Genomic DNA, 110,164 nt, shown 5'->3' with positions numbered 1-110,164 from the left:
CTAATGACCTTGAAGGACACATCTCAGAGGGCATAAAGATCCAGCTGAAATCCAGTTAGTGTGGCCAAGCAGCAAGATTCAAGTTTAGAGGCAAGAGGAGAGTGGGGACCGCTGTCATCATAGAATAAAAAAGGAAGCTAAGGTTCCTCTAGGATAAGACCCAAAATATTGGGGGATCAGGCCTGTCACCAAGGAAGAAACCAAACCAAGTTTGCTAAAGAGGAAGAAGGGCCCTGGGACTTGGAGTTGTTGGCCAAAGAGCATCAGGAGGGGTTCTGTCCTGGTATCAATAGGGGATGACTACCGCCACTGGCTCAGGACTGTCACAAAAAGCCACAAGAAGCCTGTTTAATAAAGGGGAGGTGGTAGCCAGCCCCCCACTCCCACCTCCCAATCTGAGGCAACCCAGTAATGCTGGCAGAGCCAGAGAACACTGCTCAAAAAAGCAGCGCTTCAGTGAGCGGGGGTGCTCCACAGAGCCTCACAGGTAAAGCCCACAAGATGCAGTGAAGTCAGAATCAGCACAGACTTCCTAAGTTCTGCGCACGTGGTGAGATAAGAATATGAGAAGCTGGAGGTGTAGGACAGTGAATGTCACATCAGCTTACGAGAAAGAGGTGAACTGCCCAACAAGGGAAGAAAACACAGGCTGTCAGGTAGCTCTGAAAATCTCCATGGAAACCAAGCAACAGGCAGTCAACCCTGGGTGGGTAGGCACACTTGCCTTGAAAGTATCATTTCCTTCTAAACCTCTAATAGTCAGTTTCTGGGAAATAATGCTATAGGTTTCATATAGTGAATTTTAGATCCCCCCCCCCTTTTTTTTTTTTTTTTTTTTTGGTAAGAACATTATAATAGTTGACACTAGAGAAGCAGAGGTAACCCATCTTTCCTGTCCAGAGCACAAAGGGAAGCCTGGTCATCCTGTCCAGAACTTCATTGGGGTGACCAGAGCAACTGGGACAAAAAATCAGGGCAACCAAATGGCACTGCCTGTGGCATTCATGTCTACGAGCTTTTGCCAGCTTCCTTCCTTCATCTAAAAAGAAGAAAATGACATGTCTGCTTTCCCTTAATGACAATGAGGGAAACCAGAGGGAATCTATTTTTAACGCTTGCATCACCCACCCCTAACCACTTTGAATGTGTGCTGGGAGGTTTCCTTGCCCCACAGCTTAGTGACCCCTGGAGCCCATATTAACCCCTGCAGCATTCCTGTTAAGTAGGCTCTGCTCTGGTTCTTAACTCAGGCTCCTCCTTGGAGACGCTCGAATGCTGATGCTCCTGATACTGCTAAAGGAGCCCTTAGCTCTGATGGCTGGACTCGAACTCTGGGTGTGCCCACTGCACCATGCAAAAGAATGAGGGGTCCAGATTCCTTTGGAACATTCTTTCTCTGTCTCAAGACTTGGGAGGATTTTGAGGCTGTGCTTCTGACTGGGGCAACACTTCTGTGACAGTCAAAGACATCCTTTCTTGAATGCAGTTCCTGTTGGTCACCCTGGGACTTTAGCTTTATTTTGGCTCGCCCTCCAGAGACTGTCTGTGCTCATTACATCCAGCTGAGAATATTTCTTCAACATCACACTGGCAAGTCTATGGATCATGATCCTCGAGGACACTCCATTCCTGGGGTTCAAACACCAGGTCTTTTAGAAAATTTCCTCCTCCAGTCATTGGCGGATGCTCTGGTCCCTAACCGCTGGCTTTTATACCAGGATATCCGGTAGATGGGAGGGACATCTATTTCAAAAGCTTCATCTTAAACGTCTTGAATGTCACCATAGGGGTCCTTTTGAGGATTTATCCTTTAGAAATTGTTCCACATATCTGGTTACTTCTAGCCATTGACCGAAGAAGTCCCAGGTCCTTCCCATCAAAGGAAGTCTTTGAAAAGGAGGTAATTTCAAAAGCTGCAACTTAACTTCTTTTGTGGATGAACTTCTGGCCTCTGTGCCAGAAGATCCTTATGAGCAGGGGGGAAGCCTTGCGCAAAAGCCATTTCTCCAGAGGAATCCTCTAACTGTCTGCACCATCGTAGGCCCACTACAGATGCTCATATATAGAAATCCGTTTTTTAAAAGGATTTCTCTTAAAATGTTGCAACCTCAAGTTGCTAAAGGATGAACTGTCGCTTTCGAGTTCCTTTTGATGCGAGAGAGTTCTCTCTTACAAGTAGCATCTTGGGTCCCTTGCCGACAAATAGGACCCTCAATAGGAATTACGCCTACGGAGGGATCCACAGTGGCAACTGTGGTCTTTGACAATCCATCTTAACAAAAGAAAAGCTCCTTCAGTCACTCCAGCTTTACCACTTTGGTTAATTCTAAAGCATTGGGATGAGTTTGACCCTCAGACTGTAAATGTTGGGTTCCAGTCTTTTAGGCTCTTAATCAAGCCGGCACTCCTCTCCTTTGTAGCCCTTCTTTTTCTCCTTCCTTCCCTGGCCTTCCTCACTGTCCCCAGTTGGAGATGGCTCCTCCAGCAACTGCCGTGCACGAGCAATGTGAGGCCTCAGCCGCCGCCGCTGCTGCTAACGGTATGTAGAACTTCCCTGGTGGGCGCGGGCGGCCCTGACGATGAAGATTCCAAGTCCTGTGCTCAGCTCACCAGCGGACTCGGTGCAGACCACAGAGCTGGAGCCGCACAGCTACTCTGAGGCCTTCAGTACTTGCTGTTCCACAGGGTGTTGCTGAGTCCCTGGACCAAGTTTTCTGGTTTGGTGGTCACTTACACACTCTGCCAGGATGCTTTTCCTCCTCTGCCAAATGGGGTCCAGTAGAGGGCGGGCCCCCAGTGGAGGCCCATTTGACTCCAGAACCTCAGGGATGCAGGGTGGTGGTCGTTCCAACAGTGGTGATCGTGGAAGCTAGTGCTCTTGTCTAGCTTTCCCCAATTTGCCCTTGGGGGGGGTAACCTCCTCCAAAGCTGCTTACCCTTGGAGGGTATTCCCTATCTGATGACATCCTTAGCTTTGGGATGGTGAAAGATAGTGATCTCTTAAGGATACATTTTAATATTAAACAGAAAGTGTTTTGTTTTGGTTTTTGGTTCTGTTTTTTTTTTTTTTTTTTTTTTATTTACTTATTTATGTATATGAGTGCTCTATTCACATGTATGCTTGCACGACAGAAGAGGACCAGGCATCAGATCCCAGTATAGACAGTTGGGAGCCACTATGTGGTTGCTGGAAGAAGAGCCGGTGCTCCTAACTGCTGGGCTATTTCATCTCTCCAGCCAGAAACAAAACATTTAAAAGATTTATTTAGGTTGTGCATTAAGTTTTGCCAGCATGTATGTATGTATGTATGTATGTATGTATGTATGCATGTATGTATGTATGTATGTATGTATGTACCATATTCATGACTGGCATCTTTGAAAGTCAGAAGAGGGCTTTAGATGTCCTGGAACTGAGAGTCATCAGTTATGGATGGTTGTAAGTTACCATGTGGACGCTGGGAACCAAGCCCTAGTCCTCTGCAAGAGCAACCAGTGCTGATGAATCATTTCTCTGGCACCAATTTTAAGACAGTGACAGCGTCACAACCATTCTCGGTCAGACCCAGAGGTGGACAATGAATATCTTTCTAAGGAACTAAAAGTAGCCCAAGATTAATTTGACTCTGATTGAAAACATTTTAACGCCATTCATAATCTTGAAGTTTGGTCATTTGGCCTTGTGGAATCAGATTCTAACAGAGGCACAGCTTCTCCCCCCCCCTTTTTTTTTCATATTTCTCCCTCCTTTCTTCTGGGAACTGCAGTTTACAAAAGTCAGGTACACATTTACAGACATTCTTCTTATGTTACCACCGCTGTCCAATATCTTTTAGGTATTAGGAGGCATTCCTAGGTGTGCAGAGTTAGCAAGTGTGAATATCATTTAACACACTTAGTAATCGTAAACAGCAGGGAAGGATGATGCACGCCTTTAGTCCCAGCACTTGGAGGCAGCTCTCTGTGAATTGGAGGCCAGTCTGGTCTCCACAGTGAGTTCCAGGATAGCTGGAACTATACAGAGTTAGACAGTTCAGGTTTAGAGGACATCATCTCAATGAAGTGTCTTAAGTTATGCCTCTTAGTGAGAAGGCTAGGCTGATTCCTTAACAGGCTTTAAATTGGCAGTTAAGGAGATTAGGCCTAAATCTCTGTTTCCAAGAACTGGGCAATTCCAGGCCTCTGAAGCTGCCCAGCCACCTGGCCTGAAGCAAGGAAAATGGGTCAGCAGCAGTTTCTAGACTTCCTCAGCTACTTCCTCAGTAACAGTTTCCAGACTTCCCCAGCAAGTTTCCAGCCCCCATACCTCGTAATGGAATGTCTGTAGTGATGGACCCAACAGATTAACATAGAGGTCACCTACCCTGGAATTCTCTAATTTGCTTTAAATCAGGCCTGCAAACTCACTTGGGTGTCTATTTTGGTAATGAGAGACCCTGGCGTGCTGGACTTCTGCAGAATAAAACACTCCTTGTGCTGACACGCTATTTGAGTCCAGGGTGTCATTTTTTTCTATCAAGGATCCCCCATTAAAAGGGTTGTAAAACACAAAATGTCAGCAATAGTTAACATCATTTCACTGAAGAACCATGTAGTCAGCCTGCACACGGACTTAGCTTTTACTCTCAAAGCAAAATTTAGAATCTTTGGCTCTCTAGGCATGCTGGCTAGTTTTCTGTCAACTTGACACAAGCTAGAGTCACTGGAGGTAAGGAAGCCTCAGTTGAGAAAATGCCTTTTATAAGATCTAGCTGTGGCAAGCCTCTAAAGTTTTTTCTTAATTAGTGATTGATAGGGGAGGGCCCAGCCTGTTGTGAGTCCCTGGTTCTATAAGAAAGCCTCAGAGTGGATTCCAGCCTTTGTTGTGCAAACCTTGCTCCTTAATGTGAAACTGTTGAGGGTTGGTCTGTTGCTATGTAGTGTAATGGTGAACACTGGCCCTGCCAGGAGATCCTCACCAAGTGATGCTTTGTCCAGTTATCCCTGATTGGTGAAAAAAGATGCCCTATGGCTTATAGCTGGGCAGAAAAGAGATAGGTGGAGTTTTGGTTCTTGGGCTTGGGGTCTGAGACAGGGGACCACAGAGGGGACAGAAGGTGGAGAGAGGAGATGATGTAATGGGGTAAGTGAATCTTGAAAACATGGCTATGAGGGCTGGCCCCAGGTGGAACATAGCAAATTATAACTCTGGGTTATTGCTGGAGAAGTAGACATAATAGCATAGAGGGTAGATAGCTGCTTGGCTCTAGTGTTTTTAAGGATATATATATATATATATATTATCTTTTATTTAGGAGCTGAATAATCAAGTGAAGGGTAGAAACCCTTAGCTGAGATGCTGAGATTAAATAATACTTCTCTAACAATTTTATTTTTCCAAAAGTTTTCTAAGAGTGGTGGTCATTGCTAACAATCTACATCTCTTAAGTTCTTTATGATGCTGGGCTATGCGTCTGCCTACTGAGGTGTCTGAGCACCAGGGGCAAGCCACTCAGGGGAGGCAGACCACAGTCTGTAATAGGGATCCTAGTCTGTGTTTCCGTAGGTGAGAGTCTGAGATGGATGCTGCGGTGCCTTTTCTCCTGTGTTCCCAGATGTCACGTGGGCTCCAGGAACAGATCAGCAGATCCATGCTTTCCCTCAGGGCATTAAGTGCTAGGCAGGGATGGGGAGGCTGAGCCTGGGATAGTGGTGGTATCTGTTTGGTGTCAAGTAAGTGCCAAAAGTATGGAAGGGCCCGGCCCAGAAGAGAGAAGGCCTTCTCTGGGAGACTTAGGTGCAGCTCTTTACAACAAGGTCCCCCTCACCCCCATGTGATCCTTGATGGAGACTGTCCTTGCTTTTCCAAACTGTTTTGTTTAACAGCAGATGTAAATGTATACCTTTACTCAGGGTGAACCAGGGATTAAATACTTTCTGCAGGAAAGGAAGCTCATTGACTAACACTCAGGGCCTATCTAGATACCTCATTAGCATGGAGAACTCCAGGCTGACAAGACTATCATGATCCTCTCAGTGGGGTGTCATAGTTTCGTGGTCCAGATCAGGTAGTTTGGCAGGGACCTGGCTCCGAGTCTGGAGTCTGCCATTCTCAATTCTGAGATTCCCCGGGGTTTGGGCTTCTACTCAGCCTTAGCAGTTCTTCTGTCTGGTGGCACTGTTCACTTTCCTTACACTTTTCTAGGTGTCAGAAGCCATAATGGGACAAGCTAATAACTAGCAGGTGATCATCCTGAAATGGCCTGCTTCAGATTATTATATAATCTACGACAGATTTGTCCTTATTAAGCAAGGCTGTAAGCGATTCATTTTAGGAACAATTCCTGCTATTAACATGCTTTTCCTGTTATTATTAAACATATATAACAATCACTAAGTAATAGCCCACACCTTTGGGGCAGATCTCTGCAGATCCATGAAGATGTACTGACTTGTAGTGATGCTATATAGACATATGGATGACTTATTAAGTGTTAATGATGATCCTATAAGAATTCCTAAAATAATATCTGTGACTGTTAAGCTCTTTTATAGTAGGACTGCTATTAGGTCCTTTTTTGATAGTCAGAACGGTGATGAGAACTCTGCCAGTCTCTGAGTGTCACCAGTTAATTGCTCTTAGATAGTAACCAGACTTTCTCCTACTCAGAACACATTCCAAGAGGTCGTAAAACAATTAACCAAAGGTCATAAAAAGGGAACTAAGGCTTTATTATAGGCGATAGGACAGAAGATAAAATATTGACAGGGTTTATCTATGCAAAACTTCACTAATAACTTAGTTATGGGTTTAAACCTTCAGTGAACCTGAGACACGTGATGGATGTTTTAGCCAGATAATTACTACTAATGGATATGCATGTAAACTTCTATTTCAATTTATGATTTGACTTTTTGTGTGAACTTGTGATGAACTTTGTAACATATGATCATGTATTCTGAAAGATGTATAAGTACAGAGGACAAAGAGACGAGAGGCAGAGAGAGAAGAATTTTTCCCTTTCCCCACTAAGGATCTGTCTGCATTTCCCCTTAGATAGCTTTCATATGAAACTTTTTATAATTTAGTAATAAATGCTATAGCTACTTTTCTAAGTGTACCGTTTTCTTCTTGTGACTAGCAAGCTGAAAATTAGAGCAGCGAAGTTCCTGCTGAGATAAAACCAAGGCCACATTATTTAATCCCCCCAACCCCCACCACTGTTAGCCTAAGCCAACAGCTTTTTATCCTCAGAAAGAGCAAGAAGTTTTTAGGACTTTTTAGAAGTTATCATCATTTCAGAACAGTTAGAGAGCTAGAAAGCCCTGAGACCCTCAAACTTTAAAGTTATCACAAGAGTCCTACTCTGTGCCCCTGCCACTACCCTCTCCAGGCTCCCAGCACCTAGGGTGGTGATCAAATCATTAATCTGCTCCAGCAGCAATGCTTGAAAGAGATCAAGCATTATTATTGTGAGTGCCAGAGATACAGTGAGGGGCTGGAAGTCCACCCTAAGTTTTCATAGACTTCTTAAGATTAAGAGGGATGTGAGGGCAGCAAGCAAAGCAGAACTCTATAACGGCATGAAATCCTCAGGACATGTGGTCCGCAGGGTTAAGGCTTATCTGTGAGGCTGTGGTAACCAGTGGCTGCATTCCATGAGTTCTGTGTGGAGTTCCTCCTGTGTGGCCCTTGGCAGTTATAGACAGTTGTGAGCCATGGATGCTGGGAACTGAATTCTGGTCCTCAGAAAGATCAGTAAGTAAGTACTCTTACCTGCTGAACCATCTTCAGCCCCCATACTTTTAACAAAGCATTAAGTCTTGTTTTTTTTTTTTTTTTTTTTTAGTCATTTAAAAACCATCACTGAAGCAGAGCAGTATCCATAAGAGAGTTAACCTTGGTACCTTTACATTAGAACTCAGTTTCTCCAATTCAGTGAGTCTTATTTCCTTAATATCTTTTTTTATTTTTTTATATTTGGGGGTTGAGAGTCTGCGAGAGTTAGTCTTGGTTGTTAACTTGATTATATCTGTAGGTAACTAAGAGACCCTACCCTTGAGAGATGTTTCTTGATCAGGTTAATGGAAGTGTCCCAAACATGGCCAGAACTTACCAGGGTTGCCAAAATAGAAGGTGTGGAAAGTGAAAATCTTTTGCTTTCTGTCTTCGTACTTTTGGCTTGAGCTGGCGAGTTTACCTAACTGTTGTTGCTCTGGCCCTGTGGCTGCCACCATTCGCTGCCATCGGAAGCCAGTCTTTTCTGTCTCCTAACAATGGACGACAGTGACTCTCTAGAAACCAGCCACTCCTTCAGCACCAGGTTGAGACTGATGAGGAATTCAGGCTCGGGGAGGGAGCAGCTAATGGATTCTTAGCCTCTCGAGTAGGAAGATAGCCACTTTGGGGCTAGGTGCCACCAAAATGTGTCCTTTCTCCTGGTGTGTATATATGTGTGTGTGTATGTGTGTATGTGTTTTAGTGCATTGTGAGAGTGTGTGTGTTTACGTGTAATTTATGTATGTGAGGATACTCACATGCAGGTTGCTAGCACCCATGGAGAGATCAGATGACAACTTTTTGGAGTTACTTTTCTCCTCCTGAGTTACAGGGATCCAGCTTCTGTTATCAAATTGTGCGGCAAATGCTTTTATATTCGGAGAAGTTCTTAACCAGAGTTCTTAGACTCAAAGCCTGTGTGCTGAAAGCCCCAACAGCCCAGGCCAACCATCCTGTGACTCTCCATCAGCTCCCTCCTGCACACCTAGCAATGAGCCTTCCACAGCTCACTTCCCACTTGTCCGAACAATGCCTGTGCCCTCCATATGCTGATGGCTTCCCTAGATCTTAGCCCCGCCCACTGCATCATAGACAGGCAGGGTAGCTAAGGCTATGACTCACCAGAGAGTTCATTTTCTCCAAATCCAGGACAACAGTGGAGCATTGACAGCAGAGGCCAGTGAACTTCATAGTATTTATCTTGTAGACAGATCATGCCAGAGAGAAGAAAACTAGATACTGAAGAGCTCTCCCATCGCAGTGTGGGATCAGTCAGGGAGGGACAAGGCCCTAGTCTCCTGGAGTGTGAGAGGGAAAAATGAATTGGCAAGATTTTAGCTCACACAGAAGACTATATGTTACTGTAAGCCTTGAGAAATTAAGTGGTCAAGTTTCAGGGCAGGTCACTAGGGCTCATTTTGCTCCAAAAGCTGTAAGACTCCTCAGAGCTGTGCCAGGCCAGAGTGGGGTGTTGACTGGTGTGTGTTCTGGCCAGGTAGAGCTGACTGATATTTTAAAGCAACTGGAAGAAACAGGACATCACCCTCTATGTCGGGGCTCTTCTGGTGAGAGTTGGACCTCTGACACTAAAACCACCCCATCATTAATCACTGTAGAGATACTGCAGAACAGCCATGGCAAACATCTGAACTCAGGGATCCAAGGAAGTTCCTTTGTAAACACATCGCATAGTGTACGGCCAAAGAAAAATCTCTGGCCATCAATAGAGACCCATAGAAAAGAAAGAACCATAGCCTTCCCTTACAGGGTGAATATGCCAGGAAAAAACCTTCAAAGCCTTCCACTACAGAGTCACGAGAACTTGTCGAAGGGCGTAATCATAAGGAATGGCAACATGTCACTAAGTAGGGGGCCAAAAGCAGCATCTCAATACCCTGAACCTAGTTTTCTTGAAGAACATGTCCTGAAGGGAAGAAAGATCAAACCCAAGAAAAAGAAGTTACTGCAGACAACATTGCCAATTTACAGACTAGAGAGGAAACATGAAGAAATACAGACATCAAAGCAAGAGAAGATGAAGAACAAGAGACCCAACTCAAGGGAGGCCTGGATCCAGTTCTTTCCTGAAAAGTCATTCTTGGAGCAAAAGCAGAGGGACCTGGGTCCATTGTTTATGGAAGGAGCAAGTCTGCTGCACAAGAAAAAGACCCAGGCATTGGACCTGTCATCCAAAGACCATCATTTGAAGTCAGGCTCCAGAGCACATAGACAGAATCTACAGTCACTGGCTCAGAATGACAGCGATAAGGAGATCACAGGAAAACGCTCAAAAATGGAGAGGAGAAAGCTGAGAATGGAGTGGTGGGATCCCACAGTCTGGGGTGACCCAGTCAAACTTGTTGAGCGTGAACAATCTCCTCGAAAGACCTGTTCTGAAGTTCACACTCAACAGAGGAAGCTGAACTTTCCCATGGGCAGATCAAGCTATAAAGACATAATTCCCATAGGCAGATTAAGTTATTAGAACCCTGTTTTTCTGCCTCGAGAACATTAAAGGTCTCCATTACAGCCCCAAGGCTGTAGTTTCTGGCCAGGGCAATAGCCTGCTCAAATCTAAAGGCCTCCCAGACAACCCTACAGGGCACCCTCCCTAGATCTCTCCTCTGCTGGCTGGCCCTCCTGAGACTATGCTCATCATCCCTCTAGAGATTTCCTGGGACATCACACTGGTGAGTCTTCCCTGATCCTGGTCGTTGCCTGTAGCCATTGGCCTCAGATGAGGCCCCTAGAGAACACCCCATTCCTGAAGTTCCCTCAAAAGGAAAGTCTTTCTGAAAGTGTGTCCTCGGGTACCTGCTGGGCACCCTTGCCTGTGACCATAGGTGCAGGCTACACTATCCTTTTTAGGGTGGAGCTCTTTCATCAAAGTTGACCTATGAGGTTCTTATGAGAGGAATGCAGTATCCCTCAGCTGCTGCCCTTGAGTTCTTATGGAGCAATTTTAATCCAACAACATGGCTCCTCTAGCCAGGATCACATCCAAAAACTTAGGAATGTGTGGTCCAGCTGGAATATAGACAAGCCTTTAGTACACACCTTTAATTGCAAACAGTGATGTTTAAGGGGTAGACAAAGTGTAGAATCAGAGAAATATTGGACAGAATGAGTTGGAGACAGAATATGTCAAACTCTCAGGAGAACAAACAGGAAAGAGGCTACTTAAGAGCAGTGCAGGGGGGCTGGAGCGACGGCTCAGGGGTTAAGAGCACCATCTGCTCTTCCAAAGGTTCTGAGTTCAATTCCCAACAATCACATGGTAGCTCACAACCATCTGTAATAAGATCTGATGCCCTCTTCTGGTATGTCTGAAGACAGTGACAGTGTACTCACATACATGAAATAAATAAATCTTAAAAAAAAAAAAGGTGAGTTCTCTTGAGTTCAGTCAGGTTGAGTTTGGTGCAGTTCAGTTGAATGTACTAGAGTTTATCTCTGTTCAGAGTTCAGAGGCAGTTTTTCCAAGCAGAACAATTTGGTGAGAAGAAGCCAAGAGAGCCAGAACAATTGGAATTGAACCAGCCAGGCAGAGTTCAGAAAGAGCTAAAGAGTTTATTTAGTGTAAGTCTCAGAGGCTTAGCTTAGCCTCCTGAGGCTGGAAGCTGAAGTGAAGTCTTCAAAGTCTGGGCTTGCAGAAGATTAGATTGTAGGGAGACTAGAAGCTCCAGGCCTAGGTCTAGGAATAGTCAGGCAGAGATGCTCTGGGCTCAGCACAAGCCATGTGTTCAGAAAGCTTGGATATTAATAAGACATTTGCATGGTCCCTTACAGTATCCACAGCCCAGCTCCAGACCCCCTGAAGCTGCCTCATCTCCGAGGATGTTTAGCAGACCCTTTCACAAGCTGTAACCTTCAGTCTTTGGGGAAAATCCTTTGATCCAGTGTCTAGAGATCTTTTGAGGGAAAGAATGCCTACTCAGAGAATGCCTACTCAGAAGTTGGACCTTGAAACCTTTGGCAATATTTTAAGACCCCGTTCCTGCAGAGGGATGCCCTGGTAGGAATTACACTCTGACCCTCTGCCTTTTTTTTTTTTTTTTTTTTTGGTTTTTTTTTTTTTTTTTTTTTTTTTTTTGGTTTTTCGAGACAGGGTTTCTCTGTGTAGCCCTGGCTGTCCTGGAACTTACTCTGTAGACCAGGCTGGCCTCGAACTCAGACATCCGCCTGCCTCTGCCTCCCAAGTGCTGGGATTAAAGGCGTGCACCACCACAGCCCGGCTGACCCTCTGCCTTTACAAGACAGAAGCCCCTTGGATTCCATCAGAGTCATTTTGATGTATTGTGAAGGACTGAGATGAGTTTGATTCTTAGGCCCTGATGAAAGCAAATGTTTTGTTCCAGGTCTTCATCTCTCAATGTAGCTGCCATCTATTCTTGCCTTTCTCTTTCCTTCCAGACCCGCTATCAAATTCCCACTGTGGCCTGTGGTAGATTCTGCAGGCCCTGCAGATGAATCCCCAGGCTGCCTTAGTTTGCAGATTAAAGACTCAGAACAGCTTGGCCATTCTGAGGTCTTTGGTACTGGTATGCCTGTAAGTCCCCAGACCAAGTGCACTGGCTGAGGTTTGCTGGCCTACTCTGCATAGAGAAGGCTTGCACTTGCAATGTAAAGCCACATGGGATTGCTGCAGAGGGTTGTATCCCACACCAAGCTGAACTAGCTCCCAGTTGGGATTTTTTTGGGGGGAACCTGATTGAGAATTTCCAAGCTCAGTGCAGTGCAGAAGGCAGCGGTCACCACCCACAACAGTTGGGCCAGAAGTGTGACTTTGATTGTTAGTGTGTCCAGAGAGATATAGGACATGAGGACCAGTTGCATCCACTCGGTGCAACAGTGTGGAGAGTCCCAGGGTGGTGGATATCTTCTGGGGGCTGCAGAGGCAGCACCATGATGGGAGTCTCAGAATATTGAAAGGACTGAGTAGCCTCAGGCAGCTCCAGCCTCCTTGGGGCAGATAACAGGGCAGCATATTCATAACTGGTCTCACAAAGGTCATGGCAGAGGAATAAATATATAGACTATGCAGCTTGTTCTAGATGGGACTTTTAAATGTCTGAGAGTGGCGATCCTTGCAGCAGTTCTTTTCAATAACCCAAGTAGTTCAACTCCTAAGTCTCTTTCCCTGCTAACACTTGGCAGTCTTTCCCCACGCGCCCCTCTCTCTCTCTCTCTCTCTCTCTCTCTCTCTCTCTCTCTCTCTCTCTCTCTCTCTCTCGTTTTTCTTTTTCAAGACAGGGTTTCTCCGTGTAGCCTTTGCTGTACTAGAAGTCGCTCTTTAAGCTAGGCTGGCCTCGTACTCAGATCTGCCTGTCTTTTTCTCCCAAGTGCTGGGCATGTGTCATCACAGCCCTGTGGCAGTGTGTCTTCTCAGGCTGCTAACTGTGTGGGGGGGGCGGAGGTCGGTGGGGGGTGGGTATGTGTAGCTCTCTCTTGTTTGCCTGTCTCCTTCTGAAGGCATGAGCTTCACATGCACATTTTTGCACACAGTCATTGATACACTTTATTTTTAATTATATTCTTACTTGGACCTTGGTCACTTTTATAGTAGTAAAGTGGTTTTTTTTTTTTTTTTGAGACAGGGTTTCTGTGTAGCCTTAGCTGTCCTGGAACTAACTCACTCTGTAGACCAGGCTGGCCTCAAACTCAGAATTCAGAGACCTGCCTGCCTCTGTCTCCTGAGTGCTGTGACTGAAGGCATGTGCTACCACTTCCCAGCTTATTTTGTGTCTTAAGGACAATGGTGTGGACTTCTGAGTCTATAGCAAAACCTGGATGTAGTGGAGTAGTTAATTTTGTTATAAGGACTTGTTACCTAGCTACCACATTTTTGGTGAACCTGCTTGGTCCCTGTGCCTGAAATTGGGAGTGGTATTGTCCTAGTTTCATTTCTGTTGTTGTGATAAAATATCTTAACAAAAAAAGCAACTTAGAGGAGAGGTTTTATTCCGGCATAAAGTCACAGCGAGCAGCCTGTGGTAGGAGAAGAGCCAGGGTGCAGAAACCTGAAACAGCTAGTTAACATATCCATAGTCAAGACCAGCAAGAAGTAAATGGATGCATGCTTACCTGCTTACTGGCTTGCTTGCTTGTGGTCAGCTGGATCTTTCCACTCTTATACAAAGTTGAGAGTCCTCTGTTTAGGGAACTGTGCTGCCCACAGTGGTCTGGGTCTTTCCACATCGATTAAGGCAATTTCCCCCACAGACATGCTCACAGGCCAACCCAGTTTATATAATCCTTCATTGGTGATCCTAGGTAGTGTCAAGTCGGATGTTAAAGCTAACCATCACAGATGTATGTAAAACTCATGTTCTGAGCTTATTTATTTTGAGGCATGTTCTCTGTATGCAGAGTACATGTTCTCTGTAAGGCCAGGCTGGCTTTGAACTCAGAGATTCACCTGCCTCCGCCTCTGGAGTGCTGGGATTAAGGAGGTTTACCACCATGTCCAGATTCAGGATTTTTTTTTTAATAAGCCATTTTGTTTGATGGTATACATGCAATAATTTCCCCTAGTTGACATTTCTTACTATTTCAAGGTATTTTAAAGAGTCTCTGTAAGTCCTTGGCTGGCCTGGAATTCCCTATATAGATTCAAACTCACAGAGATCCATCAGCCTCTGTCTGTGACTAAAGTTGTGCACCACTATACCCAGTCTGTTGATTCTTTTGTTTTTGTCTGTTCTAGTCAGTGCTCTGTAGCTGTGGAGAGACACCATGATTAAGGCAATTCTTATTTTGAAAGCATTTTGCTGGGGGGCTGGGTTACAATTTCAGAGGGTTAATGCATTATCAGGATGGCTGGGAAGATGGTGGCATGCAGTGGGAATTGTGCTGAGTTACATCCTGATCCACAGACAGTAGGCAGAGAGAAACACTAGACCTGGTGCTTTTGAAACCTCTAAGCCACCTGCAAGGGCATACCTCCTCCAACAAGGCCACACCTCCTCTGAGACCACACCTAATCCTTTCTGAACAGTTCAACTGGGGACTAAGCGTTCAAATATAAGAGCCTACGAGGGAAGGGCATTTTCATTCCAAATACCACGTTGTTGTTTTTTTATTCTTCTGTTAATTCTTTTAAAATAATAGTTATATGTGTATGCACAGTGTAAATATATCTGTGTACCATGTGCATCCAGTGCCCAGGAAGGCCAGAAGAGGGCACTGGAATCCTTGGGATTGGAGTTACAGTTTGTGACTCAATGTCCAGGTTGTAAATCACCATGTGGTGCTGCTGGTAATCCAACCCAGGTACTCTGGGAGAACAGCCAGTACTTTTAACCTCTGAGTCATTTCTGTAGCTCTGTGTTAACTCTTAAGGAAAGAGACAATAATATTTTCTATTTTATTCCTTGGAGCACATCAGAATGTCATGTCTCTACCTAGAGTCAGAAGTAATCTATTCTTTTGATCCGGAAGCCTATGATGTGGCTACTATTCTGTTACCATGAAAACAAAAGATGATTTAATAATGTCTTCAGCAGGATCTGTGTAGAAAAATGAGTTGGGGCAATCCACAATATGTTACATAAGTTTGATTAATGAAGAGGTAGTTTTATTATTACAGAAAGAACAGGTTTTCTGCACTCTTGACTCCAGAGACTTTATTGTAGTAAGAAAAGATGACATCACTTAAGTTTGTTGATCGGATGCTTAAACAGGCCACAGGAGGTTGAGCCTCAGGAAAGAAGGTATAAATAATGTATATTGTTTGTGTAATGTATATTGACCCAACAGATGTGTAGGCTTGCCTTATTCTAGGAAGGACCTACTTCTCCCAGTGCCACAGCACAGTTATCCTATAAGCATTTTAGCCAAGAAAGCTTTAATGGCTTTTAGTTGTCTGGCCCTTACATACTAATCAATGGTAGACAAAAGTCTTGTTTGTTTGTTTGTTTGTTTGAGATAGGGTCTCTGTCTTAATGAGTGTGCTATTCTGTGAAGACACCATGACCAGGGCAAATCTTAGAGAAGAAACTGAGAATTCTATATCTGGATTCACAGGCAGCAGGAAGAGATGGACACTGGGCTCAGCTTGAGCTTCTGAAACCTCAAGCCCTACCCCCAGTAAACACACTTCCTCAGCAACAAAGCCACACTTCCTCCATCAAGGCTATACCTAATCCCTCTCAAATAGTGCCCCTCTCTGATGACCAAGCACTCAAATATATGAGCCTATGGGGGGCATTCTTATTCAAACCACCACAGTCTCACTATGTAGCCCTGCCTGGCCTTGAACTCACTATGTAGAAGCAGGCTGGCCTTGAACTCACAGAGATCTGCCTGCCTCTGTCTCCTAAGTGCTGGGATCAAAGATGTGTGCCACCATTTCTAGGATTTTTTTTAAAGAGCTTATTAAAATCCCACATGGCTTCAGAGTTTTGTTCTGGTCCTCACCGGACAGTGAAAATGATATAAATTAATTAACAATATTAAAAGAATATAGGGATTGGGTTAATGGTTCAGCAAGTAAAGCCTGTGGATCTGAGTTCATGGACCTGTACCAATTGATTCTTGGCAGTTTTTCTCTGACCACCCACATGCATAAATATATGTAATACAAAATATATTTTAGAGGAAGGTAGGGATAATTTAGACTGTAGGCTGGGGAGGGGCATCTGTTGCTTACTGTTCTTGTCATCTTTGTTGCAGAAACACTTAGTGGAGCTAGTACAGCTTTAGCCCCCTGCTTTTCCCAGGGAGTTGATCCTGGCATCTTGGCTGGTTTTACTTGTGTAGCCACTGCTACTCATGGGACAGGAAAGGCAAGGGAGAGGCTACAGCCTGAGAGCTCTCTAACCAATGGGTTAGTTGGATAGCTGTCATCCATAGGCACCAGAATGAAACTGATGAGAAAATACTGAGGGAATTTTTTAGCAGTAAGAAAGGGGAAACGTATTTTCTCACATGATAGATTGTTTGCCTGTTGCACCCCCCCCCCCCCAATTCCCCAAATGTTACCATTTGTCAAGGTCTAAGTTGGGGAGGTGATCCCAGGCTACCTGTGTCTTCTTCAGAGCATTGAAACGAGTACATAAAGATTATAATGTGAAAACAATACTTTATTCAAAGCAGAGTGATAACACAGATTAGAAAGGACTGTCAAGACTAATATGGGGGTAGAGAGAGCTGCAAAAATGACTTAGAACTAGGACCACTTGCTCTTCTTCCAGAGGACCAGAGTTTAGTCCCCAACACCCATGCCAGGTGGCTCAGTGCCTGTAACTGCAGCTCCAGAGGCTCCAATGCCCTCTTTTGGCCTCTTTGGGTACCTGCACATATGTGTACATGTGCGTGCGCGCGTACACACACACACACACACACACACACACACACACACACACACACACACACGGGGGTTGGGGGGGAGAGAGAGAGAGAGAGAGAGAGAGAGAGAGAGAGAGAGAGAGAGAGAAATAAGATAATTTTGGGGAAAAAAAGATGTCCCAGGCTCCACGAGTGACCTGCTCAAAAGACTCAGATTCTTGTTGTGGCTTCCATTATTCATGAACTTCCTCCGCAGCTCCAGAGAAGTTTAGTTGCTAAAGGGGCCTCAGTGCTGTAGGTCCTGTTTGGATTGAGAGATTGAGTTATATAACTTACCATATGCATGAAAAGGACACATAGGAATAGGATCATGGATAAGGGAATCTCTGAAACCATTCTGTCAGAGGACACAATTTGCCTTACTGTACAGCCACCTGAAACCAGTCTAAGCTGAATCGGCCCATTGCACATAGTTGCCTGTTATCTAGAAGACGCTAAAAGAAATCAGTTGCCTGGTTTAGAGAAGTTAGCACAGTTTGATGTGGTCAGGTTACTGGATTGGTAAGAGGTCACTAGGCTCTTCCTTCCGTTCTTCCTCCGTTCGTTGTCATCCTTCTTCTTCTTCTTCTTCTTCTTCTTCTTCTTCTTCTTCTTCTTCTTCTTCTTCTTCTTCTTCTTCTTCTCCTTCTCCTTCTCCTTCTCCTTCTCCTTCTCCTTCTCCTTCTCCTCCTCCTCCTCCTCCTCCTCCTCCTCCTCCTCCTCCTCCTCCTCCTCCTCCTTCTTCTCCTTTTTTTTTTTTTTTTTTTTTTTTTTTAGTAAGAGAGGGAGATGAAGCCAGGCAATGGTGGTACAATGGTGGTGCATGCCTTAGTCCCAGCACTTGAGAGGCAGAGGCAAGCAGATTTCTGAGTTTGAGGCCAACCTGGTCTACAGAGTGAGTTCCAGGACAGTCAGGGCTACATAGAAAAACAAACAAACAAACAACAAACAAAAAAGAGAAGACGAAGTCTATAGTCCTAGCCAAGTAAAGCCTCGAGTTGCTAAAAATAATCATCATATTCAGGTAGGCTGAGAAACTCCAGACAAGAAAGCTGACTTGAGATGGCATCCTGTGCGGTTAGAATCAGGGAGCTTCTGACAAAAGATCAATCCACCAACCTCCTGTGGGATTTACAACTTTGAGACTTCCGGGATTAGATTTGCAGATGGAATCTTCCATCCCCCAAACTCCCTCCGGCTCCCTATAAAACTCTGTCACCTGCACCATGGTACATGATGTCTACTCCCAAAGAAAGACTGCTACCCTTCACTATTCTGATGAAAGGATTCATCTCCTCTTTATTCCCACATTGCCTCCATCAGTCCTGACATAACAGCGCTGGCCTGCCTCATCACCACACTGTCCTGGAATCGAGTTTGAAATTGACATTTTTGACATTATACAGGGTTTTTGAGATTTGGATAAAAGCATAGTATTAACACTTTCAACATCAGGTTTTAGGTTATCTCTCTTGAAAACTCAGTAAAGGGCTTGGTTTTGTCAGTCTAAGTTTCTAGAATTAACACTTGAATGTCAGATCCAGCCATTTCAGGAGGAAACCAGCTCCAGGTTAACACTTCAACTAGCTACCATTTCAGCCACTGAGTCACGTCTCCAGCCCAAGACTCCATCTTTTGATGGTTACATCAGTCACACCAGAGATTGGCTTGGCATCCTTGTTTCTCTGTTTCTACTGGTTTAACTCCCAGTGACTGAGCTGAGAGCCTGAGAATAGACACCTAGATAGCTTATAGCCCACCATTCAAATGGCCTGACAGCTCAAAAATAGCTCTGCAAACCAGAATGCCTCAGAGCATCCTCGGAGACAAGGCTGACCAACAGGTGGCACCAAAACAGCTCAGAAGGAACCCAAAGTCCTCAGAGTAAATGAAGTGTCCTGGGGGCACCAATCGAGAGAAATTTACTATGGGGAAATATTCTTGAATCTAAAACAGACTTCAAATGCTTCACCAGAGCAGGCAAAGCAGATGGCACTGGCCCAAGTGGGAAGCTCCGAGAACATTTTGCCAACAAAGTGGTTCCAGCAGCTGCTGGGAGTCCTTCAAGCTTTTCCTGTCCCTTGGGTTAGGACAGAAATGGCTGACATCCAAAATGTGTTTTTATCTCCATGCTTGTGCCATGCAGTTGTTACCAGGGTTATTTTGTCTTATGTATTTTGTCATTATTAATACTATGAGGTAGAGCAGAATATGAGAATAGAGGACCACAGAGGTCCCAGCACACGCATAGAGGTCAAAGGAAAATAGTCTAGTGTTAGTGTTGGCCTACCATCCGAGGGTTTCTGAGAACTGACTTAGGTCATCGGGCTTTTGCTACAAGTCCTGGTCACTCAGGGTCACCTGATTTTTCCATGAGTGTTCTTAGACTCAAAGCCTGTGTGCTGAAAGCCCCAACAGCCCAGGCCAACCATCCTGTGACTCTCCATCAGCTCCCTCCTGCACACCTAGCAATGAGCCTTCCACAGCTCACTTCCCACTTGTCCGAACAATGCCTGTGCCCTCCATATGCTGATGGCTTCCCTAGATCTTAGCCCCGCCCACTGCATCATAGACAGGCAGGGTAGCTAAGGCTATGACTCACCAGAGAGTTCATTTTCTCCAAATCCAGGACAACAGTGGAGCATTGACAGCAGAGGCCAGTGAACTTCATAGTATTTATCTTGTAGACAGATCATGCCAGAGAGAAGAAAACTAGATACTGAAGAGCTCTCCTATCGCAGTGTGGGATCAGTCAGGGAGGGACAAAGCCCTAGTCTTCTGGAGTGTGAGAGGGAAAAATGAATTGGCGAGCGCTTGTCCCACACAGAAGACAGAATGCTACTGACAGGACCAGAAGACTGGGCAGCCATGAATTTTGGGAAACCACTAGGGCACATCTGGCTGCTCAGGAAGCTAAAACCAGCCAGACCTCCAAATCCACGTGTAGAAGTTTGGGTGCTCTGCGGGCAAGCCAGGCAGAGTCTCTTTCCCTTCTCCAGAAACCAAAGGAAGGAGAACATCACCCACTCCGGGCAGTCTCTGCTGGCAGGTGCAAGACCCCTGCCACTGAGGGCTTTTTTTCATTACCCATCAAAGAGAGATCACAAATCGACTTTGCTAAATGTCTGGAGTTAGAGACCGGAAGAGGTTACCTTACAAATCCCAAGGAAGCATGGACAGAGAAAACTCTTGAGGCAACAGCACCAATAGAGATCCAGGGAAAAGAGAGGACAATGGCATCCTCTAATCAGGCAAATAATCGAAGGGACAAACCTCAAAGCCCTCAAGGTCAGCTCCATAAGGACTTGTGGAAGGACATAGTCATGAGATATAGTGCCGCGTCGCCAAGGAAAGGCCTACAGCTGGTGTCCCACTGCCCCAAACCTGCAGAAAAATTTGAAGGACATGTCCTGGAGGGAAAAAAGATCCACCTGAGACCAAGGTCATCAATGCAGGAAATGTACATGTATAGTTTGGAGGAGAGTCAGAAGGAAGAAATACAGACACCAAAGGAGAAGGCTAAGGAGCCGGGGACTAAACGTAAGGGAAGGGAGGCCCAGTCCCACTTCTCGAAAGAAAAGGCATTCCTTCAGAAAAAACTGTGGGAGCTGGGCCCAATGCCTGTGGGAGGAATGAGTCTGCTGGACAAGAAAAAAACCCAGGCCTTGGACCCATCTCCCAAAGACCATCATTCGAAGTCAGGCCCCAGAGCACGAAGACAGAACCTACAGCCACTGGCTCAGGATGTCCACAATATGAAGGCCATAAGAGAACAGTCAAAAACGGAGAAAAGGAAGCTGAGATTGAAGTGGTGGGACCCCACTGTCTGGGGTGCTCCAGTCACACTGGCCAAGCGTGAACAATTTCCTCGAAAGACCTGTTCACAATTCCACGGTGACCAGAGGAAGCTGAGCTTTCCCATGGGCAGATCGAGCTATATAAACACAATTCCCGTAGGCAGATCAACTTATTAAAACTCTGTTTTTCTGCCAGATCAACTTATAGAACCCTGTTTTTCTGCCTCGAGAACATTAAAGGTCTCCATTATAGCCCCGAGGCTGTGGTTTCTGGCCAGGGCAATAGCCTGCTCAAATCCAAAGGCCTCCCAGACAACCCTACAGGACACCCTCCCTAGATCTCTCCTCTCCTGGCTGGCCCTCCTGAGACTATGCCCATCATCCCTCTAGAGATTTCCTGGGACATCACACTGGTGAGTCTTCCCTGATCCTGGTCGTTGCCTGTAGCCATTGGCCTCAGATGAGGCCCCTAGAGAACACCCCATTCCTGAAGTTCCCTCAAAAGGAAAGTCTTTCTGAAAGTGTGTCCTCGGGTACCTGCTGGGCACCCTTGCCTGTGACCATAGGTGCAGGCTACACTATCCTTTTTAGGGTGGAACTCTCTCATCAAAGATGACCTATGAGGTTCTTCTGAGAGGAGTGGAGTATCCTTCAGCTGCTGCTCTTGAATCCTGTCACTGGTACCCACAGCCCTGCTCCCCATTCCTTGAAGATGCCTCATTTCTGAGGCTTGCCTAGCAGACCCTTTCAGAAGTTATAACCTCCAGCTCTGGAGGAAAATCCTTTGGTCCAGTGTAGAGATCCTTTGAGGGAAAGAATGCCCACTCAGAAGTTGGACCTTGAGACCTCTGCCAACATTTTAAGTCCCTGTTCCTGTGGAGGGATGCCCTTGTAGGTATTACGATCTTTGCCTTCTGCCTCTACAACACACTGGCTCCTTGGATCATGTGGATGTATTGTGAAGGGCTGGGATGGGTTTGGTTCTTAGGCCCTGATGAAAGCAATTGTGTTCCAGATCCTCGGCTCTCAAGGTAGCTGGCACCTGTTCTCCTTGCTTTTCTCATTCCTTCTGGACTCTCTCAAATTCCTGGATGTGGACTGTGGTGGATCCTGCAGAAAGGCTGCAGCACAGCCTGGGTAGGGCAGGGCCCAAAGTCAGAGAATTCTCACTTGTTTAAACTGTTCATCGAGTCTCCATGAGCTGACTAGAGAGTCAGGCCTGCTTGGCATCTCTGAGGCCTTAGGAAATTGAACTGTCAATGGGGTGCTGGTGAGATTCCAGACCAAGGGTTCTGGCTGCTGAGGCTTGGTTACCTACTGTGTTTGGAGGAGGCCAGTGCCTTGGTACCACCCAGAGGCATGGAGTAGATGGACACATGGCGGCAACTGCAGTGGGCAGTGTCCTGGGCCATCCCAAGCTGATGAACTTCCCTGACTTTTAGCTTGAAGTGATGGCGCATTTAAGAAATCCAGCCAGGTAAAAGGCCACAACCACCATCTACATGCAGTTGGGCAAGAAGTGTGCCTCAGGCAGAGGTGGCTGCGGGTCATCTCCATCAACATACATCACTGATCACCTGAAGCCAGGCCTCCAACCGCTGTGAGGATGAAGGCAGCTCATGTAGTGGATGGATGAGGAGCCGAGGCAGCAGAAGGGCAGCCACTCACAGTGAGGGGCCTAGGAGGACTGGCTGGGGATGTGGATGCTGTTTGTTCCAGAAGGAAATTTTAAATTGCCATGGCATGGCCATAGGGTGCTTCTTTTAAACAACAAGTAAGTCATCTCCTAAGTCTCTTGCACTGCCAGGCCTTCGTCATTTGCTTTGGAGAGTCTCTTAGGAGGCTGCTTACCCTTGGGGTTGACCCTGCTTTGCCTGTTACTTGTCTATGGCTTAATTTGGAAGGTGGACTGGACCCTACAAACATACCTTTGTGTGTAATCATTGATGGGCTATTTTTAATATTACTTGGATATAGGTCATACACATGCACACACGCATACCTGGGCACCCCCCGACCCCACACACATCCCCCACACACATGGGGAGAAGGAGAGAGAGACGAGATATACATGGTTTTGCCTATGTGTATTTTTTGTACCATGTATATGCCTGGGTCCCAAGGGGGGCCCAGAAGAGGTCTTTGGACTTCCTGTAACTGTAGTTACAGTCTGTAGTGACTGCCATGTGGGTGCTGGGAATTCAATACAGGTCCTCTGGCAGAACAGCCAGTGCTTTTAACCACTGAGAGTCTTTCTAGCCCCCTCCTTACCAGTTATTTTTATGCTAACATAATTTTTTTTTGTTTTGTGTTTTAGGGGCAATAGATTGGACACATTGATCCATAGCAAAACCTGGACGTGGTGGCTCGGTGGCATAGTGTTCTGTATGGACCTAGTACTTGACTAGAGGGTTTTTGATGAAATCTGCTTATATATATCCCAGTCCCGAAATTTGTAGTCAGAGATTTGTAATCAAGATGTATCAAAATAATTTTCAGAATTTTTAATAAATTATTTTGAGTTTTAGTATATAATAGTTTTGTCCTAGTACCAATTTCTTAGTGTTTAAAGGATAATTATTTCTCTAATTCTTTTTTTAATTTTTTTTTTCATTTTGATTCCTCTGTTAATTCTTTTTTCATGACAGGGTTCTATCTAGCTTAGCCTGGCCTTGAACAGGATGTGTGTCTATGTAGCTATGGATTATCTTGACCCCTGACCCTTCTGTCTCCACTTAGTAAGCACTGAGACCCTGAGGTGAGCCACCTTGGCCATTTTCTCTGTGGTTCATGGGATAGGACCTTAATATGCCTATATTCTTCCCACTAAGCCACAGGCCCAGCCTCTCGTCTGATAGTTCTTGACTTTTTGCATTTACAAAAGTCACTAGGAGAAGAGCCTGGTTCCTGGCACCTTGTATCAGTCAGTACACCAGGCTGACCTCAAACTCACAGATCCTGTGGATCTGCCTCTGCCTCCCAAGTGCTGGGATTAGAGGTGTATGCTACCATTGCTTGGCTTGAGATGGGTCACTTTAGAGCACATTCTGAAGATAGCCTATGTATGCTCCCTGGGTACAGTCAGGGAGGTTACCATGCTCTGCTCATTAGGAATAAATAAGTAAAGGAAGGAAGAAAGGAAGAAAGGAAGGAAGGAAGGAAGGAAGGAAGGAAGGAAGGAAGGAAAGGAAAGAAAGAAAAGAATGGCCATGCTCACAGTCTGACAAGAGTATTACAATTTACTCCCTTTGTCTAGCTAACTCCTGTCTAACATTCCTTTTTTGAAAGAATTCCTACAGGATGGGGGTGATGGCCCACCTTAACTGCTTCCTGCTGGTTGGGGATGGTGGAGAAGGCTGGCAGTTGAGAATACCCTCTGGAGCACTGAAATTGGGAGGAATTTCTCTATCTGGTTCCATTTGGCAAGCCTTCTACAATAGATAAAGCTAATTGTCAGGTTGAACACAGACACATATTCACCAGCAGGTCTAGGAAAGACAGGGACTCAGTTAGTTTAGGATCAGTGGAGCTCACAGCTTCTTCCTGGTTGAATATGTCTTTCACTTTAATATGAAGAGTCAACTATGAAGTTATTGCCCCAATTTGAAATAATTATGGAATAAGGGAGAAGTCTTATCAGAAGGAGCTGGGAGGTCCTATCAGAGCAACTCTTCTAGAAAATCCACAAAATAAGCCACAAGTAACATCTCTAGGTGAAGACATCTCCTTAATCCTGTTTGAGGTAGGTAGCCACACTAAGGAGCTGTAGGACTAAGTAGTTAAGAGTACTTGTTCTTATAAAAGACTTGGGGTTCATTCCTGGCACCTACATGGTGGCTCACAACTGTTCATAGTTCCAGTTCCAGAGGATCTGACATCCTCATTGGAACCAGGCATGCACTTGGTGCACATACATACATGCAGACAAAACATCCATATGCATAGAATAAATACATTTTTAAAAAGGCTGACACCCAAACAAGGCTTTTCTATGTTTTCTATATAAGATATAGACACTTGTCTATCTTCTTGAAAAGGAATTTTAGTTGGGCAGTGGTGGCACACGACTTTAGTCCCAGCACTTGGGAGGCAGAGGCAGGCGGATTTCTGAGTCCAAGGCCAGCCTGGTCTACAGAGTGTGTTCTAGGACAGCCAGGGCTACACAGAGAAACCCTGTCTCGAACCTCCCTCCCCCACAAAAAGGAGTTTTAATCCCTGGATAGGTTCAACAATTCTTGGTTGTCTGGTTTGATATCTATCTTTGGGTCTGGGATAACTAATAGAGTCTGGAATGATGAATCAGGGAGTCTGAAATAACTAATTGAGTCTGGAATGATGAATCAGGGAGTCATGTGTAGAGATCTTAATGATGACGATGGGGTGAACAGGGTCACTGTGTGTGACTTTCCCAGTCTGATTCTAGAGATGGGAGATGATGAAGGAATAGACTTTGCCAATATCAGATCCCAAGGTGACAGGGTCTTTCAAACTTACATAGTCATTCCTCCCAGAGATGGTGGAGGGACAGCTGAGGTGAGCCAGTGAGGTCATCTGTTTTATCAGGTCTGAAGTCTGCGCAGATAACAAAAGTCATTAGAGGAAGGGCCTTCCATGTGGCAATTCAAAGGGGCTCAAGTCACCCTGAAAAGGTTCTGAACCTGGATTAAAGCCTAGGATGACAATGTAGTCCATGGTAACTGACCACCACAGTAAGGGTTTAGAGGTCTCCTTTAGGCACAGTGGAGGTGAGGTGCTACTTAACACCGACGCATTTGAGACCATTTGTGGCAGGGTAGGCTTGTGGGAATCTGAATCGTGAACAATTGCCATAACCTCATGAAGTAGACCTCTGATTACCTCTTGTGCTTGTTTGCTCTCTAAGACAAAACTCCAGTTTCTTCTAGAGGTTGAGCCTCCCTATTCTGTGATGGTCATGCCCTAGAACAGAAGAGCCACTATCCCAGTCACTATGGGATCCCACCAGTTCCATTTTTTTAGGTGAATTTATGAGTGTTTTGCCTCCATGTATGTATGTGCACCATGTGTGTGCCTGGTGCCCTCAGCGGGCAGAAGAACACGTCATATCCCCTACAAATAGTTGTAAGCGGCCATGTGTGTGTTAGGGACTCAACTTAGGTTCTTTGCAAGAGCAAAGAACAAGAGCTCATGACCACTAAGCCATCTCTCCAGCCACAGCTTGGTTCCAAAACAATAACAAAAATAAAAACCCAACCCCGTATTTACATTCCTCCCCTCTCCTCCCGTGTGTGTGTGTGTGTGTGTGTGTGTGTGTGTGTGTGTGATATGTATGTCACAGATGCCTTGTGCAGATTAGAGAACAACTTTTAGGAGTTGGTTCTCTCCACCATATGGGGCCGAGGGACCTATTCCTTCCCATGCTTGAGAAGTGAGCGAGTGTTACTTGCCCAATCAGTGGATTGACCACATGTGTTACCTCACCATGGTCCCTGCCCTTCCTTCCTGAGGGGAGCTAGCTCATGTCTTCTTTGTGGTTCTGGTGGTGTTCAAATCCCGTTCTGGGAAACTTCCAGAGAAGAAAACCTAGTGCTCGCAGAGACCCTGACACACTTGATTTGTAAGGAAGCCTCTGTCTGTCTTATTCATGCAAACTGCCATTTCTAGATTCCAGAATACATTATTAAAAAATTGTGGCAAAGGGAAGCAGGGACTGAAGTATGAATATTTTAATAAATCCCAGTGTGGGTTACTACTTGCCTCAATGGCTTATGTTTCTGAGTAAAAGACATATACAAAGCCTTTCTATTTTAATATGCCTTAAACAGTACAATAGCTGAGCCACTGCCTAACCTCCATGCTGTTAGAATCTACTTTCTATCCATAACCCCATTATTACTTACTAATTTCTATCTTCCATCTTGGCTGCTTTTGACCCAGTTGAGCAGCCCTCTGGGCCAAGTTCTTTGGTCTCTTTACATGGAGACTCTGGTTCTCTCCCTCATGCACTCTCATCTTCTTCCATGGCTGCTCTCCTATGTCCTTTCCTGCATGCTGTCTTCAGTCATGAAGGTGCTTCCCTTTCTTTCTTTCCTCCTCAAGGTCCCAAGCCCAGGAAACCTAAAACCCTTCTCTTTTTCTTCTCCCCAACTATTGGCTGCTGGCATCTTTATTTACCAATCAGAATTAACTAGGGACAGGTTCCCAGAAGCTTAAGTGCAGACCCTCTTGTGCAGACAGTTTTGGGGGACTCACATTAGCATTAGAATATAAGCAGCTACCAGGGAATCACAGCTGTTTCTAGGTCTACTCACTACCCACTTTAAAAGGGACAGGTGAAAAACAATTTTTTTTTTTTTTGACAGGGTTTCTCTTTGTGGTCCTGGCTGTCCTGGAACTTGCTCTGTAGACCAGGCTGGCTCAAATATATAGAGATTCACCTGCCTTTGCCTCTCAAGTCCTGGGATTAAAGATGTGCACCACCATTTCCCAGCTAGAACTGAATTTAAATTGAGCCACAGATGTTTAAATCAAAACAAGATTATGGAGGATAGAAAATATGAACCTAATTTTTAGAAATATTTTGTCCTTTAAGAAAATATTGTATTAGCCAGGCAGTGGTGGCGCACGCCTTTAATCCCAGCACTTGGGAGGCAGAGGCAGGCGGATTTCTGAGTTCGAGGCCAGCCTGGTCTACAGAGTGAGTTCCAGGACAGCCAGGACTACACAGAGAAACCCTGTCTCGAAAAACAAACAAACAAAAAAAGAAAATATTGTATTGCCATGACAGGTGTGATGGTGCACACTTTAAATCCCAGCATCTGGAGGCATCTGGAGGCAGATGTCTGTGAATTCAAGGCCAACTCTGGTCTACATTCTGAGACCCTGTCTCAACAAGCAAATGAAAATAGTAATAGCTTTTAGTAAGGATTCCCATATAGTTTATGTTAATGTTTAAGACACTCCTGAGCCTAGAGAGGACATATCATCACAGTTTCCTACATGGAAAACAGAATGGACTAGAGGCAAGGAGCAAAGCTTTAATAGCATGCCACACGTGTCAGGATATATAGCATTTCATGACAAATGCTATAGGAACATTTTCTGTTTATAAACATAAATTTTGAGTATAATGATCAAGGGCCCTAATGCTAACACTGCTTTTCAAGTTTTGGCAGGTAACAGTTACAACATATACACAGTCATTGCAACATAGACCAAATTGTTAGGTAGTTAGACCAGGAGACAGGCATTAGCAGATGTGGAGGCTACTGAGGATGGATGGACCCTATCTCAAATTTCCTTGGCAACAAACAGGGAAATGAATTGTGTGGTAGAGTATGCTCTTAATTCCAGCATCCTGGTCTACATAATGAGTTCCAGAACACAGCTAACGAGAAAGACTGAAAAAACCATGTTGAGTGGCCCAGCAATCTGGTCCCGAATGGGATGTGACCGTCTAATCTGCTCTAATTGTATAATACCACATACTGTCTTCTCTTCCCTTTGTTGTAGCTCTTTATAGATTTTAGCAGTTTCTCCTTGCTTGCCCCACCCCCCTTTTAAGTTGTGCATGGATGTTTTGGGCATTTGTGTATCTCTATACAATGTGCATGCTTATTGCCCATAGAGACCAGTAGAGGGCACTGGATTCCCTGGAACTAGAGTCATGACAGTAGTGAGCAACCACATGGGTCCTGGGAATCAAAACTGAGTCCTCTACAACAGCCAGTGCTTCCTCTCCCTCCGTCATCCCCTATCCCTTTGGCCTTTTTGAGACAGTCTCTCTCTACATAGTCCTATCTGTCCTGGAATTCGCTATACAGAACAGGCTGGCTTTGAACTCAGAGAGATCCACGTGCCTCTAAAAGTGTATGCCACCTCACTGGGCCAGTGTTCTTACCTGCTGAGTCATCCCTCTAGCCTGTTGCCTCTTTCTCTGATAATCTCAAAATGTCTAATACTTGGTACCACACCCACTTGATCTCTTCTTTGGACAGCAGCCAAAATCCTAAGCATGTCTGCTGACTGGGCATCCTCAGTCTTTGGGAAAGATACCTCCCCCCACCATATGGAATACCTCCAGCTTTCCATCACTTCTCCTGACTCCATGTTTAGAGCCTGATTCAGAAGGCATGCCCTTTCCCTTCCTTGCTGGTTGATGCCAAGACTTCCAGCAGCTTGCCTACCATGTAATTTTTCTCTCAAATGATAACAAAATGGTCCTTAATGTCTTCTGAGTCCATTTTATAATTCTTTAACAAGGAGATTAGCAACCCAGAAACAGCCTTTTTTTTTTTTTTTTTTTTCTTTTCTTTTTGAAACAGTTTCTCTCTATGTAGGCCTGGCTGACCTGGAACTTGCTTTATAAACCAGGCTGGCTTCAAACTGATAGAGGTCTGTCTGCCTCTGCCTCTCTGCCTCTCTGCCTCTCTGCCTCTCTGCCTCTCTGCCTCTCTGCCTCTCTGCCTCTCTGCCTCTCTGCCTCTCTGCCTCTCTGCCTCTCTGCCTCTCTGCCTCTCTGCCTCTCTGCCTCTCTGCCTCTCTGCCTCTGCCTCTCTGCCTCTGCCTCTCTGCCTCTGCCTCTCTGCCTCTGCCTCTGCCTCTGCCTCCCGAGTGTTGGGATTGAAGGCATGTGCTACCACCACCACTGGCTGTTTACCCAAATATATTACAGTTAATACAAATGACATCATTAGCAATTGTCTGAATAGGAAAATTATCCCATTTCAACACTGACAAAATGTATGTATATTTCATGTGTCCCAAAGCTGGGAAACCATGCAAAGAGATCCCTAAACACAGGCTTGCCCACAACTCAACTTTGACATCTACATTTGAACTTTTCCCAGCTTAAGTAAGTTAGAAAAAAGTTTTTAGAGTTTCTGAGTATTTGCTAAGATATCTTCAACAGTTTAAGTACTTTTATATTTTAGGTGACCCTGTAAATCCCACAGGGTGTGTTTTCTTGGCTTTAGTTTCTAGGATAACACTTGACAGCACCAGAGCCAGCCCATTTCACAAGAGGACTGCTCAAAACCAATACTTCAGGTAGTTAACATTTTAGATAGGTATGCTTGATTGAAGTAAAGTCCTATAAAAATGGTCTTTATTTTAGTTGCAAAGTCAAATACTCTAAATTCACCCATCTTAGTTTACCACTTTTTCAGAGAAAAATACAGAGAAGGCAGCTCCAGCTTATTAACATTTCAACAATGTTTCTCAAAGAGCTACATTTATGTGTACACATGCTTATACATATAGACCTTTTAAAGAGGCACACTGAGAATGGGAATTTTGGTATACAGACAGAGAAAAATCAACAAATCAACTGGTCTTTGTTTATTAACTTCAGGGAAGATTGTTTTTGCCTCATGTTGCTTTAGAAAGGATCATGAGTTTACTAAAGGCTGGTCAGCTACAATTCTCCCTAGGGGGCACCAAAAGAATAGTCTTAATATTTTTTATGTTTGCATAACTGAACAGAAATGTCCTTGTAACTCTTGTTTATCTATTTCAAATGAGTTAAGGAGGGGTATAGTGAGTTGCTTTGGGAAAGGGGTGACCACAAAGTTACCCTTCAGGAACAAGGAAAGGGTCTCCATCACAAAGAAGAGTATGTTATATCAGATGGGCCTTAAAGGGAAGGAGTAGCTGCCCCTTAAAACTCAAGAGGAACACCATTAAAAGATAGCTTAAAATAAGAGAGTTCTCATGGACAGGGTGATGGCGGCTGCAGAACACAGCCCCCATCATGAAACGCCCCAAAAAGAAGAGAGCAGGTGCTGGTAAATTTCACCATATGTGATTTAGTCTGGGTTAGCCTGCATTATTTAGTCAGGGATAGCTTGCTTTAGTATGGAAGAGCCAGGTACAAGGTAGGACAATGAATTAGGGGCTGTTAAAAAAAAAAATCTCAGCACAGCATGGCTTCTTAACATTAAGTCCAGACACAGCTGAAGGGAACGTGGTCTGAGTTTTTTAGTCTGTGAGATTGGGACAGCTTTGAGTGACTGGTGGCTTGCCCATGATCCAACATGAAGATTTGGAGAACCACAATACATACTCCAGGCAGAGCCCCAAAGCCTTCTCTGTCCCACACCAGACACCTAAATGGTTTAAGGCCCATCCATCACACAAACAGCAAACCGGCCCAAAAAGAGCTTCATAAAATGGAGACAGCTTAGGTGAACCAGGAAAGACAAAGCCAGTCACCAAAAATGGCTTAAAAAGAACCTGAGGTGATTAAAAGAGCCTCACCCTAAAGGAGAGCCAAACCTGACTGGTGGCGCTTGTGGGAAGACATGGTAAGGGCCAAGCTTTCTAAAAAATCCAAAATGAAGCCCAGATGCTAGTTTCGCTGTTTCACCTAGTAAAGCAGATGATACTGGCTAAAAAGCAGGAGGTTGGGAAAAAAAAACAAAAACAAAAAAACTCCCCAGCTCCCCGGAATACAGTAATTCTAGAAGCTGTTTGGGACAGTTCACCCTTTTGTTCTCCAGGCAGAGTCAGCTTGCTGCCAATGGCTGCCACTCAAAATGTGTATTTTCTCCAGGTAGTCTTGACAATTGTTATTGGAGCTATTAAAGCTGCCTAGCTCCTGGCAGCTGTACTTAAGCTTGCCCACCCATCCTTCGGCTCCCTGGAGAACTCCGTCTCTCGTCTCCAGCCTCTACTTGCCATGGCTTCCTCTCATCTCCCTATGCCTATGCAACTGTTGTTCATAGACGCTGCCATGCCTATCAAGAGTCATGGAGACCAAAGACTGGTGTGAGCTTCAGTTCAAATCCCAGCCCTCTTCCCGTCTCCACCCACTGCATTCTAGACAGGCAGGGTGGCTAGAGCTGGGGCCATGCAGGGGGTTCATCAGTTCCCAGACCAGGGCAATGGTGCAGTGTGGGTGCCAGGGGCTGGGGAAACTCTGATAATGAGTGGTGTGGTGGGAGTTTAACAGTGGGGGGAGAACTGCCGACCTCCTGAGACCTCGGAGAGCACAGAGGAGGCTTTGAGAGGGAAAAGGCCTGGCCCTCGGGAGAGCGAGAGGAGGGAATGAGTTGCCAAGCTCTGGGTTCCCACACCTGCAGCACAGGAGATGGGATGGGGTGGGCAAGCCACTGGGATAGCCACTATAGGTTCATTTGTTCCCAAGGGGTCAAACTGATTGTGCTGCGGCAGCCAACAGCAGGTGTCTGAGTGCTCTGCGGCTTAGCAAGGCAGGGCCCACTCACCTTTGTTAGCAGAAGTGGGGGAAAGCGGGGTGGGTTCCATACTTGCAGGTCTGCTAGTGAGTGCCAGGTCCATGCCTCTAGCGTCCTGCTCTCATTTGTCACCACAGAGGTTCTGCAGACTGGCTCCTCAAAACCACAATATATGGTCCTCCACCCCTGCCACCCAAGGAAGGACTGAGATAGTGACAATAACAACTAAAAACTACCTTAAATTTAAGGATCATGACCTTGCTTAGCAAACAAGAAAAATAGAGAACCACCCAAATCCACAAAATACCACATAAATACAGGAACTTGCAGAAGTCTGGACCATGTCCTGGCTAGAAAACCCAGACAAAAATGAAAACAAATGCGACTAAGGAAAGAGCCAGGAGATGGTGTGGAAAGACCTCTTGAAGACATAGTGACAGTACAACCTAGAGGGCCACAAGTCATGTTTAGATACATCAAACTGTGGTGACCATGAAAGAAACACTGCAGAGCTGGCAACAGCAAGTATTCCAGCCAACACAGATAAGACAGAAATGAACTGATTAGTCCAGGAGGGGAGGCACAGCCCCAGTGGTTGCAGGAAAAGGTCAGAGAGCTCTGCCCAAGGCCATGGGAGAGAATAAACCAAGTCTGCTGAAGAGAAGTCCCCGGTCTTGGAGATATTGGCCAAACAGTAACACGAAGAGCAATTTATCAGCTCATGGCTACCACAAGGAGAAAGTTACAAGAAGCCTGTTAGTAAAGGAGAAGTCCCTGGGATAGCATGGGTGAGATCCCACAATCTGGGGCAGGCCCATACTGCTGACAGACTGGGAGGATACTGCTGGTCAGCTAGGCTTGAACAAACAGCATGCCCCACAGATGCCAAGTGATCCCAACAAGACAATGAAATGAAAGTCGGCACAAACTTCCTAAGCTCTGTGCACGGGGTGAGACTGGCTTAAGACCAGAGAGAAGAGAATATGCCAAGCTCACGGAGGAGACAGTGAAGGTTGCACCAGCTTCTGAGGAAGAGGTAGACTTACTCAGTATGGCAAGGAATCAACTTATTCCCAGGTGGCTCTGACCTGCTGCCTTACTCCCCCTTCACCCCCCCCCCCCAATTCCAAACCCCTGGAGACCAAGTGTCAGGTGGCCAAGGATAGACAACATCTTTGTTTTAAAGGTGCTCATTTCTTTGAAAGCTGGTGCTATTCCAAATGCTATTCACTTTTATGAAAATAATGGTGTAGAGCTCCTAGTAATACTCATTTTTGACAACGTTGAGAATCCACTCGGCAAATACTCATGTCAAAGTACTCAAACAGTGGGTGTGGGAGAAGCACTGTCCGTCTGTCCTGTCCTGACCATGAGGAGAGCCACACCATTGAGAGTCAGTACTTGATCAGGGCTGTGAGAGTGTCTCGTAGAAAGATTACAACTGAAGCCACTTGCCTGTGGCATCCAAGCTTTTGAGAGTTGCTGTCCTTCCCTTTTCTGAAAAGAAAACAACATGCCTGTTTTCTATTAAAACTGGACCCTCTTCTAGCCGTTTCTGCAGTGTGTTGGAAGGCTTCTTGCTTCACAGTTTGTTGGGACTCCTGGAGTGCAAGGCTTTTCCAAGGCCAGCTTTGCAGGCTATGCCGCGAGCGCTAGACTCCACTTTCTCCTTAGAGCCATTTTATGTCGGCTCCTTCAGCGCTCCAGCTTCTGACTGGTCAGTTCCAGTGTTGCTGGACATCACTAAAGAGGGTTTTGCCAGGTCCTAAAACAGTGGCTTCTGTGCTTTGGCCGTTGAATGCCCCATTCTGTGGGTCCTTTCAAAAGGCTGGTCCTTTTGAATCTTGTACCTGTAGCTGCAGAGCTTGCCCTTGATCCTAATTGTTGGTCCCAGCACCAAAGATTCTTTGGATGGGAAAAATATTTTCAAAACTGCACCTCAAGTTTCTTGCAGGTGTCCTAGGAGGTCCTTTTCAGGGAAAGATGCCCCATTCAGAACCTGCCTCTGTAGCTATTGGGATCAGCACTGGGTCCCTCAAATGTTCCATTGTGTTTGTCCTTTCGAAGAGATCATTTTGGAAGTCGCAGCCTCAAGTCCCTGGAGGATGAATTGTTGCTCATAGCCCCAGAGGTCCTATTGAGAGGAAATGCCCCCCACCCTACCTTACAAGTTGCATTTGAGTCACTGGTGGTCATCTTAGGAGCCGTTTTCCTAGGAAAGAATGCACGGTAGAAATTTCGTTAACTCTCTCAACAATGGCCCCTTCTGTTTCCTCAGATCCATCGTTTTGATTTATTCTAAAGAGTTTGGCTACAGTTACTCCTCAGACACGTGGTTATTGATATGTTGTTGCCTTTTCTTTGGCTCACAGTTTGGTCAGGTCCAGCTTTTCTCGCTCCTTTGGATCTGTCTCAGGCCCTTATCTTCCGGCCGGAAACTGAGAGGGCTCCTCCAGTAACCGCTGTTGGACCGGTGAAGGAGCTTAAGCGAGCGTCAACGGTGAAATGCTAGCTTGTGGGGTGGGGGATGGGGGGTGAGGGTGGGGCGTAGGAAGGACGGGGACAGGTAGGGCACATGCAGGATTGGGCAGAGCAGATGGAGAATTTTCAGTTGTGTAAATTAGCCATCCGAGATCTTAAGGTGCAGGCCAGTGAATCTGGTTCCAGCAGCTACTTTGAAGCCTTCAGGACTCAGACTTTAGCGCTCCAGCAGGCAGTGTCCACGGTCACCCAAAGTAGAAGACACTCCCTGTCAGGACTCTCAGGATGAATTAGTAGACTACTTTGCAAGCTCTGCTGGTACAAACCCCCAGATTATCGCCCACAAGCACTTAGGTAGAAATGGGGCCGCACTGCCACAGGCAGCTCCATCCTCCTATGGTGTGACAGGGCAGCTGTCACAGCAGACCTCACAGAGGTCACGGCCAAGAGGGTAGATTGTTATGGAAAGGACAATTAAAAATGCCAGGAAATGGTCATTGGGAGAGTTTAAAAAAAAAAAAAAAGGTTTCTTCATTCTATGTTTATGTGCATGAGTGCTTTGCTTACATGTATGTTTATGTACCAAATGCTTTCAGTGTCTGTGGAAACTAGTTACAGATGGTAGTAAGTCACCACATAGGCTACAAGAATCAAACCTGTGTCATCTAGAAGAGCAGCCAGGGTTCTTCATCACTGAGCCATCTCTTCAGCCCTCATCTGTTTATGCTTGATGTATACTTTTATGTTTTGGAGCTATCAGGGTAGTGTCTGGGCCCTGGTACCTCAAAAAACCAAGCTTAGTAACACATCTTTGAAGCAAATTAAAGACAGACTTGATATGAAAAGTAGAAAAAGATTTACTGAATATGGCTGTGCTGGGAAGTAGGACAAGGAGATGTAGTGACCTTCCAGGCCCAGACCTGAGGTGAGGTGTGAGTAAAGGGCCAGAATCATGCGTGTCTGAACATCTGGGCTGATTCATCACTGACCCATCATTGTCTTGGCTGCAGTTTCTTTGAAGGCAGTCAGACAAGAGGGCAGGCAGCATGGTGAGAAATCCTTTTCCCCAAGATGACTCCTTTTTCTTGTTGGACCTCCACTTTAACCTCCTCCAAGGAAATTACTGGGGAAAGTCCAATTTCTTGTAATAGTCTGATGATTAAAAGGAGAGCTGCAAGTGTTTCTTTAGAGGTTACACTCTGAGAAACAGGCCCTGGGGAGATGGCTCAATGGGTAAGAGTACTTGCTAACAAAGCATGAAGTCCTGAGTTTATTATAGGTGAGAGCTTAAGAGACAGGAAGCAGCAGGGCATGGTGTTTGACACCTTTAACCCTGGCACTTGGCAGGCAGAGGCAGGTACTTCTCATGAGTTCAAGGCTAGCTTGGTCTGTATAGCAAGTTCCAGGCCAGCCACATAGACCACTTCTCAGGAAAGCCAGTATGCCTGAAGATGAGCTGAGGAGATGGGAGGAATGCCTGTCATTATTAAATTATTAAATATATTTATTACCATAATGAGATATACTTAGTCATCCCAGGAGTCCCTTACTATGGCTCTTCCAATAATGTGCTCAATTTCACCCTTATGAACCGTGTGAGATAGTGATGCGGCTGCTTACAGTTTCTGTGCATTCATCTCTTTGCACTAAGCAGTTTGCTCATCTTGATATAGTTGGTCACCTTTTTCTTTTCTTCTTTTCTTTCTTTCTTCTTCTTCTTTTTTTTTTTTTTTTGAGATCTCATTGAATGTGTTTTACACCAAGACCACTTCTTCTTTTTTTTAAAATAGGAATTTACCTCAACATTGAACTATGTAGTTCTAAAAGAAATAATGAGGAAATAAAGTTATTTATTCATTCATATGAACTATTTACATATTTTCACATGACCTAGGTTTTATCTTTTATTTGGTTTATTTGTAAGGACTTGTTACAAATAATGGTTGTATTTTACCTTTAACACTAATTGCATGTTTTAAAATATATTTTTCAATTTTTTGACATATTTATCATTTCCCCTTCCATTAAATGCATTTTATATTTTCAGACCAGGTTTAAAAATTTGTTGTCCCCCACCCCTACCCTCATCTACGAAGCGCCATCTGCTGGCAAAATGGCATAGTAACTTCAAGATGGTTCAAAGCACTTTTCATAGGACAACTGTTCTGGATTTGGAAGTTTTGTCATTGAAAACATAAATTTGGAAGTAACATACATACGTAAAGGGAATGAGCTCCACAGAGATGGAGCTAACAGTCCTCACCTTCTTCCTGCATGAAGTGTGCAAATAAAAGCTTCTATGCATGGCTTGGAAAGGGGCTCAGGTTGCTCTCATAAGCAGTGGACCTACTATGTACACTTTAGATATATGTAGTATTTTAGATGCAAGTTATAAATCAAAATATCTGTGTGTTCTACTTGGTTAGCATATCTGTACCCGTTCATGCAGGAGAAGCCAAGGCTTTATGAAAAACAAAAACCAAACAAATAGCAAACTAACAGGAGGAAGCTGCCTCCCGCACAGACAGACTGCATAGTGCTTGTGGGTGCTACGCTTTGGTTGAGGATGTCTCCTACAGTCTCAGGCACTTGAACGCTTGGTCCCAGTTGGCAGTGCTGTTGCTGAGGTTTAGGTAGACTATCCTTGCTAGTACAAGTATCTCACTGGAGGTGGACTGTGAAAGTGAGAAGCCTCACATACTGCTAGTGCACTCTCTGACGTATTCTTGCAGCTGAGGGTGAGTTCTTGGCTTCCTGCTGCTGCCTGGTACCATGCTTTGCCACCAGGATGGATTTTTATCCCTATGGAACTGTAAGCCCAAATACCACCCCACCACCACCACCACACAAATAAGATGACTTAGGTATGGTATTTTATCACAGCAACAGAATAGTAACTAATACAGGATTCACAAATAGTTCAGTTCCTTAAAAAAAAACTAAAGAAAAAATTCATGTTGTCTAAGATATTAGGAAATCTTATCATCATATAGGTGGACCTTAATTCTAGCTCTCTGATAATTTTTTATGGACACTAACTAGGGTATCCCTTGGCCTTTGTCTGCAAAATGAGCTGTAGGGTTGGGTGTCAGGAGCTATCTAGGATAGGCTAAGGCTAGCAGGTCACCTCCCTGGAGGTGGTGGCCGCCCCTTCTGCATGGTCTGAATGGATGAGCTCTATGAGGAAAGGTCCTGAAGAGACTTCACCTGAGGATTGCTTCTTGCTGCTGACATGCCTTTCCTGTCATTATTAATATAATAATTCCTGGGCACTACCCCACTCTATTGACCACATTTCCTGGAGATCAACATACAGATGGGCATTCATGAATTAATGCTCTTTAGATGAATGAATGGTTTTATAGAATTCTTGATTTGATTAAAATAATTTTAGAAATAAAGTTTTTAGAGATGGTCTTAGTTGCTTTGCTAGAAAGATATAATAAAGTTAGAATTAAGAATAGAATGTGCCCACTCCTCATAATAGTAAGTAAAGTCTTTATAATAAGAAATACAATGAGCTTTCATAATTACACTAAAAAGAGGAATAGGCTTGGGACAAATTTGTATTCAAGGAACAATATTTAGGCGCATGGATGAAGTCACAGGTGTGCATTATGATAAGGCAAGGCCATGTAAAAACTGTTGCTTTAAATGTATAATGAGCATATAGAATGAAAACACTGCTTTGAACTTCATATCAACATCCTTCTGTAACTCACATTTTTATGTAACATTTTATCTCTGAGGTAATTTTCTAAGAACTTTTGTCTAAGAAGGTATAAAAAAGCCAAAGGAAAAAAAATAAGGCTGGGGGCTTGGGGGCGCTGCCCAATCCATCTATCCATCCATCCATCCATCCATCCATCCATCCATCTAAATGTATCTGTCTGTTTGTTATGTATGAAGGTACATGTGTATATATGTAAGCATACATGAATACTTGTAGCGTTGATGAGACAGATGGTTGGGCCCGGTCAGAGTGTGTGTATATTAATGCATGTCTAAAAGATATAAAAAGCTAAAGGCAATAAATAAAAGGTGATATAGCCATTTTCTACTTCATCCTGTGTGTGTGTTTTCTGTGTGGGTGACTCCTTTCTTTTCTGGTTTACAAAGAGTTAACCCACCAAGTCAGTCAGGAGCTCCTAGCAGCTAGCAATAAATCCTTTACAGAATCTCCCTACTGTTAGCAAGTGTCAATAGGTCCAAAGGCCTGCAGCTCCTTGCTTCAGAGTAACTTAGAGTCAGCTAGGTATATGTTACTATAGAAAACAACCCTACTATCTTGCAAGACCACTTGCTGACACTCTTTTCTCTTGGCTACTTCCAAGAGAGAACCAGCACTCCGGAGCTGGCCTCCAGCAGTTGGGAAGATGGCTAAAAGGGTAAAAATACTTGCTTCATGAGCCTACTGCCCTGAGTTTGATCTCTGCAACTCATTGAAAGAACCAGATGTGGTAGCAAGCATCTGTAATCCCAGAATTCCTACAGGGAGATGGGAGGCAGAGACAGGTGAATTGGCAGATAACTTGGTCGTGACATCTTGTCTACTGGACCAGCTGTTAGTCTATGTTTTGATGTGGTATTTTGTTATCTATCTATGTTCCTGTGTGCCACTTTTAAGTGTGATATGTTAAAAGTTTAATTCAAATTAGTCTATAGGTAAGCAAACATTAAATATAAATTCAGTTCTAATTCCTTCCAATTCCTAAGACCTAAACAAATCTAAGTTATTTTAAGTTTGTAAGTTAAAAGGAGAGAAACAAATAAGTTGGGTAGTGGTGACACACACCTGTACTCCCAGCACTCTGGAGGCAGAGGCAGGCAGATCTCTGGGAGCTGGAAGCCAGCTTGGTCTACAGAGCAAGTTCCAGGACAACTAGGGCTACAGACCTAGGCTATCTCAACCTTCCCTCCCACTAAAAAAAAAAAAAAGAAAAAAAAACTGCCAGAACTGATAATACATTATCTTGTGCTACTATTAGATAGTTAAATAATGGCAATGTCTTTGTTTCAAAAACTACTTTCTGGGTTTTCATTACAATGCCCTGTGTGAAAATCATTAATGTAATAAAAGGCTGACATAACTGGACAGGGATCTTGAATTGTCCTTGGTGTGATGTCCAGATTGTATCCCAAAGAGTTAAGCAAGACATATTACCTGGTATTAGGGTTCCCTTTTACAGGTTTTGTCAATAAAAGAATTTAAGATTTATAATATGCTGGGGACAGCATAACATGACAGGGACTGCCTGCAGCAGGCTGGGATGGAGACATCTCAGTAGCCAGTGGCAGCTCCTTGTAAAAAAGGATGGGGTTTGGGACCCTGAGAAGCAGGAGACACATCCCTCCAGGAGACCCGCCATCTGAAATAAGGGACTGCATAATTATTCTATTCTATCTGACTTTCCTATTTCTGTCTCCTTCTGCTCTCGTGAATTCTGTGAAACTACTTGCTCCTTGATGTAATGATTCTTAAACAATTGAAAACTGAGGCACAGGGGCACAGTGCAGCACAGTCCTAATGGCCCAGGTGCATGCTGTGTGCCCTCTTGGAAACAATGTAATAACTGCACATCGGTAGTTCCAGATTAATGCTTGCCTTGCAAAGAAAGTTTGAACAAATTATTAGAAAATGAAATACAACCAACATTGGGACTCCGAGAAAGGAAAAGACTATTCAAGTTATGAAATAACTTTTGCACAACATTTGAGAGTGGTTCCTGGATAAGCAAGTATAGAATACATAAAATTATATACGAGTAAAACTAAGTTAAAAAACTGGGACTCTTGGGGAGGGAATAATGATAAATTTGCAATTACTATTATTTTGGCCACAGGCCTGGGAATAGGGGAAGCTTGGAACTTTGGGGAACAATTATAATTCTTGATTATTTGTGGGATGTGGTTACTCTTTTGAATCTGATTTGACAATGATTATACAATGTCTTTTTTTTTAACCTGCTTTTGGAGTATCAATAAAAGACTGGGGCAAGAGAAAGCTGAGAAAGCAAGTGGAGAGCGAGTGAGGTAAGAGTGAGGAGCGCCTGAGGTGCGCGTGAGGTGAATGTGAAGAGTGAGTGGAGAGAATGTAAGAGTGTGAGAAGAGTGTGTATGAGAGTGAAAGGAGAACACAGAGGAATGTGGAGTGTGGGAGTTTGAGAAAAGAGTTCACAAGGTGCATAGGAGAATGCAGAGTGTGAATGATCGAGAGCGCGAGAGAGTGAGAGATCAAGCTAGAGAGAGCTAGAGAGAAAGAGAGAAAAGAGAGAGAGAGGAGAGCAATTTTAAGTCTTGAAAAATTGCCTGTTAGTTTGTACCTGAAAAGTAGTCTGTTTATTATGTGCCTTCCAGATATCCCTGCTTCCAGTTGAGAACTGTGTTGAGGCTGGATCCTGACAATAATGAAGCTTAACCATTTTATTAGACTTTAAAACACACACACACACACACACACACACACAGAGCAGGCAAGCTATAATCTGTCAGTAAATAGGGACAGGAAAAAAGGGATTGCAAAGGAAACTCTCTCATCACTGTGGGGTCAACTCAGGAACTGGAGTACTAGAGGTTCTCAGTCCTAGAAAGCATCCAGCAAGTCTGTCTCTGAGTCCTTGTTTGCAAGCTTGGCATTTGTGGTTGATAAAGGGTGATGGGTTTGTTCTTACTGTTTGAGACAGAATCTCAGCATGTGACTCTGGCTGGCCTTGAGCTCACAGAGATCTGCTTGCCTGTGGCTCTCGAATGCTAGGATTAAAGGAACATGTCACTCTCAGTGGTGAAGGCTTTCTAATTGTTATTTTATTTAAGAGTATTTTACTATATTTATTGTGTGCATGTGTGTATGCTTGAAGTACATATGGAGGTCAGAGGGCGCTTTGCAAGTCACGCCTCTCATCTATACGATGGTTCCAGGGATCAAGCTCAGATCAGGCTTTCAAGCCAAGTGTCTTTATCCACTGAGTCAGCTCATCAGTCTACCCAAAGATGAATTTTTTTTGTTTGTTTGTTTTTTGTTTTTTTTTTTTTTAAAGAGCTTATTGTGGAGAGAAAGTTTACAAAAGAAGAGCTGGAGACAGGAGCCAGTGCTCCAGAGAGGACCCAGAGAATGCTATGGAAAGGTAAGATTGGTTCCAATATAGGAGGCCCTAAGAAAGGAGAAAAAAATCCAGCGCTACACTATATGGGCCTTTTACAGGACATACGGCAGAATCTGGACAAACACCAAGGGAAGTTTATTGAGAGTGAATTCTCTGAGCATCATGTGCAGCCAGTGGAGAGCATACCTGCTCTGTACACGTTCCTCCAGCCCCAGCCAAGGAGGTGATCATTCCACATTCACTGCCTCTTTATCTGCTGGTCACTCAGGGGGTTGGGGAGAGGAGAGTCCTCTCTGTCCATCTCTGACTTTTCTTGTCAGCTGTTGACCCTGGTTCATCTACTGGCTATTATCCACTAGTTGCTGATTTTAAAGATGTTGATGGTCTCAGGTCATGGTAGGGTCCACTGGTCATTAATTAAACTGTATGTCTTCATTCTCACCCTTATGTGGCAAGCATGAAGTTTTATCAAAGAATTATCATGTACTTAGAGGGGGCTAATCCTTACTGAAGTTAATAAGATACAGCTGCAGCTTTGGTTCGTTTCTTCATATTCAGCTCCTTGTGTACAGGAGTCTGGAGTAGCCTCCTTCCCGGACAGGTGGAGCCATTCTTTGCCATAATTAAGTCTGTTACAACCTGCAGCATTAGGAGGAAGCACTGTGAAAAGGTAATAGTGCCTTGCTTAGGTTTCTGGGTTGGAGCTGGGAGTTCACACATGGTGAGACCCTGCCCCCCTCAATGTAAAAATCCCAAAAAGCTCAACTAAGAAAACTGGGTAAGTTGGAATGCCTTAGACCAGAGACTAGAGGAAGGTCCCTGCCAACAAGAATGAAGGCAGGCAAGCAGCAGCCACCAGAACCTTGCTCTGTACTTTTCCATTCAGTTTGTGATTGAAGCTGGGTTTATGACTGGACAGTTCTTTCCACATCAGTTTAAGTTCTGTGGCTTCTCATAACTAAATATGATTTTTTAAGACCAAGAGAAAAGACAGTATTTTCATTATTTGTGCAATATAGAGCCATCATTTCACTTATCTTAAATAGTCTAGAAACTTTGCAGCTAGGGGCCAGTAAGATGGTTCGGTAGGTAACGGCACTTGTTGTCAAGCCTTAATTCAATTACTGAGACTCACATGGTGGAAGGAGAGCAAGTCTTGTGAGTCTTCTGATCTCCAACTGCACCTAGCATGAATACCCTTCCCCAACTCCCTGAAAAAAAAAAATCCACTGGATTTCAAAAAGATAAGGTGGGGATAGGGCCTTACATTGAAACAAGAATACAATGAATTCTTTGTTTTGGAGGCATCGTTTCTCTATGTAGCCCTAGCCATCTTGGACCAGGCTGGCTTTGAACTCAAGTGATTCATCTGCCTCTGCTTTTCTCGAATTGAGATTAAATTCGTGTGCCATCAGTGCCTGGTGAATAGAATGACTTCTATACAAAGAAATCAAAACAGAATCTAGCCAAGCAGTAGGCACTACTACAAATGCATTAAGGGGCCTCTTCTGCACCCAGAAATTTTATCAGTAAACAAAACAAAACAAACAAACAAATCCAGCAGCATAGCCACGTTTTAAAATTCATCTTCTGCACATAGGGTGGCCCCTGGATGGTGGAACAAGCATTTTGAATGAATGAAAGAGGAATTAAAGAGACATACACACTTAGTACTTCCTGTAATTATTTTCAACATGAAAACATGCAAATATATGGAAAAGAACTTAATGTTAACCAATAAGAGGGTTAAAAAAGAAAGAAAAAATAAAAGAAAAAATAAAATTAATGACAAAGGCAGGGGAAAGAACCACTACTTCAGAGGTCATTGCTCTAATCTAACATTACTGTAGATACAAGTTTTCTCCCAGCCAGCTGTTATCTGCAAACCTCACGGGGCTTAATGATTACATGTGAACACTGAACATGGAGCTCAAGAGAGATTCAAACTCTTTATGTAGCTAGTGACCTTTATGTAGAGGGTGACCTTGAACTTTTTCCTGTTCTGCTTTTAACTCCCCGGTGCTGGTTTATTTTTCTGAGAGCCAAGAAACGCGGCGTTGGCCGGTTCCCCAAAGAAGATCCAAAAGACAAGGAGTGCGCGCCCACTACCACGTGAGGAGATGCCACGCCTAGAGCCTCTCACTCCCGGCCACACCCATACAGGGGCCCACAGAACGTTAGCATGGCTTTACCGAAACCTCACCTCTTGCTAGGCAACAGAATCTCCGCGGCGACCGGAACAGGAAGATGCGATACTGCCCGGAACCGCGGAGGGCGGGCGCACGCAGCCTCCCTGGGCTCCGTGGAGATAGGGATACACAGCGTCCCGGTCGCCATGAAAACAGGCCACACCCCGGCGGTCCCGGCCGGTGCCTGCCCAGTGCGCAGACGCGTGAGCCGTTCCGCGCATGAGCAGTGAGGCTTGGAGCCCGCCAGCCCGTGTCTCCGGCGCCAGCTACGCCGCTGTGGCTGTCACTATGGCCCATTACAAAGTGAGGGGGGCGCGGCGTGGCTCGGGGCGTGCGGGCGGCGCCGGGTGGGAGTTGGGGCGCGTGCAGGGCTTGGGGCTGGCGGCGGGGCACGCCGTCTTCCTGCTCTGGCCCCGGGCTCCGGTCCCTGACCCGCCGTGTCTCCTCAGGCCGCCGACTCGAAGCGCGAGCAGTTCCGGAGGTACTTGGAGAAGTCGGGGGTGCTGGACACGCTGACGAAAGGTGAGCCGAGGCGGGCGGCTGCAGCCCACGTCCGCGCGCTCCTGGCCAGGTGGGGCCCGCCCGGGGACCAGCGAGGCCTTGGGGTCCAGTGTGTCGGGCGCACGCCGGCCTCGGGACCTTGCCTTGCCCCCGTGGTCGCTCTCTGCCCAGGACTGAAACTCTTGCAGCTGTTGCAAAGTCTCTCCAACTTCCGTTGCTTTCCCTCGAGCAGCCGCAATGGACACGATATCAAGAGACCTCGAGATCCAAATTGCTCCCGCCGTATAGTGTGCGGGATTTTACAAATTTTTCTTTTGGACAAAGACAACTAAGAAAATTACTGGATTTGAAAGTGGGTTATTAAGTGGCTCTAGTCGCCGAAGCTGGAGATTCATAGACAGTTTGGGCTGTGGCTTTTCAACTCTTTCAGCCTGTAGTAATTCCTACTTTGTGTAGATACATAATTAAAGTGGAATTACAATGTTAAAAGTGCTTCAGAGCACATAAAAATGGCTATATTCTTTACTTTCAAACAATGGAAGTTACTGTTAAAGTGTATCCCTTCCTTTCTGGATGTAAGGTTAGAGAGCATGGTGATTGAACTCAAGGATTCCCAGAGAGAGAATACAGCTAAACTGGCCTTAACAGTATATTGAATGCCTGCTACATGTTAAGTAAGAACTAAACATTGGTGTTTTCAAGGGAATAGAATGGAATGGCTGGCAGAGATTGAAACCTTGGTCTTTTTGAGACTAGGAAGTGTCTGGGAAATAATTTGTATCTGCTTTTTAGGGAAACAAAAGCTAGGGGAAATTTTGGGAGAACTTAGAAGAAAGCAGGGCTTTCAATTCTCTTACATGGATGAACTGACAGGTTAGAATTACTACTAATTTCCTTATGTCCTTGCAAGTCAATGTGAGCAAAATATAAGGAACTACTCTGTTAGACCACTGTACTTTGTGGCATCGGAAGTGTCACAGATGGCTTGGAATTCTGGTAAAAATCCCCTCATGTTTCTTTCATGTAATGATCTTATTCCAGCTTTGTGTTCTGGGAACCAAGGATACAGCCATAGAAATATCCCTGCTTTGGGGAGCTTGTAGCTTAGTTAGGGACACAAACACTAAAACATAGTGCCAGCTAGTGGTAAACGTATAACTTAAATCATAACAAGGATAAAGATGAGACATTTTTCTTGGAGTTGGCAGAGGGAAAACCTTGAACAGAATTTCTAAAGTACGGATAAATATCCTTAATCTGAAAATTTGAAATCTAAATTGCTCCCAGATCTGTAACTTACTCAGCATTGATGTGGAAAATTCCATAATTGACTGCATAAATTATGTCAGTCAAAATTCAGGAGCCTAGGAATATGTACTTGTTCAAGATCATGTTCATATTATGTGAATAAGGCCCATATGGAATGTAAATGAATTTCGTGTTTAGGCTTGGATTTCATCCCCAAAACATCCATTATGTATGATATGCCAACCTCTGGAGATAAACACTGATATACTTTTGGTCCCAAGTATTCTGTGTGGGTAGGGTAGAGGGGACATGATGCAGTAAATGGACAGACAAAAGCAGTGAAAGGCAGATGGAGGATAACTGGAGGTAACTGAATGAAGAGCCAATGTGCAACCTTCAGGCTGTGTAAGAGAATGGAAACCAATTTTAAAGAGTCAAACATAGATGCTTTATACAAGCTTACATTTTCGTATCAGCAACATTTCAGAGAGGATTTAAAATTGTTTTTAACATCAAAATATTGTAAGAAGCCAGGCGTGGTGACATGTTTTTAGTGTTCTAGTGAGGGAAGGCAGATGTGCATTTACTGCTTGCCCAGAGCACGTATCAAGACCTGTCTCAAAAAAAGTAAACTAGAGCTAGGTTGGAGAGATGGCTTAGAGGCTAGGACTACTTGATACACCATAGGGACTAGAGTTCACATACCAGCACTCATAATAAGCTAGATAGGGTCTCTGTGTGTGTAATGCCAGTGCTGGGTTGGGGAGACACGAGGATAATCAAGGCTTGCTGGCTGCTAGCCTAGCTAAAAGATGGAAGCTAGGGAGACCTTGCCTCAAAGGTTTGAAGCATATGTAGAGAACCCAGACATTTTGTTTCATTTCTAATTGCACTTGACAAGCTGAAGTAGGAGGACTGCTTGAGTCTGAGACCAGCCTTGGCTAAAGAGTAAAACTACATCTTAAAAACAAAAAACCAAACTTAACCAACCAACCAAACCCTCCAAAAAACAAAAAAATGAAACCTTCAAGATAAAAACGTCCATGAAGGTGAATAGATGGAACAGCATTTTAGTTATTTTGATCAGGGTAGCAAACTTTAAAATACCTGGCTTTAAATACCTAGTTGCTAAGGGCCAACAAGAAGGCTCAGCAGGTGAACGTGCTTGTTGCCAAGCCAAATAGACCTGAGTTTGATTCCCAAAATTCACATGGTAGGAGGGTATAGGTTCCTGAAATGTGTCCTCAGATTTCCAACCCCTCCCCACCCCCCCGCAATATGTAACTAATAACAGTAAATTTAGCTTCTAAAGCAAAAGGGAATATGATTTGGTTGAATTCTCTTCAGATAAAAAGCACAGTCATCCAATAGAAAAGAAGAAGAAGAAGAACAACAACAACAACAAAACCCAAAAAGCAAAAAACTTAATACAATGTAATCCCAGCCCTGCAGGCACCACAGGTAGGAATTTGGAAGCTGAAGGGAATGGGGCTGCCATGATGGAGGGAAATGGCAAGAGCACTATAACAGTCACACCCTATGAACGTTTAGATCCCAGCCGGCCTGGTGGAGCATGTGTTTAATCTCAGCACGTGAGAGGCAGCACTCACAGAGGCAGGCAATTTCTGTTAGTTTAAGGCCACCCTAGTTTACATAGTTTCAGGACAGCTAGGGCTGCACAGAGAGATGTCATGTTTAAAAGTAAGTAAATAAAGACTAAGACTCAGTACAGATCAGTGGAAGTAAATGGAAGAAACACTTTTAAATGTATACTTTTTTTAAAAGCAAAAACTAGTAAGTAGGGATTTGAGATAATGTAACATATTAAGAGATGATGGTCAGATAGTTGTGATATAAATATGCAGATTTCTAAAAATAATTGTGTATTTTGGTATAAAAGTACCTGCTTACTTGATGTTTTTCGTATGTCTGTACTTTAAGTTATTAAGACTCAAAAACCCAGGACATGTAAATTACATGTAAATTGGACATGTAAATTACATGTAAATTGGACATGTAAATTGGACATGTAAATTGGACATGTAAATTGGACATGTAAATTACAACAGGATTTCTTAATTTGGACTCTCAAGTTATGTGCTTGAAGTTACATATTTTGCTTTTGTCAGATTTTTATAACACCTGTATGGGGGGACTGAGACAGGAGGATTGCCATGAATTTGAGGGCAGCCTGGAGTACAATAGTGAATTCTTGGCCAGCTTGGGTTGGCTCAAGCATCCATAGCCTCAGGAGATTTTTCAAAGTCCTCAGCACTAGTGTGGAGAGCTTGCCACCTGCATATTGAATCCTAGGAGGACTTGTTCAGTAGATGATTGAGACAGTGCTGACAGGAAGTACTAGCACATTTTTAAATGCCAGTCTGAGCATGCTGATTGTGGTAATGTTTTTTGGTTGGTGCTCAGCCTGTCATACATGGAACTTAATTCTTGAATGTTCCAAATGGAATGCTGTTAATTACCTAAAATTTCTTTAACTAGATTACATTAGACTTTGTGTTTTTGAGACAGAGGTCTTTGTAGTCCAGGTCTTTAGCTAATTGCTTTTCCAGGAATGATCTTGAACTACTTATTCCCCTGCCTCACCTCCTTGGTACTGAGAGTACAGGTGTGAGACACCACACCCAGCTTTCTTGTGTGCTGTTTTCCATGTCCCACTTAAGTCAGTCTTGTATACACAATTCAGGAGTGACCCTGCTACTTCCTTGCTTTCAAACTGTTGAAATAGTTTGTAGTCCTTAGGATCAATCTTCAACTCAGCTTTACTCGGTTTTCTTGTCTGGCCCTAGACTACCTTTCCATTCATTACCCACTACATACTTGACACGTTAGTTCTGTTTTATGTGTTTTGAGCTTTCCCATTTTCATCTGAAACACAGCTAGGTCTTAGGTCTGCCTCTGACACTAAGTATTCTCTGGTCTTATCCTGAAACTCACTAACTACTATTGCAGTTCAGTATTCTAGTAGTTCCTTATCTTTTACAATGGATTGCAAGTTTGTTACTAGCAAGGATACTGTCTGACTTGTTCACCACTGTATGGACAGTCTTAGCAATCTGTTCACCATACAGGAGGCAGGCAGTATTTACTGAGTTTTATAATATTTCAGCCATCTACGCTGGAGACTTCATTGCTTCTCTTTCTCTTTGGTTTGCAGTGTTGGTAGCCTTATATGAAGAACCAGAGAAGCCCACCAGTGCTCTGGAGTATCCTTTTCATCTTTGAAGTAAAAAAGTCATATTTTTGAAATTTTTATTTATTCACATATATAATAAGCTTTAAATACTTTTGTTTATTGAAAAAGTTCTTTTGAAGCTTCACACGACCTTGGATAACTACTGGTAGTATGGTGACTATCCCCCTGGCCTCAATCTGCTCTGAGTACATTCTTAACACTGATGTTAGTTTTTTAAAGCATCACTTAGGAGCTGCTACCCCGGAAAACCCAGAAATAGAGCTGCTTCGCCTAGAATTGGCAGAAATGAAAGAAAAATATGAAGCTACTTTAGAAGAAAATAAAAAACTGAAAGCAAAGGTAAATTTAAAAAAGAAATTCAAATTAAAAAACGGTCTTGTCTCTAAAGATTATCTGACCAAATCCTTACTGCAGGCCAGGAATGTGTATAGCTCAGTGGTAGAGCATCTGACTGGCATGTGCAAAGGTCCTGGGTTGCATCTGCAGCATGATAAAATCAGAGTAAACAACTGAACACAAAACTTTACTAATGGGCAGCAGGGAGGGACAATATCAGTTTCAATCAAATCCATGGCAAACTTAAGCCTCATCTAGAAAAGTCCCAAGACCAACAAAAAATAGGATAGGCAAAGTATATTCACAAAAAGGGAGTTGAGAACCTGCATCAATAAAAAGGTGGGGATATTGGCTACTACTGCTTAAAGTAGATGGATAATTTTAAAGTTCTTAAGCAGTTTAGGTCAGTCTAGGCCACAGACACAGTCTGCACTGTCTGAAGCATGCTAGCTCCAGATTCTCAAAAGGATAGAAGTAAGCTGCACTGGATTTCGTCTAGAGCTGAAATTTGACTTTGTTCAAGTTCCCATAACCTTGAGCAGCAACTCAAAGTCTTTGAGGGTTATCACATTCTGAACTACAAGATGTATGTCCAAGTCTGAAACTAATTGAAAGAAGTCAAATCTTCTGAAGTCTAGTGTTCTTGTAAGGAAACACAAATTTCTATAAAAGAAAATGCAGTGTCTTAAATTACCAAAGATGCTGAGACACATACTTCGTAGTTTCTAAGAGACCAGCCTTGCCTCTGCCTCCCTGGTGCTGATTTAAAGTCTTCTGGTACTTTTAAAGTCAGATATTCGTTACTTTTCATTGGCTGACCAAACTAAAAGAATCAGTAATTGAACAGTTCAGTCATGAATTGAGGCTAAAGTTTAGTTCTCCAGCAACACTAAAGATTTATACAAAAAAGGCTTTTGTTAGGTTTAATTGTACTCAATCTTAAGTGAATGGTTTAAGAAGGATTAGTTCAGAAATTGATTACTGATCCAACTAAGTTGAATATATTATCTGATTTCATTGTGTTACTAAGTTTTTTACCCAACTTAAATAAAATTCATCTAAATCCTCTGTCTTTGCCCCATAGCTTGTTCAGTATGAACCACCTCAGGAGGAGAAGCGTGCTGAATAGGATTCTTCTCAGTTGAAAAGACACTGAAAACTGGTTTTGTATCACTTGAATAGCTTGTATAGTATATGGTCTTTCCTGAAAAGATGCTATAAACTTTTAATATGTTAAATTCACTCATCACACCTTAATGTTATAAACACATATACATAGAATCACCAATAAAAACTCAATATAACTTTCTTTGGGTCTTAAAGCAGGAGAATCCAAAGTAGATCTTGAAGAAAAGCTAAAGAGCCACATACCTTTTCACCTTAAAAGACATTTATTTATTATCCAATTAGGAATGATGGTACTGGTTGTATTTTAGCTAGGAGATTGAGCATGGAGCTATTCCTTGGTCCAGGACTTGAGCATAGTAGGCGCACTCATTCTTGACAGCATATATTTCCTGTAGACTGCTAGACATATCTGTGATGTACAGTGTTTTTACATGGGTTCCCATGCAGCTTCTGCTCTTTTATAGAAATAGAGAACAAACAACTCTTCTTTGCCACCACTTTGCCTTAGATAACTGTGTGTGCCAGTATGAACTGTGACACCACGTTTTCTTTCTATGCAATCATGCCCACCTGATAATGCTGCCTTGCTGTGTGTGCTTTAGTGCGTTCTGGTTGCACATTCGTCTGTGTCATTTTCAGTTTGTATAATGCTGCAAACACCTTGATTGTAATTTACATAGATTTCAACAGAACTACACTCTTACCCTGCCTTCCTTCCTTCCTTCCTTCCTTCCTTGAGCACAGAAGAGAGATAAAATTCTGGGTTCATACACAAACTGGGATGGGAAAGGGGGATGAACCATTATTTCACAGCATGTAATTATACAGTGATTTCTTTCTCCTCAAACATATTTTTTTGAGCCTTGAATTAATTTTATCTTTATTATCCCTGTGAAGTAGGTAGGGCAAGTAAGGGAGCATTGGGTGTTGAATTTTTAGGCCAAAGACTGACATACAGATTTGTTGCTAACTAGAAACCTGGGCAGGTCAGTTAATGGTTTGGAGATCTACTATTCTCATCTGTACCATGAAAACATTTGCTGCCTACCTCACAGGGTTGTTGTGAGGTCAAATGAGAGAATGTATATGAAAGATTTATAAATGGTAAAGTACTTGTTTTGTTAATCCTTTTCTTTCTTTTTGCTAGGGGACAGTCTGATGTATCAAGGGCTGGCCTTTAATTCCTGCCTTCAACTCCCAAATGCTGGGATTATAGGCATTCCCACTACAATCTGACCATTTCTCTTTTCTCTGGGAAGAATCACAGTCAGATGTGTTGCTGATAACTTCCTTTCTTCACTGACAGGTATATAAGCCCTTATATGTCACCTTCTATCCTTATTGTTGGGCAGCTTGTCTTTACATTTTGATCACAGCACATATCCAATCAAAGCTGGTTTAACCAGTCGAGGTACTGGCACCTGCTGGAAACTGACCAAGCCATTTACAAGAGCATTGTAATCAGTCATGTTGGGCAGGACTGTGGCAATGGTCTGCATTTCCTCTAGTCACAAGTTTGTTTCTGGAGGTTGGCCAGATACTACTGAAAAAACATTCAGCGGGGCAGATTCTCTTTGTTTACCAATTTGGGTACCTTCTGGATGGATATCACTGGGCTAAGTGCTGGTGTGGTAAAGACCAATTCATTATGCAGCACATACATAGGCAAACAACTATAAGGTAGGTTAGGATATGCTAAGAATTGTAGGAATAACAAAACAGGGCCCCCATGAGAATTTGGTAGAGAGAGGACGTAGCTTCTTCAGGTACTTTGTATGGCCATCATTTTGTTGATACCAACAACTATATTTTGTTTTCTGGCTACTAGTCTCTTTTTTCTCATGAGGTCACTGGGCATGGTTAGTCACCAAATTCAGGTCCTCTCTAGAACAGTGCATGCTTTTCACCATTAACCCCCTTCCAGCATTCTTTCTATCAAGGACTTGAATGAAGACTGTATACAAGATGCTGCTAAATGCAGCAGGAAATGTAAGCCATCAGTTCAGTTACTGCTACACTTCAGCTGCTTCATCTATAAAATACGAATTAGGGGCTATAGACTTGGCTCATGGGTAAATGTGCTTGGGTGCAGGTCTGAAGAATTTAGTTCAGTCCCTGAATCCCACAAAGTGGCAGGAGAATTATCTCCTGAGAGTTGTCCTTCCATATGTACATACCTGCATGCACACAATACATATAAAATTAAAAAGTTATGACCAGACATGATGGTCCATGCCTATAATCCTAGCACTTGAAGGCAAGAGGGTCAGGAATTTTAGAGTCCTCTCTGACTACATAGTGAGTTAGATGGCAGCCTTGGCTATGTAAGACTGTCTCAATAACCACCCCACAAAAGATATGTGTGTATTTGTGTATGTATGTGTCTTTACATCTTGCCTACCTTACAAGGTTAATGTCAGGATCAGATTAAATACATTGGATATGAAAGTGCCTTGCAAACTGTAAAGGACTACCTGCAGATCAGTCAGTAGTACTGCCACATCTGTAAGTACCATAGAATTGGAAAGGTTGGTTGTAGACTACTTTGGAACAGGTTTGAACATGAAAATCTGGAGTACCTATACTGCTGGGCACAAATAAATATCAAGTCCTATGGTGGTTAAAGTATATAGTTACACAAAGTGAGTAGGCTTTCTGATAAAATACTAGTTCTAGTGATCTCTAATGTGAACCATTTATACTCCAAGGAAGCTTAAAAATCCATTTTGGAAAGTATTTTGTCCAAGTACTAACTTAAAAAGTCTTTCTAAAAGTTCTGTTGTTACTCTGTAGGTACCAGGCATCTGAGGGATGCTGACAAGCATGAGTACATTTTAAGGAAGAATGATCAATAGGGAGAAGGGATGTGAAAGCATGGCTAAGTTGTTCAGTGTGCTTGTCAGCAGCTGCAAAACTCAGTTCCTCAATCACACCACCAGCACTTCTAGCACTCAGTGCACATGTGGCCAGCAGGTACTCTCCTGAACAGCATAAACAGAAGACCTCAAAGTCTTATAGAACAGTTCTGTAGAAGGAATGATCGAAGCAACTGAAGATAACAGGGAACAGAGGAGACTTTTTGGGGCCTGGAACTCATTGTTCTATCAGGTTGAGAGACTTGGTGTGTAATAAAGACTGCATTAGTAGAAGGACTATTACAAAGAAGTGACTACTATTTTGTTCCACTTAAAGCTTTGAGGAGTTTGTTGGCTTGAAGCTTTATTTTGAGACTAACTTTGATATTATAGTAGGGAATAACCTTGAACTTCTGGTCTTGCTTTCGCTTCCTTGGTGCTGTGATAACAGGCAAGTGCTACCAGGCCTGGACTTAGGTAGGGCTGCAGATGGAACCTAGGGATTCATGAAAATTAGGCAAGGATTCTACCAACTGAGCTGTATCCCCAACCCTTGAATAAGAAACTTTATAAAAATTATTTATTTTTATTTTATGTGTATGAGTGTTTTGCCTGTATGTATTTATGAGTACTACCTGTGTGCCTGGCATCCTTAGAGGCCAGAAGAGGGCAGTGGATCCCCTGACACTTGATGGTTGTGAGCCATCATGTGGGTGTTGGGATTGATGTGGGTCCTCTGCAAGAGCACCAAGTGCTTTTAACCACTGAGCCATCTCTTGAACACAGAATAAAATTTAAAACAGAACAGAGCTTTGAAGATGGCTCAGTGGGGAGCACTTCTCAGATAAATGTGTGGTCTTGAGTTTGAATCCCCAAAACTCACATGAAGTTGAGCATATTTCTGTCAGTAATCCCAGTGTTCTGATTGTGAGATGGGAGGTGGGCAGGAGTTGGCCCAGAAATGTACAGGCTGGCTAGCTTTGCACATGCAGTGCTAAACACAAAAGAAACTCTTCCAAAAATCAAGGTCAAAGTTTAAGATATCTGTGGTTGTCCTATGACCTCTACTCATATATTCCACCCAAAAATTGTTAAAACTTATCAAAGCTACTGTTAATTTGATTTCTCCTGGCATAGCGGTTGGTTCTCTGAATCCATAGATTAGGCCATCTGGATTGGAAATATTTGTGGGGAACTGTACTGAGCATTATAGATTTTATTTTTACACTTATTCAATACAGTGCAACACACATCCCACTCTTTAAAAAAGGGGTTTCTAGGTTAGGCTGTCAAGGATGTGTAGAGCAGCCTGACTTAGAACTTTTTGGGGACTCCTGCACCTGGCTCTTACGTAGTGAGAATTACAGATGTGTGCTGTCAAGCCTGGCAGAGACACCATTTCATTTTTCATTGTACTGGTTATTATAATTAATGCAGAGATGATATAAAGTACATGGAGTGTGCATAGGTTCACATGCAAATAGCCTATATTAGGAATTTGACTGTCTTCCAGTCAGTTAATGGGATTAAAGGTGTCCTGAAAGCAGTCTCCCATTGATACTGAGAGACATGTACATTTAAGTGCATTCTGCCTGTCTGTTAGGTACTATGGAGTTGATATTTTTTAGGTGAGGTTGTGTTGTCCTGCTTTTAACTTTAAGGATCAGGTAGAACTAAAATTAAAATGCCAGATCTACTAGAGCTTCCTTTCCACAATCAAATCAACTTATCTGATGAGGCTATGTGGTAGAATTTGCCTAGCATGCGCAAGAGACCCCGAATTTCATCCTCAGGCCTTCAAACAACATAGTCCCCTTGTAAAACCACAACTCCTACTCCAACTCCTTTTAAGTGTACAGGGCTGTACTTTAAGGGCTGTCAAATTTCCACTTCTGGAGTCTGAGACATGAAAATTCTCTTACAGCTTTTTGAAACATACTTTGGCAGTAAGCATTTGCCTTCATTATTCCTAATTCCTCTAGTCTAATCACAAGAAGTCAAGTACTCAGTTGCTGGATGGGATACTGGAGGAGCACCTTGTCTAGGTGGGAGCAAAGAAGATGGAGTTCATGGACTGTAAGGACAGCAGTATCCTATCAGTGATCTGCTTGCAGAATTATGTTTTAGCATGCTTGTATCTATTTTCCTTATCTGGCTCCAGCTACCTGGGCACGTTATCACTGAGACTCATAACTAACTGCCTTTCGCACATGTCGAATCTATAGGTCTGGACCGGCTCACACACGACATCCAGTGGACTTCCTCACCCAATTCCAGAGCAATTCATCTGTCCTCATGGCCTTTTCACATAAAATCTGTACTGAGTCAACTTACACAGAGGTCCCATCTCTGTTAACCTTCAAGCAACTTGAGGGCAGGGACGGGCAATTCAGTTTCAGTTTCTAGTGCTTTCCTGGTACCCAGGACCTGGCAAGCATCACTAAATACCGGCAGGACAGCTGCAACCAGAGGAGGGTGGGGGTTGGGGGGGCACAATGAATTCTTACCCAGCCGCCTAGAAGCATCTTCCCTGCGGTGCTCTCGGAGCCCGAAAGGAGGCGGGGGGCGGGGGCGGGGAGCAGCCCAGCGCGCGCTAGCGCCAGGAAGGCCGAGGTGCGTGCGGGCTGCCCCCAGGGCGAAGGCCCGGAGTCCGACGAGAGGCGCGGCCCGGCCGTTCTCCTCGTGACTCCTCCCCCCGCCCCCACTTCAGCCACTGCTAGTCAGGTGATTCCGGGCACGTGATACGCACCACTTACCCTGATGTCCCGGAGTGGCAGCCAGCCCAGCCAATAAGAAGCCGAAGCTTGGCGGCAGCCCAATCGGAGCTGGGTTTGGGGGCGGGCCCTCCGGCTGCTGCTGCCGGGGGCGGTGGCAACAGCGGCGGCCTAAGGAGGCGGCGGCCTAACCTGGCCTGGCCTGTCAGGGCGCGGGCGGCGGTGGTCCAGCACCATGTCCCTACAGTACGGGGCGGAGGAGACGCCCCTGGCCGGCAGTTACGGCGCAGCCGACTCGTTCCCCAAAGACTTCGGCTACGGCGTGGAGGAGGAGGAAGAGGAGGCAGCGGCGGGTGGCGGCGGAGGCGCGGGGGCCGGCGGCGGCTGCGGCCCGGGCGGCGCTGACAGCTCCAAGCCAAGGATCCTGCTTATGGGGCTGCGGCGCAGCGGCAAGTCCTCCATTCAGAAGGTGAGCGCCCCGTACCGGGCCTCCTGCCCTTGGTCTTGCTCGGCCCTCGGCGCTCAAGTGGCTGCTGCCCTGGAGGCCCGAGAGGGTGGCGGCCTGGCGCTGCGTCCCGGGGCACTGTCCACACTGGTGAGCGCGGAGCCTGGGCGCAGTTCGCCCATGGTCCCCGACCTGGGCCTCCACGTTCGACTTCCTCGGCCGAGGGCCGAGCGGAGCAAGGAGGCGACGCTGGCTGGAGGGAGGAGGCAGGTGCCGGTCACCGCCCTAGAACTCCTCCCTTCTGGTCGCTGCCCTTGTGGCGTTGACGAAACCGACCCGTCGTCCCCGGTTCTCACGTGGAGAACTTGGTGAGCGTGCTGTCCGGCCGCATCTCTCTTAGGTGCCAGGAGTTTTCAGGGATCCCCACCCAAGCTCCGGACCTTAGTGGCGCCAGAAAGTGTTGTGGCAAAGACACTGGGTATCTCAATATTTTGTTGTCAGTCTGTGGAGACTTCTGTAACATTTATTTGGGGTTGAGGGGAGGCTCCTATCACTGCATCTACTTTATTTAGAACTTGTAGCCCTGTGTTTGCAGTTAAAGGTGACAGTCTCCTGTCACAACGATCTTTGGAGACTGTTTTGTAGGCAGGCAGACATCAGTGTATTTGTTTTCACTTGGATCTCTCTTGAACGAATAGAATGCCTAAGGCTTTTTATTTTGAGTGAATAGGGAAATAGAGTCAGGGTTGACTTTCAATCAACCATCCCCATTACAAACAGAGCGAACTTCTAGTAAAATTAGGGACACAGACAACTAGGCCTTCCCCATTTTCACTCTGAATCAAAGGTCTATCCAAAAAGAAATCTCTGGTATTTTGTAGTGGTGGTGTTTTAAAAAAAGCAACAGTGCTGCTCCCCACCCCCTGCACTTGCTGGACTACTGTTTTATTTTCTCACGTCTGTGTCAAAGTTAGACTTTTGCTGGTAGTGCTTAGGCTAGGTAAGCAAACTTGTGAGGGCTTTTTCTCTCTTCCAAGTTAACACTGAGAGACAAGTTTGCTGTATGTTAGGATTGTATCAGGCAAGCCTTAAAAAGCTACACAGCAGCCCTGCTGTGGTGGGTTTTTTTTGTTTGTTTTTGTTTTTTTGTTTTGTTTTTTGTTTTGTTTTGTTTTTTTTAATGTTCCTGTATCCCAGGCTGGCCTAGAACTCAGTTTGTCCCTAAGGCTGACTTTGAATTTCTGATCCTGAGTCTACCTCCTTCAAGTGTGAGCTATCAGGTTGGCTTTACTTGGTGCAGGTGCTGGAAGCCAGGGTGTTATGCATGATAGGCAGGCATTGTGACCACACTGATCTACACCTCTGGCTCCTGCTGTGATGATTCGAAATTTATTGTCTTTACTAGTTCTTGTCTCAGGAGCTGCCTCTTCCCTCCTCCCACAGGCTTCCCTACTTCTCACTCTGAACAGTTTTACTTACTCAGGATTCACTCTATATTCTTTTCTTTATTGTTCCTAAGAGCCTGAAGTAGGCATTTGTGTTATTTTTGAATGAACACAAAGTCTCAAACATTACCTAGAATAGTTTCATGATCTTAAAACAGGTCTTGACAAGTTTAAATCTTTGATCGCAATTGTAATGTTGGTGCTATGGGATTTCTAATATAACTTGTTTAGTTAAATAGTCTCGAAGTTGTCTCTGTTTCTCCTCACAGGTGGTGTTTCATAAGATGTCACCCAATGAGACTCTCTTTTTGGAAAGTACCAACAAGATTTATAAAGACGACATTTCCAACAGCTCCTTTGTGAACTTTCAGATTTGGGATTTTCCTGGGCAGATGGACTTCTTTGACCCAACCTTTGACTACGAAATGATCTTCAGGGGCACAGGAGCATTGATATATGTCATTGATGCACAGGTAGTTAGGCACTGTAGTGTGTACTCCTCTCTGGTGACAAAAAGTGGAGAAACAGAGGAAAGCTGATTGTCTCCTTTGTCACGTTCTTGAAGCTGCTCTTTCCAGTAGATCTCCTTCTGCTGTCTGCACCTGATTCCAGACGCTCAGATGTTTAGGAGATGCCGTTTACATTTCTTGAGTCCCAGTTAATGAACACTTAAACCATTGGCTTTCTACTTTTGTTGGTTAATAGTAGATATTGCTGTACTTTATTAACTGTTATAATGGTCACCCCCACCCATTGAAGTATCCCACCGATGGCTACAATATCAGGGAGGACATGAGAAATGAGTCCATTATACCTTTCCTGATTTGTTTGTTGAATGTAATTTAGGAAGACATACTGAGGGCCCACTGTGTGGTAGGTAATGAGATGGATGGGCTCTGTCCCTGCCCTTTAACTTACCTTTGTAAGCCAAAGCATTAGGAAAGTTTTCTGAATAGTGCCAACTTGGTAGTGAGTGCTTTCTTGTATACAATCTGATTTGCTCTCCAGAGTATTGTGTGGGTAGTTACTCCCATTTACAGATACTTGACTCAAGATCAGGCTTTAAGCAACTTGCTTAGAGCCACACACCTGATACATGGCAGAGCTGGGATCACTTTAACAGTTATTTTAGGAAGGAATGTGCATTTTGGCTTTTTTTCCTTAATAGTAACATTTAAAATTCAGGCATTGGTATTTGATTTTGATTGGTATTTGATTTGAAACTGAAGAACTATTTACTAGTTATATGTCAGTATATATGAGTATTTATGAATAATTAAAATAACTATTTTCTGTGGTTGGGGAAAGAGGTGGTTTAAAGCTTTCTTAACTTGTTACTTGTGTTTTTATAAGATTTCTTGTTAAAAACATCTTGTTCTGACTTTCAGGACGACTACATGGAGGCTCTAACTCGACTTCACATCACTGTTTCTAAGGCCTACAAAGTTAACCCAGACATGAATTTTGAGGTTTTTATTCACAAAGTTGATGGTCTGTCTGATGATCACAAAATAGAAACACAGAGAGACATTCATCAAAGGGCCAATGATGACCTTGCCGATGCTGGGCTGGAAAAGCTCCATCTTAGGTAACAACACGAGTGTTTGATATGAGAGCCCTAATGTAGTCCGTCTGTCCTCACACACCCAGATCTCTGATGCCGAGCTTTTTTAAGTTCTATAAGAGTTTTGATCTCTTCTTTGTTGACTTCTAAGCTGTTTTGTAAGCCTTGTGTTACTAAGAGTTACTTTCCCCCTTTTTCATTTTCCTGATGATTGAAGTCATGTGAAGTGTTTCCATTGGCGTTCTTGCACACTCCTCTCAAGGGACTGTTTCCTCATGGTGTGAGTCTGCTTTCTGACATCTTCTCTCTGGGCTTCTTCACTTTTTAACCCCCATTGGCTTTGTGTAAGAAATCTGCCTTTTGTTTTTTTTTTTTTTTTTTTTTTTTTTTTTTTTTTTTTTTTTTTTTTTTTTTTTGTGAAAGTTGAGTTTAGGTCTTAAAGGTGTATACTTTCAACTTTGGACTAACTCTAATATATCTTAGCTTTTAAAAGAGTTTATACTTCGTAGAAACTCTGAAGTTAGATTTGCCTTCTTCATTTACATAGTGTTGCTGTTGAGTTTGAAGGACTGCTGGTTTACAGTTAAATATTAACTTACCTTAAAGAACACATACTGATTTGGATTGATAGTTATGTATTTTGTGTATTTGTATTCTAAAAGTGTATGAGAAATGTTATTGTTTATCTTTTGTGATAATAGGAAGAAATGAATATTTATAAGTACTAAGAGGATGTCACTTGATCATAAAAACAGCTCAAAGGGGAAGCAGAGAAGAGTTGCCCGTGTAATTTCCTTACCCTTGATCTGTTACAAAAACTTCCTTCTATACTTAAGTCAGTTGTCCTGTCCCTAAGGTTTCCTGGGCCATAGGCTGTAGAGTCTTTAAGGTAGTTTCTAGAAAACATCGTATGGGAGAATTCATTGACCCACTTGGATTAAATTTTTAAAACATGAATAATATATGTTTTTAAAATTTTTTGAGAAAGTTGAGTCTTTATAAGAGTTGTACATGGTGTGGTACTTTAGTAATTCCAGCACTCAGAAGGCAGTCAGGAGGATAGTTGTAAATTTGAAGTTAGCTAACCAAGGCTACTTAGTAAGATCCTGTCTTTAAAAACAAAAGTAAATAAATGTTTATAAGAGAAAGTAAAAGTACCATCCCATAAAATCCCTCAATCTTAAGGATCTGTTAGTATTTTTTGCCGCAATTTTTAAACATGCTTCCTTGTACTGGTGAGGAACCATTATGATTTTCTAATTCCCTGTTTGTTGAGCACTTCAGGACATTTCATGAAACCTATAGTCAGAAGAGCCCTAAACTAAGCCTGCTACCCTCAGTAGAGGTTTGCATCAAGCTTTTACTATGTATGTGCATTGGGGATTGAACCCAGGACCTTTTATATTCTCTGCAAGCATTCTACCCTTGAGCTACCCCCCAGCATCTCCCAACCTCTCTTTAGTACCAGCATGATGAGGTGCAGTTTGCTTTTCCACTTCTAGGAACTCAGCTTAGGAACATGCTCTGTGCCTTGGTGGTTCTGTCTGTCCCCATCCATCTCCAGTCCTGAAGATCCTAACCTTGCTGAAATTTTTGCCTAAAGGAAACACTGAAATGTTTCTTCCTTGCTAGTGTCAGGAGTCATGTGGCCTTACCTACTTGATTAGGTTCTTAATTCACTTCCTTGAAATTTTCTTTAAATCACCTGTAAAGTATAAACACAGTTTCTCATTTCTGATGTGGTAATTTGTACATAAAATATATCATGTATACAACTAAATGATGAAAAAAAATCCTCAATGAAAAAAGCATATAGAATTGTCCATAGTATTTAAGGGGCCCCTTTCTAAAGTGTGTGTTTTGTTAAATCTACATTTGATTTCACTGTAATCCATTTAGAGATCAACTCCTGCTCTTTATATGTCTTCATCCTCAGGCTAATTGCCTAATCCTACTCACCTGCACAGCATTTATTCAGACGAGGTCAGGGGTTTAGGGTGTTGGGGGCTGTGACTAAACTTTTCACTCAGTGAACTCTCATGAACACAGTTGAGGGCAGTGGGCTTGCAGCTGTAAGGGAGATGGCAAAGCTGCTTTTCTCCTGGGGCTTACGAAGGACACAGCTCATAAGAAATGTGTGGTGGAATTTTAAGTACTTACCAATGCTGTGAAGAACAAAATGGCAGAAGGGTAACAGGTACGCATTCACTATTTACGTAGGTGATCAGGAAAGAGCAGAGTCTCACTATATAGCCCTGGAGCTCTGCTATGTAGACCAGGCTGGCCTTAAACTCACAGGATTCACCTGCCTCTTTCCAGGTGCTGGGATTAAATGATGGCAGGAAAGGACTTCTTGAGGTGACATTTTAGTAGGATGTGAATAATATTTCATAAATACCACATTACTCTGCTGAGTGTGGTGATAAAATCCTGTAATCCTAGCTTCACTCAGGGGAGTGCAAACTTGAGGATTAAAAATTCAGGGTCATCCTCCACTCTCTAGTGAGTTTGAGGCCAGTGTGGGCTCCAGCCTGGGTTCCATACTACTGTGTCTAAAAAGAAACCCAAAGTAAGACAAATGGCCGTGGTCTACCTTGGATTTTGATCTTGACTTTTTTTCCTCAGTTTTGTGCTTGGGAAGGAAGCTTTAAAGAGTAGTTTGCCTATGTTGCCCTTTGTGTCTCTCTCTTGAAGAGCCTTCCTGGGTGCTCTCTCAGTTCCCTCTTGTGTAATATTGCAAACGCACAAGTGGACTGGGAAATGGTCTTACAATCAGAAATGACGCGGTAGTAGACAGGATACATCTGAGTGTTAAGCACTTTGAAATTTAAGAGATGATGACAGTAGTTACTAGACTTCTTTTATGAATAACCATCCTATGTTATATTTTTTCAGTTTTTATTTGACTAGCATCTATGACCATTCAATATTTGAAGCCTTCAGTAAGGTGGTACAGAAACTCATTCCACAACTGCCAACTTTGGAAAACCTATTAAATATCTTTATATCAGTAAGTAAATTATTTACTTTGATTTAATTTACAATTATGCTGTTGTTAAATGTGTTTGTATTTAATTCTCCAAAAAAGAAGACTTGAACTAAAGATCAATGATTCAACATGAAAGATAAATAACAAAGTATAGCTTGAGATGTTATATTTTGATTGTGTGTGTGTGTGTTTTAGGTAAAGTTCCCCATACTTCCTTAATCATAAGCATCTTCATGAAGGTTGGGTAGAGTACTGCTTAGCATATGAAAGGACTTAGGACCAATTTTTAGCACCATACACACACACATAAGTAATAATAAATCTTGCTGAGTGGTGGTGCACACATGTAATTCTATCACATAAGAAGAAGAGACAGAAGGATTGTAAGTTAAGTCATCCTCATCCAAAGACTACCTAGTAAGGCCCTACCTAAAGTCTCCCAACCAAGCATTTTTTATTTTGGGGGTCTAATTGCATACTTAAAAGTGATATGAAGAGTTGGGGGTCGAGTTCAGTGGTAAAGCATTTATTGAACCCTGCATTCAGTATCCCAGAACTATAAAAAAAAAATAAAAACAAACCAATGGAAAATTACTTTTAAAATTAAGATTGTTTTTCAGTAATTTAAGGTCTTTGAAAAATTGTAAATTGTGATTCTTAAAAGAAACGCTTACCCAATTTTGTTTTTCCCAAGAATTCAGGTATTGAAAAAGCTTTTCTCTTTGATGTTGTCAGCAAAATCTACATTGCGACAGACAGCTCGCCTGTGGATATGCAGTCTTACGAACTTTGCTGTGACATGATTGATGTTGTAATTGATGTGTCGTGTATATATGGGTAAGTGCTTACACAGTTCTGCAAGATCCCAGACAGGTGGGAAACTTCCTAATTCTTACCTCTGGCTTTTACTGAATGAAATGATAATCTTTTCTTATTTTTGAAATTACATTTGTGTACCGCTGTGTATGTGAGCACAAGTGTGTGGGTGTGCATATCATGCCACCTGTGTGGTCAGAGGACAGCTTTGGGGAGTTGATTCTTCCACTGTGTGGGTCTGGGCCATTACTCAGGTCAGGCTTGGTAACAAGTGCCCTTACTCTCCGATCTGTGTTACCAGCCCGAAGTGGGACTGTTTAGATCATGTGTGTCACCTTAGAACACGATGTCTCTGTGAGCTGGACCTTCAGACAGGATAGCAGAGAACACTTGGAAAGTCTCTCTTTTTGTACTTGGAAGAGTTTGTATTATCTTCTGTCTCATAGGACTTGGCAAGGTTTAAACAAAAGAACCTAACTAGAGTAATTTATTTAAAATGATCTGGGGACCAGTGTGGAGGCAAAGGCACAGCTATCTGAGCTTGAGGCCAGCCTAATCTACATAGTGAGTTCCAGGCTATTCAGGCTACAAAATGAGACCATGTCTCAAACTGTTTCCAAGATGGTCTGAACAGCCAAGTGAGGTTGCTCATCTATAGAATCTCAGCATGTAGTAGGAGGGTCAGAAATTGTGCCTAGTCTAATCAAACAACATAAGTAAAGCACACTAAAAATGTCTGAGTAAATGCTGCTGCCTAATTGAAACTCAGGTTTCATGGATTGAGGGACTTTTTGTTTTTTAGTTATTTGGGTTTTATTATGAGCCTTGGCTGGCTCTTTGTGAAGACCGGGCTGGCCTTGACTAATCGAGATCCTCCTACCTCCACCTTCTGAGTGCTGGGACTAAAGGTGTGTGCCCCACAGCTGGTAGAATGGGGGGCTCTTTTTGTTGTTGTTATTGTTGCTTTTTTTTTTTAAATTGTAATGATTTTATTTTATGTTCTTTAGTATTTTCTCTGCGTGAATATCTGTGTGAGTTCAGGTGTCATATCTCTTGATCTGGGGTTTTCAGGCAGGTATGAGCTGCCATGTGGGTGCTAGGAATTAAACCCCCCTCCTCTGGAAGAGCACCCAGTGCTCTTAACCACTGAGCTATCTCTCCGGCCCAAATGAGGGATTCTTTTTTTTTTTTTCTTTTTTTTTTTTTTGGTTTTTTGAGACAGGGTTTTTCTGTATAGCCTTGGCTGTCCTGGAACTCACTCGGTAGACCAGGCTGGCCTCGAACTCAGAAATCCGCCTGCCTCTGCCTCCCACAAATGAGGGATTCTTAATCTTGCAAAATTAAAAAAAAAAAAAAAAATCAGGATTTTTAATTGGGGTATGATGGATAATCCAAGTTCTTGAGAGGCAAAAGTTAGTCAGAGTTCCAGGACAGCCAGCATTACATCATTAATGAGACCCTGTCTCAAACAACAATCAACATTTTAGTTATTAGAAAGATTATACATAAAATATTTGACAAATACATCTGAGTTTCCATAGTAAGTCTCTCAAATATAGGATTTTACCATATGAACATTCCTTAAACTATGTAGAAATTTATAAAATACCAAAACCCAAAGATTTTGTAGACTAGACCAGTGGAAGAATGAAAACTTTGTGGCCAGTAACATTTTCTGTAGCCTCTCGCCTAGTCCTCATCCTTCCATGTATCAAGACCAGAATACCCAGGGTACTTTTAGCCCATGTGCTTCCTAACACACCTCCCTCCTCTGTCTGTGTGCCTGCTTTGTCAGTGCCCTCCTTCTTCAGCTCCCTGTGAGTAGAATACCTTACCTTGTCTTGTCTATTTCCTTTTACTCTCAGTGATTACATGCTGTCCTTTGTTGTACTACCTTCTGTCAGAAAAATGAGATGATCTGTTCCTCAGTAAACTTGTGTGTTTTCTATTCTTAAAAGTAAGTCAATAGAACACATTGCTTTAAAGAAAGAAAAAAGCTAGTTAAAAGTTTATAAGCTGGTTTCACATTTTTCAAACTGTCATTTATTTTGTGTGTTTATCCTCCATGGTGCTCATGTGAAGATCAGACAACTTTCAGGTCTGTGTTCTCACCTCTGCCTTGTTGAGGCACTCTCACTTGTTTCTTGTGTGCTGTGGACTCCAGGCTCACTGGCCCTACTGTACTGAACCTCCTGTCTCCTCCACCTTTGCAAGTGCATCTTGCAGCTATGATGTCAGGCTTTGTAGCCATTGGTTTATAAGCTGAGACTTCTCTCTGGCCCTGTCACTTGGTTTTTGTACCTTTAAAAAAAAAAAAAAAAACTAGTATCAGTTTGTTTATTGTAGATCTTTCATTTGTAGGCTAAGTCAGTACATATAAATATGAGGGAAGGTTTGACGTCGCTGTGTTCCATGCATCCCACATCAGCATGAAAGTGAGGATGAAGCATGTGCAGGATACTGCCAGGTCACAGGAGTGGTGTATGTGGTTGATGTTTGGCATGCACTTTATCTGAGGACATCTGCTACAAGCTTTTCTTTGAGAATTTCAGCAATAACCAGGTCTCCTTCCCTTTCACCTGAATCCATTTAGGGCATGTTGCTTCTGAATCTGTTTCCTCTTAGCTGTGACCTTCCTGATTTTGCTTGGCTTTATTTTGACTAAAGGTTAGATAAAAGTTAAATTAAACATATTTGCTTTGGAGGTTTTTTTTTTTTTTTTTTTTAGAGGGTCTCAAGTAGTCCAGGTTAGCCTTAATTTAAATTTGATATATGTAGTAGAGGGTGACCTTGAACTTCTAATCCTCCTAAGCACTAGGATTACCGATATCTGTCACACACCCAGTTTTATATATGGTCCTGGGGATGGAAGCCAGCTACATCCCCAATTCAAGCACCTTAAAATCTTGCATACAGAGTTTTGACCCAAAACAAACAAAAAACCTGAGTCCACTTTTTACAGTCATTAGTATATTTTATTTCTTAACTTTATTAACCATCAAAATCTGTCTTATCTCCATGCATGACTAGCTATCTAGATGTCTCTCTTGTTCTTTCTGTCCCTTATAGTCTTGTATTTGCTAAAAGCAAGTGATTACAGAGCTGTGTCCCCAGCCAAGAATGTGCCTTTAACATTTATTTTAATTAAAAATGTGTGGTTTTTGTGTGTGTATGTGTGTGTGTGAGTGTGAGTGTGCAGGGGCTGTGTGTACCATGTTTACATATGGAGGCCAAAGGACAAGGTTTTTTCACTTCTTGCTTTCACTTTTATATAGGTTCTGGGGGTTGAACTCGGGTCATCAAGCTTGCATGACATAATGTTCTCATGTCTCATGTTAGTATATGACTCGAGATTATGTAGGTCAACACTAGAAACTGCAGCTGTTTACAGCTGCTGGCCATGGGTCCAGCCATAGATGTTCATGTACATCTATGTTACTTGTCAGTTGGTGGTGCCTGCTCTCACTTCCTGTGTGGCACAGAATAGGATCTCTTTGACCTCTGGCTATCAGCTGACAGACAGCACATAGCACTTGCATTTCCTCTTCTTCCATCAGGAGGAAGCTGTTTTCTTTTATACTCTTAGAGCATATGGTTCACTCTTCCCTACTGCTGTGATATTGGAAACTGCTTGGGATTGAGTTAAAACCCTAAGTTTGAGTCCAGATCTTGCCAGACATCTTTTTACTTTTTATAAATTAGAGTTTTATGACTTTAAAATTGGCAAAAATTCTCTTATTTGTATTATTTGTATTTAGATTACTATGTTTTACTCTCTTGCCTTCATGTCCCCCAAAGTTAAGTAGTTAAATAGGTCAATAGTAACAATTCTCTGGCTTGTTGTAGTGATCAAATAAATATATGAAAAGGTAAGCTGTAAGATTTAGGGCAGTTTAAAAAATAAGCTCTCTGTCATGAAAATGGTACATGAGATGGTAAAGACAAAGCAGGAGGGAACATTGTTTTCCATCAGAAACCTTTGTAGCATTTCCTTCTTAGTGTGTCTCCTTTACTTTTTTTCTTTCTTTCCTTTTTTTGGGGCCAGGGGGTTGTTTGTTTTTTTGTTTTCGAGACAGGGTTTCTCTGTGTAACCCTGGCTGTCCTGTAGACACTCTGTAGACCAGGCTGGCCTCGAACTCAGAAATCTGCCAGCCTCTGCCTCCCAAGTGTACCTTTTCCTTTAAACAGTTTTTTTTTTTTTTTTTTTTTTTTTTAAAATACTTTTTCCTCTGTCTTTGAAACAGTCTCATTTAGGCCAGACTGTCCATTCTCATCCCTCAGACTCTTGAGTGCTTGTGTCTTTCACCTTGATTTGGAAAGCAAATATTTCTTTAAGATTTCTTTTGTGTATTATGAATATGTGTCTGTGTGCCTGCGTGAGTTTATGTGCATTGTGTATATGTTAGCCCTTGGAGGTTGAGAGCATAGCAGATTGATGAAACTGGGATGACAGAGTTCTGAGCTGTCTTGATGTGTGCAGGGAACCAAGCGTGGGTCCTCTAGAGAAGCAGTCAATGCTTTTGAACCGGTGGTCCATCTTCTCAGCCCCCAAACACCTCTACTAAAGAGGCAGTTTTGGCAACTCTTAATTCCTAGCAGGTGCAGTCGTTTGCATGCTATGGTACCACATGTAGAAGTTAGAGAACAACTTGTGCGAGTCATTGCTGTGTTTCCACTTGGGGAGCAAACTTCTTTACCTGACAAGCTACCTTGTCAGTACTCAAACCCTTTAAAAGTTGTTGATTTTTAACACAGTTCCTATCTTTCTCTGGCTGGGATTGATCTTCGATAGATTTTTATGAATTTTCTTGATTCCATTCATTCATTTATTCATTCATTTGTTTATAAGGAAAGAACAAAAGGTGTCTGAGAAAAGTGTGATTAGTTTGGCATGTAGAATACACTCCAAAGTAGCTGGCTGAGGCTGGTCATGTAGCCCGAGGGAAGTGGGGAGAGTAGGCCCTCAGAGTACAGTGGGCAAGTGAGTGGCCTGGCCAGCATGACATTGGCAATGTCAGTGGTTCAGAGCTACATCATAGTTACCTCTGTCTCTAAGTGGTTGATTATAGTAGTGATGGAAACATGCAGAGCTTTGCTGTTAACAGAAGCTTCTGGATTGTGTTCTTTGTGAATCTTACCCTAAATGATGACTGTCCCAGTGTATTTTAGGCAGTATTATTCCTTCTCAGAAGATGTTTGGGGATCAGGGTGGAAAGGTTTGCTCCTGTACAAAATGCCAAGTTGGGAAACTTGTAATAAATGGTGCTTTCTTTTAAAATAGATTAAAGGAAGATGGAAGTGGAAGTGCTTATGACAAAGAATCGATGGCCATTATCAAGCTGAATAATACAACTGTCCTTTATTTAAAGGAAGTCACTAAATTTTTGGCACTGGTTTGCATTCTTAGGGAAGAGAGCTTTGAACGAAAAGGTAATGAAGTTTTCTTTAAAAGCTGCTCATATTTATTATTGTTTCCATTTTATTCCTTTTTTATTTTGTGTGTGTGAGCATGCGCGATATGTGTGCACATGTGCGATTGAGTGTTTCTGTACCACATGACTGCAGTGCCAGTGGAGGCCAGCAGAAGGCACTGGATCTCCTGGAACTGGAGTTACAGGGCATTGTGAGTTATTAAAAAGAAAAAAAAAAAAAAAAAAAAAAAAAAAAAAAAAAAAAAAAAAAAAAAAAACCTAGGCAGTGGTGGCTCATGCTTTTAATTCCAGCATGTGGGAGGCATGAGGCAGAGGCAGAGGCAGGTGGATCTCTGTACGTTCAAGGCCAGCCTAGTCTGCAGAGAACAGCCAGGGCTACACAGAGAAATGCTGATTGGAAAACAAAAACAAACAAAAAAAAAGACTTACTTATTTTATATGTGTGTGTACCTCCACATGAGTGCAGGGGCCTGAGAAGGTCAGAAGAGAGCAGTGATTCCTGGAACAGGAGAGGTGCTTGTGAGCCGCCACCGGGTTCTGGGAACCAAACCTGGGTCCTCTGCAAGAGCAGCCAGCAAACACCCTTAATTGTTGAACAATTTCTCTAGCCTTTAAAGAGTTTTTTTTTTTTCTTTCTTTCTTTCTTTCCCCCTCTCTCTCCTTCTCTCTCTCTCTCTCTCTCTCTCTCTCTCTCTCTCTTTCTCTTTCTTTCTCTCTCTTTCTATTTTTGTTATTTTATGTGTTATGAGTTTTTTGCTTGCATGTGTGTCTGTGTACTATTTATATGTAGGTCCCATAGAAGCTTGAAGGTGTCAGATGCCCTGGAATTGGAGTTGTGAGCTACCATGTGTGGGCTGGAAATCAAATCATGGTCTTCTGGAAGAGAAGCCACAACTCTTAACCACTGAGCCATCTCTCTAGTCTAGAGCTATTCTGTTGTTGTTTGGTCTCTGTTATGTAGCTCTGGCTGTTATTCTTCTGGAGCCTACGACTGTCAGTCCTACCTTGATCACAGCTTTCTTCTCTGGAACACCTTGAATATTTTTCTGACTCCTATTTCCTTCTGGCTAGTTTTCTTTTTCTGAATCACATGTTCTTTAGAGTCAAATCTTTCTGCTTACTTCTTACTTGTGATGTCAGCTCCTCCAGTTGATGGCTTGGAAATTTGTTCTTTCCTACTGTGTGTCCCAGGGACTGACCTTAGGTTGCTACATTTATACGGGAAGTGCTTTTGTTCATTAAACTGGCTCTCTTCAGTCCTTGTTCATGGCTTGGGTTAATCAGTTTGTGACTGAAAGTTTACACCTACAACTCTTTTTAGAGCTCATGTTCTAGCACCATATTTGGAGCCATTAGTGAGACATCCTCACTTCAGTATTTGCTGGTGTTCTGGCCATTGTGGGCAAGTATTATTGATTGATGATGACCCCCTTTCCCCGCCACCAGTTAAAAATCTTTTCCACTCTGACTCTTGCCTACCCTGCTTCTGTTACAAGTTATGTTGTTTTTCTCATGTTTAAACCTTGATGTCTGATGGTAATTGATGTTTTTAAGATGTCTTTGTATATTGGTCCATAGATGGGAGTTCATTTTTTCCTGGTGTCATTCTTCTGTGTTGCTCACATTGAATTTTTTATCAACTCAATTTATCATTTGTTCCCAGAAACTATTCCTTGTGGTTCCTTTCCAGTTCTACCTTTAAGGACTCTCCTAGGTCCACATTCCTGCAGATCTGTGGTACTGCAATAGCCTGCAGCAGAATAATAGGACTGATGCATAGGTCTCTACTGTGTGCCGTGTTTTGGCATACACAGCAGTCCAGAGGCCCTGTCTCCAGGTAGAAGTTGAGGCAGAAGAGAATACACATGTAAAGCGGTCCCTGGCCACACATATGATGTGGCAAGTATATACCTTCTCTCAGTGCACACATTCACATAGTCACATGTGCACACATTTACACACTCACATGTGCACACATCTGCACAGATAAAAAATCCCATTCTTCTGCCTGAGCTTCAAAAAAAATACTTAATATACACATATTTTTCATATTAAATAAAATATATGTAATTTATTTTTGACCTTAAGAATCAGTGTGGAGTCTGGGGAGGTAGATCAGTGGTTAAGATCACTTCCTACTCTTCCAGACAACTGGAGCAGTCCTGTGGGGTGGCTCGCAGCCATCTGTAACTGTAGTTCCTGGATCTGATACCTCCTGGCCTCTATAGGCACCACACCAAGTGTATAAACCCACACACACAGATGCACGGAGTTAACAACAGAGCTGCTATGACATACAACTGCAGACGTGTGTATATTTCTCTTGGTTTACATCCCCTCTTCGGTGCTGTATATTTTTCCTATGTATAGTTTACTCCTTTTGCTTTATACTTACCCATAAATAATGTTGTGCAAATGATACTGAGTTGAAGTTAGTTTTTGCAGCATGTGTTTTTTTTTTTTTTTTTTTTCTTGTTCAGGGTTACTTTTGAGATTTTTTCCCACTGCTGTGTATGGGTTGTATATTGAACTTTGTTTTTGTTGCTGACATTCAGATATTTTTAAAGGTATAATTAATTTTGTGACAAATACCCATGAATAAGCTGTGTATCTTTATATACACATATCTTTAGTACCAGCACTTGAAAGTGTTTGAGGCCATCTAGGTGTTTCAGAGTCTGTTGCTATGACCAAACACCATGATCATGAGCAACTTTGGCAGGAAAGAGTTTCAGCTTACAGTGCCAGTTATAGTCCATCATTGAGGGACGTCTGGAGAGGGACTCAAAGGGACAGGATCCTGGAAGCAGGAGCTGATGCAGAGGCCATAGAGAGGTCCTGTTTACGTGCTTGTTCTCCATGGCTTGTTCAGCCTGCTTTCTTACAGAACCCAGGACCACCTATTGCCTAGGATTGGTACCACCCACAAGGGCTGGGCCCTCCTTATATCAATCATCAATGAAGAAAGTGCTCTATACACTTGCCTATTGGCCAGTCCTATGGTGGCATTTTCTTGATAAGATTCCTTTTTTCCAGATAACCTACCTTGTGTCAAGTTGATATGAAAATAGCCAGCACATTAGGATTGCAAAATAAGATGCCATCTCAAAACAAGACAAAGTGGGCTGGAGATGTGGCTCCATTGGCAGAGTTCCTGTGTAGCATGCAGGAGGCTCTGGGTTTACAGTCCCCAGCACCATGTAAACTGGGTATGATGGCACACACCTATACACACCTGTAATCCCAGCCTTAGGAGTTGGAGGCAGGATCAGGAGTTTAAAATCATCCTTGGCTACCTACTGGGTTTGAGGCCAGTCTGGGATGCATGAGAGGGACTGCCTCAAAAATGAGCACACAGCAGTAATGTCAGCAAATCCCAAACCAAAGCCATTGCCTGTGACCATCTCATCTGTCTCTAGGGTGAGCATGTGAGAATGGGATGTACACATGACTCTTCCAGGTGGCTCTACAATCTTCACCTCATAGCATTGTGAGAGTGTTCTCATCATGTTGTCTCTTTGAGAATGCTTGATATTGTTGGATTCTCATATTCTCAGTCTGTAGGTGTAAAATGGTATCTCATTTTTACATATTTAATTGCTAGTTAGGACAGATATTTTTATATCAAACCACTTATTCATGGACATTCAGGGTTTTTATAATTTCAGTACATTTACTTTGTGTGTATGTGTGCACATGTACTGAAGTGCAAGGGTTTATTGAAATCTAGCAGTATACCTAAAGTTCAGCCTCGTCCCTGACGTTTCATTGCCAGCTTTGCCCTGCCTGCATTTAGCCCTCCCGTCTGTGGACTTCTTTTACATTTGTAGTTAGTTGGCAGATTATTTTGATTTGTTGTGTTTTGGCTTTCTGCCCCAACTAGCATATGGTTGGAAATGTGGACCTGATGCTGTTGCTTTTGACACATTGCATCCACTCTCATGTTGTTAATAAGTGTTCAATGACTTATCTAGTCTGCTATACGTTACTGAAAGGTCACATGATGATTCGGTAGGCCACACAGTGCTTTTGGTGTCTGATGTGGTCAAGTGCAGGTGGGGTGGTCTTGCTATGACAGCAGGTATACATGATGGTTCTTAGGATTGAAGAGCTTGCTTCCAGTTTGGGCATTTCATAATTTTAAGCCAAGTGCCTGTATCTGTCTCAGGGGAGGCTAGGAAATGGAATTTTTAAAGCTCAATCTCAGTTACTCATTCAGAATTGGGGTTCCATATATAAAGGTGAAGGGGGGAAAATGGCAACCCACCCTTTCTGTCATAAGAGAAACCTTTGTTCACACAAAGTCTCAAGTGGATGTTCAGTCCCTAAAACAGATAAGAGTAACTTTCTCCTCTCACAGTTGGGCGGAGGCTGCTGGAGCCCTGCTGAGCTTGTACCAATACTGCCTGACTGCATCCTGTGGACCTCACTAGCTGCTCTGTAGGGCCATTGGTAGTAGAAAGAATGCTACCCTGACTTCAGGGTTTATTAACACATTCATCTTCCCACTTGATTTGTTAGATTGCCAGCCCTCACTGTTCACTTTTGCCCTAGAGGTAACAGTGTTAGCTGCTGGATTCTTGGCTTTACCATGATTGCAGTGTGGAGAATTTCGAAGAGTGGGGAGCTTCACAGTTGACATTTAAACAGACAGGCTCTTTCTCTCTCTTGTAGGTTTGATAGACTACAACTTCCACTGTTTCCGAAAAGCTATCCATGAGGTGTTTGAGGTGGGTGTGACTTCTCACAGAAGCTGCAGTCATCAGACCAGTGCGCCAAGCCTGAAAGCCCTGGCACACAATGGCACGCCTCGGAATGTCATCTAGTCTGAATCTCAACGGTGGAGGCCCAGTGCTGGCTTACTCCTCACTCCAGGGTCAGATGCCATGTGCAGCAGGACACGAGAGCTGCTGCCTATGAGAGTCTGGAGACGATGGTAGAGCTTCTCTTTTGATGAAAGCCCCTCAAGCCGGCTGTGTGCAACTGAAGCTATCTAAATACATCGCAGGAGAATTACAGAGACCTCAGAACTCAGTGTGTCTTTTCTTCTCTTTTGAGTCCTACTTTAAATAGTTGGGATATTTTGGACCTGGAGATGGTAACCAGTTATCCATCTTTACCAGTGAATGTCGCTGTCAATTCCAGCCTAAAACAGTAGGAAACTGAGTTTTATATGCTTCCCCTAGGCCTTCACTTGAGTAGTGTCTAAAGACTTGCTTTGCTTACGTTCTAACACTGCCTTTCAGAGCTCAGATCTCACTGTACCTCTAAGACCTTGGAAGTGCATTAGATTGCTGACTCAGAAGACGAAGTAAAGGATGTTTTTGTATTTGTCCTGAAGAAAAGAGGAAGTTTCTGTGCGGCATCGGGGAGAGCCAGCCTCGGCATCAGTTCCCTGGCTGTGTTGAAAAACTTTGAAACAGAAGTGATTTTCCACACCTGTGTCGGTAGCAGATGATGTGCTTTCCTCATCTAATCATGATCATGCACAGTGTAACAAAGGGAACTTAAGACGGAGAGGCTTTCCCACAGTCCCTCCATAGTGAAGGGACAAACTCATTATGTCACTGAAGTACTTCGCTCACTTTTCTTTAATATCAATACTGTGTAGGCTCTTTAAGAATTGTTTTTGACCACAGATGACCCTAAGGCTCTGGTGGACTTGTCCTCTGGGGGTTGGAGGAAGCACGCGGTGGTACAACGAGTGCTATTTTAATTCTCTGCAGTCTTCTGACACCAAGTGTCAGCTGTGGTACTTTCCTTTGCCTGAGATATGAATTCATAGTTGTTCTCTGTTGTTCATGGCTGATACCCCTCCCATTGATTTAGGCTTTCACATTTTCTTTATTACACGTGCCCAGTAGTCACATTCCAAAGCCACTGGGCCCCTTGAGTGCGTCAGTGCCGCTGGTGAGTGAAATGTACTCAGGTCTGTAACCTAGCAGTGAGACTTGGAGCGCTTCCTGCAGATGACTGACTGTTGAGTATTTACAAGGACCACAGTGATATCCAAAGGAAAAATGCTTTTATATTTATAGATTATTTCATTGAACTATATGTAAAATGGGTATCAATAAATGTATTTACTCCAAAGCCAGTGTTTGTTGTGTGATGTGTAGAGTGGTTGTGGTTCTCTCACTGTTCCTCTATCCTTTGCTGCTGTGTGCAGTCACCATTTCTTCTGTTTAGCATGTCTGCATTTGTCTTGAGGTCATTTTCATGGCCCATTTCTGCTATGGAGCAGGAGGCGGGGGCTCAGGTGAGAACATGTTTGGATTTGTGGTTTTATGTTAACAGACCTTACTGGTGATGGGGAGCATCCAGAGCCTGACATGACTTGTACATTGTATCCAGGCAGAAGAATAAGGAGGCTGAGGAGGAACAGGAGAAGAGCATGGTGAGTGGGCTGACTCGGTGAAAGAGCTTGTCACCAAGCCTGGTGACCTGAGTTCAAATCCTAGGATCCACATGGTGGGAAGCAAGAACAGACTCCTGCAAGTTGTCTTCTGACTTCCACACATATACTGGTTGTCCCTACCCCCAACCATATAAAAGAACCCCTAAAATCATGGTACCAAGTTTCGTATGCACTCAGTATTAACCTTTGGATTTCAGTGTTTACATTAGGTTGAGTCTAAACTGATTGAAGAACTATTAGTTAACTAGAGGAGGTATTGTTTGAAGGATGTTTTATTTCATAATTGGACTACTTTAGAAGTGAAACCCTGAAATAGAAAAAGATTAAGTGTATCTAACTGTTCCTGTAAGTGTTCACACGATGGAACCAGGTAAGAATTGATAGAGCCTTGCTGAGAGCTGCAGATAGGATGGTATGTGCCTTAAACTCCAAGCCAAGGGCGTTCTCAGGCTGAAGCAACATCTGTAAAGCTGTACCATGGGATAACCGAGGTAGCCAAGCATCACAGATGTGATTGATGGCAGAGGAAGGCATTCGTTCCAGCCTAACACCTGTACTCCTAATTTGCCTCCTGCTTCAGACCCAGGCTTGGGGATGCTGCTTCAAGATTTGCATAGCACAGATGTTGGGACATACACCTGTAGCCTTGGCTGCTCAGAGTCAGTGCAGAAGGGACACTTAAGCCAGTTATTCCCCCAGCTGTGAGATGACTTTTTTAAAGAAAAAAATGCAAACAAACAATAAAAACAAGATGTAAGTATAATGTAAAGCTCCAGAGGCAGGAGAGTCAATGCGAGTTTGAAGCATAGTACATAGAACTAGTATACAGTTCTAGGTCATCCTGAGTTACAGAGTGGAGACCCTGTCTTAAAAAACAACAACAACAACAACAAAAACTAGTACATGTTTCAGAGGGACTCTAATCTGACAAAATTATACCCTGACACAGTAAGTACAGGGATGATCAAGAAAGACAAAAAGCCAGGTAGTGGTGGCAGTACACGCCTTTAATCCCAGCAGTTGGGGAGACAGAGGCAGGTGGGTCTCTGAGTTCAAGGCCAGCCTGGTCTACAGAGTGAGTTCCAGGATGGCCAGGGCTACACAGGGAAACCCTGTCTTGAAAATAAACAACCAAACAAGTGAAAAAGAAATGATGTGGACAGAAAAGTATTCAGGAAGGTTTACCCAGAATGTGTGTGCCCAGTGGTAGTTTACCCATAGTACCTTAGAGCTGGGAAGGTTTGCCAAGCAACTCTGCAGTTTAAGAATTGTTAGCTAGTTCTTAAAGCACTGCCTTTCTATGTTCTACATTGATAGGTGCACACAGATATACATGCTATACATGGTCATACACAGACTAAATGAGTTACAGATGTATTTTGCACACAGATGCATACATTATAAATTATAAATATATAAGATGCATGTGTTTTACACACATGTACATATATATTGATATCATTTATGACTTAATTTTACACTTGAGCTCTGTTCTTGTACAGAGAAACGTGATTTAAAAGATAGCATCATTCTCAAGCCTTATTGGGAAAAACACTGTGATTTGTAGACTTTGGTAAGGTTCTCTGTCCTTACCTTGTTTTATTTAGACCAACTTGTCTTGAATGCACAGAGATCTGCTTGCCTATGCTTCCCAAATGCTGGTGTATTTCTCTTAATAAGGCAGCTTCTCTGAGCTGCCTCACCAGAATTACAAGACATGCAAGGACATGAGGAGCAACTAGTATCAGTTGTCTTAGGTGGCTTATATTGCAGTCCTCAGAATGTGATATAGCTACACCATTTCTGTTGTGCAGATAGGGAAACTGAGGCACAAAGAAGGTAAGTTGAAATGGAGTTAGAATTGGAACTCAGTTTGTTTGGAGTCTCAATCCTTGCACTAACACTTGATCTGGCTGGTTTAGGAGGGAGGGTTTGTTCAAGTGTGTATGGCAGAAAATGATTCTACAGTTAAATCTGGAAGCATGCACCCTGTCATCACTTGGACTTTTTAACAGTCAGACACTGAAGGATCTGAGGAGACCCAAAATAAAGAAACACACTTACCTTGGAGCATATTTCATATGTCTGTTTATTTGACCCTTTAGGAGATACCTGTAAAGCAGGGTGTAAACAACACACAAAGCCAGCCACACTGAAACATTTTGGTGGGATTAGAATTTGGTAGTTCTGTACCTTGTAGGTAATAATGGGATGGCTTATTTGGCTAGCCTTTTCTCAGCATGCCCACGTTGGAGAACAGCCTTTGCATGTGTTAACTGCCTCACACCCTGGCTTTGCTATGAAAGCCGGCTTGGTGCTGGTTTGGGGCAGTCATAATAGTATGCCTAGTTTTTTTTTTTTTTTTTGGTCATGTCGGGTGCCTCAGCATTTGGCCTCTAGGTGGCGCTGTTGCACTACATTAGGGCATCGTTTCTTGGCTCTGCACATTTGCTTAGTTCTGCAAGTTTTTATTGTCTGTACCATTCAGGGGCTCACCTAACTTAGAGACCCTCAGGTTTTCTGAAGTTGTCCCTCTGGAAAAATGTTCAGGAATTATCTGAGAAATTTTATTGGTAATGCAATGGTTTACAACTTTCTTTTTTTTTTTAACAAGGGTTGGCTAGGATCACAACAGATTGTGTGTTGAGTTACAAAGGGTCATAGCTCTCTCTGAATTCCCATAGGGACCAGGACCTTCTGTTCCCTAAGCCATTTGTTGTAGATATGTTCTGAGTGCCCTTAAAGACTCCCATGGGAGGAAATGCTACACATTTAAGTTAGAATACCAGCTTTCATTGCTTTCTTTTGCCTGAAATGAGTTTTATTGAAATTATTTCACACTTGAACTTGACAGATAAGAATTCCATAAAGGAAAAAAGCCCAGCATCACATGACCCTTCAGCAGTACCTCCACTGTGGCTTTGTTTTAATGCGAAAGGAAAGAGATACATCAATGTACCTCCAGATCTGTTTAAATGTAACTCATAATATTGCATAAGCAATAGTAAATGCAACAGGGCAGACACAGACATGAATGAAAGTAGAAGGGGGCCTAGTTGGAAAAAGGAAGGGATTCAGAGGGGACATGAACAAAATACACTATATATATATATATATATATATATATATATATATATATATGGCAATTATATATTATATATATAAGTATATATAATATATATATATATATATTCGTTTTGGCAATTGCAAAGGACAGAATGAGGAACTGAATGATAGGAAACCCCCACCTACCACCCCCGACCACTCCAAACCGCAGATCTCACAAGTGTCACAACTTTCTCCGGAAGTTTCTTACACTTAAGAAAGCATCACCTGAGCTGCAATGACCAAAGGTCAGGAAGGCATCTGGGAGATATTTGATTGAGTTTCTTATAACACACCCTATATAATGGACAGAAGTGTGGTCTATAAATGCAGAATATTAATATTCTGCAATGTTCTTTTTCTGTTCATTTACGTTAAAATTATCCATTTATTTTGTGTACGTCCCTGAGTGTGTGTATGTACATCACGTATGTGAACAAGTCTGAGGTCAGGAAAGGTGTCAGATCCCCCAGAACGCATTAGATAGATGGTTGAGAGGTACCATTTGGGTCCTGGAAACTCAACCTTGGTCCTATCTGCAAGGAGCAGTAAGTGCTCTTAACTGTTAAGCCATTTCTCCATCTCCTTGCGTTTCTTTCCAAACCAGGCACATGCGGTTTGGGTAAGTTTCATGCATCTTTCAGTGTCCTCTCTTGTCTCCATCCAAGTTGGCACACACACTTTGCATTTCAAGTAATGAGTCGGCTCAGAAGAGAATGTTAATTTATTTGAGCAGGCGAGGCCTATATTATTCCAAAATTCAGTGCTGAAATGTTCTGAATAGAGATTTTTGTTCCCGAAAAGACCCTGGCCTGGTAGCCACAGAAGATGGACAGAGAAATAACACTTAGCTCTAACAGCCATGTCCCTAATACCTGTCTTGAGTTTGGAAATGGAGCGGTTTGTAATTTCCATGCACAGAAGCTGTTTTCGTGCTCCACCGTTGCTCTTTCTGGGTTAATGTTTAAGATGGAGCTCTTGGACTCTGTGTCCCTACTATGTGCTCCTCTGGTAACCTTTTGGGAGAAATGGGATAACTGAGAAAGTCGGGCTGTTTGGCAAAATGGAACTCGAGTGGGGCTTGGGCTAGACATGTCCTCTGACAACCAGAGGGATGGGAAGGAGGCTGGAATCGAGGGCAGGCTGTTGGACCAAGCAAGGGGCAGGGCACGTGCAGGGTGGGCTTAGGGAGGACCATGCTTAACTGGTTGAAGAAGTATAGCTGGTATGGTGTTAGGACGCTCTTGGCAGACAGAGAAGGAAATCAGATGCCTGGGAAGGAATGTTGACCAGCAAGGTTCAGTGTACAAACCTGGGGGAGGGTGAGAACAAATAACAGCCCTTAATTTGCCTAGGGATACTAGTGACCTCAATAGTCCCTCAGCTGGAGACCTGGGCTGCTTTACACCTCTGGAGGTCTCTGATTCGTCTCTTCCAACGTATCATTGGATCATGAGTTATTTTTGACTCTTTTCAAATCCAAGATAATGGTCAGAAAGATGCTTGGTTGGCTTAGCATCTTTCTCCCCCTAAATCTTCCCCCGACCCAGTCTAGCTCCAGTGCTCCTTTCCTAGGTAATTTTTTAGATTACTTTCTTTTATTAACAATTACAGAAATGTGTTGGAGAAATAGCTGAGTTGATAGAGCGCTGGCCTAGTGTGCACGAGGCCCTGGATTCTGATTCTTAGTATCATTATAAAACTGGGCGTGGCAGCACACATCTGAAATCATCTGCCTCCCTCACCAGGCAGGCAGAGGCAGGTGGATCTCTGAGTTCAAGGCCAGCCTGGTCTACACAATGAGTTCCAGGTCAGCTGGGGCTACATAGTAATATCCTGTCTCCCGGTGGGGGAAAAATCCACACTAGGTTCTAATGACAGTCACACTGTGTTTATTATTATAAGAAATAGTGTTGAGAGCTCAACTCATGCCTCTTCTCCATCCAGCTGAAACTTGTTAGGGTCTAGATTACAGATGGGAGAACTAAGGTGCCTACAGAAAGGAATTTTAAGAATATATTTCTCTCTCTCTCTCTCTCTCTCTCTCTCTCTCTCTCTCTCTCTCTGTGTGTGTGTGTGTGTGTATGTGTCTGTGTGTATCTGTGTTTGTATGTGTGTGTGTCTGTGTGTGTATGATGTGTGTCTGTGTATGTGTCTGTGTGTCTGTTTGTGTATGAATGTGTGTGTCTGTGTGTGTGCCAGTGTGTGTGAGTTTAAACATGATCTCATGTATCCCCCTTAGTGCTGAGATAACAAGTATGTGCTACCCCAACCAGCTTCATATTGTTGGCTGTTTCTTTTCTTTCTTTCTTTCTTTCTTTCTTTCTTTCTTTCTTTCTTTCTTTCTTTCTTTTTTTTTTTCTATATTGGTAATTGTATTGGTAGAGATTAGGTGTGAAGTCTCATCTCTCTAAAGCCAGAGAAAAGTTCTGCCTTCTTGGTGGCAAAAGGGCTACATGTGGACCCAGAACAGTGCATCTTAGAACTCTTTGAGGGAGCTGTATCACCCAGAGCCCAGTACCTGGTCAACAGACAAGCTTTCTCTTTGTGGTCACCAAGGATGTTCTCAACCTCTCTCGTAATTAGGGGTTGTTGTGCAACTTCTAGGCTCACAGCAGAGATGAGACAACGCAGATGACTTCAAAGTTCAGCCCTGAGTCCTCCCATGGCTGATCCCTCTGACTAGAGAATTACAGATGAGTGCAAAATGCCCCAACGTCAGTCTGCACATAGAAAGACTCTAGATCTCTGGGTCTACTGTGGAAGGCTCGTCCCACACCCTCTCCCTGGATGCACAGGTACGCATGGCCCATTTCTCTGGAATGAGATTGAAGGCTTTGTTAGAGCAGCTGGTCTTTTTTTGACAGATACATCTGCACACTGTATGGGTCATGTTCCTTGGTTAGGAACTCAGGCAGGTAGTTGGAGGGAAAGAAAATAATCGTGGCTGAGAACTAGGCATGTTTGTGCCTGCCTACAATCCAGACATTCAGGAGGTGGAGGCAGGAGGATTATGAGTTCATGGACAACTTATATACAGACCTTGTTGCCTCAAGTTTTTATTACTATTATTATTATTAGTAGTAGTAGTAGTATTTTGCAAAGAAATGAACTGGAAGGATCTAGTTTTTATGTCAAGTTAAAAAAAAAATCCAACAATATAACTCTTTGGCTAGAACCAGTTTCTCAGATCACAGAATTTGAAGTCTGAGGTCAGGGAAATACTTTTTAAGGTAAACTTCTAGTGAGCACAGGAGTCAGGAGATGGAGCATAGAACTTCTGAAAGCCCCTCAACTTGTGCACAACATCCTCTGGACCAGCTAGACTGAGCCTGCCCCACCTCCGTTGCATTCAGAAGCATGAAGAGCTAGCTGTAAATACAAGCACAAGCCATTTAGGACACTTCTCTGGACCAGGCCTGGCTGCACATTCAGGATTTTACTCACCCCCACTTGAGGTTTCCAATTCTGTCCCCTTCTATGTAAAATCTGTAAAGGAGACCTTTTCTTGAAACTGATACATTAGCACTTGGCACAAGTGTCATCAAGCAACACAATAGTCTGGGTGAAGGAAGTCATGAGTCTAAAACCAACTGTCCTGTGGTCAAGTGGAGCATTAAGTCTTAGGAACCAAAGCAAGCCCTTGTTGTTGCTTTTTTATGTCTACCTGGCCTACAGCCTCTTCCTCTCTGCATGTTTGAGGTCCTTTGTTTGCTCAGCTGGGTTCCTACCCTAGTGAGCCTTTAGACTCTGCCTTTCCCTTCTTGATTTCTCTTCTCAGTTGGTCCCTCCCCTCATTGGTCCCCCTTTCCCCTCCCTCATTCTCCCACTCTGTGGGGCTTTTTTTTTTGTTGTTGTTGTTGTTTTGTTTTTTTGAGACAGGGTTTCTCTGTGTAGCCCCGGCTGTCCTGGGAACTCACTCTGTAGACCAGGCTGGCCTTGAACTCATAAATCCACCTGCTTCTGCCGCCCAAGTGCTGGGATTAAAGGTGTGTGCCACCCTGTGTTTGTGCAGGGCACATATTGCTCTTTCCCCTCACCATTGAGACGAACTCTCACTGAGCCTGGAGCCCTCTGATGGAGCTAGACCAGTGCTTCTCAACCTTCCTCCCTACTGACGCGACGCTTTAATACACTTCCTCATGCTGCGGTGACACCCATAACATTATTTTCATTGCTACTTCATAACTGTAATTTTGCTACTTTATGAATCATAATGTAAATAAATACTTGTGTTTTCTGATGGTTTTGGGTGGCCCCTGTGAAAGGGTCTTTTGACCTCCAAAAGGTCAGGACCCACAGAGTGAGATTTACTGAGCTAGACTATCTGGCCAGCAACCCTCGGCATCTGCCTGTCTCTTCTCTAGTGCTGACATTACAGGTGCATGCTACCACACCTGGGTTTTTATATGAGTGTCGTGAAGCCAAACTTAGATTCTCATGCTTGCAAGGCAAGCACTTAGTCTACTGAGTCATCTCCCTAGTGTCTATTTGGCAGCCCATGTTCACTTGGATCTGCGGTCTTCCTGCCTCAGTCTCCCAGCTGCTAGGATTACAGGTGTGCACTACCGTGCCTGGCTCGCCTCCTCAGTTGATAGTGTTGACTTTTTTAAAAAAAATTATTATAATAAGGGATTTCATTACGACATTTTTGTACATATGTGTAATGTATTTTGATCATATTCCACCATTTTTCTCTCTTTCTATTCCCACTGATTCCCCCCTCCCTTCCCAACCAGACTCCTTTCTACTTCATGTCATGTATGTGTATGTGTGTGTGTATATGTGTGTGTCCATGAAGTTAATCACAATTACTTATAGGAACGTGGCTGAGGGCCTTTAACAGGAGCATGGGCACCTTACCAGTGGTTACATCACTGAAGAAAGTATCTTTCCGGTAGGAGGCTTATAACTGCTTACAAGTCCTCAGGGAGGGTGGCTTGTCATGAGCTCGCCCTTTTCCATGACAGAATGTCGATGGAATCTTGTGCAGGTGATAACAGCTGTGGAGAGTTATGCTGTGCTCAGATGTCTACAATCTACAACATGCCTCCCCTTCCTCCGGCTCTTATTCTGTTTGTGCCTACAGTTTCATGAGCCTTGGAGAGGTGACAAGTGTTTCATTTGATGGTCACTTCTGGTGCTCTGGTGCTATGTGTTTAGTGGAAGCCTAGAAGACTTATCACTAGGTGGGAGGCAGGGCCTGGCCACTGACTGCTCTCTGTGCTGACCTCAGAGTCGGGCTCCCATTGTACATTCAATAAAGACTTTACTATCCTGAGCTTGGGATCGATGGGACCACTGTGAGCAATATTGCCAGAGGTAGTTCCTAATTGGCGGAAGACTGTTTAGGGCCCGATTTCTGGGCTCTGCTGTGGCCTGGGGTAAAGCCAGATACTTATTCACGTATCTATCATGTATTTATGGAGTGGCTACCGGTTGCAGGGCTCTGGAGATGTATCAGTGAGCAATATGTATACATTACAGTGTTGATTGAATTTCATCATTGAGGAAAGTTAGGATGCAGTGGGGAAAGGCATCTGGGGAAGTGATGTGACTTCCCCTAAATCACACAGCTGGTGAGAGAATGTGGATCTTCTGATTCTAAGTTGCACAGGCTTGCCAACCTACCAAGCAGGGTAGGGAAGGCAAGCTGGGAGAGGCGATAGAAGAACCGTGTTGATTGTGTGTTTGTGTTTATGTAAGAACGAAAGCTTCTTTCTGTCAGGATATGCTATAAACAAAACAGGGGAAACTAGGGGGATGTTTGCTGCGCATAATAGGCAAAGTTAATATTTTTATACACTTTCACAAATCAGTAAGAATTACACTCCAAAAATAAAACAGGGAAGGGTATTAGTATGTGATACGCATGGATAAAGTAGAAAGAGGCCAAAAATATGGAAGAACCATAAATTTACTAGCGAGAGAAGAAACGCTAATTAAAATAATGAGCTTTCCTGCCCCTTATCACATGGGCACTTATTCAAAGGACGAGGTGCTGCTGCTGATGAGAGCGCAGAACAGGATCCTTCAGACAAGCTTCAGCAACCAATTTTAGGACGTTCTTAAATAGATCGATTCTTCTACTTTTTTTAAAAATAACATAGATCTGAAAAGCTTTATAACTTTTGGTTTTTTTTTTTTTTTTTTTTGAAAAAGACCATATTAACAGCAGCTTCCAGTTTTTCTAGAGTAAATGAATATGTATCCCTTTTTATAATTAACAATATACATATATTCATTTTGTAAAAAGACTATAAAAATAGAAGAGAAAATGAAGCAATGTTTATTGCTTTTACATTTATCAGACTAAGGCCCTCAGCTCAGTAGGGGGCAGAGTTTATCATCTGCACTGTCTGAAGTGTCACACTGCCCTACCTTTGTGTGTCCTTGCCTGTCCCTTTGTGATGGCCACCCTTTCGGTTCTGGCTTGGAGCCTGGTCATCAGTGCCTGGCAGTTTGTCCTGGGCTGTGCAGAGCACATTTGTTTTCTTCCCTAGTGATATGACCCTACCTTAGACTTCTCCATCTCTTGAGGTGGCTAAGATACGGCAAAACGAGGCCCATCCTCCTCCAGATAAACAAAGCTGCTGCCATGTGACTTGTCATCTAGAATTGAAGACTACTGACCTTGAAATCAGGTCATTTTTCTGTGCCCAGGCCTCAGTTGTGGGGCAGATTGTAGGCTTCCTGAAATAACTGGGTTTGGCCTCCTAGCACTTCAAACACAAAGAATAGATCTCTCTCTGTTTCTCTGTCTCGTCTCTGTCTCTCTCTTTCTCTGTGATGTGTGTGTATGTGTATATGTGTGTGTATGTGTGTATGTGTGTATGTGTGTATATGATCCCAAAGTGCCAAGCAGATGCACATGACATGTCAGCTGTGTATCTGTTAATCAGTACATTGTTCTGTTTTCTTCTAAATTTCTGGGTTGTGACAGCTCAGAGTACCAGGCGTTAGTTCAGGGTTATTGTGAGAATTTCAAAGCGAGATGAATTTTGACTCACTTAATTGAACAAAGAGATATGTTCCATGGCACTACATTGACAGAAACAATAATTAGCCTACAAGGGTGGTGAACTTCCCCATGACTGGGCCAGCGTAGGTACCCAATAAACCCAAGATGGATGAACACATGAGAGTCCCGAAGCCAGGGCAGGACAGCATCTCTCACGTTCTGCTTGTCCCAGACTCTCTAGCCCCTCTGCTACTCCAGCTCCTCTTGATACCATTCTGCTTCTACCTGGGATGTAAGTTGAATGTCACTGTTTAGAGGGGATGTTGTACACAAGCAACTGGCACTAAATCATCTTGAAGGTAAACCAATGTGCGGGCTCAGACAATGTGGATTCAAGGATGATCAGTAAAGAACCTGGGTCCATGTTGAAGGGCTGTCAGTGTCACCCTTCCCAGTGTGTGTGTGTGTGTGTGTGTGTGTGTGTGTGTGTGTGTGTCTGTGTGAGTGTGTCTGAGCACTTGTGTGTGTTATTTGTGGGTTTGGGGGGGGCAGGGTTTAATGTATTCTAGGCTGGCCTTAAACTCCCATGTAGGTAAGAATGACCTTGCCTTTTTAGTTCTACTGCCTCTGTCTTTGAGTACTGCACAGTGAAGACATGGGGTTATAGGCGTCCCACCCAGTTCATGCAATGCTGGTGACCCAACATTCATGCATTCCAGGCAAACACCCTGTCAATGGAAGCACATTCCCAGCTTCTCCTTGTGGTTTTTAACTGTTTCTCTCTGCCACCTTTCACTTCCACACAACACTCCCCCCCCAACTCTCCTTTCTTCCCTGACTGAAGACCCAGAGACACAGGTGGGAGCCTCCCTAACTTTTCTGGTCGCATCTGCTCTGTAGGCAGGCATGGGAGTATGAAAGCAAATGTCACTGCTGCAGCCATAATTTAAGACGTCCTGTTTAAAAAAAAAATTCCAATTTCATCATTTCACAGAAGAATAGATCAATATTTCTACAGTTAAGAGTTTAGTTAAAAACCCTGCTGTGCAGTGAAATAATGCATCTGCTATTGGCGTAGAGCAACTGGGATGTTAATTCCTTGGTTTTGTGTCAGTTAAGGGCAAATTAGCCTTCCAGCAGCACTCATGACTCATTATGTCGTTATGTAGAAGGCACTTACTGTACCTCCACTACTATGCAATTTAGATCCAATAAAAATTGTGACAGCGTTTTTATCCACTTCATTAAGCTACTAATTTCTTGTAAAAAAATGTACATTAATCTTTTTATAGCTTCATGCGGAGTGGCATATTTTTAGACTCTAACATTGATTAGGTCCTGGTTAAGAATAATTTTCGCAGTACTTTTAAGAAATGTAAATAAAGTTACAATAATTTAATTTTTCAACATAGTTATGACAGTATTGATCTTCAAATGAACATGTTGGCTGAATTAAATGTGTAGCCCAAATGAAATACAGACTGAGTACTTTAAGCACGCAACAAATTACAAGGCAAGGCTGAACAATGCCCTGCAAACAGAACGGAGGGAGGGAGTGTGAACCTCCGCAGAAAATATTAATTGCTCATATTTTAAGAGATGTAAATGGGGACTTTCTTCTTTGATATCTGACTTTTCTTACCCAAATGTTTAAAAAATACAGTGAAGAAAGCCTTCCCCCCTTTGATTTTTCATTCCTTGTGAATTAATGGAGCTCCTGTCTCACTGCATTAAGGAAAGTGTGCTGGGCTCAGAGGAGACCGTGTCCAGGGTGTCCAGAGGGTACTGAAGGTGGTCAAGGGGTCAAAGGGTCGAGTTGGCAGAGTTGGGGACATGCACAGTTGATGTCAGAGCCTTTTCTCTTTGCTCCAAGGACACGCCCTCCCCAGTCTGTTTGCACTGTTCTGACAAAGCAGTGAGTCACTTCCTCACTGCCAGACAGGTGAGCTCTCGGGGTGGGTGCTCACTGCATTTGATGAGCTCACTTCTCAGATCCTGATCAACCTCTCTCTTATAACCTCGCTCCCTATGTGAGCTGGGCTCTGCCTTCCCAGGCCAGGGAAACCCAGCTCTGACTTGTTCTAGGCAGCACAAGTCCGGTGTGGGGCTCCAAGGCCATTCTAGTGGCTACAGGGGATGAAGGCTGGTTAGACCTTACAGTGGGAGACACTGTATGAATAGTATGGTGTTGAATTCAAAGGCCCGGGGTCCCTGAGGGTAGAGTATCCTCTTCCCCAGCTTGCTGCTGTCTTCTCTAGGAAGACTTTGTGCTGGGCCATCACCAAGGGCCACTAGAATCTGGTTCTAGGCTCAGAGGCCTGCTCTCTTCCTGGAGGGATGCCTCTCTGGGAGTCTCTGCCTCCAACACTGCAGAGCTCAGTCCTTTTAATCTTCGGAGTTCCATGTGCTTCCAGAGAGGGTTTAAGGTGAGGGTAAAATGCAGTTTCTGACTCTCAGCAGCTTTGCTTCTGCTGCCCCAGTGTTTAAGTGTCCACAGTTCTGAATATGCTCGCCAGTCTCATCTCATTATGAAAGACGCTGCAAGAGCCGGCGACAGTAACTGTCTTCTGTATTCACGGTTCAGGTACCTGGTTCTAAAGCTATGGGTTTATTTAGGGGCAGAGGCCTCTCCTCAGCACGGAGGCCAAGCATTTCTTTGGCCTATGAGTAGTTTCTTGAGGGTCTCTTGGACAATTGGTCTGGCAATGGATGCCCTGCTTTGGGTCTTGCCCCAGAGTGTTGTTTACACAGTTTCTGTCCCTGCCATTGTCTAAAGCCGCCTCTCTTTGCCATCACCCCTCCTGTTCACAACTGTGCCACATTCCTCTGTGTGAAGCCAGATGCAACTGGTATTCTCATTTGTAAAGCTTGGCTCTTAAAAGGCAGTCTCGTGTAGCCCAGGCTGACCTCAGATTCTCTATGTAGCTGAGGATGGCCCTGAAATTCCTGGTTCTCCTGCCTCTATCTCAAGAGCTGGGGTTAGGCATGAGCCACCACACATGGTTTATGCAATGCTTGGGACTGAACCCAGATTTCTGGGCCTGCTGGTTGAGCTCCCTGCCGTCTGAGCCTCAGCCCCCCTGCCCTCTTTCTGGACACTCTGTACATGTTAGGAGGTACAGGCTGTCTCAGATTTCACTGGAGAAGAACATCCTCACTGCTGAGAGACAAGAGATGACTCCAGAGGCAGAGCACCTAAAATTATGCAGGTGGAAGAAACACAGTAGAGTCAGGAGCCAGGATCTTGGGCTCAGGACCTCAGAGTGTCCAAAACGCTGTTGAGTGGGACAGTGTATTGGCTCAGAATAGGTGAAGACTCAAACTTCACCTCTCCCCCTCCCATGTTACCTGATTTCTCTGAGTCTCTCCTTTGTCTTTTATAGAATGGGAATAACTATCTTTTAATCCCTTTGTGATTATGAGGACCAAAATGTGTGTATAGAGAAAGGTAGTGGTGATTATTTTCATCATCATCCTCATCCTCATCAGCACCACCACCATTATCATCATCACCATCATAGCTTATTGTCAGCATCTTCCCATATCCCCATGCTGCAGGTACCCATGTGATCCCTGATAAACATCTGCCGGAGGCAAGATGAGGCTGGGCGCCGTTTAGTGGGACTCTCTTCCAAGCCTACTTCTGAGTTGCTTCCTGCTTGTGCCCAGCTGTGTTTTGTCAAGGTTTCAACCTTCTTCCTTCCCTGCAGAAGCTCAGGCTGAGCCGCAAGGCTGATCTCCCATTGTCAAGGGTAACCTGAGGCAGTTGGCTGAGAGAGGCAGATCCAGTCTAGAAAGAGGATCCTAGTACTGCCCCAGGCAACTGACCCCCAACCTCTCTCCAGGAAGAGCTGGTGTTCTGGGGGTCACGAAAGTGCTCCCCATAGGGAACTCTTTCTGTTTAAGTACAGGGCTTGGTATCTTCAAGGCAGCATGGGGATTGGAAGGAGGGAAGTTCTGTTTCTCTGAAAAACAATGACTACTCTGAGGTTTCTATAAATACTCAATCAGTTCCCTCTTATGACAACACGAAGGAGCAGTTGGCTGCATCTTCATAATTAAGAGTTGAGGAGAAGTCAATGGTGATGAAAAACACAATTTGTCTGTGCTTCTCTCTCTCCTACGCCCCCCTTTCCCTTGTATCCCGTGGTCCTCTCCCCAGGGCACAGCTGCTAGCCTGGCTCCAAGCTTCTCAGGCAATCCTGGGTTCCTGTGCCCTGAGCATCAGTGGCAGGAGGAGGAAGCTGTGGGCTGCCCCTCCCCCTCTAAGCTGGGAAGTCCCAGAGAAGGAGAGGTTTCGTTTGTGGGCTCCTTTGCCAGATGGTATTTGATACGAATATTGATGTTAATGGCGTTTGGATAATGACACTGTCTGTGGCAAGGGCTTTATTACCTTTGTGAACAGGAGTCATTCCGTTTAGTTACCTTTGTGTGTGTGTTGCAAATGTTTAACACACAATTACTGGGAGGTGGTGTTCTAGGGGACTTGGGTGATGCCTGACTTCTCAGGCAGGTCCTGAAGTCAGCCACTATGGTGAAGCTTGGAGGGTCTAATAGCAGAGGTTACCCACTTTCCTTTTGTGCACAGATGGGTCACCCAAGCCTTTCCCAGCATTCCCGCTCTTGGAGGGTGAACTGTTGCAACCTCTCTCCATAACCAGATACATCAAAACCCTACCTTTTACACTTCCGGGGGTGGGGGGTTTCAGATTCTTCCTATTAAAAATGAATAATAAAATCCTCTGCTTTCATCTTAATGGGGTTAGTAGGAGGTGCTTAGCTTTTTATAGCTACCTAGCTGATCGAAAAAGACAGCCGAAGCCATCACAAAATTAAGGAAGAGGTCATCGTTAGAAGACCAGAGACTGAAGTCTTTTAAAAGCATTTCTGGTCTTAATTCAAAGCGCCTCTCTAGAGTGCTTTGGGAAGCAGGCCCGTGGGTTTCCTTTGCTGAACCAAAGCTTTGGCAAGGTGGGCACCATGTAGCAGGCTCCTCTTGGAGTCCTGCAGAAGGATTGGTCCCTTCATAGCAGGGATGACACTTTCAAGACAGATTGTCTGGCCGATGGTTAGGCTGGTTTTCCTACATCCTGTAAAAGTCTGACCCTCGTGAGAAATGAATGAATGAATGAATGAATGGGACCTCAGGTGTTTTTGGAGCCTTGTCAAATGGCTTCAGAGACAGAACTGGCGGTTACTATGGACCAAATGCTCCTGGGATCTTAGCTATCGGGAGACATGGGAAATCAGGAGGCTGGGCAGAACCTCTGGAAATAGCTTTGAAATGGGTTGTTGTGTGTGCTCCTGCTGCGGATTGCCTGGCCCTGAATCAGAATACAAAACAGAGAGATGCTCTTTTACTCCTTTCAGACTAATGATTTTGTCCTTTCTCTCTCTCCTCCCCACTTTATTTCTTCATCTATAACATCTGCAAGAGGGCAGCCAGACTAATAAAACTGCACTAAGCTTGACTAATGCCAGCCATTGATCCAAGGGTGGGACCCGATTAATCAATGGGTTTTTAGTGGTGTTTGCTTCTCCCAAGAGACATGAGATCCAAAGACAGCTCTTGCCACTGTGGAGGGAGGATCTGTGAGTCTCCATCTGGGAGTTCTGGGAGGAGGTAAGAGGTGAGTGCCTGGCCCCCAGGAGCAGTCGATGTGACCTTTTCAGAGATGCTTTTGGGGTGTTGTCTATTTTGGGGTACTCGCTCTACTTATGTGATACCACTGAAGATTTGCTGGGCTCCGGGGACAGGCAATTAGAACAGAGAAAACCTCTCTAGAGACACAAGGCACCTTTCACATAGCTAAAGGCCTGAGAGAGTATCTCCTCTCCTCTCCCTTGCAGTAGTATACTAGGGGAAACTGAGGCTGACAGAGGGAAAGATCGGGCAATGAGTTAGTCAGACTATCCAAAAATCACCTTTCTACTTTCCCTGTATGTTTAAGGCTGAACTGAATGAGAAATTGCCATAGCCAACAAAAGATCAACACAAGTAATTTAGAGAATGTAGCAGAGTATGGATGCCTAGACTAAAGAGTTCGGTTTGAGAAAATTATATTAAAAAAAAAAAAGACTGGGCGCGGTGGCTTATACCTTAAATCCCAGCATTTGAGAGGCAGAGGAAAGTAGATCTCTGCCAATGAGCTACATCCCCATCCTCTACACTGGGCTTGGTACTCAGTGTCACAGAAGCTGGGAGTGGTTCATGCCTGTAATCCTAACTCAGGAGGAACAGATGTCCAAGGTAATCCTTGGCTGTCCATGGAATTTGAGGCCAACTTATATGCCACCATATTTCAAAACAAAACAAACATGTTGTACATGCATGCAAACATTCAAACACATACAAATGAATGTCTTTTTTTTTTTTTTTTTTAAAAATTGAGAATTATTTAGGGCATGATGGCACACAACTTTAATCCCTATATTTCAGAGGCAGAGGTGGATCTCTGTGAGTTCGAGGCCAGCCTGGTCTACATACTGAAGTCTAGATAGCTAGAGATACATAGTGAGACCCTGTCTTAAATACACACACACACACACACACACACACACACACACACACACACACACGAACATTTCCAGCCTTACAAAAGTCCTGGTGTGAGCTAAACCTTGATGTGACATTTTGCTGTTTGTTTTTTGTTTTGTGGTGGTTTGGGGGACAGAAACCAGGGCTTTGCCAGTGCTAGGTGTTGATTCTATCCCTGAATGACCAGAGTCTCCAGCTCTGGGGATAACTGTTTCTTTGCTTGTCTTCATAATTCTATATCCAAATAGTTTGTCGTTTCCTGTGTTTAAACTTTACATAAGTAGAACCACACTGTTTATGTGTGCTTTTCTGTTTTGTTTCTTTGACTCAACAGTGCACAGGTTTTCCATGCTCCAGAATGAGTAGCTGGATTTGATTCATTTTCCTTGCTATTATATTTTTTCTTTTCCTTTGCATAGACTGTTTTTTTTTTTTAATTGTGTGTGTGCATGGCACAGCATATATGGAAGTCAGAGTCCACCCTTGGGTGTTGCTCCTCACCATCTACCTTTTTTAAGGAGGAGTCTCCCATTATCTTGCTGCTTACACCAGGGTAGCTGGTGCACAGACTCCCTGAGAGTCTCTTATCTCCCCCTCCTATCTTTCAAGTGGAGCACTGGGGTTGTAGGTCCTTGGCTATGTTTGCCTTTGTGGGGTTCTGGGATATGAACTCAGAGCTCACACTTGTGAGACAGGTACTTTACCTGCTGAGCCATGTCACCAGCCCATAAAAATTATTATTATTATTTTTAAAAAGAACTATTAGAATTCTGCCACAGAAACTGAAGTATGATCCTTGAGACAGTACAATTTATAGGGTGGGTGTCTGATGTCTCAAAGAGCTTTTTAAATAAAAAAGAAAAATAGTGGTCCTGACTTTTTGTTTTATTTTAAGCTTCAGAGACCTGTTCTTTCAAGAAGTCCCTCAAAACACCCACCTATTTGAGGAATACATGACTGGGCTATGATCCATATCTCTGTGATTTGCAGAGGACAGGGAACAATAACAGGACTCTGTGATTTGCAAGGAGGCCTGACCTAGGCTGTGAGTTCCTTGTGGACTGCAATTGTTTCATCTATCTGATGCTATTCCCTGGGATAAGAATCTAGTCCGTATGTAGATCAATATGCTTTCCAATGAACAGAGGAGTGAAGCTTTCTGTATTGGCTTCTGTAGGACACACGTTTCCCTAATAGTGTGATATACGGATCTACCAATGACCATTGACTATTTCCTTGGTAATATGAAGGGTCACCACATGTGTGTGGTGGTGCATGCCTGTGGTGGTACACGCTTATAATCATGGCACTTCAAGACATAGGGGAATCATGAGTGGGTTCCGGGCCAGCCTGGACTGCATCTTCTTGATGGAGACAGGGGTCTTGAGCACCCTTGTCACTCGGATCTTACATTCAAAAAGCACGTTAGAAGAAAGGTCTGTGTTAACCAGAGACTTGCCGTTTCTCCAGAAATCACGTGAAAGAAGTCTGGGGAAGAGAAGTTTGCTAACACAAGCAAAGTCATCGGTGTGCCTCTGTGGAGTGTGCCCAGCCTTTCGTTGAGGGTTTATAGCACCCACGCCTCTGTAGAAGGCTCCTAGCCTGGGGCTGCCTGTTCTGAGTACCTTTTGCTGAGTAGGGAGGGGGAAATGAAGCCATCTTTGCTGTTCCTGTTGGCTGGGCTGACTGGACTACAGTCTTCTGGGTTCTTTCTTCCCCCCCTGGCCCTCAGCTTATCTAGCACACCCAGTTGTCAGGCAGCCCAGTGGCAGCCGCAGACGCAAATTTGTGCTCCCAGGATGGCTTTCAAGCATGGATTTACTTAGTTAAAGCTCACATTTAAAGAAATGCCTTAGCACAGGTAGGACAGTCAAGGCTTACAGAGAGGTCGGTGAAGGTTCCCACAGCCCTCATGGAATCCATGCCAGAAGAAAAAGACCAAATGGGGGAAGCCCTTGCAGAGCCTAAGGAGGCGCCGCGGGGAGGCCCGTCTTCCTGGAAAGCCACGCTTGGAATTGTCTTCAAAAGCTGCGACGCAGCCCCCGGAGTTTGAGCAGGAATAAATCATTAGCATTTTATTTACAGTTCTGGGTTTACAATTCCTAGAAAATGATCCTGCTGTTCAGAGCGGATCTCTGCTTTGCAGGCTTCCACAGCGCCTCCTTCCATCTTCCTTGTTCTGGGGACCAGATTGGCTCTTTGCTTGGATAAGAGTGTGGGGCAGTGGTTTGAAGAAGGAGGGGGCAACGACCCTGAGTCCCGCATTTTCCGACAACTTGAATGAAGAAGTCATATCCAGTTGGTTTACCAGGAAGTGAGGTTTGACCCAGAAAGGGTTGGGGGGTGGGATCACGCTGCTCGAGCTGAATTTTGAGCCCTGAGTCCTGGCTTCCCAACGAGCCAAACAGGCGCAGACCCGGGACTCGGGTCCCCGACGGCACCCACCGCGCCCGCTAGATGGCAGTCTCGGTCTCCGCCCGGGATTAGCCCGGGCGCAGCGACCACCACTAGCCAGTCTGGATGCAGGCCCCGAGGGTGGCTTCTTAGGAGGCGGCATTGGCACCCAAGACCCGGCTTGCAGGATGGCCAAGAGAAGGGAGGGGCTGGCAGCTGTCTTGCAGCTGAGATAGATCGTACGTAGTCTTGGAGAGCTGTCCTAGGTGAACAGCACCACCTTCCCTGCTTGGGGAGTGACAGATTGAGACCAGGGCGGGAGGGCGCCTTGGATTGGGAATTCTACTCCAGCAGGCCGACCCGCTGTAGTTAGATTTGGTCCCTGTCCATGGTGGACACTTCCCAGTCGTTCTCAACTGCTTTTAGACTTGAGTGTTTTGTATCTCACATTATCCTGGCCTTCCTCTGAGCCAAAACGATGCCTCTCACACACTCAGGATCCACAATGCCCAAGCCACAGCTACACCTTTGGATAGACAGAGATTGGATCATCTCTGAGGCCAGTGAGACTTGGAGTCCTGGTCCCAGCTACGGAAACGGACTGTGTATGCAGAGAACTCCGTGTTGTAGGAATGCTTTTCCTAAGGAGGGAGACAGTGGAACCCAGGGAGTTGGCTCTGTCCCTGGAGTGCATGAATTCATGAGTTCATTTTATTGATCTCATTGTTAAGTTCAAAGACTTCTCTGACTTCAAGGTCATTGTTGCTCCAGATCCGCCTCCCGGTCGGATGAGATCCAGATAGTACCACTGGCTTCCTCTTCAGTCCAGTTCTTTGGCAGGAGGCAACTTCTTTCCCCTCTAAGAGAAGCAGGGCTCAGCCTGGCCTTGGCTTGACCTACCTGCTGTCTTAGGCAGCAACAAGAGAAGCGTGATTCAGGTTCTGGGCTTTGTCCTAGAACCTTGGAAGTAGGGATGTTCAGGTCTAGAGGGAAAAGGGCTTGCTTTTGCTAAAATGGTTGGAATTTTCCAGAACTCTTGCTACTTCAGAACCTACTCAGAAGACTTTACCACTTTTTTTTTTTTTAAATTAAAAATCCTGCTTTCTTCCTTCGCCTCTTTCTTTCTTTCTTTCTTTCTTTCTTTCTTTCTTTCTTTCTTTTATGTACGAAAGCTTTTGTGGACTCAGGTCATTTCTCCCCCCCCACTGGCTTCCCTACTTTAAATCCCAAAGTCCTTCAAGATTCTATATCTAGGATTAACTTTGAGAATCACCTGAAGATTTGATTCCAGGATGTATGGACCATTAGGCTTCAGGAGTGGAGCTGGGTGTCTGGGAACATGGGTTTCCTTGGGTAGGGGAGGGTCCCCAGGCCACACTTTCCCCTATAGGTCAAGTTAGAGGAAGGGCAGCTAGAAAACGGAACTAGGAATGTTCCCTGATCATCCCGGTCACCCCTGAGGAAAACTGTCTGGCCCACTACCCAGCACAGGGAAGTGTGGGGAATTACTATCCACCACGTGGCCCTCGGTTAACATCACAATTTCCACGACAGAGCTGCTCTCTAATGGAGCCTGTCAACTCAGGTTAGGCCTCAATGGCTCAGAGCACACTGCCTGCAGCCCCAAGATGTGGGTTCCAAGGTATTAACCCTGCCCAGTGCACTAAGGATGCAGATCCTGCAGAATGTGATTTCAAAGGGGACCCAGCACCTATCAGACCTGCCATCAAATTATTTGGTAATTACTCCACTCTGCCCCGAAATTGCCCAGCAGACAGTGTTGGGGTGGTATGGAAGAGATTTCCCCAGGGGGCTCAGCACAGGTGCTGACCTCAGAGAGCTCTCTTTTCTCCCTTGCTCACCAGGAGGCCCCTTTGACAGCACTTAAGGGTCTAAAGCAGCTGTCCTTATTGTCAACTTAAAGGGCTATTTAAGGATATGAAGAAACTTGTGTCTATGGTGTCAATCCTGAAAAGGGGGCAGGGTAGCCAAACAGTTTGGAGCTCAAATTTGGTTTCTGTGCACCACTGTCTAGGTTTTTCCCAGCCTGCTGGGGAGAGACGCAGGAGGTGGGTGACAGAGTTCACATCCTTACCGCTGCCGCTTCTCCAAGTGATGGATGGCTGTCTGCTCAGGCAGGGGAGTACCTGCCTACACAGCTCCCTCTGTGGGTTCTCAGCCTCCCACACCCTGAGCTGGGGATTCTGCAAACAACACTGGCCCAAAGTGCTAGAGAGTGTGGCTCAGGACCAGTGAGGTTGGTCAAGCCTTTGAGGTAATGAGACCATCTCTTTGGCTTTCATCTGATTTTGTGCTGGCCTTTTCCCCTGTCTATCTCTGGCTATGGGTTCTTCTTGAGTATTTTTGCTTGCTATAGTTTCACTGGCTAGGCTGGCTCACATTAGTTTTGCCTCAGTCTCTCGAGTGATGGAATTACAGGGGTGCTCCCAGCTCTAGCCTTCTTCACCACCAAGCCAAGGAGTCTTTTGTTCTCCACTCCTTAAGGTTCAAGAGTCACCAGGACTCACTTGGATTTTCTCAGGCTTCATTGAGCTAGAGAACAAACAGGCTACCCCTGGGAGGAGACAGTGATGGAGGTTAACACTGGACCAGCTTTCCCTTAAGGGGAGTACATTTTAAAATTCCATTAGTTGAAGGTGCTAGTTAATTAGTTAATGGCAGGCATTGGATTCTATTTTGTCTTTCTTTTTTCCCTAAAGTATCCTTAGTGAATTTTTAAGAAAGATTTACTTACTTATTTTATGTATAAGAGCACATCGTAGCTATCTTCAGACACACCAGAAGAGGGCATCAGATCCAGTACAGATGGTTGTGAGCCACCATGTGGTTGCTGGGAATTGAACTCAGGACCTCTGGAAGAGCAGTCAGTGCTCTTAACTGCTGAGCCATCTCTCCAGCCCTTAGTGATTTTTTTTTTTTTTTTTTTTAATGGCTGGGAATTCTGAAATCAAAGCTTAACGGCGGGGACTGAGGACTGAGGAGGTTGAGTTGGAGCAAGAAGCGCCTCCTTTGGGAAGGGGATTTTGTTTTGCAGCGTGGTTCCTGTCAAACTCACCGATTCATGAAACAAGTCTCAGCTTGCAGTTCCAAGGTCAGGCTTGTGGGATCTACCAATCCTGGGGACTCAGCTGCCTAATCATGACATCACCAACAATAACAGTGATGAAAATAATAAAACGCATGGCTGGAGAGATGGCTCGGGATTAAGAGCATTTGTTCTAACAGGGGATGAGGATTCAGTTCCCAGCACCCAGCCTTGTAGCCACAATCATCAAAAACCTCAGTTCTAGGGGGCCCAACAGGCGCACTCAGTACACACACATGCATACAACCAAAACATTCATACATATAAAGTGAAACAAATAAACAAATAATTAAAAGATAATAAAACATTCTACTTGCATTTCTTGGGCATCTACCACATGCCAGAGATTGTATTTTATGCTCCCTCATTTCTCTTCAGAGCATTCCTAAAGCACAGGTGTTGCTAATGTTCCCATTCCACAGAGGTGGAAACTGAGGGCCAGGCTAGCTACTTAGCACTGGTAAGGTAATACAGCTGGAAAGGCACAGAGTCAGAAGTCAGCACAAGTCTTCTGATTCCAAAGCCTTGGATCTCAGCACTTGGCTCTGTTGCCACCAGAACCCACTGTCATCTTGTGGCAAAAGCATGTGTCTGTGTTTGCAAGAGTTTCATAAATATTTGGTTTTTGCTTCCTCCTTTTCCCCACCAAACAGAGAAAAATGAGAATGACAATATAACAGCAGCAGCAGCAGCAGCAGCAGCAACAGCAGCAGCAGCAGCAGCAGCAGCAGCAGCAGCAGCAGCAGCAGCAACAACAACGCAAACCTTCAATTCCCCCGTGGGTCAGGCAGATCTGATGGGTTCCATCACTGGCTTCTGGAGGGAGCTATCCCCCTTGCCCCAGGAGGACTTAAGCTTAAGCATCGTCAATGCTTCAAGATTCTACACATTCACCAGGAAGTCACCTGAGTGTCTCCCATATGCTATCTTGGCTGTTCTCGGTGCGACTTGGAGCCTAGCTGGAGCTGGGCAAATCTTAAGGCCACCACCCTTAGCCCCCTCAAATGCTTGCCTTTCATCTCTGTGAGGACAGAGGGACCGCACCTTGGTGACTGAGCCCTGTGTGGGCTGCTCAGCTGAGCTGGGAGTTGGCCCAGAGCCATGGAGTGTGAGAAACTTTCAAATTTCAAAACCGCCCTGGGCCAATTTAATAAACTTCTGCCACCTCTATCCTCTCCACAGTTTTGAATTCTCAAATATTCACACACACAGGCACACCCCCATCTAAGATGTGCACAGAGAATGGAAGAATTTTGGAATGTTAATAATGCAGAATTTTACAGCCTAGCAAGGTGAATTCTCAAGGGGTAATGGTTAACATCTGCTTTCTCTTTTCCCAGGATAACAATGGAGAAACCAATCCACACAGCAAGCAGGAGTGCAAGAGATGAGCCTCCCACCCCTCTGAAAGGGGCTAAGTTGTCCCCAGATTCAGCACTAGGAACAATAATTGTACCAGGTAGCATGTAGTAAGGTCTGCAGTACAGGGGAAGGGGGTGGGGCACAAGCCAAAGTCAGTTTCTCAGGGGGCACCTTCTAGGCTGTGAACAAGACCCTTTCTTTCAGGGGTTCTGTAAGACGGAAAGAAACATTCTGCTTCTCCCAGTGGGACAATTCGTAACAATCAGCATCAGAGCTGTGTTCCTGACATGTGCTTTCCCAGTCACCCCCGAGAAGCAGCAAGGTGCTTGTGTCAGAGCTCCCTCTCTGCCTGGGGCTCTGAGTCTGTCCTTTGTGCCTCTTGCTCTGCTTCCACAGTCACAAGTGAGCCTCAGAAACCTCCGCGCCTAGGTCAAGCTCCAGACCTAGGGACAACAATCCTGTTCTAGTGAGTAGGAGATTGCTGAAGACACAAAATAGCTGGAGAAAGGAATCCAAACCAAGCGTCTGGCGGCTCACAACCGCCTGTAATTTCAGATCTGTGTCCTCTGGCACCCTCTCTGGCCTCTGTGGTCACACACACACACACACACACACACACACACACACACACACACACACGTGTGCAAATAAAAAACAATTTAAAAAGTAGCTAGAGCTCACACTGCTTTTTTTTTGACATTTGTTTTATTTCCTCAACCCCGCCCCCTTTTTGAGATGGGGGGGCCAGGTCTGGCTATGTAGCTTGGTCTAGCCTCAAACTCACTATGAGGCACAGGATAGCTTTGAGCTTGAAACACTGTTCCTGCTTCAGTCACCCAAGTGCTGGGATTGCAGCTGTGAGCCACCACATCCAGCTCATTTTCTCTCTTTTGAGCTCATTCTGGTGGAGGAGAAAATTCAGTGACTTGGAACCAGATGACTTGGAACATAATTTCTCAGCTGGCCCTGGCCCTCTGGGCTCACTTGAGCAGTCCAAGGAGATGGTCCAGATACAACAAAATCCTGGAGGAGCACAGACATCCTTTCTCAGGGACTCTCCGGGTCAGTTTTATCAGTTAAAAAAAAAAATGACCCAGAAGTTATTTTTAAAAATGAAAGGTGCCAACCTTGTGTTTGCAGCTATGCAGGGATTTTTTTTTTTTTTTTAAATCACTCTTCCCCCTTTCTTTCGATTGGCTGAAGCAAAGACTGAGGTGCCCATGTGGTACATCGGCAGCTTCCTGAATCTCAGAGAGCAGTGAAGGGATGGCCGAGCTACTCCGCACAGATGAAAATGTGGATCTTGGAAACCCTGAACCAACGCTCGCTCGGAGCCCCTCGCTCTTGCTTGCATAATGCAATTTAAATCCCTTGTTAATTTCCAGGTCGGGTTTCATTCATGAGGCTAATCTTTAATTGATGTTAAATATAGGGACCAAGCGAAGCACATTATTTCTTTTTTACAAAGTGCTAATTGTTCGTGTTCTCATAAATTATTTTCCCCTCTTGTGGAGCGGGGCTTATGAAAGAACTTTGCAGCCAGTGCTTTTAACCTCATCGTATGAATATTATCCTGTAATCATCAGGTCGTTTAGATCCTTCCTGTGTGGCTGAGGCTCACGTCACCCTCCAGAGCAGCGAGGAGAAGAAAGACGAGCTGTGGAACGCCTGTACATATGGGTGGCTCGCAGACGCTAAAAATATTTATATCCAAACATTTTAAACTTTAAGCAGATCTTTTCAGCTGCTTCTGTTCCTGCAAAGACCCTTGAGAGTTTCAGCCTAAAACGACTCTTTTAATTGAATTTAAAAACATTGTGTTTTTGGAGGCAGACTCTCTCTGTGTAGCTCAGGTTGGCCTCAAACTCAGAATTCTCCTGACTCCATCTTCCTGGTATTGGCATTGTAGGTGTACAATACCATGCCCAGCTTTTAATTAATTGATTAATTAATTAGCACTTATGTACTTATTTATTTTGTGCATATGTGAACTTGTCCTATAGACCAGGCTGGCCTCGAACTCTGAGATCTGCCTGTCTCTGCCTTCCTAGTGCTGGGATTAAAGGTGTATGCCACCACTGTCCCCGCAGCTTTTAGTTTTAATTTTCACCCTCTCTCTCTAGAATCTGAAGCCCTCTGCACAGTTAAAAACAGCTGGACAGTGATATCCTCTCTGTCTGTGACACTGATTATTCTAGTAAGTTCCTTAGAGACGAAGACTTCTACACTACTTCTCTTTTCTTTCTTTTCTTTTCTTTTCTTTCTTTCCTTCCTTCCTTCCTTCCTTCCTTCCTTCCTTCCTTTCCTCCTTCCTTCCTTCGACACAAGGCCTCACTATGCAGCCCTGAACTCACTATACAGACCAGGCTGGCTTCAAATTCACAGAGATCTGCCTGCCTCTGCCTCTAGATTTCTGGCATTAAAGGTGTGTACCTTTAATGCTTTCTTTCTCTTTTTGAAAGTGTTTCATGTAGCCCAGGCTGGCCTGGAGCTCACTGTGCAGCCAAGGATGACCTTGAACTCCTGATCCTCCTGCTTTGGTCTTTGAACACTATGCTAAGGAAAACAAACCACTCTCAGAGTGACCAAGAATCTGCTGTGTGACTTTTCCTGGACAGATGTGAGCAAACATGTTTACCAGAGATAGGACACAGGTAGCTAGCCAAAGAAATAGTTCTATCAAGGACTAGCTTGTAAGCCAACATGTTTATTGGGGTTATGTTGTAGAAGTCTTTAATCTGGATCTGGGGTTTTACCCGGCCTATGATCCTTTGGTTCCTGGATAAAACACACACACAGCCCTTATGTTTACAATAAGCCTTAAAAGCACAAGAGGTGGACATATACCTACCCTTCATGCTGTTAGAATCTATTTTCCTAGTGATAACTCTGAATTATTACTTACTATTTACTATGCTTCTTTTGGGCTACTCTTAACTCCAATTGGCCAGCCCTCAGGGCCATGCTTTTATGGCTCACCTAACCCATGATAGCTTCTTCTTCCTCCTCTTGCACCTTCTTCTTTTCCTTGTGGTTCCAACTCCAAGCCCTGGAAACCTAAACCCCATCTATGTCTCTTCTGCCCAGCTATTGGCTGCTGGCATCTTTATTTACCAATAACTTGGGGGCAGGGTCACTTGAGGCTATGTGCAGATGTAGCATTACAATAGATAGTAAAAGAGAAAACCTCAACAGGCTTACTTACAGGAATGAGGGTGACTCAAAGCCTGCCCCAGCATGGGCGAGAACCCCAGGCTGCATCCCCACAGCCCCCTGTCCAGCTTGCAGGACTCCTTTTCACCAGTAACTGTTTATTGCTTCTATAGGGAAGACATGAATCTTGTAGCTCTCTGTGCTTTCTGAGTTTTGTTTCTGTGAGCTCCCCATGAGCCCGTCTCCTCTCTCTGGTAGGGAATGTTTCAACTGGAAGGAAAGAGCTACAGAACCTGAGGTTCGTCTTCAGCCTCCACATTCACCACCACACATACATGCACACATGCACACATGTGCAGATTAATTAAGGAAATACATAGCTGGGTATGGTGGCACACACTTTTGATCCCAGCATTTGGGAAGCAGAGGTAGGTGGATTTCTGAGTTTGAAGCCTTGAGTTCCAGGCCAGGCAGGGCTACACAGTGAGACCCTGTCACAAGAAACAAACAAATAAGGACTTTGGGAGAGTTCCCATACAGAGTGAATGGAAGAGAGGAGGGCACCTGCATCCGGAAGCACAGTTCAATGGTACTGAGGGTGGTTGCTCTGAGGGTGGCTGAAGAAGCTGCTTTGTCCTAAGTAGTCAGGGTGGGCAGCTGGGGGTGTCAAAACTGCAGCTCATCAGCTTATAGGCTTAGAACCTGAGGCATAAAAGGCTATGTCAGGAACCTGGCCTTTGATGTTGGGTTCGTGTGTCCTACCTGGTTAGGGAGAAAGCTGAAGCAGCCAGGCCATTTGGTTCTTGCATCCCTTCTGTGATTATTTACGAACAGCTTACCATGGCCAAGCTTTTCCTGAAGGCCACTGCCCGCCCGAGGACGTCATTGTAGTGCTGTCCAGGCCTGCCCTGCATCCTCTAACTCCTACCCAAGGCACAGCCCCTTATGACCTGTCACAGCTTTCTGGTGTCTGCTTGTGGCAGGATCTATTTTTGATGCAAGAATGCTTTTTCATTTTGTTTTTTTTTTTTTTTTCCCCCATTCTCCAAGTTTGCAGCCTGCCCTTCAAATGATTCTGCCCCTGGGATTCTTGTGAGGGCCAAGCAGGAGTGATTGACGAGATGACAACACCAAGCTGGAAGAGCCAAGCTCCCTGAAGAAATGGTACTGGGTGTGTTAGTGGGGGAGTTTCTTGGAAAGTGAAGGAAGGTGGAGAGGACTGAATGAGGCGCATAGTAGGTGCCTTGGAAAATTTCAAGGACACAGGTGCAGGGCAGATATGACCCCAGAGCCCTGGATGAGTGACATGAAGGCAACAGAGCTGTCTGTCATGCCAGGGTGTGACGGTGAGGCTCTTACACATCCGTCTTCTCGAGACCAAGTAGGACAGATGACTGATAAGTGACCAGAGTCCTCTTCGGCGTGGTACTGCCCAAGAGCCCAGCATCCTGGAGCCACCCTGGGTTAGGGATAAACCCTGGTAATGATTGATTAAGTTCCCCCCTCCCAAGATGGTCTTAAAGGAAATGAAAGTATCTCTTGTTCACTTGTGTTCCCCGTCCCAGAGGAACATTAAGTGGTCACTGATACCTGCTTGTCTCACAAGCATATCCACCTGTCTGGAGAAGTGTAAGATGGCAGGCTGGAGAAAACAAAGAGCTAGAATGTTTTCAACTGTGATCGCATCCCCTCACCTCTCCCCTACCTACCCTCCCCTCCTTGTCTAACACCCCTCTCCCCCGAGCTCCTTCCAGGATCCATGCATACCAGGCCGGCTTCAAACTATGTAGACATACATAACCCTAAACTTCTAAGCCTCTGAATACTAAGTGCTGGGATTGCAGGTATGCACTGTCACACCTGGCTTATGAGATGCTGGGGGTCAAAGCCAGTGGCTTTCTGTGTGCTAAGGCGAGCTCTCCACCCACTGAGCTACTGCCGAACTCTTTACACAACTGTCACCCACTGTGTCACCTGCACAGGCAACCCCTTCTCTCTTTTACCCCCTATTTCAGTTGAAAATTTTATTTAAAATTTTGCAATGCCTGGGATTGAACCTGTGACCTTTCAAGTGCTAGGCAAGCAGTGCACTACTGAGCTACAAGTCTGGCCTAGTCATTTTGTTTCTTTGAGGCAAGGTCTCTCACTCTATAGCCTAGACTGGCCTTAATTTGTAATCTCCTGCCTCAGTCTTCTTGGTGCTGAGATTGCAAGTACCACCCCCACCTGCTCTCCTTTAACAACATTTTTAGAAAATATATGTATTTATTTATTATTCTTGTGTGTATGAGCATGTGTAGAGGTCAGAGGACACTTTGGGAATTGGTTCTTTCCTTCTGCCATGTTGCAGCAGGGTCTCTCTTGTTTCTGCCTCCAGGCTCCAGCTCTTGGGCTTCTTTCTAGGATCTCTCTCTCTCTCTCTCTCTCTCTCTCTCTCTCTCTCTCTCTCTCTCATCTTCCTATATATAAGTATGCTAGGAACACAAATGCATCCTACCTCATCCATCTTTTTACATGGGTTTGGGAACCAATTCAGATCATCAGGCTTGTGTGGTAATTATCCTCTGAGTCATCTCCCAGTCCTTCTAAAAAAAAAAAAAAATCAGTTTAATTAGATGTAATTCACATACCATAAATTCATCTGTTGGATGTGTGCGATTCCGTGGGCTTTAGAGTAGTTACAGGCACTGTCTAATTGTGGAATTCTCAAATCACACCCTGAAGAAGCCCGAGACTTGGCCGCAGTCCCTCTCAATTACCTTTTCCCATTCAGCTCCCCACAGTCTCAAATCTTTTCCTGCCTTTATGTGGTTTCCTGTCCTAGCCATTTCGTGCACAATACGTGGCCTTTTGTGACTGGCTTCTCTCACGTGGTATAGCATCCTGAAAGTTCATTGTGTAGCAGGCCCAGTACTTCATATATACCCTGGCAAACTCACATTCCCTAGCCAATACTATCCCATTGTACGAGCAGTTCACATTTCACCTCCATATTTCCAGTGCTTGTGACATTTTACATCGGTGTCAGCAATGCACCAGAGCCCTGGCTTCTCCATATGCATATGGCCACACTAGTGAGGTAGTTTGATGCTTGTGTCCCTAATAATTAATGATTCTGAGTGAGCGTCTTTTTATATCGTATATCTTTTGTAAAATAGCTATTTATGCTTCTCCTTTAGTTAAAATTTAACTGACATGTCAAAATTACGAAAACGTCACATATTAATAGAGTACAGTTCACAGTGTTTCAGTACAAGTACCCATTGTGTAACCAAGTTCAACAAATCAATGTCCTCAAACATTCACTGCAGGCGCATCCCGCCTGTAGCTCACGGGCTGTATGTGCCCAGGAGAAGACTGAATGAACCCAGCACCGAACTAAAAACTTAACATGTTGTGAGACTTTGTTTGTAATCTTTTTTCTGTCCCTCAATTGTGTAATTCTCAAGGGTGACTTTTTAGATGACAACGCCGTGTCCCGTGTTAAAGGCTAGATACGTGTCAACATCCAAAATGCCCTTATTCTAACTCTTCAGGATGCATGGGACACAGTGGCTGTCTGTGGTCACATACAGTGCAATGACACCAGAACTTCTGACTCTCTTCTGGGGGAGCAACTTAGCACTGACTGGCCAACCTTTCCCTAGCCTCTTCCCCCTATTCTCCCAGCCTGTGGTAATCACTGTTCCACTCTTAACCTCTATGAGATCCTCATTTTCTATGTTCCGTAAGAGTCAGCACGTGGTCTCTCTGGCTTCTCATAAGCTCCACCCATGTTGGGACAAATGAGGAACATCTCATTTGTTTGTTTGTTTGAAATTTCAGGTAGGTGTGTGTGTGTGTGTGTGTGTGTGTGTGTGTGTACACTATAGCTGTCTTCAGACACACCAGGAGAGGACATTAGATACCACTACAGATGGTTCTGAGCCACCATGTGGTTGCTGGGAATTGAACTCAGGACCTCTGGAGACATTTAGTCATGTCGAATATTTTTTTTGTATATCATTGGCCATTTCTACACCTTTAAAAACTATCTCCTCAGATCTATTGCTATTATTATTATTATATTATTATTATTATTATTATTATCATCTTTTTGAGACAGGTTTTCTCTGTGTAGCCCTGGCTGTTCTGGAACTTACTCTGTAGATCAAGCTGACCTCAGACTCACTGAGGTCTGCCTCCCTCTGTCCCCCAGAAGCTGGGATTGAAGATGTGAGACATCACCTGGCTTAGTGCCCATTTTAAAATTGAGTTGTGGGATTTTGTTTGTTTGTTTTGTTGAGTCAGAATCTTATCTGTCTTTGGCTGGCCTCCAACTTGCTATATAGCTGAGGATGACTTTGAACTTCTGTTCCTCTTGCCTCTACTTTCTAAGTGCTGGAATGAGGGGTGGGCTCCACTATGCCCACTGTATGTAGTGTTGGAGATCAAACCTAGGGCTTCAGCTTGCCAGGCATGTACTGCTGCAGATGATCCATGTTCCCAGCATGCACTGCTACAGATGATCTACGTTCCCAACCCTCGTTGCTGTTGTTGAGTTTTAAAGTTATGTACATATAGCAAATATCTTCTCTCATTTCTTAACTTGTCTCTTTGCTGTGCTAAAGCTTTTTACTTTGGTTGTGATTCTTGCCTGTTTATGGCTTTGGTTCCTGTGCTTTTGGATGGAGTCTTTGTGTGTGTGTGTGTGTGTGTGTATGTGTGTGTGTGTGTGTGTTTATTACTGAGTAGTAATAGTTCTTTATATGCTCTGTATTCTGGCTGGAAATCCCTTATTAGATACATCATTTATAATTTAAAAAATTCATTTGGGGTATGGTGGTTTGAATAAAAGTGTCTCCTATAAGCTTGTATGTTTGAATACTTGGCCCCCAGTTGATGGAACTGTTTGGGAAGGATTAGGAGGTGTGGTCTTGTTGGAGGAGGTGTGGTCTTGTTGGAGGAGGTGTGGCCTTGTTGGAGGAGGTGTGGCTTTGTTGGAGGAAGGGTGGTCTTGTTGGAGGAGGTGTGTCACTAGGGGTGGACTTCAGTGTTTCAAAAGACCACACCATACTTATTGTCTCTCTCTTGCTTTGTACTTGTGGATCAGATGTAAGCACTCAGGTTTTCTTGCCATGATGCCTTCTCTCTGCTATCACGGACTCTAACACTCTGAGACCACAAGCCTTTTCTTTTTGTAAGTTTCCTTGGTCATAGTGTTTTATCACAGCAATAAAAAAGTAATTAAGACGTTGGGGTTTTCTTTTCACTGTTTTGTAGCGCAAAGGTTTTTCAATTTTTGTTTTGCTTTGTTTAAAACAGATTTCATATTTCCTAAGCTACTTTTAAAAGATATTTTTTTTAAAAAATTAATTAATGTTAAATATGTGTGTGCATGTGGGTGTAGTGCCCATGTATTCCAGAAGAGGGCGCAAGGTCCTATGGAGCTGGAGTTCGTGGAGGTTGCTTTTGGCTTTGATTTGTCTATCCCTCTTTTTTTCCCTCCTTTTCCATTAGGGCTACGGTCCATTTTGAGTTTTTTGTTTTGTTTTCCTCATGGTACTGAGGGGCCTGGAGCACGCTAGGCAAGTGAGTACTCTCCCACTTGGAGGCTTCTGGATACTTGGGTTAGTTTCCACGTGAAATGGTGTGCAGAGGAGACTTTGGATGTCTCACCATTTGCTGAGACCACAGGATTCTCTTGGCCCTGTTGCCAAAAAAGCCACCTGGCAGTCAATACGATGGCTTATTTCTGGAGTCTTGGCACATTCTTCACCTATGCTCCTGTCCTGGCTCACCACAGCACTGAGCACTGACTATTGCCTGCTGTGTCCCCCTCCTCATCTACCCCCTTCCCAGGTAACTAGCTAATGACAGGAGCAGAACAACCTGCTTCCTCAGGGTTAGTGAAGAGTTCCGGTGGTGAATAGAAACTGCCACTCCCTTTGATGCTGAGGCAGCCGGAAGTAACCTGCTGGGCTCTCAGGGCAACTTAGCTGTTCCCTTAAAGGCCACTCTTTTTCTGGCCTCTTTGCTGGAACTGGCCAGAAACTTTCCTAGAGCCGAAGGCTCTCTTGGGCCTACTTTAGGGGGTCACCATAGCTACTCTCTGTTGCTTCCTCCTTCAGTGGAGTAGTGGCTTCTGGGATGTCAAGACCCCTCCTAAGTCCAAGACATACGCTGTGTCCTATTTCCTTGGACATATGAATCCTTAGGGGTGGAGGAATAATAAGTTAAGTAGTGTGCCAGACATCAGGGAGTTGATTCCTGTGTGACATGTAGTCTTAGCCTCAACTGTGAAGGCTATGGACCAGGGCCTGTTGGGTGGGGAAGCAGGGCCTGGTCTGGTGCCCAGGGCACAGAGTGCTTGCCTCCCTACTGGCCAGGGGCAGGTCCAGGGAGCAAGCTTTTGGCCCGTCCCTTCTCTCCAGATCTGAAGCAGCAGGAACTAGACTGGAGGAAGCTTGGGTTCTCAGGGTCTCCATGGCCCCTGGGGGAGCAGTGGACTAGTCTGTAACCCTGTGCCTTGGTGGCTTGGTGGCTCAGGGTGCGGCCAGGGCGGCGCCGAGTTTCTCTGGCTGGAAAATGAGTACAAAAGAACAAACACAGAGGGCTGCACGATGCTAATGCGGCACAGCCCGAGCCTCTGTCATGGCGCGGTGCCTCATCATCACTGCCTGGGCCCCGGCCGTGAGCAGCGGGGCGCATGGCGGCTGATGGCGGAGCTGATAGCACAGGGCTCAGCGGGCTCCTCGCCGCCCTGGAGCCCCAATTCCCATTACAATTCAGGGGTGGGGGGTGGGGGAGAGGGGATGTACCTCGCTGTTAGATAGAAAAAAAGTGATCGATGCTAGACTAAAAAGTTCACATGGTGCGTTGGCACACAGAGGGATGAGCCAGGTCCTTTTCTTCCAGACCCACCTCCTTCCGGAACCCCAGAGCTAACCCTGCGCGCAGACTGACATGCGACCTTGCATGTTTTCGAATGCACATAACAATTTGTTTTTTTTTTCTCGATCTCTTCATCCCTAAATGCACTCCTGGTGTACAGGCTGGTCTCTCCTTTGCTTCGTTTTCATGGAGGAATGGCCCGGAGCACTTTCTGTATGAGCAGGCACAGCCCTAATTCTTTCCAAATGCCACATAATATTCCACGATACCACGGTGAAATAATTTAACTTCTCTCCAACGACTACTAATTAAATGTTTGCTATACACTTGCCCTTTAATTAAGCATCTTACTTGTATTGTCTCATTCAACCCTCAGGAGAGGTTCTAGAAGGCAAGTGTAACAACTTCTTTCTAGAGGAATGAAGAAACAGAGGCGCATGGATGTGTTTGAGGTAACACAGCTGGCAACCAGGAAAGTCAAGATTATTCTCCCCTGCTCCCTCCCCTGCTCGGGTCCTGAGTGCCACTCAGGTCTTTGATAATAAGTTATTTCCATGTCTAGGCAAACTCCTTATTCCGCATGCGAGTTCACCTGTCTTTTGTGTCTGTGGGACTCTGCAGGTCTCACCCAGGTGGTTCTAGCTCTGTGATTTCGATCTAGGATTTAGAAAACAGAAACCATCACAGTACATAAAGGGCAGGATTGGAAAACAATGTTCCGTTCCTCCTCAGATTTACTCGTGCATCTTTCAAGGCATTTTCTATGTGTTGCATGACACTTTGAATGTATATACTTTGGGTTTAAAGGCTGGCTACCAAGGGTTGGGTTGGGGCTCTGTGTGATCCTGTAGCTTGCATGGGTGTTTAGAAACTGGCCTCCACACCGTCCTGTTTTCTCCAGTTAATAACATATATGGAGAACATTCTCTATTGGCATATGTGTGTGTGTCATATAATTATATGTATATATGCAATTCTTTTTCTTGTTGTCTTTTAGAGTCAATTCTGTTTTTTTTTTTAATTAAGACATTTAAAAGTTCCAAAGTAAAAATAACAAAATCAAGGATACATTGACTCATTTTTACTTTGTGAGGAAGAAATTTTCCATTTGTCTGTGTAATTACATTTGCTAATTTCCAAAACAATTCCTGGGATTTATATCTATATATGCCTCAGGAACACACAGGGAAGATCATACTGTTCTCTGAATTTCAAATTATGTTTTCTGTTTTATTTCATGAATTTATTATTTTTTGTCCTTTCTGTGTATGTGTGAGCTATGCACTTGTGTGTATACATGGGTTTTGTGGGGGAGAGGTGCACATATGTATATGTATGGTATGGAAGCCCAGGGGTGATGTAGAAGGTCATGCTTCGCGGCTCTCCAACCTTATTCAATGAGGCAGGCAGCCACATCTGTCTGACATTTCTGGTCCTTACACTTGTGCAGCGGGTGTTTTATCCACTGAGCCACCTTCCTGGCCTGTGGATTTATTTTTAATTTAAATCTTTCACCTATCCAAATGTAGATATGTAAGAAGATAGGTAGAGGGCTGGGATGAACCTGTCGGTAGAGTGCTAGCCTAGCGTGCATGAGCCCTGGATTCCATCCCAGTACCACATAATAAAACATAAAGAAGGAAGGCAGGGGTTTAGCTCTTCATAGACTGGCTAGAAGTCCAACACTGTCAAGCCATTAAAACTGTCCTCTTTGTTTCTGACACCCTAACCTATACT

At 44.0% G+C, this 110,164-nt stretch overlaps 2 protein-coding genes and 1 long non-coding RNA gene across 5 annotated transcripts; 2 read left to right on the top strand and 1 right to left on the bottom strand.

Annotated features, from left to right (window-relative positions):
• Nucleotides 1-16,787: 16,787 nt before the first annotated feature.
• LOC143442355 (uncharacterized) lies at nucleotides 16,788-43,970 on the bottom strand. 3 transcript variants are annotated; one of them, XR_013110465.1, is made up of 5 exons: nucleotides 43,845-43,970; nucleotides 32,088-36,358; nucleotides 25,378-25,455; nucleotides 24,202-24,314; nucleotides 16,788-17,348 (listed from the first exon to the last, which is right to left on the bottom strand). It is a non-coding gene; the product is annotated as an uncharacterized LOC143442355 (long non-coding RNA). The 3 variants fall into 3 exon arrangements; XR_013110463.1 differs by lacking the exon at nucleotides 24,202-24,314; XR_013110464.1 differs by lacking the exons at nucleotides 16,788-17,348; nucleotides 24,202-24,314; nucleotides 25,378-25,455 and having other exon boundaries at nucleotides 29,952-36,358.
• Nucleotides 43,971-43,986: 16 nt separating this feature from the next.
• Nucleotides 43,987-51,382, top strand: Mycbp (MYC binding protein). The gene is made up of 5 exons (XM_034502416.2): nucleotides 43,987-44,133; nucleotides 44,280-44,352; nucleotides 48,755-48,803; nucleotides 49,003-49,132; nucleotides 50,214-51,382. Exons 1-5 carry the CDS (start codon nucleotides 44,050-44,052, stop codon nucleotides 50,256-50,258), a joined length of 381 nt encoding a protein of 126 aa, XP_034358307.1. The 5' UTR covers nucleotides 43,987-44,049; the 3' UTR covers nucleotides 50,259-51,382.
• A 4,246-nt stretch (nucleotides 51,383-55,628) lies between these two features.
• On the top strand, nucleotides 55,629-74,610 carry Rragc (Ras related GTP binding C). The gene is made up of 7 exons (XM_034503310.2): nucleotides 55,629-56,295; nucleotides 57,986-58,189; nucleotides 59,105-59,304; nucleotides 62,176-62,290; nucleotides 62,964-63,106; nucleotides 68,367-68,515; nucleotides 73,192-74,610. Exons 1-7 carry the CDS (start codon nucleotides 56,062-56,064, stop codon nucleotides 73,341-73,343), a joined length of 1,197 nt encoding a protein of 398 aa, XP_034359201.1. The 5' UTR covers nucleotides 55,629-56,061; the 3' UTR covers nucleotides 73,344-74,610.
• Nucleotides 74,611-110,164: the final 35,554 nt, after the last annotated feature.

The sequence above is a fragment of the Arvicanthis niloticus genome, chromosome 5 (assembly GCF_011762505.2).
Source record: "Arvicanthis niloticus isolate mArvNil1 chromosome 5, mArvNil1.pat.X, whole genome shotgun sequence".
NCBI classification, from domain to species: domain Eukaryota; kingdom Metazoa; phylum Chordata; class Mammalia; order Rodentia; family Muridae; genus Arvicanthis; species Arvicanthis niloticus.
Note: the sequence above shows the minus strand (reverse complement) of the source record. Positions and strands in the feature narration are given on the sequence as shown.

Excerpts from the sequence above, each read along its gene's own strand:
- Mycbp (XM_034502416.2), top strand. The coding sequence starts at position 44,050 with ATGAGCAGTGAGGCTTGGAGCCCGCCAGCCCGTGTCTCCGGCGCCAGC. Across the intron at positions 44,134-44,279 it reads TCACTATGGCCCATTACAAA|GCCGCCGACTCGAAGCGCGA; the intron begins GTGAGGGGGGCG and ends GTGTCTCCTCAG. Across the intron at positions 44,353-48,754 it reads GCTGGACACGCTGACGAAAG|TGTTGGTAGCCTTATATGAA; the intron begins GTGAGCCGAGGC and ends TTTGGTTTGCAG.
- Rragc (XM_034503310.2), top strand. The coding sequence starts at position 56,062 with ATGTCCCTACAGTACGGGGCGGAGGAGACGCCCCTGGCCGGCAGTTAC. Across the intron at positions 56,296-57,985 it reads GCAAGTCCTCCATTCAGAAG|GTGGTGTTTCATAAGATGTC; the intron begins GTGAGCGCCCCG and ends TTCTCCTCACAG. Across the intron at positions 62,291-62,963 it reads TATTAAATATCTTTATATCA|AATTCAGGTATTGAAAAAGC; the intron begins GTAAGTAAATTA and ends GTTTTTCCCAAG.